The 110,175-nt window shown below is 46.0% G+C and overlaps 22 protein-coding genes across 22 annotated transcripts; 12 read left to right on the forward strand and 10 right to left on the reverse strand.

Annotated features, from left to right (window-relative positions):
• Window positions 1-22,878: 22,878 nt before the first annotated feature.
• Window positions 22,879-24,308, forward strand: EV420DRAFT_1735974 (uncharacterized protein; the record flags this gene model as incomplete). Its single annotated transcript, XM_060480023.1, has 10 exons — window positions 22,879-22,956; window positions 23,002-23,034; window positions 23,095-23,176; window positions 23,235-23,487; window positions 23,544-23,699; window positions 23,749-23,827; window positions 23,890-23,932; window positions 23,985-23,995; window positions 24,034-24,135; window positions 24,184-24,308. 10 exons carry the CDS (start codon window positions 22,879-22,881, stop codon window positions 24,223-24,225), a joined length of 879 nt encoding a protein of 292 aa, XP_060323021.1. The 3' UTR covers window positions 24,226-24,308.
• A 4,093-nt stretch (window positions 24,309-28,401) lies between these two features.
• Window positions 28,402-29,374, reverse strand: EV420DRAFT_1207703 (uncharacterized protein). The gene is made up of 4 exons (XM_060466355.1): window positions 29,308-29,374; window positions 29,072-29,260; window positions 28,884-29,016; window positions 28,402-28,829 (listed from the first exon to the last, which is right to left on the reverse strand). Exons 1-4 carry the CDS (start codon window positions 29,309-29,311, stop codon window positions 28,553-28,555), a joined length of 603 nt encoding a protein of 200 aa, XP_060323022.1. The 5' UTR covers window positions 29,312-29,374; the 3' UTR covers window positions 28,402-28,552.
• Window positions 29,375-29,781: 407 nt separating this feature from the next.
• On the reverse strand, window positions 29,782-31,046 carry EV420DRAFT_1279905 (uncharacterized protein; the record flags this gene model as incomplete). The annotated part of the gene is made up of 4 exons (XM_060468174.1): window positions 29,782-29,928; window positions 29,961-30,144; window positions 30,193-30,392; window positions 30,444-31,046. Coding segments are annotated over 4 exons (1,134 nt in total), but the record flags the coding sequence as incomplete, so codon positions are not given.
• A 564-nt stretch (window positions 31,047-31,610) lies between these two features.
• Window positions 31,611-32,793, reverse strand: EV420DRAFT_1735977 (uncharacterized protein; the record flags this gene model as incomplete). The annotated part of the gene is made up of 5 exons (XM_060480024.1): window positions 31,611-31,873; window positions 31,926-32,099; window positions 32,147-32,302; window positions 32,353-32,557; window positions 32,611-32,793. 5 exons carry the CDS (start codon window positions 32,791-32,793, stop codon window positions 31,611-31,613), a joined length of 981 nt encoding a protein of 326 aa, XP_060323024.1.
• A 650-nt stretch (window positions 32,794-33,443) lies between these two features.
• EV420DRAFT_1735980 (uncharacterized protein) lies at window positions 33,444-36,338 on the forward strand (the record flags this gene model as incomplete). Its single annotated transcript, XM_060480025.1, has 8 exons — window positions 33,444-33,467; window positions 33,522-33,612; window positions 33,664-33,890; window positions 33,941-34,864; window positions 34,915-35,183; window positions 35,234-35,509; window positions 35,558-35,823; window positions 35,875-36,338. 8 exons carry the CDS (start codon window positions 33,444-33,446, stop codon window positions 36,279-36,281), a joined length of 2,484 nt encoding a protein of 827 aa, XP_060323025.1. The 3' UTR covers window positions 36,282-36,338.
• Window positions 36,339-36,595: 257 nt separating this feature from the next.
• Window positions 36,596-37,333, reverse strand: EV420DRAFT_1651305 (uncharacterized protein; the record flags this gene model as incomplete). Its single annotated transcript, XM_060478534.1, has 3 exons — window positions 36,596-36,853; window positions 36,905-37,060; window positions 37,121-37,333. 3 exons carry the CDS (start codon window positions 37,331-37,333, stop codon window positions 36,596-36,598), a joined length of 627 nt encoding a protein of 208 aa, XP_060323026.1.
• Window positions 37,334-37,643: 310 nt separating this feature from the next.
• EV420DRAFT_1486598 (uncharacterized protein) lies at window positions 37,644-39,903 on the forward strand (the record flags this gene model as incomplete). The annotated part of the gene is made up of 8 exons (XM_060470422.1): window positions 37,644-37,868; window positions 37,920-38,335; window positions 38,385-38,522; window positions 38,574-38,680; window positions 38,734-38,883; window positions 38,941-39,667; window positions 39,716-39,790; window positions 39,843-39,903. The coding sequence occupies 8 exons, from the start codon at window positions 37,644-37,646 to the stop codon at window positions 39,901-39,903; spliced, it is 1,899 nt and encodes a 632-aa protein (XP_060323027.1).
• A 287-nt stretch (window positions 39,904-40,190) lies between these two features.
• EV420DRAFT_1486599 (uncharacterized protein) lies at window positions 40,191-42,236 on the reverse strand (the record flags this gene model as incomplete). The annotated part of the gene is made up of 11 exons (XM_060470423.1): window positions 40,191-40,249; window positions 40,301-40,359; window positions 40,844-40,914; window positions 40,970-41,024; window positions 41,277-41,362; window positions 41,416-41,503; window positions 41,548-41,648; window positions 41,709-41,763; window positions 41,850-41,947; window positions 42,027-42,068; window positions 42,126-42,236. The coding sequence occupies 11 exons, from the start codon at window positions 42,234-42,236 to the stop codon at window positions 40,191-40,193; spliced, it is 825 nt and encodes a 274-aa protein (XP_060323028.1).
• Window positions 42,237-42,934: 698 nt separating this feature from the next.
• EV420DRAFT_1486600 (uncharacterized protein) lies at window positions 42,935-44,635 on the forward strand (the record flags this gene model as incomplete). The annotated part of the gene is made up of 8 exons (XM_060470424.1): window positions 42,935-42,945; window positions 42,999-43,045; window positions 43,181-43,255; window positions 43,300-43,368; window positions 43,496-43,616; window positions 43,670-43,736; window positions 44,058-44,215; window positions 44,524-44,635. 8 exons carry the CDS (start codon window positions 42,935-42,937, stop codon window positions 44,633-44,635), a joined length of 660 nt encoding a protein of 219 aa, XP_060323029.1.
• Window positions 44,636-56,656: 12,021 nt separating this feature from the next.
• On the forward strand, window positions 56,657-58,080 carry EV420DRAFT_1279916 (Metalloprotease; the record flags this gene model as incomplete). The annotated part of the gene is made up of 8 exons (XM_060468176.1): window positions 56,657-56,923; window positions 56,979-57,060; window positions 57,119-57,338; window positions 57,392-57,547; window positions 57,597-57,669; window positions 57,728-57,829; window positions 57,889-57,990; window positions 58,039-58,080. 8 exons carry the CDS (start codon window positions 56,657-56,659, stop codon window positions 58,078-58,080), a joined length of 1,044 nt encoding a protein of 347 aa, XP_060323030.1.
• Window positions 58,081-59,114: 1,034 nt separating this feature from the next.
• On the reverse strand, window positions 59,115-60,851 carry EV420DRAFT_1735983 (Metalloprotease; the record flags this gene model as incomplete). The annotated part of the gene is made up of 8 exons (XM_060480026.1): window positions 59,115-59,198; window positions 59,254-59,262; window positions 59,475-59,576; window positions 59,633-59,734; window positions 59,963-60,077; window positions 60,218-60,389; window positions 60,448-60,529; window positions 60,585-60,851. The coding sequence occupies 8 exons, from the start codon at window positions 60,849-60,851 to the stop codon at window positions 59,115-59,117; spliced, it is 933 nt and encodes a 310-aa protein (XP_060323031.1).
• An 8,579-nt stretch (window positions 60,852-69,430) lies between these two features.
• Window positions 69,431-70,506, forward strand: EV420DRAFT_1651312 (uncharacterized protein; the record flags this gene model as incomplete). Its single annotated transcript, XM_060478535.1, has 2 exons — window positions 69,431-69,473; window positions 69,524-70,506. 2 exons carry the CDS (start codon window positions 69,431-69,433, stop codon window positions 70,504-70,506), a joined length of 1,026 nt encoding a protein of 341 aa, XP_060323032.1.
• Window positions 70,507-70,521: 15 nt separating this feature from the next.
• On the forward strand, window positions 70,522-70,716 carry EV420DRAFT_1279903 (uncharacterized protein; the record flags this gene model as incomplete). The annotated part of the gene is made up of 1 exon (XM_060468173.1): window positions 70,522-70,716. A coding segment is annotated over one exon (195 nt), but the record flags the coding sequence as incomplete, so codon positions are not given.
• An 81-nt stretch (window positions 70,717-70,797) lies between these two features.
• Window positions 70,798-72,869, forward strand: EV420DRAFT_1651313 (uncharacterized protein; the record flags this gene model as incomplete). Its single annotated transcript, XM_060478536.1, has 3 exons — window positions 70,798-70,827; window positions 70,883-71,411; window positions 72,238-72,869. 3 exons carry the CDS (start codon window positions 70,798-70,800, stop codon window positions 72,867-72,869), a joined length of 1,191 nt encoding a protein of 396 aa, XP_060323034.1.
• Window positions 72,870-78,543: 5,674 nt separating this feature from the next.
• Window positions 78,544-79,079, reverse strand: EV420DRAFT_1486605 (uncharacterized protein; the record flags this gene model as incomplete). Its single annotated transcript, XM_060470425.1, has 4 exons — window positions 78,544-78,620; window positions 78,685-78,775; window positions 78,837-78,960; window positions 79,042-79,079. The coding sequence occupies 4 exons, from the start codon at window positions 79,077-79,079 to the stop codon at window positions 78,544-78,546; spliced, it is 330 nt and encodes a 109-aa protein (XP_060323035.1).
• A 1,921-nt stretch (window positions 79,080-81,000) lies between these two features.
• On the forward strand, window positions 81,001-82,737 carry EV420DRAFT_1735987 (Metalloprotease; the record flags this gene model as incomplete). Its single annotated transcript, XM_060480027.1, has 8 exons — window positions 81,001-81,267; window positions 81,323-81,404; window positions 81,463-81,634; window positions 81,775-81,889; window positions 82,118-82,219; window positions 82,276-82,377; window positions 82,590-82,598; window positions 82,654-82,737. 8 exons carry the CDS (start codon window positions 81,001-81,003, stop codon window positions 82,735-82,737), a joined length of 933 nt encoding a protein of 310 aa, XP_060323036.1.
• A 1,340-nt stretch (window positions 82,738-84,077) lies between these two features.
• On the reverse strand, window positions 84,078-85,137 carry EV420DRAFT_1279914 (uncharacterized protein; the record flags this gene model as incomplete). The annotated part of the gene is made up of 2 exons (XM_060468175.1): window positions 84,078-84,626; window positions 84,673-85,137. The coding sequence occupies 2 exons, from the start codon at window positions 85,135-85,137 to the stop codon at window positions 84,078-84,080; spliced, it is 1,014 nt and encodes a 337-aa protein (XP_060323037.1).
• An 8,273-nt stretch (window positions 85,138-93,410) lies between these two features.
• On the forward strand, window positions 93,411-93,755 carry EV420DRAFT_1651316 (uncharacterized protein; the record flags this gene model as incomplete). Its single annotated transcript, XM_060478537.1, has 4 exons — window positions 93,411-93,425; window positions 93,494-93,574; window positions 93,624-93,676; window positions 93,728-93,755. The coding sequence occupies 4 exons, from the start codon at window positions 93,411-93,413 to the stop codon at window positions 93,753-93,755; spliced, it is 177 nt and encodes a 58-aa protein (XP_060323038.1).
• Window positions 93,756-98,053: 4,298 nt separating this feature from the next.
• Window positions 98,054-98,718, forward strand: EV420DRAFT_1486610 (uncharacterized protein; the record flags this gene model as incomplete). Its single annotated transcript, XM_060470426.1, has 3 exons — window positions 98,054-98,320; window positions 98,383-98,458; window positions 98,516-98,718. The coding sequence occupies 3 exons, from the start codon at window positions 98,054-98,056 to the stop codon at window positions 98,716-98,718; spliced, it is 546 nt and encodes a 181-aa protein (XP_060323039.1).
• A 198-nt stretch (window positions 98,719-98,916) lies between these two features.
• On the reverse strand, window positions 98,917-100,631 carry EV420DRAFT_1316433 (uncharacterized protein). The gene is made up of 3 exons (XM_060468685.1): window positions 100,408-100,631; window positions 99,619-100,353; window positions 98,917-99,565 (listed from the first exon to the last, which is right to left on the reverse strand). Exons 1-3 carry the CDS (start codon window positions 100,558-100,560, stop codon window positions 99,017-99,019), a joined length of 1,437 nt encoding a protein of 478 aa, XP_060323040.1. The 5' UTR covers window positions 100,561-100,631; the 3' UTR covers window positions 98,917-99,016.
• Window positions 100,632-103,609: 2,978 nt separating this feature from the next.
• Window positions 103,610-105,659, reverse strand: EV420DRAFT_1753140 (uncharacterized protein; the record flags this gene model as incomplete). Its single annotated transcript, XM_060480442.1, has 6 exons — window positions 105,452-105,659; window positions 105,238-105,392; window positions 105,033-105,186; window positions 104,600-104,977; window positions 104,232-104,550; window positions 103,610-104,190 (listed from the first exon to the last, which is right to left on the reverse strand). Exons 1-6 carry the CDS (start codon window positions 105,614-105,616, stop codon window positions 103,610-103,612), a joined length of 1,752 nt encoding a protein of 583 aa, XP_060323041.1. The 5' UTR covers window positions 105,617-105,659.
• Window positions 105,660-107,051: 1,392 nt separating this feature from the next.
• Window positions 107,052-108,545, forward strand: EV420DRAFT_1585435 (uncharacterized protein). The gene is made up of 6 exons (XM_060474782.1): window positions 107,052-107,312; window positions 107,365-107,428; window positions 107,489-107,577; window positions 107,637-107,723; window positions 107,776-107,874; window positions 108,123-108,545. Exons 3-6 carry the CDS (start codon window positions 107,537-107,539, stop codon window positions 108,172-108,174), a joined length of 279 nt encoding a protein of 92 aa, XP_060323042.1. The 5' UTR covers window positions 107,052-107,312; window positions 107,365-107,428; window positions 107,489-107,536; the 3' UTR covers window positions 108,175-108,545.
• The last annotated feature ends 1,630 nt before the right edge of the window (window positions 108,546-110,175 follow it).

The raw sequence follows: 110,175 nt of genomic DNA on the forward strand, positions 1-110,175 counted from the left end.
GACCAATGAGAGGCCGAGAAAGAGAGAGAAAAGAAAAGAGAATGCCGGAGTAGGGAATTCGGCTCATAGATAATTCAATCTTCTATTGGAACTGGGTCCATCAAAAGCATGCAAGCAGCCTGTGATATTTCGGCCCCTCCTTGGTATTCACAGTTTCGCAGGTTAAACTTTGCCTTGGTCTCCTATTTGCTGGAATTACCACTCACTTTTATGCAATCGACTTGCACACCCTAATTCTCCCTACTGTTGTCACTGCTTGGAGGACATACCTCTCCACTCTTATAATGAACACCCACTTGTTCCAAATCTCTTCTGTCCATATCTCATCATGCACATCAACAGAGGTTATGCTGAGATAAGCGGAAGCTATGACCTTGAAATAAATGTTTGTGATCTCAGTTTGTCCCCAAAATTCACACCCTTGCCAAGTAGTATGTCTTTCGTATATCTCAGCACCTGCCTGTATTAATCCAATCTGCACAGTAACGTCGAACACACCCCATGAAATATCTTTACGTGGGATTGCCCTGGGAAAAGGAAGGGGAAAGAAGATTGTGATGGTTTATTTCCACGTCATTATAAACAGATCCGCATTGGGAATGTGGACTTGGATGTTTTCACCCAAGTATTTGATACACAGGAAATCGATACGGGAATTAACTCTATGACCAGGGTAGGATCATCCATTCCTTTCATGATGTCTTTTCACTGAACAAGACTAGATGTCTGGATTTGCATACTCTTGAGTACATTCTTCTGTCCCTTCATACAATCCAATTTTAACGTGATAATGATGAACACAATGATGGTTCAAGCACTTGTGTGGAAATCCAGCTAAAAAGAATTTTAGTGCCTAATGTGATTTCTACAGTCCCAGCGTTTTGGGGACTAGAACCAGAGGGGAGGCCTTGCGAATATCACGAACGCATCCCGGGGCTTTATAATTGATATCACCCTCTCGTTCTTTCCCCCCAATCGCTAGATCTTGATTCGAGAAATCACAAGAAAATCCTATCTGTCCTCGTCATACTTCTCACCCCCACTCTCCACCTCCTTCAGCAACTGGCACCATTTCACTCCTCATCCTCCTTCCCTAGCCCAAGTTCTCCAGAATCGCACCCTGTAGTCTTCATCCCTGACATCACTGTGGGCGAAAGGCACTGTGGAAGTATCCTCGGAGGAACACGGTGTAATGGTCTGGTGGGGGGGAGGAGTCAGGCCAGCCCAAGCTCATGGAAGACAATGATGGAGTAGTCATCCTGGATATAGATGAACATGTGAGAAGAGTGAATATTATGACTTACGAGGCAGGGATGGAGATGTACATTAATATCGATGCTGGATGTGTTATTATTAAAGAATGGAAATCAGAATTGCATTTGATGGATTTATTGAGTCGTCTGTACTCAGGCTGGCCGTTTCATAAAGAGAACTGGTAGGAAAGACCCTTATGGACCAGCACACTGATTTAGTACAGGAATACTACTACTCAATGAGTACAAAGACTCACCAAGTACACAAAATATGGGGGTACCATTTGTTACCTCAGTTGATTCTTGGAAGGTTCCGGCAGACAAGCAATGGATTTTATCATCCTGTAAGATGCATGTTTGGATCAAAGAACATCAGGCTCAGAGATGGTTTTGAATCAGCCTCATATAGGTTGGTGTTTGTCTGGAATACTTTAGTACAGCTTGGTGAGGGACCTCTGTGAACTTTTCCGCTCTTTGGATATAGATTTTTTACATGGATGATCGAGGTGATGAAATGGGTAATGAGGTGAATTAGAAATGTGTTTCACTGAATAAAGGTATCGCATTGAAGTTCATAGGACTTCGAGCATAGAATATGTGAGGATCTTTCAATGTGTTTCATGAAAAGGATATGGTCTTCGACAAGGGGGATGCGGAATTAAAATTTTGGATATCGGGTCCTAAAATGTAAGATACACATTAACAAAGCTTTGAAGTATGATTTTGAGTGCCTAACTATCACTGAGGATGGCAATATTAGCAAATTTATCAAAAAAAATTGACCCCAAATTTCGACTATTTTCCTAGGTGTTTTATGACATTCCAAGCACTTTTCAAAAAATCCGACTGACTGAGTCACAAATTTTCCATAAAAGGAGCATGACGCACCATATATGTTGATCACATAATTATTTCCCATGGGTACCTGATATCCAAAATTTTAATTCCATGTCCCCCTTGGTCTTCGACGAAGGTTACGGCCCGACAGACAGAAAGAAAGTTTGCAGGATCACATGCTCATTTGTTCCATGACGTTGACTCATGCTAAAGTAACTTTAGTACTTACAGTCACCTCTGTAATAACCCATACCCCTCGGTGGACACCTGGGGCTATGGGTTACTACAGAGTATGGGTTCTGGCAGAGCTCGTTGTAAGGTGTCTCTGAAGGGTCTCAAAGACCTCTAATACACGTAAATGGTATTCTAGACCTAGTTTAAAGTAAAACACATTGTAATTTTGGTATCCTTCAATGAATGAGCCTTTCCCAACCTGTTGAGGCCAAAACTCTTTCAAGCTGGTGGGCATAAGGGTTGTCCAGGTTGCTAACATATTGTTGAAGGGTTGCAACAGCCTTCAGGGACCCTTTACAGGAGGGAAGCTGATTGATACACTGACATTGATTCACATCAGCATTGCTCATCTCTTCAGCTTACTCCTCTGTTGGGATTTGGCAATCCAGCATCATGCTGAGTTTGCTTATTAAGGTAGAAGTCTGAGGAAAAGCATGGAAAGTTCTAGTAAAAGTACATTTGGTATAAAAGTATTATGACTTTATCCCTATCTTCCTTATCTTATCTTATCCTTATTCTTTGGAACCCCGGACCTGCCTATCTTATCTCTCGGACCCATGATATTCCACCGGCATACTCCTTACCCATTTACCCAGTTGCCATCACCCCAGTTCACAGCTGCCGCACCCCAGATGACCAACAACCCGCATGCACCATCATGCTTCTTAGTAGTTGGACGAGAGTCAACCGCCAGTCAAGGGCGGTCTGCAGGATGCAGCCTATTCAGATGGAGTCCATGCAGATGCAGGTGATATGTGCTCTTTACTCTCATTCATCGGGAGTACACTTCTTTTAGTGTCCTCACTCCTCATTCATTAAAAGAGGCACTTCTTGTTGCACACGCCCTTGTAGATACTATTCTTAGTACGAGTCTAACATGTATTTAAGCTAGCCTACGCTGTGGCCTTAGACCCCAGCTTCAGCTAAGGTTATATACTCCTAACTCTTACAAGCTCCTTGCTTTCGCTATAAAGTGATGCCTAACTTCTCACAATCTACCAACACCTCTCTAACACTGAATCAGCAAATGCAAGTGACAGGATAGAGATCAGCCTTGGTTCAGATTAGAGTTAGTGCTTAACAATTAGCTGAAGCTTGCCCTTACTACCCTTACCATTGTCAACGGTAACTGTACCGCTTCAAGGCAGTCACTGTTATACTTCCAAAGAAAAGAAATCTTCAGCCTGTTATTTAAAACGGCACCCACTGCACCTCGAGACCATAAACATTCGTTGTGATACAACGAACTTTATGCCACTCACCCCCTCAGACCACGCCACCATTATCTTTGGAAGTACCTTCAGTATCTTGACACTAGTAACTGCAGTTGCAGTTCTCCATATCCTCTGACCAACCCGACGCCAAAGAGCACCGACCCCCAGAAGAGGGAGAGTACATGGACTCAATGGCTCATCAACAGGAACCTCACGAACAACAAGCACCATCTGGCTCCAGTCCCTCACACAACGGCCAAGGGGGGAGCGAGACACACTTCGACACCCCTTACCCGACAGAGAAGAGTGAGCCCCCACGCTCAAGCTTCAGGGTGAGGATCACCGAGATGGTGAAGGCGAAGAATCCCTTCAGGAAGAAGAGCTCAGACGACTCGGCATCCCTCCAGACGATGGAGACAACCGAGTCGACCCCAGATTTACCACTGAGTACTGGATCAACATGGATGGATCCTGGGATGACACGACATGGGGCAATGACAATGACTCCAAGGAGCCATCCATCACCTCCACAGAGTTATCAGCAGCCATCCCAGGGTTCGAAGACGATGGAGAGTGTCTTTACCAGAGAGGAACAAGTGGGTTCTACATCGACATATTCAACTGAATCGTCCATGGACAAACCAGGTGAAGAACCACCTTCAAAGATGGTGAAAACCCATTCCTCCCTATCTGGGGACCAGGAGACATACGGGGAGTGGACGATGCAGGAGGACATCAAAGAGATGAATCTCCAGAGCCAGAGTGGCACAATGCCCCAACCTCTCTCTTGTCATACACCCCCGATGGAACTTACAGAGTTGAAGGACCCCCTTCATGGTGGGACAACGACTCCATCCATGAGTCAGACTTTGTTTGGCCCTCCCCCTGACCCGAATCTGAGGTCCTCCCCAGGACCCTCATCACCATCGCCAACCTCAGAGATTTTGCCGAGCCACGCTTTGCCCACATCTCAGAAACTTCCACCAACGACGCCATCAAAGATGGACCCGACGACGTTGTATTCACTGAGTACTCTGACAGTAATAATGAGAAGCTCCCAGAGTAATACACCCACCATGGATCCCCGGTTAGCCAGGGACAGTGAGTTATCTTCCCAGGAGACACACCTGAGGGAGATCGAATTCTCGATTGGTTTGCCGGAGACCAACCCTTTCTGGACCCTATCATCCTCCCAAACCATGTCCCAAGGGAGCTTCACCAGACCCCCCATCCGTACCTCTACTGCAACTGTTCCATCTGTCGAAGTCTCAGAACTCTGGCCGCCGACGAGTATGAGGGAGCCAAACCCTCCACCGAGCTCGAACCCTTCCTTGCCCCAGAAGGAGGGTTCCTACCCGATGGATACTACAGTTTCCTCCCACTCCGAGACCTATGGCCCTGGATCTGGAAGTGTGAAGATGCCCTGGAGATCTGGGATGAGTACTACAGATACGTCAGGGGCATGTGGGACTGGAACGATAACTGGAATGCAGGATATGGGATATTCTCCTGATACCAGATCATCAGTTTTCCACCCGACCATGACAACAGGACAGACCCCTGGACCTGAGCCGGCCTGGTCATCGACCAGCGACTCGAGGAGAATAGATCCAGCTGCTCCCCCAGTAGAAGCCCCTCCAATGACCCACCCAACTTCATCCAGGGCTCAAGTACAGGGGCTTATGGACCAACAAATATATGATCTAACATGGCAGCAAATGTTAGAATGGACAAGCAGACAATTGTGGTACAATGTGGATTGGACCACGTCTGACCAAGGACAGGCATATAAAGCTGCAGAATTGGGCTCTGCACTGGAAGACAGGATACTTCGTACTGAAACCTGGTATCATGCCACCATTGATTGGAACTGAATACACCCCGACCAACCCATAGCACCAGGACAACGCTACGGTGAAGAGTCGTTCCCCGACCTAGGGATCGTAGGTCCAGAAAACCCGATCCCCAACACAGCCTGGGCACCATCCAATGCCCTGGGACTAGCCACTGCAGGAGGAGGAGGAAAGTTCCATGCTCAAAGCATGGGTGGAGACCCCTCACAATCAGCGCCAATGGGAGAAATGGGTGGACCAGCACCTGCTACTCCTGGAGGAGGTGGGGGCAGCCCAGGAGGACCAGGATGAGGTGGAGGAGGACCTCCACCAATACCACCTCGACTTCCAGTGCAACTGCCATCACCTCATAATGATCAAAATCTTCAATCACTACCCCTACCTGCCACCCCCCCCTACCACCTGATCTGCCAGGAGGATGGGTTATTGCCGACGGACAAGCCAACCCCTGGGGAAACATGAAGCCAACGTTGATAGAAGTCCCTGATAAATACCATGGGAAGGCCAGCAACCTAGATCGCTTCTTCAATCATTGCGAATACTACTTCGAGGTCTTTGCCCAATACTTCGTGCTTAACAAAGCATATGGGTATGGCCCCAGTCGAGTAGTTTTTGCAGCCCACCAGTTTGGTGGGGAAGCGATGACCTGGTGGGTCCATCAGCAATGACACTACAAGGACCCACACAGCAGGAGACATCACCTCCCCTCCTGGGAAACCTTCCAGGAAAACATCCGAACACATTTCAGGGAAGTAGCAGAGGTCCAAATCAAGCAGATGCAATGGAAAAAACTGCAACAGGTGCAGTTCAAGATGGCCGTCGAATTCTTTGAAAGGTTCGAACAGCTGGCCATAGAAGTGGAGCGCTTCCACAATGATGAGGAAATGGAGGAAGTTGTCGCCCTCACAATCTGGTCCAATATCAAACAGATTATTATGGGTGGAGACAATATGCGGCCTACCACCTACTGGGAGTGGAGGTGCAGGGTCCTACAAATGGATGAGAACTACCAAGTTCATCTCGCCCAAGGCGGGAAGTATCCCAGCAGGACCGCTGGTTCCAAGCCCGGAACAGTGGGGGGCTCTTCGAGTGGCTCAAAGAGCAGAAGGGACACTACTGGATTCACCTACGCTGGTGAAGGCGAACCTATGGACATCGATCATCTCAAAAGAGAAAAGCGATGTTTCCGGTGTGGACACACTGGAAACCAGGGGTGGGACAATAAATGCCCACCTGACAAGTTGAAGTGGCTGAAATTTCCAAAGAAGAAGCCATCGACTTTTGCAACCCGTCTCCGAGCCATCCTAGCAGAAATAGAGGAAGAAGACCTCACTAGCTCGACAGAGATCGAGGAGATAAAAGAGACGCCAACATAGGACTTTGCGATTCTACTTCATCGGCTGGGGTTTATCATGGTACACCTTATGACACGAATATTCACAGTTATGTTGTATCTGTAGATACTTGTAACAATATATCGCATTCATCCCGCACTATGAAGGAATCACAAAACAAGAATGGTGTAGCTGGGGATTACCACTGCCCATTGGGCAATGAACCCCAAGGGTCGGGCACGAAAGGGTCAGACCCAACTAGCAACTCAAGGCCATACCAGTGTGAGCTGAATCTCAATCAGTCGATCGAGGATCTGGAAGCAACTCTCAATTGTTCGATCAAAAACCCAGATCAGATTCTCGATCAACAGATCAAGAGTCCAGGTATGACCAGGAACAAAGCCCAGGATCAACGGGGCTCCTCACACCTGTCCCAGCCATCCAACGCTTACTTAAAAGCAGGAGGGGGACCCTCAAATTTGCCCATTAACAGTGTACACAGGATTTCCGCTGCTTTCACTAGCAATGAACCCCACCAGTCAAGTCCTAGTACTGGCAGTACTGGCTGTGTCCAAGCCACTGCAAATACCCCTTTGGGGTGCACGTACGATGCAGCGGAGCCTACTGGTTCAACAGGTGACCAAGGGTGGAACCTTGGGGGTGTGACATCGTTGTTCCCTGCAGGCGATGTCCGCCATATGGGAGGTCAAAACGAGGACTATGTAGTCCAACTCCCAGGAAAGTTGCATATAGCTGGCAGTGGATCCAGATGACAGTGAACTGGCATCCCCTCTGTGCATCAAGGTTCCCCGACGACAGACCACTTTGGTGATGGTGAGGTCGGGGAATCCAGGCGAGCCTAGGGATGAAGCCGAGGGCCAGCAGAGCCCAGTGGACCTCATGGCAGACTGTTGTAAAGCCTCAGGAGATAACCCAGCACCACATGTGGAACCAAGTAGAAAGAATACCCGGGAAACAGCCACCTCTATCCTAGAGGACACCAGCTGAAAAAGCTCAATCGCCCACAAGGATCAAGTGGGCCGAACAGGGGAGAGAGGCTCCCCTTCCCAGGTATGTACCTCCCTGGAGGATGGCATTAACAGTGAAAGCGACCCTAGGTATTTAAAGACTTTACAGAACTCTCCAAAATCCAGTGAAGTCCCAACTAACCCGAGTGGGTGTCCGCACCGAGGTGAAAGGGAACTGACTGGTCGCACGGTCATGGGAGCAGGGCCTTTGCAGCCTATGAACTGTGATGATGAGAGGAAGACCCTGATGCAGCCAGCATTGGTGGAGTACTCTCAGGGCTCCCAATGGCTGAAGCCCTTCAGAGCCGCCTGGACTTGGCGAGCTATGCGACTCACCAAGACCCCAGGAGAGAAGACATCACTTCTCAGGCAGTGGGTCCATCCCCAACAACAAACGGAGGTGGATGAGCCACTGGTTGCTGACTTGGAAAACCAAGTCGGGGAGTCCTATCTGGATGAATACCGAAAGCTGGAACATATGGACCAGCTTACTAAACCACCCCAGTACGTCCGAGGAGCAAAGGGGCAAAATATCACGATCACCCTACAATTGGAGACCTTCGATACTATGGCCCATCACTCCGCGAAGGCCCTGATCAACAGTGGCTGTACCAGAAGCGCTATTGACCGACAGTGGACCCATGATCATGGTATTACCACACATAAAGTGGCTCACCCCACTCTGGTCTATAACATGGATGGTACTCGCAACAAAGGTGGCGACATCACCAAATTCACTGAAGTTCGACTCAAAATCAGAGACCACAGCGAACGTATCAAATTAGCAGTCATTGACCTAGGAACCACACCCATCTTCCTAGGACATGACTGGTTACAAAGGCACAACCCACTTATTGACTGGAACACGGGTTCAGTAACTTTGGCATGCTGTGATTGCTGTAAAATACTGTTCCATCTCCCAGATGAAGATCCAGAACAGCAGTGGGGAACCAAAGTCAAGGATGGGGACACCATTCTCATCATAGACTTTGAAGAAGCCCTTCACATATGAGCAGTGGGGCATAAAGCCAATGACTTAGCAGCCAAGGCCAACAAGGGAAAGAAGATAAAGTCGTTCGAGGAGATCGTCCCCAAACATTACTGAGACTTCATCGATGTCTTCGCCAAGGAAAACTTCAATGAACTTCCCTCTCGCAAACCTTGGGATCATGCCATTGAGCTGATTCCCAATGCCAATGCCAGTTTGGACTGCAAGATATACCCCTTGAACCCAAGGGAGCAAGAGGAGCTGGACAAATTCCTTGATGAGAACCTGGCTACCAGCCAAATTTGACCCTCCAAGTCCCTGATGGCATCTCCCTTTTTCTTCATCAAGAAAAAGGATGGAAAATTACGGCCAGTACAAGACTACCACAGGCTTAATGAAATAACCATCAAAAACTGCTATCCTCTACTGCTTATCTCCGACCTTATGGATAAGCTTAAGGATGTGAGGTATTTCACTAAGCTAGACGTCCATTGGGGATATAATAACGTTCGAATCAAGAAGGGAGACGAATTCACGGCTGCGTTTCGCACTAACCAAGGACTCTATGAGCCCATGGTTATGTTCTTTGGACTAACCAATTCGCCTGCCACATTCCAGTGGATGATGAATGATATCTTTAAAGATCTCATTGCTCAGGGAAAAGTCACCATTTATTTGGATGACATCCTCATCTTCACAAAGGACAAAGCAGAACACCAAAGAATTGTGCAGGAAGTCCTAAAGATTCTGCGAAAGAACAAATTGTTCTTATAGGCAGAAAAATGTGAATTCGAAGTACTGGAGACTGAGTACCTTGGAGTCATCATCAGCGAAGGATCCATTAGGATGGACCCAATTAAAATCGCTGGTATCATGGACTGGCTGGCACCCTCCAAGAAACAGGAACTACAATCATTCCTAGGATTCACCAATTTCTACTGGCGATTTATCTGGCATTATAGTGCAATCATCAAACCAATGACGAAGCTCATGGGGAAGGTCCCTTGGACATGGGGGAAGGAACAACAGGAGGCATTTGAGGAGCTCAAACGTCAATTCACAACAGGAGTCATTTTGGCAATGCCAAATGACTATAACAAGTTTTGCATGGAGGCAGACTCCAGCGAGGGAGCAATCGGTGCCGTCCTGTCACAGGAACAGGAAGGGAAATGGTGCCTGATTGCATTCCTGTTGAAATCTCTTTCCGCGATGGAACGGAATTACAAGATTTACAACAAGGAATTACTAGCAATAATAATCGCCTTGGAAGAATGGCGACATTATCTTATGGGTGCCCATCAAGATTTCGAAATCTGGATGGATCACTCAAATCTGCAATACTTCCGCAAACCCCAGAAACTCAACCGCAGACAAGCGCGGTGGGTTACTGAGCTAGCGGAATACCACTTCACACTCAACCACAAACCAGGAGTGTCCAATAGGAAAGCTGACCTTCTAAGTCAGCGGGCTGACCATGACCAAGGCAAGAAGGACAATGATGATATTGTCCTCTTGAAGCCAGAATTCTTCCATGCCCTGATAATGCCAATGGAGGAAGAAATTCATGGCAAAATTCGAAGGAGCGACAAGCGATCACCAACGGTGGGACCAAGGAATCGCTTCAAGCCTCAACCACGAGAAGGGGGTCATCAAGAAAGACCACCTGCTATTCTACAATGGACATATCTACGTTCCTCGTGACCACACCTTACGGGGAGAGCTCATCTCCCATTACCATGACCATGTCTCTGCCGGACACCCAGGTATTGAAAAGACCAAGAAATTGGTCTTAAGAAACTATTGGTGGCCCAAACTATGACAGGACATGGAAACCTACATACAAGGATGTGAGGTGTGCCAGAGAACGAAAACTGATACACAGCAGAAGGCGGCCCCGCTACATCCTAATGCCATACCATCCCGACCTTGGGAACACATCTCGGTCAACATGATCACAGGATTTCCAGAATCCAAGGGCTACGATGCAGTACTAGTCATCATAGACTGATTCTCGAAATACATTGTGCTAATTCCTTGCATGAAAGAACTCTCCTCGAGTGGATGGGCCAAAATTCTATGCAATGAGATCATTTGCCGATTTGGAGTCACTCCCTCCAAGGTCATCTCTGACCGTGGACCTCAATTCATGTCGAAATTCATCACTGAACTATACGCAATGATGAATGTTCAAGGAAATCCATCAACGGCCTATCACCCCCAGATGGATGGGCAAACGGAATGGGTTAACCAAAAACTCGAAAAATACCTTCGAGTCTTTGTTAACCACAAACAGGACAACTGGAGCGAATGGCTGCAATGGGCAGCATTCGCTCACAACAACCACCAACACTCTGCAACGGGCTTTTCCCCCATTAAAATCATCTTCAGACGAGATGGGGAAATTCACCCAACCACGGTGAGGCAGTCGGAAACACCATCAGTAACTGACTTTGTTGAAAGCCTCCAGAGAGTATGCAAGCAAGCGGAAGACTCTTTGAATAAAGCCGCCGAAGTTATGAGAAAGGCTTATGACAAACACACTAGCCCTGCGCAGGAGTACCGACCAGGAGATAAAGTCTGGTTGGACTCAACCAACCTTCACCTCCCCTGACCAGCAAAAAAGCTAGGTGACAAATGTTGACATGTGCACAACGCGTTCATATGTGTAATTTTGCGAATCCTGTGAATCCAAATGTGTGTCAATCCACTAAGTAATATTAGAGTGCATACCCAGCATGGAGCAACACCTGTTGAGGCAGGAGCAGCATATAATAAAATAATCCAAGTGGAGCACATGGCTTAGACTTAGAGCGGCACACTGGTGTCATTTAAGTGTGGAGTCTCAGTGCCCTGACTCACACCCTATGCATCCCTCAGCAGCATCTCACTCAAATAAAATACACTGAAAAGATAATATAATTATGGAGCTTCACGCAACATTGATCTATGACGTGCGAACCCTGCCGATCTGGCAATCACCGAGAGACATCATTCAGAACCGAGGACCACCCAGTCCGAGCCTCCTGAGAGGGCTTCGGCCGACATGAGAGAAACCCTGTACCCAGAATGAAATATTGAACTAAGAAAAGGTTGTGCAGCAACCAAATATAAATACCAACTCGCTAGCGATGTGTGCGACAGAGGAATTAAAAACAAGGAGCCAATTAGGAGAAATATTCTGCATGGTGTGGCAGCTCTAGACCTTGCCAAGAAGAAAGAGCAGCATGTTATCGAGCCCTAACTCGGATGACTGACTCAGGATATTAATTAGTGACCATGCGGTTGACACGTCATGGAGAGGAAATAGCTCCGGGGTGGAGCGTATCTATTTTCGATATTTCTATTTATATAATTAGCTGTAGATAAAAGCGTGGTAATTAGAAGTAGGTAGCAAGCTTTCGAACCCCCACAGTTGTGACACATAGCAGAGAGCCTAGTGTGCAACCAAAGGAATTGTGTTTGTAGCTTCAAGCGAGAGAATATTATTGGATCTAGAATTATTTTGAGATGCTTGAGAGGTCATGAGGCATGCCTTGCTCGCACGCGATGCCTAGCTTGATTCTGGACAGTAATTGATTGCACTCAACTCGGAGAAATATTGTATTGTGATAACTTGAATGTGCATTTGTGTTTGTGGAACGTGTTTGTGAATTCTGAGTTGTTGCAAGTAGCAGAGGTTCGAACCCTTTGGCTTGTCAATACTCTTTGAGGGTTTTTGGTTTATTCCCAAGTAGCATAGGTTCAAACCCTGTGGCTTGTGGATGTGTTTCTGTGTTTCTGTGTCTCTGGATCGCATAGGTTTGAACCCTGTGGATCTACGAAAGGTTTCTGAAGTGTTTTCTGCTTAGAGTGCGAGGCTTTAAGTTGTGTGTAGTTTGTTTGATGGGTTGTGGCCACCTGTGTGTTGCACGCAACGTCAATTGAGGGTTGTATGTTCTTGTGGGACGTTTGTGGGCTTGTGAAATATTACTTTCACCTTGAGGCCGAGTGATACATATCGCTCACCTCCTGTCCTAAAAGCATTTGGACTTAAAGAATTCTTTTGAGCTAGCGTGCTATTATATCTTGAAGGGCGCAAGACATCTTTTAATTCTATTGTTATTGTGTGCTTGCATCGCACATCTCCCCCAAACTACAGAGATTCTGTGTGTGTGTGAGTGTGAGAGTGGGTGTGTTTAGTGTGTCTACGCTATCGCATTTTGAGCTTGGCATGCACAGAGCCTCTTCAATGTGTTGGCCCCTTCGAGATTATTTCTAAAAGGGGGCCCTCCGCATATGAGCTAAAGTTACTGCCGGGATGGAAGATCCACAACAAGTTCAACGAATGATACCTAACTCCGTACGTCCTCCCGGAGTTTTCCAACCAGGAAAAACCTCCGCCACCCGAGCCAGAACTCATGGAAGGCAAAGAAGAATATGAAGTAGAAAAACTACTTCAGGACCGTGACCATATCATCGGCCGAGGACACAGCCGGAGGACCATAACAGAATATCTGGTCAAATGGAAAGGATATCCAGTGGAGGAAGCTACTTGGGTCAAGAGGAGCAATCTTGCCAATGCCGAAGAACTCATCAAGGAATACAAGAACAAGGAAGACTACATACAGGATCACAATTTGTGACACTTGGAAAACGAAGGAAAATGCATAACCATATCATCTCCTGGCTCTTCAGCAACTGAGAGCTCAACACTCTTTCCAGTCTTGAATTGGAATCATACCAATCCATTATCCTTCGACGAGCAGGGCTTTTATTCATCAGACACGGATGAAGATGTCTTCGAAGACGAACGTTCCAGGTCTCCTCTAACGACTCAGACCAACCCCAGCTTCCTACCAGAAGAACGGGGCATGTCTGCTTGGGAACAAAACAAAGACTATGAATCAGATATGGAATCTACTAACTCCCTCTTCTCAGGGAATGAGTATGTCTAAAGGACTGTCGGGATGACAGTCTTAGTCGGGGGGTATTATTATGACTTTACCCCTATCTTCCTTATCTTATCTTATCCTTATTCTTTGGAACCCCGGACCTGCCTATCTTATCTCTCGGACCCATGATATTCCACCGGCATACTCCTTACCCATTTACCCAGTTGCCATCACCCCAGTTCACAGCTGCCGCACCCCAGATGACCAACAACCCGCATGCACCATCATGCTTCTTAGTAGTTGGACGAGAGTCAACCGCCAGTCAAGGGCGGTCTGCAGGATGCAGCCTATTCAGATGGAGTCCATGCAGATGCAGGTGATATGTGCTCTTTACTCTCATTCATCGGGAGTACACTTCTTTTAGTGTCCTCACTCCTCATTCATTAAAAGAGGCACTTCTTGTTGCACACGCCCTTGTAGATACTATTCTTAGTACGAGTCTAACATGTATTTAAGCTAGCCTACGCTGTGGCCTTAGACCCCAGCTTCAGCTAAGGTTATATACTCCTAACTCTTACAAGCTCCTTGCTTTCGCTATAAAGTGATGCCTAACTTCTCACAATCTACCAACACCTCTCTAACACTGAATCAGCAAATGCAAGTGACAGGATAGAGATCAGCCTTGGTTCAGATTAGAGTTAGTGCTTAACAAAAAGTAGGTACTTTAGCATAGATCCTCATGTGTTTGCAGAGCTCAGCCAAGTGCAATACTATTGGCTTGCTACCACACATGTGACACTGGGAATGAACTGATACCCCATTTTCCAACATCCTCATTATGTGCTGTCATCACCTCAACATCCTTCTCAACATTAGTAATAGGGTCAGGCACAGCTGCAGGAGTCGAGGGAGTGGCAAGAATCGAGCCATAAATCACATTTCTCCATGTGCACCAGTCTGCACTTGCCCAAAAACAACACAAACAGCAAGGCTCGAACCCACAACAACTCAAAATTTAACACCAAATGCTAACAACTGAGCCATCTGACCTAATTTATTAGCTGAGTATGTGGCTATACAGAGGGATTTTCAGGAAAGAGCTATGGGTTATGGGTTATAGCAAAGTTATGGGTTATGTACTCATTTTACCTGTGAATGAGGTCGGTGGATGACAAAACCTATGGGCTACAGCAGAGTATGGGTTAATACAAGTATGGGTTACTTCAGAGGCGACTGTATCTTGATTCTTCTGATCTTTGTGTGATTTCGCATCGACTCATAGGCTCCCGCTGACAGGCTGGCGGTTATTCATTGGCAACTGTTTACACTTGGAAAGAAGGCTGTTTGTCTCCAGTCATTAATACCTAGGTTATCCCATCAATAAGAGGAGCGTGGACTTTTTTATCCATTCAAGGCACAAGCACAGGCAGTCATTACAGCAAGTACTCTATGGGCCTCAAGGTGTACGAAAATATCATTGGCTAGCCAGGGTGAAGTTGCCAGTTCTTCCTCTCCAGATGTATGCTAGATTTCTTTTTCAGGAAGCTGACTAGTGTAACCAGGGACTCCGGTTACTCACCGGCTACTTCCGGGATACTCAGATAGGCAGTAGCATATGATTCTCTCTCTCTAGCTTACCATCACCTGTCTTGTCTCGACGTCCTTACAGAGCTCGTTCCTTGCACTTCGTGTGATTGAGTTCTCTAGTGTTGCTCTGTGGCTATGAGCCTACAACTAGCAGCAGTCATTTGCTAAGCTGACAGCCAGCACACACAGAGGAGTCGAGTGCCATTCACCTCCGTTCATTTCTTTGTACTTGTAAGCCTTTGGTGTTCTCATGATGCCAATGTGCTAATGTTAATGGTTCCAGAACAAAGATCCTCGAGGTACAGTATCTTCGTTAAGCCTTTTCCCTTATCCTTGCAGCTTGTTCTCATGAGACTGGGCTGTGATATTATCAGCAGCATGCATATCCGCATTAGCTCTAAATGACTTGTTGGTTTTCTTGAGCATTTCTGTCCTGGTATGTGAACTGACTCGTTTACGATCGGGCCAGATTAACAACTGCAATTGAAGTTCTGTAGGTATCTGCTCTGTGTACAGATTCTACTAAGTTTGGTTTCTCCTTTCGAAAACCTGATCATTCACCAGACACTCTTTCCCAAAACAGTTGGTGCATTCCCCCGTTGTTGTTGCAGTGAGGATTTCAAAGCGCCTAGAGGTACAGCACTAGCATCTAGCATGAGAAAGCACTAGTTGAGACATTCTTTGAGGCTCCTTTGACTGTAAGTGCAGATTATACAACTCAACAGTTTCTTTGAAGTTCTCAAACCCACTTGAGCCGTTCCTTCTTGGCAGAATGTGTGAAAGTAAGGGTATTAATTATTTTTCACATCTGAAACTTGAAACTGATATATATGGCACAGACTCCAGGTTTCTAACCGGCGTTGACTCTTTGACACCTTGACTGGTTATGTATCTAAATTCATTCTAGCCAAGGAACATCTCTTTCTGAAGCATCACCGCATAAGATCAGTCGTGCATGTGCCCCATTGTTACAATGACTTCATACAATGGCCTACAAATGATATTTAAGTGGGAAGAGTGCAACCTCAATTGTCAGTCAAGTACTCTCTTGACTTCATAATATGCTCGCTTCTTTCATTATCCTTGCCCTTGCCCTCTCTGCGCTCACCAATCCTTACAAGAAAGACACAATTCTTAGAGTCTCCTTATCTGGACCAGAGCCCAATGTCACCAGTATCGATGATCTCAAGTTCATGGTGACTGTAGCTGTTGAGCATGGCGAGCGTTAACCGCAAGCCATGGACTATATTTAGATTACTGGTACATACCTGATTAGTCTATTTTTTTTATCGCAGCATCTCAGCATTCAACCAACGTCTTCACGCTGAGATGTATGTGTATACTCACTATATGTCTATTATACTATTGCTAATCGTACCTATAGATATACTTCATACTCATACATATTCTATAGAATCCTTTTCCTCTCGCAACTGTGCCTTCCCTCCGCATACACCCCGGTCCACTGCTCAAGAGGTTATGGGCCCTGGCGATATGAATACCACCTCCACAGTGAAGCTTCTCAACCTGCCCTGGCTCAAAGATGATGGGAGCAATTGGATCCTCTACAAAGAGCGAATACCCAATGCGGCAACCTCAAAGGGACTAAAATGTCACCTCACTGGAACTGCAAAGAAGCCAGCTGAACTCACTGAAAGGAATGGGGACTATTACAAGCCGGGAGAACTTGCACCACTGTCCGACGACGAGCTCGAAAAACACCTAAAGCTCCAGGACAAGTATGACCAGAAGGAGGCCTCAATGCGAGAGATCTTTTACGAGACAGTCTCAAACTCTACGTTCATGCAAATAAAGAACCAACCGAGTGCAGCACATGTATGGGCTGCACTCGTAGCCATCTTCGAGACAAAAGGGGACCTCGTACAGCAAGATCTCCTCTCACAGTTGCAAAACACACAATGCCCAGAGGATGGTGACATTCGCACACACCTCTCAAACATGCAATGCATGGGCAAGGAACTTGCCGGCATGGGCACTGTCATCACTGATCAGTCATTCTGCATGTACATTCGACAATCTCTTCCCCCCAGTTACCGCCCAGTCCTGAAAACGCTCAGCGTAGCAGCTAAGCTAACAAGCAAACCCATAACAAGCACCATGCTCATATAAGAAGTCTTGGAAGCCGCTGACGAGATGAAGGTTGAAAAGAATATCGACGAAGGAGTACAGAACTCCGCTCTCGCAGCAAGTGCTAGGGCTGCAAAGGACAAGGGAAAGGGAAAGAAGAAGGGAAAGGAATCAAAAGAGAAGAAAAAGAAGCACTGCACAAACTGTGGCATGGACAACCATGTCTTCGATGACTGCTTCCATGAGGGAGGAGGCAAAGAGGGCCAAGCACCTTGGGACTTGAAGAAGAAGAAAGATGGTGACTCAGCCAATGTTGCAGGCCAGTCCTCAAACTCTGAAGTCAAAAGCTATGGCTTTGCTACAATAATTGATGATGAGAATGTGGAGCTTAGCGCCACATCTGACTGTCAAGCCCAGGCTGAAGCATTAGCCGCCTCGGGCATATGCTACAATGGTGAACTCGTTGACATGGGAGCTAGCCACCACTTCTCACCTACCTGAAGTAAAATGATCAACTTCGTGGATATCAAGCCAACACCCATCCGCACCGCTGATGGACATTCATTCAATGCTATCAGCAGAGGAGACTACATCACATACCTGCCAATGGGCCATGGCAAACCAGCAACCAAGGTCACCCTCTACAACACGTACTACTCCCCGCACCTAGCATTTATGCTAATATCAGTCAGCTGTCTTGATACAGCAGGCTATTCACTTACAGTTGAAGACGGAAACTGTTATATCAAAACCCTGAAACCCGACAGACACGTTGATATGCCTGGTATCAGGCTACCCATAGATTTTGCGATTTTACATCAGTTTATGCAATCTACAAGCGGTACAGAGAGCAACAGTGGAGGCTTCATGCTGGTAGCTAAATACTACATAAAGAATGAAAGCACGGCAGTACAGAACGGACTTAGAAACGACATCTCAAAGAGTCAATTCTACCAGCCGTCAACACGCCAAGCTAAGCCCTACCTAAACAAGACTATTACAGTCAAATCTCGGGGACTTGTCTGTATGGAGTATAAAAACCAAGAAGTTGAAGAATGGAATGAACTAGATGCCTCGTCGCCTCGACGAGTAGAAAGAACCTGTCAAGAAAAATTGCTAAGTCAAGAAACAGATCAGCTTTCGAGATCAACTCAGGCTAGGGAAGGAATAACCTTGGAAGAATGAATAGCCATATTGGGTACCAAGATGACCGACCTTGATTGCGCAGTGATCAACAGAATATAATCTCGGACCTGCAGCTGATTGCGATCGGTGGTTACATCCTTGAGATCCTGTGCAGACTGCAGTATTCAATACATACGGCATGCAGCAAGCCTTGCAGATGGAAGAAGGAGCACCCACGGACCAGTAGGGCACTCCTCAGTGACAGAATAACCCGGCGCAGTCACATCGAACTGAATAGAAACTATGGAATGGCATGATACTTGTAGGATAGTGACTCACTGTTTGTATTAATTCCAAAGCTCGTACCATAATTACTGTAGATACGGGCTCCTATACCTAGAACACAAATCGTATAAATTAGCAGTGACTAGATGCATAACGGAAGGAAAGCATTCCCCCGTGTTTGTGCTAGTAGCCTGTATAGCTACCTAATCAATCACTGGTTTTATTGCATATCCTCGACTGAAGTGAATTAAGTTACCAAAGTCAACCCATAAGGGTGACTACAGTAATCTAGAAGAGTTAAATAGGAAGTAGAGCCGCCCCCGCGTTTGCGCCTTGCTAGTTAATTGAACTGCTCCATGGACAAAGGCCTCGTGCTCTCTCTCTCCGAGATTAGCGATCTAGACGTGCTGAGTCGACTTTAAGTCAAAAGACCTCATCTAGTTGAAGTAAAATAAGCCCTAGAACGCTTTAAGTTCGAACAATTGTCGAGTTCAAGGAACTCCAGAGTCTGTGTACTCTTTGCAAGTCTTGTACTTGAAGTCAGAACCTGAGCGTTCTTTGTAGAGTGATTTTGCACTCTTTGTAGACCTCGGAGTCTTTGGTTGTTTGATTATTTGAAGTGTCCACTAGAAGCTCTTCTAGACGACGTCGAAATGAGTATAATTTGCTCGACTATACCTTACAAAACAAGTTCATAAAACCCCGCTATCGCGGACTAGTGTACTTTGTGTAAAACACTTCGAAAGAAGAATTGAAGTTGGTTTCAGACAAAACCCCACCAGATTATCTAAATCTAAGTACATCGCGAGTGCTTCTATTGTACTCACCCTCGAACTTATATACATTGGTGATAGTGTGTGTGTGTGTGTGATTTAGTATCTAGATTGACGATCTAGACACTTGTTTCATTTGCGCGCTGCCTGTTACCAAGCACATCAACGTCATCGGGATTGTGCCCAAAATCAATGGACTCTACCGCGTACAAGGCTCCACCAACCATCACCATAGCAAATCCCCCACAGCAGCTGCTGCTACCCCTCAAATCAGTATCTTGCAGTTCCACCGCATGACAGGACATGCAAGCCATGAAGCCCTGAAGCAGAGCATACGTAATGGGGAGATTATTGCCCCCAACATTGACCTAAACTCCGAACCGGAGTTCTGCTCAGCATGTGTGCAAGCTAAAGCTGCGACAAAACCTTTCCCAAAGCATAGTGACAATGAGTCAGCCAAGAAATATGGCGACAAGGTCATGGGAGACATATGGGGACCAGCCGAAGTCAAGTCTCTTGGCAGTTCAAAATATTTTGCACTATTCAAAGACGTTGCAATGAGGGAGTGCTTACCATACTTCATGAAGAAGAAATCAGAGACATTGTGCTGCTACAAGGAGCATGAGGCTTGGATGAAAGCCCAACGTGGAGTAGACATTGTGAAGATATTCGGGTGTGACCGTGGAGGAGAGTTTACGAGCGAGGAGTTCAAACACCTTAAATCTGCAGGGACAATACGTCACCTCAATGTCCATGACTCGCCATCCTCAAATGGAATGACGGAACGAGAAATGCGCACCATGCTTGAAGGCGCCCAAGCCATGATAATTGCAGCCGGGCTGCCCAACTATCTGTGGGCCGAAGCCATAGCCTACCACTGCTGGCTGAGAAACCGGCTCCACCACAGCGCTCTCACCGACGAAAAGACAACCCCACATGAAAAGGCTACACAAAAGAAGCCTGACATGTCCAATCTGCATGAATTCGGGTGCACCATGTGGGTGAAGCAACTCGGACAGGGGAAACTACAGCCTTGTGCTGATCCTGGCCAATTTGTAGGCATTGATGAAGAGTCAAAGGGTATCCAGGTCTATTGGCCTGGAAAACGTCGTGTCAGTGTTGAGAGAAACATCTACTTCAATAAAGATGAAGACCTGAGCAAAGAAACCGTCAAAATTGAGGGGGAGTACAAAACAATTATCAATCCCGACGGATTCCATGCTACAAACGACACTCATGACAGCCCAAAAGAGACCAAAAACAAGGGAGATGAACCTGCCACACACCACTAACACCTCTATCAACCCTGCCATCAAGCCCAAATCTCGCACCACACCTATGAAGGGTCCAAATTGAGGACATTCCTGATGAAAATGACCTCCCAGCCCGACCCCAACGAGGCTCACGCAAGCCAGAGGGTTTCTACAACATCAACCGAATGTCGAAGGCTGCTGGTGTCACTGCATGTGTCCTTGAAGATGACAGGAACCTTGAACCAGGTGGAATGGACTATGATACGAGCGAGGAAGAGTGGTTTGCTAACCTAGTTGAGTCAGCACTAGCCACAACTAATGGAGAGCCGGATTCCATACAGGAGGCACTGAAGGGACCGCAAAAAAGAGAATGGAAGGATGCTGTCGAGAGGGAGCTAAGCCAAGTTGAAGGCTTACATATGTACAACATAATCCCCACTCCACCCGGGGCCAACGTTGCTAAAAACAGATATACGTTTCATATCAAGATGGATGATCAAGGCTGTATTGTACGATACAAGGCCCGGCTGGTCCTAAAGGGGTTCTCCCAAATTTATGGCATTGATTTTCATGAAACATTCGCTCCGACAGTCCGCCTAACTACCCTACATGCATTACTATCCGTAGCTGCTCAGAAGGACGCTGAAATACACCAAGCAGACATCAAAAATGCCTACCTCCAAGCTGACCTCCACGAAACCTTGTATATGGAGTTACTGCCAATGTACGAGGACTTTAGGGAAATCCCCAACAGACTCAAAGGGAAGAAGCTATGCTGTAAACTGCGTAAGCCATTGTATGGAAGCAAGCAGGGTGCACACAAGTGGTACCAGAAGCTGAGACGAGTATTCCTTGCTCTCGGATACTCCATATGCCAGGCCGATGAAGCAGTGTTCTACAAATTCAGCAAAGACAAGTACACCATCGTCGCCACCACTACAGACGACTTCACCATCATTGCCGACTCCAACGACGCAATGAACCTCATCAAGAAGCAGCTCAGAGAGCACTTCGAGATGACTGACCTTGGTGAGATTAAATGGCTGCTCAGTATTAGCGTACACTGCAACTGCGAGGCCAGGACCATCACCCTAGGCCAACAGGCATATGTCGACAGCATCGTCAAATGGGCTGGCCAAAGCAAAGCTAGAGCAGTCATCATGCCAATGGAACCAGGAATTGATTTGAGTTATGACTCACCCTCCATATCCACCACTGTGCTCCCCAAGGCCCAGCATTCCCAATACCGTGAGGCCATTGGATGTCTCATGTACGCATCTCTTGCAACTCGACCCAATATCTCCTACGTGGTGTCAACACTATCCCATTACATGCAGGAGCCAAGAACCTCTCACTGGCATGCAGTTTTACGAGTCTTCAAATACCTAAAGGGAACTCGAGACTATAGCCTCACCCTAGGAGGAAAGAGCACGCATGTTACAGGCTATTCCGACACAGACTGGGCTCAGCAGATGCACAGGCACTCAATTTCAGGGTATGCCTTCTTCGTAGGGAATGGAATCGTATCCTGGAGCTCCAAGAAACAGCCTATCATCACCCTCTCCAGCACTGAGGCTGAATACGTTGCCCTGATGCATGCATCAAAGGAGCTGATATGGCTCCGCAAACTCTTCAAGGAACTCATCCACCCAATCGCCACCCCAACGACGTTATTCTGTGACAATCAAGGGGCAATCACACTCTCAAAAGACTCCATGTACCATGCATGAACAAAGCACATCGATGTGCAGTTCCATTTCATTAGGCAAACAGTCTCCAGGTCACAGAGTTCCATCAAGTACTGCCCAACGGACGACATGATTGCGGATGCGTTCACCAAGTCCTTGAAACATGTCAAACTTGCCCGATTTCATGCGCTGATGGGTCTTGCTCCTTCGGATGGCTAGCGATTAGGCTTGAGGGGGAGTGTTGAGCATGGCGAGCGTTAACCGCAAGCCATGGACTATATTTAGATTACTGGTACATACCTGATTAGTCTATTTTTTTTATCGTGGCATCTCAGCGTTCAACCAACGTCTTCAAGCTGAGATGTACATGTATACTCACTATATTTCTATTATACTATTGCTAATCATACCTATAGATATACTTCATACTCATACATATTCTATAGAATCCTTTTCCTCTCACAACCATGCCTTCCCTCCACGTACACCCCGGTCCACTGCTCAAGAGTAGCCAACGCTGGCTCAGAGTCGGTCAAGATCCTGAAGTACGGGACAATTTTGGATGACATGCTTCTTTCAATGTCACCAAGGATGGAGAGACCATTAACTTCACTGGGATCAAGGTGGCGTTCTCCTGTATACTTTCACCATGCCCCTAATTCACTTATCCATGTTTCCTGCAGATCTCGGTTTCTTTGAAGGACACTAATGATTCTGTGTTTGCGGTCATCCCTCCTGGACAATTGGTTACTGCGGAACATGATCGTAAGGAGTATATTTCCTACTGATTGATTTTTGCTAATCCTATATTCTCGTTACAAAGTATCGGCACTGTTTGACTTTGCTTCAGCTCGTCCAGGAACATTCATGTTCACACCTGTGATGTCCTTCTATATCACTAGTCCGGAACCTAGAGTCACCGATGGGGCGAGCCTTGATAAGGTTTCGGTATTGTCTAGCTCTGTCGATATGAACATCTCTGGCGACTTGACCAAGCATGATCTTTTTCCTGTCCTGAATACCTGTGTGGTTGATATCTGTACTAACAGTACCAAAGCGCACATTATCGATGCAAGGTTGGTATATATGTGTTCCTCATTTCTGGCATTCACATCTCTCACATATGCTTCAGCTATATTGGGGCAAAAAGTATAGCTTCATCGGCGTCCTCTTATATTGAATTGAATGGTGATGATTCTCTTTACACTTCTTACTTCGGCACTATGCTGACAGACATGGTTCGCACAGTGTTTGATAGAGTCGCAAATGAAGCATCTAACACAAGGACGTACACCATTTCCATCTACCCTCTTTTTCAACCTCTCAAATTCCTGCAGGATAGACTGCACGGATCCATTCGTTTCATGTGGAGTTCAGCCAGGTATCATTGTGTATACTGTCTTACCTGATTCAGATGTACGTATTTCCACCATAGGCATATGTTTGACAGGATCTGATGGACCGTTTGTTGGTGCTAGATTTACTTCTGCAATCCCTTTTACTCCTTGGATTCTAGTCCGGGTCTTTGTTTTGGTACAGTTGACAGCACCTTTACTGCTGACAGAACTATGAGCTATTCTGGATGTACGTTGATCGACAAGTTGATGGTTTCTGTTATCTAGCTTACCCATGCAACTTCCGAAACCATCGATGTCATCTATGGCTGCGCTAATGACTGGGCACTTCTTCCTGTTGAACAAGCTGTCAATGCCGACAATTATAACGTATGTTATGCACATTTAATGTGAAATTCATGCTGACATTATTCCTAGTGCTTCGCAAAGGTGGTTTACAAGGCCACTATGTGCAGTTAGAAATATTGTTGCTTACAGATGTAGGATTTCACCCAATTGAAGTTCTAAATTTCACTTAATAGTGTTGTTAGTATCTGAGAGACTCATTTATATCAATACATGTTTTGTCTTCGACTGAAAAGTTACCTAAATACATTCACTCTAGTGACAAATGAGCACTGCATTTTGATGCGACATTTCTAAAATTCAAGAACAGCTTTCATGTAAGTGGTGAGGTTATCCACTCCTCTTTGGACAAGGCATACAGGTTCTATGCACAAGGACAACATCTCTTTTCACCGCATGGAAAGTTCGAGTCTGGGAGAGAAGTTGGGTATTTTATGCCAATAATATACATGCTTTTCAGGACGAGAGCCAGAGAGGCCTTGCGAATATCATGAATGCATCCCATGTCTTGGTGTTGGAAAATGACTGACCACAATGTGTATGGGCATAATAGCGTGCAAAAAATCGGATAAACGCAAGTTATCTTTTCCAGTCGCAAGTTACTTTTGAGTGTGCAAGTTCACTTCCTCCCACAAGTCAAGTGTTTTCCTAAAAGTGATATACACATCCGCATCAGTTGTTATCATAGATCTCTGAATAAGATCTGGCGGCATGAGTTTAGAGCGGGACGAGGTAGCTGAACCAGCCGACATTATTTCGGTGCTTGACACCAGTCATTCTGCTATTGTTGTAATGGCCTGAATTCCTTCAGCATCCTATTCATCTGCTTTACCTACTTCTCCATCGCTTTTTCAAGTGATGGACTCAGATACATTTCCATTCGGTGTTTAATCTCTGGATTCAATGCCTCTCAGTTTAGACAGTCCACTGACTCATCACTCAGATTCACTCCCCTATAGATTTGAATGCTCGGAATACTGCCAGACAGCGATAGATTGAGCTCAGTGGGGCGCACTGAGAATGATATTCCAGAGGGTTCAAGGAGTTCGCGACATGGCCAGCTGAACAGCGTAGGACTGTAGGTATTGTATTCCTTCCCAGAATGTTGACATTCCTATGGTTCATAACCAATGCCGGGTACCCTGACAGCTGGACAGAGATTTGTATATTTCAGCCTAGGCATACTTATTCTGAAGCTATAGCTAACAGCAAACTTGCGAAAAAAAAAATACTAACTTGCGGAAGGATACAATCAAACCTGGGGGCTAATAACCAACTTGCAACCGGAAAAACACGACTTGCACCTACGTGAATTTTTGCATGTTATTATGCCCATAAACGCGACTGACTGGAATGGGATGACGAGGCCGATTTTTGGCCTGGATATGAATTGCCTGATTGAGCAAGTGATGGCATGTCAGGACCTGGAGACTGCCAGCTTAGGAATGGATCCCGTGTCTGAAAACAACTACTTATTTTCGTATCTCCACATTTGTGGGCGACCTGCAAGTTGAGGTGTGTTGATTACATTATCAACATGCATGAGCGGAACCATGCCCTCTTTTCTCCTCTTTCAAGGTCATAAAAAAATTGCCCGTCTTGGGACCTGCCCAGGTCAGCTATTCACAGTACTAGGACCCCGCTGTCATTCCTTCTGACCGCTACACCTCAATCTCATAGTAAACTCAAAAAAAGACTTTGCCAATACTTGCCGAATTTCAGCCAAGTTAACTATGAGCCATTATCAGTTAAACATATCACCTTGAAGAATCCAGAACAGAAACTTGCTGATGCTGGACCCCCACCACTGTTGAGTCCGAAATCGACTTCAAAACATTCAGCCTGACTTTTCATGGGTTTTGTTGCAACCCAAGAACGTCTTAGACGTTCAGCCTGTTGCAACATGTTACAACACAATAATTTCGTGTATTTATCAATAGTTACAATGTATGCAAGCTACTTCTACGTGTTGCAATGCGTTGTAACGTGAAATTATTTGTATGTAACTTAGAAAGAGAAAACCTTCAATCCCATACCTGCTTCTTGTTGCAACACTGCCCGTCCGTTGCAACATCTCATTTTTGGCTTGCAATACGGTCCGACGCAACCACCACCGTGGGTACATTGAGTTCGCTTGGGCGCGAGCAGCAACGTCCGACCGCCGTGATCACTACCAATCACATAATACCTCTAAAAGAGGCCTGTAATAGTCGCTCACCCAATCTACAATCGCGCCCTTCCTTGTGCCACCAAGCCAAGATGTGGCAACAATGAATAGAACGAGGGCGGCCTCATCGAGAGATGACTTCGAAGGGGTAGACGTCTCTTGAGTTGTCGATAGTAGAGGATACAAGGAGTTGTTCGTCACTTAGTAGTGGTAGAGCACAGGTAGGAGATTGTGGTCAAGACAAAGCCCCTACGCGTCGGTGGCTTTTCAATTAGCAACAGGCATTGCACTGCCACCACATGGACCGTGCCTGGACTGTCTCTAGTCCCATGTCCATCAAGTCAATTCGTCAATTAATTTTGATAACATATCGCAATATAGGTCTGAACAGACTTACGAAAGAGATGTCTCTGTGGGAGGTGCAAGGACCTCCCCGCCAAAAGAGCTTCCAACAAGCTTAGCCTGCGACGACCCCACGTGCCAGCGGCATACGACTCCCATGCCCGTACCTTTCGTCGTTTCCATCATCGTCCGCCATCGTCCTCGCAGATGATTGACTCTCTTCGCCAGGTATGTGCCCGATTTTTTTTGTCATATCTTGAACTCACGGTCTCCTAGAAACATGAGTAACTCCACCGACGAACACCAAGTAATTCGCTCGACCCAACAAGCGGTACTGTATGTGTTAGATCTTTCACTTTTACTTCGGTTTGTCTCAAACAGTCGGTGCAGCGACAATCCCTCGTCAGTCCCTTCTGATGCGCAACCGGCCTCACCAACTACTTTGACACGGGACACCGAGGAATCCATCCCACAGCGTGTTACCTTCGCACGCTTGGGCAGCCAGGTCACTGTCGTTGGCTACATCAACCCGGATGGTTCCATGTTGAGGGTAGAGGTTGTTCTCTCGAGGGGAAACCTCAGCGTCTCCCTGGGATACGATTTCGGGCAGCACTGTATCTGTCGTCCTCGAACTCACGGTTCTAGACAATGGTGATGTGAACATTGTTGGTGGGGACGTTCAGCTGTCGGTCGGAGCGTTCAGGGTAGACTATCATTTCGTCGTCTGAGATCAACGTAAGTACTCTTTTTCTCAATCATTGGCATCAGCATCCACTCACAGTTAAATCACTAGTCATGGTTATATCGGCCTTGCATGGCACAATCTCAATATTTCTTGATAATAGGAAGTCTAGGCATGCAATTTGTATTATATTCATACTATTATTTTGTACATACAGTCTAAAATAATTCTTGTCAGTCAGCTAAATCACAATCACATTAGAAACGCCCACCTGTTTACCCAAGCGCCCACTCCACACAGCCACGACACGTGCTCGGGATAATTCCGGCGGCTATTCTGGCGACCGGCCCGTCATTAGTGCAAGTGTACTGATAATTAAAATGGGACCTAACCTTGTCTGATTATACTCCCTCCTCGAAACTTCTAAATGTCTCTTCAATCAACTTGCTTTTCTCTGCTTCATCCTCACGGCTCTCACTTTCCACCATTTCCCAGTCGACCTCCATAGTCGGTCGCCTCCCTTCGACTGTATGATGATAGATCTTCATCTTTGGCTGGCCAACCACCGCCACACTCGGCAAACACCTTTCTGGCTCTTTCTCCCATTGTCTTGTACATTGTCGACTTCTCAATGGCGTATACACGATACCCCGCAACTGACGTATAGTGTTTCGGTCCCTCTTCGGACATATCCTTCCAGACCTGATGCATTTTGTCGCAGGCCCGAATGAAATGCCGAAACTCTTCCTCTAATATTTCCACCTCTTCTATCCATCAATCCATGTCAGCTCGTGCTCGAAACCATTGAACCTTGAAAGCTGGCAGAAATTTCTGTTAAATTCTATTCGAGAACACGAACGATCACTTACTTGCTTGGCGGAAGTCATTCTTCTCAATATCTGACATTCCCTTCAGCCGTCCATAGGTCCATATCCAGCTATCCGTTACAGATCCCTCGCCCAAACCTCAAGCTCCCGCCGCGTTTTTAGCGTACAGATCACTTGCTTCCAGCTTCGGAAAATCTTCCAATTCCTCAGTGTTGGAAAGGTGCAACAACGCGATACGAGCCTGACGATAGGCTGCAGCATAACCATTCTTCTTTTTGGCAATGCCATTGATATATTTCAATGAACGTAGATTCATCGTAACTCCACGGGAGTGGCAGCCGTCATGTGTCATTCAACAACATGCAGTGGATAATGCTGTTTGAGAGCATCATGATGGCCTCATTCGCTTGGCCTTCCCGGAGTTTATACTCGATGTCTGCAAACTTCTTCAGGCCACCGATCTCCATTTCTGAATGTGCCAGGTCTGACTGGCAGGAACAAACACTCGTTCTCCACTTTGACATTCTCCTTTATGTCCTTGTCCTCTTCCTTCCTCGCAGCAATGATGTCACCAAGGTCTGGCATCTGCTGGAGCTGTGTTTTGCGGTAACGCCGAATCTCGGCCGATAGGTTGCGACGGGCTAGTCGGATTTCTTCGGTCAAAATGTCCCCTTTTCTGATGGCGGTGGCAAGATCACGCCTACTCCGGATATTAGCTTGTCTTATCTAGACAATATAACCATTGAACACTCACTGCTTTGTTTGCAGTTTAATCCCTACGTCTACACAATGGATGGCCGGGTTTTTCTTGTGGGCACCCATGCCTGTTTGTTCTATTGTGCGTTCTTGTTCGAGGAGACTCGTGAATACGTCGGCTTGAGTGGGAACTACAAGACAAAATGTGAGATCCGGTTATTACAACCATACAAGGGTAACACGTACATTTCTGCACATTCAGACGATAAGGACTTTCCCATTGCTTCGTCTTTTCGTTCCATCTGGGCTTGGTTGACTCTTCCTTCCACAAATTGACATTTGCCTTGCCCCGCATGATGCATAGACCCAGAAAATACTCGACGATTTTGGCGAGCTGCTCACATCCCTTGATAATGTTGTTGAATAGGGATTCACCTAACAAATAGCATTAGAAATGTTCGGCTATAAATCAAACAGCTTACTCATTTTCTGGACCTTACACCAGTTCCAGAAATTATGATAATTGTTCAATTTGTCATGTCGGTGCCCATGATTCATCTGGTGCGTGCTCCCGCCGGACTGCTTAGACTTGGCCCAGCTCTGTTCGATCCCTTCGCCGTGGTTTCACCCTGCGCCCTTGAAAAAATTCAAAGAAAAGCGGTACTTGCAATTATCAATGTGTCCGTCGAGGTGCATCTTCGGTACCAAGCAATTGATGATGTCAACAATGTCACTAATCTGCAAAAAACACTCAGTGAAACGTTCCTTGAGCTTGGCGTGGTATTGGCATGCGATATCATAAGTCAGGATGATCCGACGAAAATACTTGGCTGCTTTCAGACTCTGCTCGTTTGTATATCGACTCAGGGCGAAGGCCAAACAGAAGTCCGTATTGGCGAACCTGGAATGTAGTTAACATCAGGAATGTTAACCATCCCCTACCACCACTATGTTACTCACCATTCACCCTTATGCAAATCGACCATGGAAATGAAGATGCAATGCCGACCGCATTCCACGGCAATGACTCCCGTTATGACGCATCCTTTAAACTTCATCTTGTTCTGCATCTCGATGGCATTGAACTGAGAACAGGTGGATTTCTGACAAAAGAAAACGTTAATACCACGAATACTGCTCGGAGGATACCTACCTCATCAGAGGTGGCCACAACTTTTTCAATGTACTCGTTATAAGCTTTGTCCATCGGGAAAAGTCCTGTTCCCGTCACAATAGATATGTCATCAGGGTCGTCCACTTTCCGGAATCTTTGCAGCCCAAAATGCCCATCTTGCATGAATGTGAATTGAACCAAATGTCTATCCCTCCATCAGTGACTCTACATGATGCCAAGGACAAAGACTCACATCATTTTTTCTGAAACGGTGTCCATGATCAGATCCGACACGTTGAAGCCCCACTCTGGACAAGCAAAGCATGGTACCACGACGAACCCAGCAGGGCATTGTGGAAAATGCTTATCAATTCCATGAGCTTGCCTGCTTCGTTTCTTCATTGTGAGTGCTATCCATATTCTTTGAACACGCACAAATTGCCGGTACACATCCTAGTAAATGATTAGGCTTCAACGCGCCATCTATGACATATTGCAACGTACTGGACAATCCTGGGGAAAGGCATTGTTTCCTTGGCGTTTCACAGCTTCAATATAATCATATGACGATTTTTTGGACGTTAGCGTGTGTAGGTGGAAATCTCTTAGCACTGCAAACGTAAAACCCGTCCTGGGTTTATTCCTCGTGGCTGGGAAGATTCGACTTTCCAACAAGTTCTGAAAATGATTGCCAGGTTTGCCAGGACATTGACAGAAAACAACCCATGTTTGATGAACCCCATTGATATGCACAAGAGTGAAGTCGATAGGTGTATACTCCAACGCGTAGTGGCAGTGTGGCGAGGAATGGCGATCATGGCCAATGGTCACAACATGTCCCAGCTCAGCAATGTCTCGCCGTACGAAGTGAGTTCCATTCCACTCTTCAGCCCAATGCCACGGATTCCGCCCGCCATGAAAATCCAGGAAACACTGCCGGCAGGATGGTTCGTAGTGTTGACAATCATGACACATGTACAGCCGCACGGCGTCATCCCGATTGCAGGCACATGGATCACCAATACTGCTATCACCCTCGCTCGCTAGCATGTATTCCAGTATACGGTCGAACTCCGGCTGAAATTCTTGCATTATGGCTGATACCCCCTAGAAAAATATTAGATGGAAAGAAAACAAGTTTGGACTGCTCACTTGTTCAAACATTCTCTGTTGTTTGCTCTTGGGAGCCTCGTTCCCAGCCGCGTCGTCATCATGTACCTCATGGAGGCGGGGATCATCATCGTCTCCTTCAGTTTCAAGGTCTACAAGCGACGGCTCCCGCTCACGTTTGTTACTGCTGCTTGCGGTCGTTGGCCATGATTCCGCTCCTGTCTCCTCCAACCACGGCTTTCCCAATGTCATCGACCCTGGGCCTCCCCCTGAAAAGGTTTGGTGCATCGAGGGCTGCATCGTTACATGCGATTGGACACTGACGTTTGCGCCTTTCGGTAGAGCTCGCACTCGTCTCCTAGGCCCCATGGCAAAGCAGAGTGAACAGGGCCTATAATATCTGAATAATAAATATCAAGGTATGCAAAGGACGGGAATGACCCACTTTGGCAAGTTTGAGCATTAATTATTTACTTATTTTTCTTAAGAAGCAATGTATAAATTTTCAATAAAAAAAAACTATAGGTAGATTGATATACAGAAATATGGCATTGTATACAACTATCGAATCCGAGCACGCTTGGAAGGCCTCGCCTGGCCCTCGGGAGATGACTCGCGTGGCTCTCCAATAGTCTGGACGCCGTTGATGCGAGCGTACACTATTTCCACACCGTCAACCATCTCAGAGCGCATGACGTCAGACATATTTCGTTTCCTTCCCTTCCTGGTAACAGTGGTTGGAGGTGTTGCCAACGGAGGTGGTCTTGCTCTCCAAGGCGTCCCCTGACACGTCTGAGCAGCTGCTGTGCCGTCATCCTGCACACCTAATGAAATCGGTCAGATACTCGTACTCTCCATAACTTGGAGCTCACTCACCAGCAGCGGACCGTGAGCTTGTTCGTGTAACACGGGCAGATATGGGCTCCCCAACTAGAGCACCCGTCACCCCCATCTCTTTCATCTGGGCGCTAATATAAAGCCGACGCTGATCACCTCGCAGTCCAGTGGCAAGACCAGCACGAACAAGGTATTGGCAAAGTGCTTTGTCGCCTACACTGAATGAGCAACTTAAGACGATAAACAAAGCAAAGACTAACTGGTACAATGCTGAAGTTCCTCTAGATGCTGCCAAGCCTCTTGAGCCACACGCAAAGCCGCTATTGCATTGACGTGGAGGGCCCTGACAACATCCAAATGTTCATCTGCTTTGCGGACTCGCTCCCCGGAGCGTGCAACAACACTTCGACTGGCGTCTGAACGAAACTCAGCTAACACGTATCACCACACAAGTGAGTACACGCACGTTCGACATCAAGCATATTGTCGATTGCGGCTGCTAATCTCTTCGAGGCCCTCTCATACTGCACTTTTCGCTTCTTAACCAGGGTTGACAGTGCAGAGACTGAGCATGGCGAAGCATCCTTATCTTCAGCGACAATCTTAGCAAGCTCGATTTGCTCGTCGGGGGTTGCTTCCAACAAAGTGATAGGGCGGCAGCCATCATTACACTTGGGAGAAAAAATCAGGTCCTCTACAGGACTCGGAGGTAAGGTAGACGCACATAAATCCACTGCTTGCCAATATTGGGTCCATTCATTACGGTAGTATGTCGGTGGAATCCCTTCTTCTTGCACTGCATTAGGTCGTTATACTCCGCCGCAGTGAGTGCAAGATTGCCCATGGCCAATCGGACATGGAAGGCGTAGATAGTTTTGACATAGTGTTTGGGAGGGAAGTAAGGCATGAGTTTGAGTGATCTGGATATTCTAGGTTGGAAACGCAAAGTTTTATAGGTGCGAGACTGCGCTTACCCACTGATGGATACCCTTGGTCAAAGCCATGGTCCAGTACTGTATCATACTTCAAAGACAATTCGAGAGGCAGGGCAGGGGTCGATGTACCATGGTCAAAGCGCTGCATCGCCTCGCGTTGTTGTATCAAAGATAATGCGCATGCAAAAAACAAAAAAAAATGAAAGAACAACATGGTTCCTGTTCATAGCAAAATCAGACCAAGAAGAGAATCAAATGATGGACAAACCTGTGGGGTCCGACCAGCAGGAACCAAGGCCAGAGCCCGTTGCCTAGGGTGAGGCACATGGTGGACGGAAGGAGAGGAAGAAGAGGTGTGGGAAACTTTTTCCACCTAGGTTATCGGGCCCCAAAATTACTATCGTCCGAAAACCTGAGGATGTTCGGACGACAGCAAAATCGTGGACTGGTATCAGCTGCTTGGCATCACTTTCTCACGCTTTCTCGCTTGCTCTCCAACTATCACCACGCTCGGTGATTGTCATAGCTCGCATGAGGACAGTAGTACTATGAAATCCATTTGCTTCTGCTGCTCAGGCAAGAGTGATCCCTAAGAGCATAATCATTGCTGATAAGTAGCATCATGACGTCTAGGCATGGCTCCCAGGTGAGTATACATCCACCCCTTGCATACATTCCACATCCTAAAGACTGATCATAGTGGTATAACTATTGTGGTTTTGTGGATTTGGAAGCCTTCAAGGACAATGATTGCGTGTCTGACGAAGGAGAAGAGGCAGATGATATTGATGGTTTGACTGCTGGCTCGTACTCTTCTCTATTACAGTTTTGACATCCTCCAGATTTTATCGATGACTCCAATGATACCACCCAGTCTTCAATAGCGACTTTCAGTCATGGAAGTGAAGATCCTACCGCGGAAGAACTAGAGGACCTTGTGTCAGCCGTAATGGAACGTGCTAGGAAATGTCGGCGCATTGACACCGACTTGAATGCACGTAATACCGACCCTGTGGATGGTCCTTGGGTGGTACGCTCCCGTGGTCAGCTCTGGAGAGTTCACGTGAAGGTGAGTTCTTTGCTGTGTTGTATGTGAATCAGAACTCAACCACGTTTCAGAAACATACAGAAGACCATCTGGTATCTCGCCTCAGACATTACAATACACCCGAACATTGTCTCATAGCAGCCTTTTGCCTGGCCCTCATCCCTCAATGGGTGTATTTGGATTGTCAATATGTTAATCCTGCACTCAGATCGCTACTTTCTTCTTCGTTTAGCGTCGTCACCACCAACGGCTGTCCCATTCTGGAACAAATCTCGGATGGGGAAGAGTCCTCCATTCAGACGATGCAACAGGGCAAGCCTGACCCTCAACAAGGCGACTGGGTTGTAGTCACGAGAGGCCCATATCGCAACGACGTGGGTTGTGTGCGTGAAATCTATGATTGGGGTGCAGAAGTCCTCGTCGTTCCCTGTTTCTATGCCCACGAGCACCGACACGTACCCCAGAAAGACAAAAGAAAGAACAGCTCACTATCTCTATGGGATTCCACCCGAACGCTAGACCGGCTGGGAACAACACGGCAAATACGCCTGGAAACGTCCCGGAAACGTCCAGATAGTGAATACGACCATGGTTTACTGATCCTAGAATGCGAAATTCACTCTCTTGTGCCTGCAACTACGATATCCGTTTCAACTCTGGCTTTATTTATGCAAAGCCAGCATGTCATTATCCTGCAGGCGGAATCCCGAGTGCCTTGTCCCATGGAATGGCATTTCCAGGTTGGAGACGTTGTGGAGCTACCCGGCCCGCCATACGATAGGTCAGGTGTGGTGTGCAGTGTCAACACAGTCGGCGTGGCGGTCGATCTAGACAATGGCGCCGGCATACACCAATTTCCCTTCTGCTGCCTGGTCAAAAGAATACTTGTTGGTGATTTCATCGTCTGCTTGGAATCGGGTCGCAAAGGAATAGTACAAGCGGTGGAGAATTTTCATATAGCGGCGCTGACCAAAGGGCCTGACGGGGAGATTGAGGTTGGTATTATCTGATTCCAAATGCGGGCAGTTAACTAATGATTTTCTAGGAGTTCCAGCGCCCCAGAAATTTGGTTTCGCGTCAATCTCAACACACTCAAGATTATAGTGACTATGTTCTCAAGCCGACAGCTGCACCGAATGCTAGCTGTATTGGGCAGCATATTGTTATTGCGGGTTATGGCCTGGTGCTCGGGGGCAAAGGGGGGTTGGTGATAGATGTCATCATCGAGGAAGGACTTACAATGGTCATGGTCACATTAGACGATGAGCCTGACTTTCCTCGAATGTTTCTTCCTGGAGAGCTTACAATAGAGGGGTATATATTCATAGCCCTCGCCTCGGTATAGTGCTAATACTTCTTTGTAGACAGGGTGAACAGCTTGATATCGGGGAAACATCGAAAGCCCTTGAACAGATCAAAGATCCCATCAAAACCACCAGCGAGACTCCTTGGATTGGGATACAGGTCGCTGTCTTCCAAACAGGGCATCCACTCAGAAACAAGATCGGCACAGTCAGGGATGTGATTTGCGGCCAAGATAGCGACAGCGGACTGCGTCTCATCATCGTGCTAGAGACGTATGACCCTGCAATAACAAATAAAGAGTATACAGTGGACTACGAACATGTTCTGCAGGTCGAGTGAGTGTCATCATTTCTAACTGTGGAAACAACCTAAAGCTTCTGCAGGACCAAGCTCCCCTTGAGATTGCATCAGCCGCTTATGCGTTCGCAGATGGCTTTTCTTCCTCGACAGTCTTTCCTGCAATCTGGCTCCGAAGAACGCATGGCTCGCTTGGGCCAAACCCAGCCGGGCCATTTCATCAGATACAGGGCTGCGACACCGCCCTCCCACCTTGATCCGGCCTGGGATCCCCGTTCCAAGACACCCCCTCTCCCTGGACAAAGCTCATCTGTCTCCGGATCTCGATTTCATCTGGGCTATGAACACCACGGTCATTGGGCCACAGACCCGTGACTGCTAGGCCGTGAATTGTGCGTCAAAGTCAATGGCAAAGCGAAAACTCTTGTCTTTCATCAGGGCGGGAACAGTTCACAAGTGGAATGCTACATCCGTAAAGGCAAGAAAAAAATAGAAGCAGTCTCTGCTGAGCTCGTAGAAGCCATGCATCCCGCCACTCCTCGCAATTACGAATGTTGGATTGTGATCAAAGGTCGGCACACTGGCAAATATGTCCGCTCCATTCGCTATGAGAAAGGGGCAACACCGAAAATGCCGACTTGGTGGACAGTAGCCGTAGTCACTCCTGCGGAGGGCCAGGTAGATGAGCAGACAGGAGAGGAACTGCACCTAGAATCCACGGATCTATGCCTGGAGGAAGAAAGCGAGTCTTCCAGGGAAACCAACATGCTGTTCAGCCAAAAGCTACGGGAGGAGGCGCCTCGTCATTGACACAGATCAATTCATAATGTAATATACCAATTGTACTGCCATACCCAATAATGTAATCTAGCAGTATAGCATATTGTAACTTAGGAGACATATTATTTTATCGTACGGGTACCGGCCCAACTTGGTTAAATCTGTGGACGGCGGAGAAAACGAATTTTGGGGGGATTCATATAGGCGCAGTCATCATATTCATAAGTAGTCGATATGACAAAAATGCATTGTAAGCTCTTAATTTCGGTCTACAGGTAGAGCGGTGAGTCGTCCGCGTTTCGGATGTACAGGAACTAATTGAAAGGGTTGTAGGTACTATGCGGTCAAACAAATTCTTTGTTCACATCAAATCCGTCGAGCCACTGTACAGATGCCACTCGTACCAAGAGCATACTGCCAGGAAGAGCAAAAACGGGTGACTCCCAGCCCATGTCAATCCATTCGCTGTCCCGATAAATCAAATAATCCTCGATACCGGTCAACTGAGGATTGTGGTCCCTCAGGAGCTGTGCATTGTCACACAAGCGGACCCTTCCTGCATGATTCGGAGTCACCAGAAAACTACATGGTTCTATGCCATCCTGCATGAGTCAAGTCAGTTCAGAAAAACCTGCTAGCAAAAAGGTACTAACTTCGTCCCACAGTAAGATGGTTACTTTGGTAGGCATTGGAGCCTGGATCTGCACGCGTATTTCAAGGAGACGGGTAAGCAAGTCTGAACCTCCAGTGAAAGGGGGGCTGATGGGTATTGGAGTACTGCAGACCAGAGAAGCTGATGGATCTTTGCACTGAAAATGAAACTCATGAGAACAATACACAGGCCATCTGAAGTTGGGGCGAAGACGAACCGTTTGAAAATACTGCCCAAAGTAGGGACCTTCGGCAGTGCATATGATTGGCATGCTTGGAGGGTGGGGGGGATGCTTGCTGAGCTGTACTTCGGGAGCAGGACCAACCAACTCGACGAGTTCCGCTGCGATGCTCTGTTCGATCCCCTCCTCAAGGACCTTCGGACTATGAAGAGGGTATTTTCCATGGAGATTGGCGAGTGTGAGAGACATGAGAAGTTAACGAAATGATGCAGTCAGTGCAGCTCCCCGTCTCTTTTAAGAGATGCGATCTATGTTGATGCTTTGACCTCTAGATCAAAGCACTCAGGCGCTTTGGCACACTCAAAGCCAAGTCAAAGCTCAAGACAATGGCGAGCCGCTCCTCGTGTGGAGCTTTGGCTCTGCAGCGCCTGGCTTGGAATCATCTTTGGTATGACTTTGCAGTTGCCTTTGAAAGATCGATAACATTGTCTTTCTCTTCCAGTGTTGCTTATAAGCAGCAGCAAATGGGTGGCATGCCTTCTCTCTCTGACTGGCACCCATGGCACCAGCTTCGACGTATCCTGCGGAGGAGGAGGCCTGGATCCAAGCGAAACTGCAAGAGTATCTTCCAATGTTGGGCTGTGGAAAGGCCAGAGCTCGAGGACAGCCAGCGCCTCAAGATGACAAAGATGCCAGCAACGCTGTCAGTTGTTTTATGAAGGAGTTTGAGCAGAACTTCGACTACAGTACCAAGACACCTAAAGAGCTGAAGACTCATCATGCGGTATGTTGGTCGCTGCTGATATACTATGTCCTACTTATTCTTAATTGCCAGAATTTCAAGGGAAAATTTCGTACTTTCAAATTGGCCAAACTGCACAAACGAATCTACGATGAGTACTTTTCGACGCCGGGTCCATCAATGAGTGTGGCTACGTCTTCAGACGGGCCATCTGCCACCTCTTCCACCATTCCCATCGTAGTATCCACCAAAAACGACCACTCCAACACCATCTTCTCCGACTTGCCAGATCCTACCGGACATGCCCTTTTCATCTCAAGCATCAGGAATGAGGTCAACATGGACGTCAATGACTTTCGGAAGGAGAATGGTATTGGTGGCAGGAAACATGCAGGTCTGCTGCAGAACCGATTCAAAGAGAGATGGGATGCTCTATCAGTAGAGGAGCAAAAAGAATGGGATGATCAGGCTAGGGCGCTGATGGCTTCGAAGCCCAGTAGCATATACCAGTAAGTCTATTCATGACCTGCGACATTTTCTGCTTCTGATGTCGCATAGGAATCAAGAGAGGCTAAACAGAGATCTCTCTTCTGTTCTATATCATTTGAGGGGTCCAGATGCGCACCAAGTTGGAAATGCGGCATTTCTGGTTCTCTATGGTGTGCGTAATGCAGATGAATGTCTTCAGACCGCCAGGTGAGTTTACATGATCTGAATGTTACAAAGTTCTCACTTATGGCACATTAGTATCGTTGTCAGTCCAGACGATGCTGTATCATTCGATAAGTATGTGTCAGACTTCCAAGCACAGTTTGTCAATCCTTGGCGCCAGTACTGCAACATGACTATACACTGTAAGCGCCGTTCCCGACTGTCAGTAACATGTTCAAAGCTGAACAGTCCTTAGATAATTGGGATACCAGTACCGATGCTACAAAGACGCATCAAGTGCACGTCGACGTGTCAGGCGGTGTCATCTTTCCGAAACTGGATTGGTCGTCTTTATCGTTGAGGGAGGTGCAAGCTCATTTAGCCTCCTTCTTTGATGCGCAATGGGGTAAGCCGTTGTTTTCTCCTTATCATAGTATTCACATTCGCTAACATCTACATTCAGCAAGCGTTAATGAAGGTCCAGTGCCATGGGATGATGTCATTGCGAACCCAAACAAATACATCAAGGCGTCACTTCCCTCCACCGTTCACTTGAAGAAAGCCTCTGACCTCGATTATATGGGCATCTTCGCACTCGTTGATCAATTTTGCCAAAATCCGGACATTATATTGTTCCATGCTATGATGCCTGTATCGCCGTCCAAGTCTCTCCCACCCAGCCCTGAGAAAGCCGCCAGTGTCAAGTCATCGCCATCCAAGGCCAAGTCCCCCAATCGACGCCGACCTTCTCCACGTAAAGAGGTTTCTCCTGCCAGAGAGCATGAGGAGATCGACTGGCTGAAGGGCATGCGACCACAGCGACGACCAACTCCGCAACCCGAACGGGATCCTGAGAGGAATCCAACAAAATCTCCTGATGGAGGAGTTCTGCCACCCATTGTGGAAGAGCTTTGTAATGAGGATAGCCCGCTAACACCCATGGCGGAAGAATTTGTGCTACCTGTTGTGGAAGAACCTATCGTAGAGAACCCTTTAGCACCCGCCATCGTGGAAGAGTTATTGGAACCTGCACCTCTGGTGAGGACGGCAGTAAAGGCGAAGAGAGCCCGAGGTCACCCCAAGAAGACCACGCCAGCTGGTAACGAGCAATCCAAAGAGATGGGAGAAAGCATAAAACGGAAAAGTCCGGATTCTAGCCATCCAAAGGAGCCAACTACAAAGCGTATCAAGTGAGTACATTTATTGTGCAGATTTGTTATGATTGACAATGTGGTAAGGCGCAATGCCGAGCTGCCTATCCATCCAAGACGTAGCGCAAGACGGGAAGAAATGGCGAAGCCCAAGGAACCAAGGTACGCTCTGAATGATGTGTGTCTCAAGCAGAGCTGACGTAGATTTCTGTAGCAAAACTGTCAATTACACGCAATGCAAAGGGGCTAGAGGATGGGTATATGTTGATGTGTAGATGGGCTGCAAAATTTCGGAGTTCAGCGGTGTGTTGCAACGCTTGTCGTTTTAAGGGAGCGGAGGGTCAGAAAATGGCATGTTACAACAGTGTTGCAATGGATGCATTGCAACACGTAGATTAGAAAGCTTCATAAGACAATCATATATATTAGACGGTAATTACAAAAAATACATTGTTGTAACGCGTTGCAACAGCGCGAACGTCTATGATGTTTTTTGTTGTAACAAAATCGGTGAATTTACTGATTCAGCGTGTATCTCAACAAAAATCACTGCAATGAAGACTCACCGTAGGTTTGGCTTTTCAAGGTTTCCGTGTCCAAACTCCAATGTCGACAATGAGTCTTAAGAAGGTATCATGAGTGGAATATCAACTTCAATGAAAGCTTACTCACTGTCACATTGATTTGGTTCTGCAAGGCTTAAACGTTCGTATTTTGAGTTGATTTTGACTCTAAAACATGCAAGAAATCAGCAAAAAATTGAAACCATGAACTGGAACTGAAAACGAGCATGCAAGTTGTTTGAAACGTCCGAAAATTGTCCTTGCAGTGCACAATTCAGCGGTTTGGCTCTGCAAGGTTTTGACCTTGGAATTTTTGAGCTCAAAACTGTCAAAAGATGAGCATCTGAAACAGGATGAAATCCTAAATAAAAGACTAACAGACTCTTCGAGAGTTTTATCACTGAAAAACTGAACTTTGAGCGGAGAGCAGACGAGTAACAATATCAACAAAGGATACTTAAACTTTAGTTTACCTCAATCGAATGCACCATCATTTATCTTTGTCCCCAGACAAAGATCCGTTGTCTCAGCACAAAAATAGAACCCATAAGTCCTGTCAATGATAGAACTACTTATTCTGGGTTGTCGGACGCCGATCTATCATCTTGGTGCAATGCTGAGTAAAAATGATAATAAATAGAAGTTTGCTCACGGAAAAGCTCCAAGTACTATGCCACAAGTTTGGCTCCGCAAGGTTTGATCTCGGGATTTTTGAGGTCGAAACTAATAGAAAATGAGCATTTGAAGGACACAATAAAGGCCAACATAGATGACTTACACTGGGTAAACACAATGGATTCACTCTGTAAGGGTTGAATAATTGACAACTGGACCTAAGAAAGAATGCATAAGAACTTCATTGAAAAAACCTAAACGGTAGTGTACTTCACTCTCCGAACATTGATCCATATACTCAAAGACGGTCTGGCCTCCGTTAGTTTATCCTCATGTCAGACAACGCCTGAAAGTCTTTAAGTTAGCGATCATGACAATAACAGTTGTCATTACCTTGGTCTACGGATGACAAACTGTTGTCTGAAAGCCAAACTTAGTAAAGCTAGCGATGCGGTGTAGTACACACTCACCCTCGCTCACGGGATGTCAATACATCGTCTCGGCACAATATTTGACGAGTTTCATCTCCTGCAAGGCGGAGTGTATTATCCCATGTCTTTGTTACACTTAGATTAGTGTATACGGGATAGATGGGGTGAAAAGACGTACTGAGGTACTTCCAATTGTTTTCACTTTGAAGTGGTGCATCATCACAAAGTCTACATGGTACAGATCATCTACTGTGAGAGAACAGTGGCTGCAGAAAGTCAACATCAAAATATGAAGCTTAATCTAACATACTAACATTTCAACACATCCCACAGGATTTTCAGGCCCCAAGGTCCGAGTTTTCGAACGTCCTGATATGCCCCGTTTAGAGAAAATGCGCCACTAAGCATAATCTGGACAACAATGACATCAGCAACAATAAACAAGCCAAGGAGTGCCAAAATTTGAGTTACACAAGGATCTCCCTTCAAAATCACCATATGATCATTGAATCCTGCTGAAATACCTCTGTTAACAAGCGTAGATGTTGGCAATGGTTAAATACTCACTAGAAGAAACTACTGTTGATGCCATACCAGATGTCTCGAACATACAGAGTCTGCCATGTACAAGGCCGATTAGAAGACCTCATGTTTGAATTGACACGTCCAGATGGTCCTCGTGGGTAGAGCTGGTTGTGCTTGATGGGTTTCTATGGAATTCGAGACTGAAAACAATATCATGTTAGCAAAGAAGGAAACCGCAAATATGAATTAAAGCAATTTGCTTACCTGAATATCCGCAACATCGGCTAATGATTGACAGGTACCACCCTGGATTTACAGCCTGCCAAATTCCCGAAGTTTGCTGAACATTCGAGAGGCCATCACATTTAGTACGAGTGATAGAATCGCTTGACGAGCGAGGGAAGATGGAGGGAGAAATCGAAGAGGGAAATACCCAGACCACATGAGACTCTGGCCTGCTTCGTGGTGATGCATTGTTATCTTCATTCTCAAGCAAGGATTTCCTTTTCCGGTTTGATATTGATGACCCTGCACAGACTTGTTGAATAGTACTGTGAGTGATATCGGGTCATTCCTGTTTGGATTTTCTACAAAAACTGGATTATCTATAATTGAATTGTTTTCTTCCACACAATGTATGTTTCCATGTACTAAAGCACACTGCAGATGGCCATCGGCGCGTTCTCTTAATGGAGAGAAAACATGGCATCAATAATTCAATGACATGGTCAAGGCTTCCGACATTCACTTGGTTGCGATGGACTTACATTTTGACACCCAGTTCCTGCATCTGATCACTGTGGAGATGACAGTCTCCCTCTGGCTTGTATCATAAATACGGCATTATCAATCCTTGAAAATGAATAAGAACCTTCAAAGTTTTTATTCTGATTTCCTTATAGTTATTCTCATACCTGTTGGTTTTGATATTCTATTTCCGTTGAGATTTTTTGATATAAAAGGAGAGGTGAAATCTGTTCTAAATCCCATCTCCCCATCCTCTTCCTTTCCTTCACTTCTCCTCCTTGTCTCTGCTGTCCGCTCTCCCACTGGTCACAGTCTGCCGGCCCGGGATATTGGCGGCGTGTCCAAGTCCCGTGCTCATGATGCCGGGTTCGTTGATTTGTGGCTCTGTGACTTCTGTCACGCTGACAGTGTTTACTCATACCACCATGTTCAGAAGGTAAGTCATTTCCTGACCATCTTTAACTACCATTTATTTACCCTTTTGCTTAGCTGCTGTTTTCTTTGCTATGAGACCTGTTCCTTCGAGATTAATAAAGGTAAAATGCACCTGAACTTTCAGTTGATGAACGTGGCTAAGGATTGTTTCATAGGCTCTTTTCAGTCGGTGCTAAGTACAGCGTGTTCAAGAGTGTCTGCATGTTTAATGGACACTTCTCAGATGTTGACTCCAGTTCAAGAAGGAGAGTTGGGCGCCCACAACGGCGGTTTCTCTATTGCCTACCTGCGTTCGTTAGGCTGGGAGCTCAGTACGTTTGTTAAGGCTATTGAGTTGCTACCTACTACTATGTAGTGTTAGCTGAACGCGCCCTCCTTCCCTGGACCCCAGACTGCGAACGACGACAACGAGGCTGCTTAAAGGGTACCTGAACCTCAGAGGGTGTTTACAAGGGTGCATTGTACTATGTCTTTCCTTTGTGAAATCCTCTTCCGAAACGATAGATGCAGGATATCACGCTGCCGTTTTTCGAGGATTTTTACTTGTGTAGTGTGGAAGCACAGAATTGTGGGTGTTGTTGTATGGGATTATCCCTGTGGGTCCGGAGATGAGGATAGGGATGGTATCAATGGATTCTCTTCCATCAGGAGATTATGGGTGGTATTTTTCTGGTATGTCCACAATACTTCGCGGAACTTGACACCATCCTCATTTTGGTTACAAGGTGGACGACTATGCCAAAGATCCATATCGAGGGACCAGGCGATTTATTGAGGGATCCTCATACCACAGTAAGTACTAATTCAGTATTTCCCAGCCCTGACAACACTAACCCTGCCCAAGCCAGTTTGACTGTCCCACCCTCGATCCAAACATGTGTCTTAGAGTGTCATATGAGCCATTTTTTGTTTGTGAGACCCCCTACACCGAGAGTCGACTGAGGTAACTTGAGTGGTACTCCCGTATTTTGTGAGTCCTTTCTCTCTATACTAGTCAATGCCATGTTCTTAGTCTACCAACTTGCAGGCCTTTCTTCCTCCCTGCCAGAACTCGAACACAACACATCCACAGCTCCCTCCGCATGAACATCCTGCATGGCGACGTTCTTTAAGAGGGAGATTATAAGGCTGATGGGGGGCAACGAAGATGAGGATATGGCACCGATGGACGATCCACAGTGGCAGACAGTGTTGGGGAAAGTGATTTGGGAGGATGTCATGTGGGGGAGAGAGGCCGGGTATGATGGTGACAATGAGGAGGAGGAAGATGGGTAGGTCATGTAATAGCGTATGTCAAGTGTTTGCTGGTCCTTGTCTTGTGATATCAGCCATGTCCACGTGGCTGTCGATCATTTGCAACTCCGGCGGACAACAACGATGAACGTTTCTGTCTTGTTTGCAGTTAAATCTGACCAGTTTCTGTGATTATCTGAAGGGACCAGTCCAGTAGGCAGTCGTTGCTCACTACCTAGGTTCTGAGAGTTAATAGTGAGTATTATAGCAACATGAGAGTCTCTCCCTTGCATAGTGCTAATCAATTGTGTTAGCAACCAACTTGAATCGACTTAGATCCAACTAGGATCGCTACTCACACTTCGGTAGACGATACTCTAGCAGGTCAAAGGCGAAGAGACAAGTTAACTGCGAACGAGATAGACGCGAAACAAGGAGTTCGATGTTGGGTAGATTAACCCTTAGCCGAAGCTGGGGTTTAAGCCAGCTGAGGCTCTACTTAAATACAATTGGGTGCGCTAATAATAGTACTGTGAGAATGTGTCCGTTGCAATCGCATATGAGTAATCAGGCTGAGTAAAACGAAGAAAAACGGAAAAAAGTGAATAAATCGTAACATTACCCCCTCCTTAAGACTCGTTCGTCCCGAATGAGTCCTCAGACTCCCTGTAGTCATCATCGTTGGAAGATGAATGTCTGGATTTGGAGTAGAAGGACGGGACATCATTGTCTTCGTCCTCATCTGAATACCAGTTTTCATGAATTCGTTGGAGGTTTTGGAGGTTTACCTCTTCCTCTGAGTTGTTATCGTCCATCGCCGTGAAATGGAGGCAGCTGACACTGTTTTCCTTCTGGGACATAGGTTGTCTAGGACGCGAGTCCCCGCCTTTTGCCTTTGTTAATGTGTCAAGCCATTCGTCTAGCTTGTACACTACGCCTGGTCCATTGGGGACGTCAATAGCCGCTGATGAGCCTCAAGGCTCTGTACGCTCAGAATTCGCGGATTTTAGCATTATAATAAATGCCTTGTCCACTTAGCGGACTTTCACTAAAGTCAACGATTGCAATCACGGCAATACCCACTCTTACCGCCAACTATCCTTCCCAGCTCGTATTCCGTATCAATATGCGCCACTTCATTAATGCCGCCAGGCACCTGATTGCAGATCTCACGGATTTAGGACCATCATTGATCGCCCAGCACAGCCATCGATGACCTCAGCATCAAGCGTCATTTAGAAGAATGCCGCAGTCAAAGTACCAACTCCACGGCAAAAGACCTAATACCATGACCTTTCCACTCACTTTACTAAGGCTGTTACAACGCCAAGATAATGCCGCACGCATCTACTTCAGTGTACTACCTTCAGTGTACTTTGCCGCAGCAACACAGCAGCCCAAGAGTCCATATGTCGGGGGAATTCTTTCTGATCACTAAGTCTATACGCGGTAAAACCGTGTGGGTGCTGTTACTTTAGAACTCTGGGAGCACGCGTTTTGTATCATTTCTTACCAATCGATGTACTAAGGACTTACTAAGGACTCGTTTCAAGTATTCTAATTTTATTCCGGACTTGTAGTATAAAAGCTAGTATAGTAGGAGTTGCTAGACAGAAGTTACTGGACACTAGCCATCATCCACGTTATCGACCACCGTTATCGCTTGTACTCGCTAGGAGATAGACAATAACAACATAGTCACTCCAAGTTATACTCTCTGTCACGGCTTTTCTTCTAACGGTATTGGTGTACGCTCATATTGCGCCAATACACGGAATTCGGTGTCCACAACTCGCTTTTATCTTTTAATCCGCCAGCATCGTTTCACTTTCACCAGCCAGGATCGTTTTCATCAGTTTTCACCTTCTACGTCGCCATCGTTTTACCCAGTTCAGTTCAGGATCGTTACGTCCCCGTGTGGACTCAGATTAGGATCGTTATTGCCGCCAGCAGCATCTGTCACGGAATTTCGGTCAACAGCTTCAGTATAGGATCATCAGTCACGGTATTTGGTATCTTGCCGTCAGTTTCAGTATAGGATAGTCTCCGTGTAGACTCAGGATTAGTTTCGTTTTGCCATCAGTTAACCTCAGTATAGTTTCAGTTTCAGTCCAGCCCAGTCCCAGCCATCGTTTTGCCGTCACTAGTTCCCCCTCATATCATCGCCAGCTCGTCTTATCTTCGTTTCACCGCCAGTTTCTCGTTTCTCGACTACAGTCTTCGTTTATTGCCGTCACGGTATTTGTTATCTTGCCAACGGTATTTCTCTTTGACGGCATTTTCTCTAATTCCGTCAACATCGCCCACGGCTTTTACTAGTTAAATTGCCGTCACTTCGTTCACGGTTTGCCGGTATTCCCAGTTATACCGGATTCTGTTCCTTCTCGTCTATCGAGACCCTTCCCGGCTTACAGCCAACGTTTTCTAGTACTCGATCGTTAAGGGTACTACTTCGCTGACTGAAAAGTCGCAGTGTATACTTGCGTTCTTGAGGAATTCATCGCACGGAGGTGCACCGAAACACTCGCACAACAACAAAGCCTTTATTGCCGCTACACGCCATTTGCCGTGAACTCCTCTAGAGTTTTGGTTTTTGCCGTTGCCACGGAAGTTTAGGCTCATCACCGCGATTTCTTCTGAGGGAGCTAGTCGTTCAGAAGAAGGATAAGAGTCTTGTTGGGTGTCTGAATGTCGTGGGTTTGAGCATTTGGAGGAATAAACCATTTCGATATCGGTGACGCAGGGGGTTCCTGGCTCGTGGTACGCCGTAATGGCGTTCGTAGGTATCTTGTTGTCGATCCCTACCCTCTTTCCTTTGTCATTGATTTCCCACTGAATTCTTTGGAGGCGGGCCTCATATTCGTTTACCAACTCCTCCGCATTAGCCATATTAGACCGTTTTACCCAAGAGTTCTCCTCCATTGGGTACCCTTTCCATTTCACCAGGTATTCGGTCACGGTGCGACGGGTTCGTCCACGCCCGACGACCTTGTCTCGCTGCTCCACGATCTCTTCAATCTCATATTCTTCCTCGTCATCGATCAACTCCAGAGGTGGCCTTTCGGGGCGTGGTTGATTGGGGTATGCAGGAGCATGGTATGGGGTTAAGAGGGACTCATTGAATCGGTTGTGAATTTTCCAAGCCGCCAGAAGTTTGAGTTCATAGGCAGAGGCGCCTTTTCTGGCGATGATGGTAAAGGGTCCTACACGTCGATCTCCGAGTTTCTTGGTGGGGCGAGGAAGGTGTAGATTTGTAGAATCCAACCACACCTTATCACCTGCTTGGTATTCGATGGCTTCGCCCTTGTGTTTGTCGTAGGCCCTCTTCATGGATTCAGCCACTCGCTCCAATGACTCTCTCGCTTTCTTCTGCACCTCTTGAATTCCCTGCACTAATTTTGATGCAGCCGGGACGACGTCTGGCCGTTGGGCGGTTTTGATGACTTGTCCATCCCTTCCGAAGACTACTTTAAAGGGGGAGAAGCCCATGGCGGAATGCGTTTGGTTGTTGTGAGTGAAGGCAGCCAGCAACAGCCAATCACTCCAGTCATCCTGCCGATAATTCACGAACATCTTGAGGTACTTCTCAATCTCCTGGTTAACTTGTTCAGTTTGTCCGTCCGTTTGCGGGTGATATGCCGTGGAGGGGTTCCCTGTAACTTGGATGAGGGCGTAAAATTCCCTCATAAATTTGGATACAAAGATTGCCCCCCTATCTGAAATGACCTTTTCTGGCATTACCCCATATGGCACGTAGACGCGGTCACGTAGGATCTTTGCAAACCCGAGGGAGGTAAGCTCCTCGGTGCAGGCGACCAGAATTACCGTTTTAGAGAACCGGTCAACTATGACCAGAATGGAATCGTGTCTCTTAGAGTTAGGGAGCTTAGTGATCATGTCGACGGAGATGTGAGTCCAGGGTCTTGTGGGGACTTCATTTGGATGAAGGGGGGCTTTCTTTGGGTGACGATCTGCCTTAGTCCGTTGACAGACTTCACACCCCTTGACGTACGCTTCCACCTCTCGGTGCATCTGAGGCCACCAGTAGTCTCGTAGGATGAGCTCTTTGGTTTTTTCGATACCAGGGTGCCCCGCCGTTACGTGGTCATGTCGTAGAGCTATGATCTCCCCCCGTAGTCGGTGATCCATTGGGACATAAATGCATCCGTCGTACCAAAGTAGCTCTTGGTCTCGTGTGATCCCCTTTTCGTGATTGACGGAGTCCTGCGATACCTCGATCCCATTTACGCATGTCATGAGTGGCCAACTTGATCTTTTCATGCAGCTCCTCCGTGGTGGGCATTACCAGGGCTCGGAAATGCTCGGGCTTCAATACTACTACATCTTGGTTGTCTCCCTTCCCCTGATCATGATCCGCTCGTCGGGATAGTAGGTCCGCCTTGCGGTTTTGGGCCCCTGGTTTGTGATGCAGGGTGAATTGGTATTCGGCCAATTCTGTTACCCACCGCGCCTGCCGTCGGTTGAGTTTTTGAGGTTTACGGAAGTACTGGAGGTTGGAATGATCGGTCCAAATTTCGAAGTCCTCCTGTGCGCCCATAAGATATTGGCGCCACTCCTCTAGGGCTATCATGATGGCTAGAAGCTCCTTGTCGTAGATTTCATAGTTTCGTTCGGTGACAGATAGGGCCCTAGAAAGAAAGGCCACTGGCCGCCACTTCCCATCCTGCCATTGGGATAACACCACCCCGATTGCCCCCTCACTGGAGTCCGCCTCCACCCGGTACTTTCCATCATCCAACGGTATGGCTAATATCACGTCTTCATGAAAGAGTTCTTTTAACCTTTCGAACGCTTTTTGTTGGGCCTCTCCCCATCTCCATTCAACCTTTCCCGTGAGCGCGGTCAGGGGTTTGACGTGCTTGCTGTAGTCATGAATGAATCACCGATAGAAATTGCAAAAACCTAAGAAGGACTGTAATTCTTGCTTCTTGAGTGGGACGGGCCAGTCCAGTAAACCTGCGATCTTGACGGGGTCCATACGGATCTTTCCTTCGCTAATGATCACCCCCAAGTATTTGGTTTCCTCCACCTCGAATTCACACTTCTCGGCCTTCAGGAACAGTTTGTTGTCCCTAAGTATTTTTAGCACCCTCTGCACGATGCGCCGGTGATCCGCCTTGGTCTTGGAGGCGATAAGTATGTCGTCTAAGTACATGGACACCTCCCCTGCCGCGATGAGGTCTTTAAAGATATCGTTCATCATCCACTGGAAGGTGGTGGGGGAGTTGGTAAGCCCAAAGAACATTACGAGGGGTTCATAGAGGCCGTGATTAGTTCGAAACACCACCTTCCATTTGTCACCCTGCTTAATCCTGACATTGTTATATCCCCACCGCATGTCCAGTTTCGTGAAATACTTCGCTTTTTTCAACCTATCCATCAGTTCCCCAATGAGCGGCAACGGATATCAATTCTTAATGGTCATTTCATTAAGCTTGCGGTAGTCCTGTACTGGGCGAAGTTTTCTGTCCTTCTTCTTCACGAAGAAGAAGGGAGACGCCATGGGGGACTTCGATGCTTGAATACGGCCCGTGGAGAGATTCTCGTCGAGAAACTTATCTAGCTCCTCCTGCTCTGCAGGGTTAAGGGGGTAGACCTTACAGTCTAGATTGGCATTGGCGTTAGGAATCAGCTCAATGGCATGATCCCAGGGTTTCCATGGGGGTAACTCGTCAAAGTTTTCCTTGGTGAACACATCGTGAAATTCGCGATACTCCTCTGGGACAATTTCTTTGAAGGATTTGGTCGCCTTCTTAGCATTGGCCCGAGCGGCTAATTCGTTGGCTTTAGTCCCCATGGCTCGTACATGAAAAGCTTCTTCGAAGTCAATCACCAGGATGGTGTCTCCTTCTTCATATTCTTCCCACCGCGAGGAGGGATCCATGTCGAGCAGGGAAAAAGGGATTTTGCGGCAGGCACATCGAGCTAAGGTCACCGATCCGGTGTCCCAGTCGATCAATGGATTATGCCTCTGTAGCCAATCATGTCCGAGGAACAGAGGCGTGGTGCCTAAATCTACCATGGCTAACTCAATCCTCTCCACATGGTCCCCAATTCGTAGCCGCACTTCGGCATACTCGGTGATATCACCCCCCTTGTTTCTAGTGCCGTCGGCGTTGTAGACAGGGGTAGGGCATGCGGCCTTCTTTAGTCTGATCCTGTGTTCTCATACCCAGTTGCGGTCAATAGAGCTCCCAGTAGCCCCGCTGTCTACTAGTGCCTTGAGGGCAAAAGTGTCGTGCGTGTCCAGGGTTTCTAGTTGGACGTTAATCGATACATTGCGTCCCTTTCTCCCTCGTATGTACATGGGGGGTCTCTTTAAGTCTTCCATCCATTCCCATCTGTCCCTAGCTTCTTTCGCCGTCTCTGGTTGCTCCTTGAGGGTATCCCACATCTCGATCGTTACTTCTCCAGTCCTCCTCAGGTGTACCCATCGCTTTAGGGTGGCGAATGCAGTTGACTCATCTTTGGCGAGTCGTAGTGCCTGGCGAGTCCACTGCGTTCCGAAGGGTTCATAGTACATATTGAGGATAGCCCTTTTTGCCTCGGGGGCTAGTTCAGGTTCAGGGGTCACATGAGACTTCCCCTTGGGTGGTGTGATCGGGATGTCGGACCGTAGATAGGCTTCTTCATCTTCGATTTCCTCTAGCGAAACCGAAGGGGTCTTGCCTTGAGGTGGCAGTTGGTCACCAGGCCGAAAAGGGCCCCTCAGCGGCACTTGGTCACCTTCCGTTGAGTTGGTGGGGGAGGGCGTGCTGCCCTGTGTTCGGCCCTGGCCATGGGCATTTGTGCTCAGTGTTGTAACCCCCACGATAGGTCCATACTTATCCTCCTTCCTAACCACGGCGATACTCTCGGTAACCCTAGGTAGACGCACACATATTGGCTCCCCAAGGGGGTCGGCACCGTTTGTGGGTGAGGCCACTACTGAGTGTAGGTGGTCCCCTTGGTTCCCGGCCTCAGCTGCTTTTCTGCCTCTGACTGGAGGAACACCCAGTGGAGACCCGTCAGTTGGGGTTGTCGGCCGATTCTCCCTGCCAGGGTGACTGCAACCACGTCTGACGCTAGTCTTGTCTTGACCTGAGGCGCTTGCTGGGTTCTCCAGAACTTTCCCCATTTGGTCAAGTGGGGGTTCCTGAGGTGGGACAGCCCCTAGGGGTTCAGTGCTGGATGCTGATGGCGTAGAGCAGCGGAAATCCCCTCCTACGCCATGGGTGATTGGCGATTCTTCTTTCTGAGTTTCTTCAACGGTTAACGCGGCGAAAAAGTTGGTATATTGATCGTACGGAGTTCCTACATACGTAGTATAAGTCCGACTAGAAGTACATGGCTGCGCACCAAGAGAAACTAAGTCCTTTGCCGATGCCGTCAAATCGCTTATTTTGACGCCAGCTCGTCTTTTGATGACTTATCGTCCTTGACCTCCTCGATCTTCGTCTCCTTCCCATTCTCCTCCTTCTCTGCCTCGGTGAGTAGCTGTCGTAGTCGTTGAGCAGGGATCTTCTTGCAAGGGGGGAGTTTGACAGGGAGCCATTTCGATCTGTCCTCTGGACATTTATGGTCCCAGCTCCATCCGGTATTTCCGCACTTGAAGCACCGTTTGTCGCTTCTCAGCTTATCGATCTCCATCGGCTGCCCGGCACCTCCATAGGTTGTTCCCGTGGCGTCCTTCTTATCGCCACTCGAACCTTGGCCTCCGCCCTTCTGGAATGATGAATTTTGATTGCCTCGACCCGAACCACCTTGGTTCGAGGAGGACTTATTGCCCAATCCTTGGGCGACCCTGTACCTATAGTTGGCGTCAATCCTTAAGATGCGCGTTTTCCATTCTGCGTAGGTTGTGGGGCGCTCATTGTCCCCATGCATAACCGTATTCCAAACCGTGGGTCGGATCGCCGCTTCCACTGCTTTGAACATCTGCTTCTCGTCCCCGAATTCTTTGCACTTGTGCGCTAACCTCTCGAACTTCGCGAAGAATTCTATGGCGGATCTGAAGTCCGATTGACAGACTTTCTTCCACTCCTGCTTCCAGATGGCCAGTTTGGCCACCTCGCGGAACTGGATGGTGAGGTCATGGGAGAATTCCTCCCACGACGGGAATCTCCAATGTCCATGTCGATCTCGGTATCGATAATACTGGTCGCCCCACCACTCCTTCGCTTTCCCTCGTAGGTATCCCTGGGCGAACGTAATATGGTAGGGGTTCTGCCCCTGATTGTTCATGGTGTAGTACATGGGGAACACCTGGAAGTACATTTCGCAATGATGGAGGAATCGATTAATGTCCGAGGATTCCCCAGTGAAGTATTCCGGCTGAGTGATCAGCTTGGGCTTCACCTCGTGCCAGGGATTATTCACCGCCCCGGGCGCTAACTGCCATGGTGGGATAGGATCCAGGGGTGACGGCGGAACTGGTGGAATCGGCGGATTTGGGGGCCGAGGTAGAGACCGGAGATGCGGGTTTCCCCCTGGAGAGGGGTATCCTCCTGGTGGCTTTGACGGGGGAGGAGGAGGAGCGGTTGGTCGCGTTGGCACGGTGGACTCCTTCCCCTTTCCTGACGTTCCAGCACCTGGGTCACCCCATCTGTCGCCCGGGTCCTCCTCTCCTTCGCCTCCGCCACCTGCCATGAAGACCATGGTTTCCAGCGGATTAGGCATCGGCTCAGGCCGTCGATAGGCCGCACACTCCCTTTGTGGTGCTTCGGGGTGTACGGTGTTCCATATGGTAGCCGCCCGGTGCCACGTTTCTACTTCCAGGATGTTCTTCATGAGGTATACATCCCTGGTGTACCTGGCAGCCAGATAGTCCTCCCCCGCTTCGGTGAGGAGCCACTGCGGGTCCTTCTCCATGTCTTCCATCATAATTTCATATAGTCCTTCCCAGGGAAGGATCCCGAATATGGAGGGCATGACAGTGGACGTTTTAGTGAGAACTGTTCTCACCGTGTCCATCACCTGCTTCTCGAGCGTCTGGTTGGGGGGTCTGCTCGGCATCCTCCCTCTCCTCCCTCTCTCAGGCAAGGCGGTCGATCTCTCGGTTCCCTCTCCACCTTCCGATGTCGGAGTCTCGATCGTTAATTTCTGCCTCGTAGGCGTTCCAGGCTCTTCTTCAGGCTTCCAGGTCGGTTCCGGCATGTTGCGTGGCTCCTGAGTATCGAAGGGCAGCGGTGCGTCGTCGATTCTCAACTTCGGCCTGGGTGGCATCTGGCTTGAGGGGAAGATCGTAGTGGCCGTCGGGTCCCAGTAGGGCGGCGACCTCTGCGGCTCAGATGCATGCATCGTTTGCTCTTGCAGCATCCATTCTGGCCTGGACTTCTGGGGTGAGCCGGGCATCTCGAGTGAGCTCGAGTGACTCGACAAGCGTGTGGTAGAGAAGCGTCCATGGATGCTGGTAGCGCAGGACGGGGTCGGCGAAGGCTCTGCCTGCGACGGATGGGATAAAATCAGGGACTCGGGTGAGTTCTCCGGCGCCGGCAATTGTTCCAAGTTCTTTGGGATCGTAGTCTGGGAACTCCGCCCAGAGCTGCTGATCCTCTGATTCAGTCCTGGCGATGGTGGTAGCGATCGGGGCAATCTCCATGATGGGGGTAGCGATGGGCCCTGTGGCTTGGATTCTGGCCACAGGAGCCTCTTCCCCGTCATCGGCGTAGACCCAGCTGGTCCGAGGGTACCAGGCGACTGGTGCCCCCCGGTTTGTGAGCCAATTAGGTCCACGAGCCCCTGCTCCATTTGTACGGGAGGTAGTCGCGGCGGAGGCCCCAAGGCCAAGCTCTCCAGGATCGTTGTCGTAACTGCTTCCGCCGTGGTACCCCCTTTCCCTGTCGATCCTTCGGACTCCGGAATCGTCCTCATCCCCTTCGTTCTCCACAATGAGGCCGTCGAGGAGGTCTTGGAGTCGGATCCTCTCAAGATCTGTGAGCTCGTCCCCTTCGAACTCGGTATCGACATCGCTTTCTTTGCCCTGCTCCAAAGACCCTCCTTGCCCTCCTGACTCTCGGTCGTTCGTAGGCTGGTGGAGGAGGCCTGGTAAGGGCGAGTCCCCTCGCTCGTAGAATATGCCCCGGGTATCGGTGATGTCGACTGACTCGACGGTAGCGCTTCTGTATGAGTCAGTGCTCGACTCTGAGGATCCTGAGTTGGATCGCGATGATGCGTAGAGGGACTCTCCAGGTCCTCTGGGTGTGATGGGTCGGCCATCGTGTAGGGTTTGCTGAGAGGCCACGGGAATGTGAATTATCAGCAGTGGATACGCCGGCGTGGAGGGAACGTAGTGAAAGGGAAGTTGTGCTCGTACCCGTCTTTGTCGGCGACAACACCGTTGGACTTGGTACAAGAAAATGGACAAGAAAAAGAGTATAAAAACGGTGGAGATTGTGGGAATGGCATCGGATAAGGGCATCCATACGTGAATCTATCCTTCGTAAAGTCCGAGGGTTATGATTAACCATGCAACCATTAGGACCGGATAGAGTTCACTAGTCGTGATTAACATGATCACCGCGGATGCCACGATAATTTGTAGGAGGAGGATGGTGGGTTTCAGGATGGATGGTTTCAAATTTGGAGGTATCCCAAATAGAGAACTATGAGGACGGCGGCAAGAATTGGAGCCGAAACGTAGGTTTTTAGGATGATGATGACGGTCACGACCTCCGTTAATGCCAAGATTAACAGGTCCCATAACACGAGAGGCAGGACCCAGATGGTCACTGCAGTGATTATGATAGTTGGGTAAATGTTGAGTTCTGAACCGTCGGTCCACTCGTCGTGCGCTGACAATCTCGAGATTGTCCTTACGAACGCAGGGCAATGACCTCGCTGGTTGAACAGGAAGAGTTTGGAAATACACAAGTAAGTTGTTGGGCAGCGTTCGTTCTCTGACGTGGCGCTAGGCAACGTAGGTCGAGCTTCGGCTAAATGTTAGCAACCAACTTGAATCGACTTAGATCCAACTAGGATCACTACTCGCACTTCGGTAGACGATACTCTAGCAGGTCAAAGGCGAAGAGACAAGTTAACTGCGAACGAGATAGACATGAAACAAGGAGTTCGATGTTGGGTAGATTAACCCTTAGCCGAAGCTGGGGTTTAAGCCAGCTGAGGCTCTACTTAAATACAATTGGGTGCGCTAATAATAGTACTGTGAGAATGTGTCCATTGCAATCGCATATGAGTAATCAGGCTGAGTAAAACGAAGAAAAACGGAAAAAAGTGAATAAATCGTAACAAATTGCCTCATTCTTGATCTATGTGTGCCCGTCTCTAGACGCTCAGGCAATCCCGGAAGATTATGGACTGAGCGGCAGCAGTTAGGAGGATCACATGCACACTCATCTGCCGATTCTATGGCGGTTGACTCATGCTATTTTGGTTCTTCAAATCATTACACATTGACTAGGGGGACGGCTCTAGCATGCTTGCGATTTTTCTCAGTCACTCACTGGCTAATTACACTTGGAAAAGTCATTCTAATCTTGTTATACACTGGTTATCCTGTCGCTCTCGGGGAGCGTGGACCTTTTCACCCTTTCGAGGCATAAGCACGAGTAATCGTTACAAGACGGAACTCTATGGGTTGTTGGACGTATAGAGCTCTTTTCATGAAACTGACTAGTAACGGCAGTCATCAGATAAGACTTTACAAAGCTGACAGCTAGCACACTCGGAGGAGCCAAGCACCGTCTTTCATCCTTTGCTTTGTGCTTTGGTGTTCTCATGATACGAAGATTGCTGTTAATAGTTCCGGACCTGAATTCTTCCAGGTATGGTATCTCTGTGCTTTGTATAACCTTTTCCTTATCCTTACAATGGGTCTCTTCAAGCATATCTGTCTAGATACATGAACTAACGTGCTCATGATTGAACTAGGTTAATAATTGAGTGTTACATTGCACACTGTATATGCTTCACATTGGAAGGTTCCTTAGGTTCAAAACCCTCTTTTGAAGCGCTGACCATTCCCCAGACCTTCTTCCCATGATGGTGCTAAAATTAGTGCCTTCCCTCATTCAAATCGCGTTCAGAGTTCCAAAGCTCCTGGAAGTGCAGTGTGAGCATCCATCACATGAAGAATTGTTAGTTGAGAAAGTCTTTTGGGCTCACTTGGCTGGATGCTCAGATTATACGATCGAAAACTACTTTTGTTTTCAAAGCCACCTCATCTGTTCCTTCATGCTGGAGGGGGCGGGAGAAGTATGGGTGTTACTTTTAGGGTTGAGAACTGGAGACTGGTGCTTACAAGAGTCCCAGTTTTCCACCGGCATTCTGTATTCGCGACTTGACCGGTTATCTATCTCAATTTATTCAAGCCAAGGAACACACTTTGCTGAAGGCATTACTGATGTTGGTTGTGTATATGTTCTGTTACCCTGATGACTTCATATAACTTCCCCAGAATGATATTTAAGCAGGAGGATGACTATCTCAATGTCGGACAAGTACACCTCTGACTTCATAACATGCTCACTACTTTGCTTACTCTCAGCCTCACCCTCTCAGCCTTTGCTAGTCCTTACAAGAGAGACACTAGCCTTAGCGTCTCCATGTCTGGACCAGCATCTGATATCACCAGTATCGATGATCTCAAGTTTACAGCGACTGTGGCCAACACTGGCTCAGAGTCGTTGAAGGTCTTCAAGTACGGGATGATTTTGGATGATATCCTTCCGACACACTCATTCAATGTCACCAAGGATGGAGAAATAGTCTTGTTCACTGGTGTCAAGGTACATTTCCATCGGTTAATTTCTCCTGGGCACAAGATTCACTCCTGTTTTGCAGCCTATATTCTTATGGAAGGATCTCAATGATTCCGCCTTTGTGGTAATACCTCCCAGACAATCATTGACTGCTGAACATGATTGTAAGCAGTATCTTTCCCATCACTCGGTACTTGTTGTTGATCCTGATGTCTGCTACAGTGTCGACACTCTTTGACTTCGCTTCTGCTGGTCCGGGAATGTTCACTTTCATGCCCGTTACCTCGTTCCATATGGCGAATCCTGGTGAGGTTTCGGTAACCTCCCGCTCCATCAATGTGAACATCTCTGGAGACATGAAGAAACACGATCTCCCCAGCCTGAATAGGTGTGCAGTCGACATCTGTACCGACAATACCAAAAAGAATGTGATCAATCAAAGGTTGGTATATTTGCTCCTCATGTCTAGATGGCACTTCTCTGACATATTTTCAGCTATACTAATGCGAAATCCATGGCTTCCATTGCATCGTCTTTTATTTCGACCAACAGTACTAGTTCGGTCTACACTGCATACTTCAGCACTTCGCCAACATCCGTGGTTAAGGGGGTATTCGATAATGTAGCAAACGAATCATCCAGAACAAGGACGTACGTCGTTTGCACCAATCTTCCGTTTCACCTTCTCACATTATTGCAGAATGGATTGCAGCGATCCACTCAACTTTTGTGTGACTGGTGCCATTGCCTTTACTGTCTTTCCATCAACAAATGTAATGTTGACTGTGTGAATATCATGACCGGATCTGATGGATCATTTTGTTGCGTCAGATTTACTTTTGTGATTCCTTTTTCTGCTACTCTCCCCTAACTGGTCTTTGTGATGGAACTGCGGATCAAAATATTACTCGTGCCAGAATTACCCTTCATGAGGTAAGAGATATCCTGGATGTATGCAAGTCAGGAGCGCTTATGGTTTCTGTTTTTTTTAGTTCACTCATGCAACCTCTGGCACTATTGATGTCATATATGGCTGTAATAATGATCAACTTCTTCCTGCTGTTGAACAACCTACCAATGCCGACAATTATAACGTATGTCATGCACATTTAGCATGTGATTCATGCTGATCCTGTCCGTAGTGCTTCGCAAGCCAGGTCTACCAAGACACTCAGTGTAATTAAATACAGTGTCCTGTATGTATATCCAATTTCACCGGATTGAAGCCATATTTGTGTCCCATAATTGCATTGCTGGACGAGGATAATTTGTGTCAGTAGTGATGTACAGGGCCTGGCTCAAGCCCTGAAAGCCAGGCCAAGCCAGGCCAAGCCAAGCCCTCCAAAGCCGGGCCCTGGTGTTGGGCTTAAAGAGGGCTTGGGCTCAGGCTTTGGATTCAGAAAGCCCAAGCCCAAGGCTTAGGCCTGGGCTTTTGAGGATGTTGTAGCACTATAACTAGGCTTCATAAATGACTACATGGTAATTTTGTCAAAGCTCTATAGTCCCTCAGAAATATGTGGTCGCAAAATGACAATCAATATTTCCGTGACTAGTGCTTGATAATCCCTGAGGCTTCTGGGAAAGCTGCTATTCTCAAAGAAGAGATAATAAAGGAAGTCAATATAGTAAGTAAAGCAACAGATTTATGATGTAAACTATCCCCTGAAAGACAAGACTATAGTCAATAATGCACTTGACAATGAAAATTTTATTATTTGAACTGAAAACATGATTATCACTTCCTACTACCCAAGCCCTGGCCTGAGCCCAAGCCAAGCCTGAGCCCAGTAGGGCTTGGGCTTAGGGCTTGGGCTTAGGGCTTGGGCTTACGATTTCGAAAGCCAGGCCTGCCTTAAGCCAAGCCCAAGCCCTAAAAGCCAGGCCAAGCCAGGCCCTGTACATCACTATGTGTCAGTGAGATGATCGCTGCATGGAAACGATATTCAGCTGACCTTGGAGAGGAACGGGATTGCTATGATTTGGAAGGAGGAAAGGACTAATATGTATACGTCTCTGACAGGCCACCGTTACAGGACTTGCCTAACAGCCTGAGAGGCGGGGTGCATGTACATTAAGAATGGGGCGCTTTATTAGCGCTGTGGATGGAGAGACTCTTCGTTGACTCTCACGGATACAACATGTCAGCGACGTGCTGTATTGGACCTTCTATTAACCAATTTGATTCAATTGTGCAAACAAGGCAGAAGTGTCAATAATCTCAGATCACAGTTGGAGCAAGGACATTATTTCCTGAAATCCATTCTTGAATTTGGTTAATGCCAGATCCAAGGGCAATGCTCACCTGTAAACAGAGTGATTATTCAGCCTTTGGTCAACCAAGCGGCAACAAGACATACTTGGGTAACCTTTCAGCAGAGGACAAAATCATATATTGATATAAACGGGTCTTTCAGATATGAACAAAACTATTAAATGAAATTTCGAACTTCAATTTGGCAAAATCGCACATCTATATGTGACTCTGTTTCTAAGGGCACCTGGTGGCCTTGTAAACCTCATTCGCAAAGCACTAGGGATAATGTCAGTATGAATTTCACATAGATTGCAGACAACATACTTTGTAACTATCAGCATTGACAGCTTGTTCAGCAGGAGGAAGTGCCCGGTCATTAGCACAGCTATAGGAGACATCCAGGGTGTGGGAAGTTGCATGAGTGAACTAAATAACAGAAACATTAAACTTGCCAATCAATGCACATCTAGAATAGCTCGTACCTCATGGAGAGTAACCCCATCAGCAGTAACTGTGTTGTCCATTGAACTGAGACAAACAGCTGGACTGGCATCCAAGTAGTAAAAGATATTGCAGAAGTAAATCTAGAACCAACAAACAATCAGTCAGATCCTATCAGTTACATGCCCATGGTGGAAATATGTATGTTCGTACTGGGTTGGGTAGTATAGGCAGCAACACCAGGCTGAAGACAAAGGAGGACCGGATCCATGCAGTCCATTCTATGGCAATTTCAGTGATTGCAAAAGAAGTTGGGTGGAAATGACATATGTCCTTGTGGTAGATGATTTGTTTGTGATTCTATTAAACACCTTGGTAACCATGGATGTCGGTGTAGTGCCAAAGTAAGAAGTGTAGAGAGTGTCAGTGCTGTTTGCTGCAATATAAGAGGTCACAGCAGAAGCTAATGCTTTCGCCGCTGTATAGCTGAAGCATGCATGAGAGGAGTGAAGGCCAGAAATGAGGAGCACATAGACCAACCCTTCATCGATCTAGAACACTTTGCTACTGTTGGTACAGACATCAACCGCATGGGTATTCAGGACAGGAAAAAGATCTCTCTTCACCAAGTCTCCAGAGACGAGATGTTCACATCAACAGAGTTAGATGACACTGAAACATGATCAAGGCTCACTCCATTGGTGACTCTAACTTCTGGACCGGTGATAGAGAAGGATGTCACAGGTGTGAACGTGAATGTTCCTGGGCCAGCCGAAGCAAAGTCAAACAGTGCCGATACTTTGTAATGAGAATATAGGATTAGCAAAAGTTGATAGATAGGAAACATACTACTTACCATCATGTTTGGCAGTAACTGATTGTCCAGGAGGAATGACCACAAAAGCAGAGTCATTAGTGTCCTTCAATGAAACAGAAATCTGCAGGAAATATGTGAATCAGGAGCATGGGAGACAGTATATGGTGGAAAGCGACCTTGATCCCAGTGAAGTTCACGGTTTCTCCATCCTTGGTGACAGTGAAAGATTGGGTTGGAAGCATGTCATCCAAAATCATTCTGTACTTCAAGATCTTCACCAATTCTGAGCCAGTATTGGCTACAGTTGCCATGAACTTGAGATTGTTGATACTGGTAACATTGGATGCTGGTCCAGACAAGGAGATGCTAAGAATTGTGTCTCTCTTGTAAGGACTGGCGAGCACAGAGAGGGCAAGGGAAAGGGTAATGAAAGAAGTGAGCATATTATGAAGTCGAGAGAGTACTTGACTGACAATTGAGGTTGCACTCCTCCGACTTAAATATCATTTGTAGGCCATCGTATGAAGTCATCATGACAATGGGGCACATGCATGACTGACCTCAGGTGGTGAAGCTTCAGAAAGGGGTCGTTCCTTGGCTAGAATAGAGTTATATACATAACCAGTCCAGCTGTCAATGAGAAACACCAGTTGAACACTGGGAGTCTGTGCCATAAATATCAGTCTTCAGTTCCAGATGTTAAAAATAATACCCATACTTTCTCCCTCTCTGCCAAGGCATGGCTGAGGTCGGTTGGAGAATGAAGAAATTGTTCAGTTGTATGCACTTCCAGTCAAGTGAGCTCTGAAGAATTTCTTCACTAGCAATTCCTCTCATGACAGATACTAGTGCCACACTTGTAGGAGTTTAGAGATCCTCAATACAACTTCAATGGGAGAATGCACTAATTTTATCCTTGGAAGGAGTGTCAGGTGAATGATCACATGCAGACCTGGCAGTTGTCAATCTGGTATGATTGTGAATGAGTCAGTTCATATACCCAGACAGAAGTGCTCAAAAAAACCAAAAGCAACTTAGATTTCATGCGGAAATTCTTGCTTTCAATCATATCACAGTGCAGTCTCATGAGAAAAAACTGCAGGGATAAGGAAAAAGGCTAAAATGATCCTATACCTCAAGAATCTCTATTCCAGAACTATTAACATTAGCCACTTTGGCATCATGAGAACACCGGAAACTTACAAGGACAAAGAAATGGATGAAGGATTGGTGTTCAACTGCCCCATGTGTGCTGGCTGTCAGCTTAGCGAATGACCCCTGCTAGTCAGCTTCCTGAAAAAGAAATCTAGCATACGTCTGGAGAGGAGGAACTGGTGATTTCACCCTGGCTAGCCATTCATATTTCCATACATCTTGAGGCCCATAGAGTACTTGCTGTAATGACTGCCTGTGCTTGTGCCTTGAATGGATGAAAGAGTCTGCGCTCCTCTTATCGATGGGATAACCTAGTTATTAATGACCAGAGACAAACAGCATTCTTTCCAAGTGCAAAAATTCATCAATGAAGAACTGCCAACCTGTCAGAGGGAGCATATGAGTCGATGCATAATCACACAAAGGTTGGAAGAACTAACATAAGTAGCACAAAACAATGCCATGAAATCAGCAACTGAATGACTTGCATGTGATTCTGTGAACATTTCATCCATCCATTGGACCATATGACCGTAACCTTTATCAAAGTCCAATGTCCATACCCTTTACATGAAACAAAGACCCTTGCATATTCTATCCTCTATATTATCCTCTTAACTTCAACGTGATATAATTATATGGTCAAACACCTTTCCGACTCACCTCATCACAAGTAAGACGTCTTTCCATCACATGTCATCACCACTCTGAAAAGACTGATGCACCACCACTGACAGGAATCAATAGAACCTCACACTTATCATGACTGCCATTCAAGATATAATGCACTCACATTTTGAAGATTTTTACCTCTGTCTTGCAGATGTGCATACATGTGGGGTCTTGCTGTACAGTATCCTGCCTATGCTAGGACCTGAGATACCTATGTGATCAACATATATTCTCCCCTTAGGAGATTATAGCTGGTATTTCACTTGTCTGTCCCCAATACTTCTAAATTGACATCCAACTTGTTTTTTTTCTTTCGTTACAGAGTGGAACCAGAAACATTTGCTGATCTATTCCATGGCACATTTAGATTGATGAAAAATATCCATATCCAGGGACCAGGAAATTTTATGGGGGACCTGCATAAACTTGGACTACAGTATTTCAAACCCAAGTTTGCTTGTATGATGCTGATGACTTCTTCTAGTCTGATGCCCCATAGTGGATCCAAACACACATCCTACAGTGCAATACAAGCTGCTGTTTTTGTTGAACCTCTACACCAAGACTGAGGTAAGGTGAATGATACTCCCCCTTCATTTTGCATACTTGGTCAGCTTTTTCCTGTATCCAATGAGTAATGGTAATCTTCAACTGAATCCCCACTAAGACCTTTCCTACCAGATCTCTTTATGAATCCACTCACTGGAGTCCAATGCAGTTCTAATATATAAGGATCTCTTTCCATTAATGTGTCCAGCGTCGATATTGTACACCTCCATCCCATGCAAGTGTGACAAGGCATGTGAGAGAATGCCAACACACACTCACAAGTGTGCTCGCAAAATTCTACATGCCCCTTGATACCTATCCAGGGTACTGTTTGTGTCGCCCCTTTCAAGTATGATTTCAGAGCCTAAGAGGCTCCATGCCAGGAACTTCATTAAACTAAAGAGACGGTGACTGTACCTACTCCACCAGAATGCCAACTTCTGAGCAAATGCAGGAGAACTTCTTCCATACACTTCTTGTTACTCCTTCCAGCTATACATTCATCCGAGGTACGTGCCTTGCAATTCACGATTCCCTAAGACAAATCCATACATGCTCCAGAAGAACCGGCTCAATACATTTGGGATGATCACTATCAATACTTCAACTGGATATAGAAGATGGGAAGCCATAGGTATGCCCTTCCCAAGCTGTTCAATAGCACCTCAACTTGTGCAAGGAAAGAACCAGGTTACTGAAATTATTGGCATTTTGGTGCTTGTTGCATCAGACTGATTTTTGTGATTAAGAGTACAGAATATCATGCTATTCCTGTACCCACCCATCAGTACAGTACAGTTATTTACTGGTCATTGGAACGCCGAAAAATGTTTTTTGTCCCATTCACCACACATCGTCTTTTTCCTCAAATAAAGTAGCTACAAAACTTTTAATATTGCTCAGTGATGTCTATACAAAGTATGAAGTGGATCAAAGGATCTATTATTGAGATATTCATAATTTACAGTGTTTCATTGACTGATAAATGACCACATGGCAAACCCCTGCCAAATTTGCATCACTGTTCAATTTTTCATGGGGTCAGCAGTAGCACTAAAATCCCCAAAAAATCACTAAAAATCCATAATGTCTATGTCTCCAATTATACAATACTTTCAGGCAGCAGAACTGGGGAGAACGAGGCTAAATCAGCTGTTTCAGTGACTGATGGTGTTGCAATGACCTGTCAATAACTGTATTCCTCTCACCAGAGTTCCTCTATGTACCTCCTTTCCTCCTCTCAGCACCAATTTCCCTCTGACTTGAATGGTGGTAATGTCTGCCGCCAATGCACTGAACAATGGTTTAGTCCTTTCCAATCCTGCAAGAAACTGAACATCGCTCTCATTCTGTATAACCACAAGCAGAGCTAGCCTGCTTATTGCACATCCCCTTCAAATGCCAGGCTTAACCGTGAGAACTCTCTTCCTACATTAACCTTGTATTCCAATGTCACTTCAGCTGACCAATAGATGCTTGAAGAATTTGAATCCCTGCATCCCGCTCATTGCCCATGGCACAGATGAAACACATTAAGCTTAACCTTCCAAAAAACCCACCTGAAAAATAGGCTTGTGTAGCTGACAAGCACCTCTCATTCACATTAGGAGTAGCGGGAGAGAAATCAGCACCGTCTTTTGCTCTCGAAAAAAGGTAGTGGCTAGTGGATGTGGACCACATAAGTATCTGAATGTCAATGTAACAATTGAAGACTCGGATTTGGTTAAGGCATAGAAAGTTGGCCAATAGCTGAGTGTAATCTCAAGTCCTGGCAAGTGCATTGGTCCACGAAAGCATAAAGATTCTCTTTCATTTCCAATATATCATATTGATTACAGAAGCAATCAAAATAAAAGACCCACAAGGGCACAGCCCCAATGTACCCATTCAATACTAGGAATGTTGTCTGGTACAAAAAATCTGGTATCAGTAAGACACACAACAAAAACATATGCTCATTACCCTATGGACTACAGGTATTCTACAGGTCAGATTGGCCCTTGGGGGGCTACCATCTAGCATTTAGCAATCATAGTGATTCATAGTCTTGATGAAAGCATGACCCTGACGTATGAATGTAGGCATGTGGTTACACCCCAACTGAGATGGAATGAAAAGGACAGAGAATCAGAGATCTTGGTGGAAAAATGGTCTCATCAGATGAGTATATTCACCCTCTGAAGTAGCAAATATAAAAGATATTGCATCATGCAGGAAGAACAAGAAAATGAAGTGTTGCACACTGACTGAAAAAAGAAGGGAGTTGCAAGCCAATAAAGATATGAGCCCAGAGCGGTCTCTGATATTGGTATGCTCTCTATAGAGGTTAGAGGTCTAAGAATAATATCATGAGCAAAACTGGGGGCTTGGGAAACAGGTGGGAGTAATAATTTCAGTAAGAGAAATTACGGATGCAATAGAGCTTCATGCATCCAACTCTATGAGGCCATCAAAATGCAAGGGGAATGTGCATTTCATCAGAGGATGATGTGTAAGGAAGGGGACTCACAGTGTGGTGGTAGAGAGCGAAAGAGGAACAACAGGATGTATAAGAGCAGTATGTCGTGAAACTCTTGAGTACAAGTAACATGCTTCACAGGGCAATATGTAAGAGTTGCTCCCCATCTAAGCTAAGGGAACATAGAGTTAACTGGATGTGGCTTTTGGAAAAAGTGTGTATAGTGTACCTGAGTAGCATTTCACAGTACATCCATGCCTTGGCATTCCTTATAGGTGGAGACAGGAGCCACTTATTGATGTGACATACGATGAAAAGATGAAGTAGGGCTGAACTCAGAGCAGTCTGGTCATCAATCAGCAGGTGCATGTCTTCAGGTGGGGTAGCAATGTATGTCAACCTGTGTGTGGGTCCTCCTGACAAGAATTGACCATCACCTGTTCCAGGGTGACATAGTGCACTATGTTGAGGACTGGGCATATAATATGAAGCAAGGTTTGATAAGGGCAAGGCTTTCTGAGATGGCAATCATGGGAACTCACCATGTTCTCCTTTGAAGGACATCACAACAGGCTGCCATAGATGAGTGCTTCCCAGCTGACATCAGAGTCGAAGAACTTTTCACCACAACGTGAACATCAGACCATGTTCATCAAGGATGTTTCAATGACAGAGGAATATTCGCCTCTGAAAACGAGTCACCTCCATGCGAGGACATTATTCCCTGGGTTCTAATGGAGAACCATTGAAGAGAGGATGGCAGGCAGACTAACAAGAAAAATGACAAGGCAGAGAATTGAGATGAAGAGAAAGAAAAAGGCTCACAGGAAATGCTGGAATTGGGAGTTCATCCCAAGAATCTAACGTTGATATGCCTGGTATCAGGCTACCTGTAGATTTTGCGATTTTACATCAGTTTATGCAATCTACAAGTGGTACAGAGAGCAACAGTGGAGGCTTCGTGCTGGTAGCTAAATACTACATAAAGAATGAAAGCACGGCAGTATAGAACGGACTTAGAAACGACATCTCAAAGAGTCAATTCTACCAGCCGTCAACACGCCAAGCTAAGCCCTACCTAAACAAGACTATTACAGTCAAATCTCGGGGACTCGTCTGTATGGAGTATAAAAACCAAGAAGTTGAAGAATGGAATGAACTAGATGCCTCGTTGTCTCGACAAGTAGAAAGAACCTGTCAAGAAAAATTGCTAAGTCAAGAAACAGATCAGCTTTCGAGATCAACTCAGGCTAGGAAAGGAATAACCTTGGAAGAATGAATAGCCATGTTGGGTACCGAGATGACCGACCTTGATTGCGCAGTGATCAACAGAATATAATCTCGGACCTGCAGCTGATTGCAATCGGTGGTTACATCCTTGAGATCCTGTGCAGACTGCAGTATTCAATACATACGGCATGCAGCAAGCCTTGCAGATGGAAGAAGGAGCACCCACGGACCAGTAGGGCACTCCTCGGTGACAGAATAACCCAGCGCAGTCACATCGAACTGAATAGAAACTATGGAATGGCATGATACTTGTAGGATAGTGACTCACTGTTTGTATTAATTCCAAAGCTCGTACCATAATTACTGTAGATACGGGCTCCTATACCTAGAACACAAATCGTATAAATTAGCAGCGACTAGACGCATAATGGCAGGAAAGCATTCCCCCACGTTTGTGCTAGTAGCCTGTATAGCTACCTAATCAATCACTGGTTTTATTGCATATCCTCGACTGAAGTGAATTAAGTTACCAAAGTCAACCCATAAGGGTGACTACAGTAATCTAGAAGAGTTAAGTAGGAAGTAGATATTAGCAGCAATAGAGTAAGTGGAAGGATAATCTATCAATAAAGCGGTACGACTACAAGGCTTTTATACCTGTACAATTATTCTAGTATATTCTATATGTGTCCTAAAATTATAGCTAAGTGAATCAAGTAGAAACTTCGAGTATCGATGCGACTTTGCATGTGTGGGTAAGGTCCGTTGACCTGGTAGAAGGTTAGCACGTCGGCTTGTTCTGCTAACAGTAGAGCTGTCCCCACATTTGCACCTTGCTAGTTAATTGAACTGCTCCACAGACAAAGGCCTCATGCTCTCTCTCTCTCCGAGATTAGCAATCTAGACATGCTGAGTCGACTTTAAGTCAAAAGACCTCATCTAGTTGAAGTAAAATAAGCCCTAGAACGCTTTAAGTTCGAACAATCGTCAAGTTCAAGGAACTCCAGAGTCTGTGTACTCTTTGCAAGTCTTGTACTTGAAGTCAGAACCTGTGCGTTCTTTGTAGAGTGATTTTGCACTCTTTGTAGACCTTGGAGTCTTTGGTTGTTTGATTATTTGAAGTGTCCGCTAGAAGCTCTTCTAGACAACGTCAAAATGAGTATAACTTGCTCAACTATACCTTGCAAAACAAGTTCATAAACCCTGCTATTGCGGACTAGTGTACTTTGTGTAAAACATATTGAAAGAAGAATTGAAGTTGTTTTCAGACAAAACACCACTAGATTATCTAAATCTAAGTACATCACGAGTGCTTCTATTGTACTCACCCTTGAACTTATATACATTGGTGATAGTGTGTGTGTATGTGATTTAGTATCTAGATTGACGATCTAGACGCTTGTTTCATTTGCATGCTGCCCGTTACCAAGCACATCAACTTGTGCTATTTTGGTTTGTCAATCTTCATTACCATGCTCTCATTGACATATCTGGTGCTGAAATTTTCCATTGGGACAAAGATCAGACCATATTCCTGTATGCCTTACCATGGACCCAGCCTGTGATGTCCCCTAAACTGGAGTGTGTACAGTATCTCTGGGCATGGTGAATTCTGTGTTATCCACATGCATGGATGTGTTTCCTTGCATTATCGCTCCTGTGTTTGCATTCAAATGCATGCATTTCCTAAAAAGGCAGTTGCATTAGTTGAAATGTGTTTGTGTTTGCATGTGTGACATCCTTGCATTTCACCTGCAGATGCATCATGGCATGACACGAACCAGTCCATTATCTGGGATGCCTTAGACCCTGTTCCAATAAGTTATCATTCTCAGTGTCAGTCAGAAAGGTACAGCCACGATCACAGATTGATCGGCCATCTAAATCAGAACCCACACTCTACTGCCATGTCCCACATTGTGCTACTCTCCCTTCCTTTCATTTCTGATTACTGCTTCATGTCCTGCACATTTAAACTCTGTCATAGTCAATGAATCCATCTCTACCTATGCCTTCAAGGCCCTCAGTTTGACTCACAAATGCAGAGTACTTGCTATCAGTATATCTCAACCATATCTCAGGTGTGACCACGATTTTCTTTGTTTATCAGTGCTTAAAGATGCTCTCTAGGCTCATAGTAATCCTTGGTAGAGCTAGGCAAAGTATCATCTTGCTGCCGATCTGAGCAGGACTCATGATCATTGCACTCTGCTGGGCAAGAAGAATTCTGTGTGGTCACCTGCATGGCTGCATGGCTTCATGGCTGCGTGGAGCATGGCTGCATGGTTGATGTCATCAGTGTGGTCTGATATGCCCTGATCAGCATGGTTGACAAATCACAGGGGTAGTCAAAATCCCCTCAAACATGACTCAATGCACTCAGTTCTCCCTTGCCATCATGTTCGCTAGATCATCTTCTGTTAGTATTATTGTAGGCTGTGAATAACTATTGTGAATTTGTGAAGGGCTATCTTTTTTCTATCTGTGTGCAGTTTCAGACCTCGGATCTCTTATTATCTATGCTGGTCGCTTAAATCTCTTCTTCATCTCATGCAACCCATTGTGGGAATAGGTGGCCTTTAACTCGCAGTTTTAACCTCAACTATGATATCCATCTCCCTACTATTACTCTTCACTATGGAAATATGGAAACCGATTCATTTCAAGCATTCCATTCATTGGAAATACTGTCTAACAGCTGTTATGCAAATGTGTTATGTATTTCACCCCTCTTCTTTTCATTCTCGATGCCCCGCAAGTTCCCAATTATCCCAGAGACCACGAAGCTTTATAGACCATGTTTATGCTTCTCATATGTTATCTTTTCTGATCAACAAGGAGCTAATGAAAATGTTCACCTCCCAGGATAAATTCAAGTGATATCTACATCGCAGGCTTGATGAAAACCTGCATGGGCATCAAAATGAAGATGTAATGAATGCTGGAGGGCTTCTCCCCATGGATTATCTTCTTACACATGTTCCAGTTTTGGATGTGAATGGTAAGACACTTTCTTACTCATTGCTGGACAGTAATGGACATGCTTTCTAGGCAACGTGCAATGTTACATACCCAAACCTGTGAAACGAGTGGAAAACCCATTGCAAAATCCCAAGGAAAGCGAAGGGTTCAAGCAAGAAGTCAAAGCTCCCTTGGCCCTCTTAGAAATGAAGGCTGTTCCTCCTCAGCCAGGACAAGATGGTTCTGTAAAAACAAAGGATGAAGGAGAACAGACATATCTTCAGTTCCATGCTAGCAATGCACCCACAGCTACCGGTAATTCTAAGCTACCACCCACAGTTAAAAATACAGCGCTTGATCTGATGAAGAGTGAAAACCTACATGAGATGTGGGATGGATGGCCTGATGGTGATTTTGACCTTGATATTGATCATACCACATTTGAGGCTACGAAGAAACTTATGGTTCTCTGGTCTATGAAGGTTAACAGGGGGGATAAAATCCACTCTGCAAATGTGGAAACCTGGAAAGGTGGAAAGAGATCAACTCGCCTTTGTCTAGGCTATATGGAGTGCAACATGAAGACTTGCTGCATAATTACTCATCCCAAAATAGACAAGCCTTCACGTGAGAAGCAGCTTGCAATTTCCTGTCACTGTGGTGGCAATATAGTTTGGAAGCTGTGTCCTGGTGGTCCTGGTGGCAAGGGTGTTCACTCAGTCTTGCATCACTGGAGGGATGGAGTGCACTATTCAAATGGCGGATATCATCGCCATCCACATCTGACACATGAAATCCATCTGACACCAAAAGCGGAACTGGAATTCAGGGAACTCACATCATCACAGCCTCATCTCAAGGCTCTCGCTTTAATTGTTGGTCACCCTACACTCCAGGGTCTGCATGGCAAGTCTGTTGCTGATATAGCTACATCCTTGACAAATGCCAGAAGAGTGCAGTATGAACACAATAAAATTAGGAAGTCATCTGGGAAAAAAGAAACTTCTACCAACCAACATTTTCTTGACATCTATTCTGGTTTCAGTCAGGCACATCCTGATTTTATCATTTGACAAGTATTCTGAGAGGTCATTGTTATTTCTCTACAGTCAGCCTACATGTCTAGCACAGTCCTCAAGGATACGATCATAGACAAACCCATCAATGGCATGGTTTCTGATGCTGCCCATGGCTGGTGGAGAAAACGAACGTCTCTTCTCATTGCAACCTCGACTTACTCAACAATATTGATGTGCTGGGTTCCCACACTATTCTCATATTAAAACGGTGCTTCCAAGGAGCATTACATGCATCACTTCTATGCATTATTCAAATCAATGGCCAAGCAGGCTGAAAAAACAAACATGGTACTCACTGATGAGATTTTAGCACAGGTATGCACTGTACCTCATTTTATATTAACCTTTTTCTCACCAAACAAAATTGAAGGTCATTGATTTCAGTGAAGCAGAGCGTTCTGGGTACCTTCTTGCATTTGCCAAGTTCCGCATCAAACATGGTGACTCCCGCACTCAAGACCAGCTCCTCACAGATGGTGCGAAGCTTCTGAAGGGATGTGAACAGCATTTTCGCAATGCAGTTACCTGTATTAAACACATCAGCTCCATCATTCCTGTCGAGGATGAGAAGAAATTCAAGAAACTGGTGATGAAACTCTGCTCTGTTCCTAATCAAGAGGAATTTGAGGCGATTGCCCATTGCATTGTTAAGAAATGGTTGCACACATCAACATGGCTTGCATGGTGGACAAGAGAGTCACATGCCTCTATGATCTTCAAGTTGCAGCAGATTATGGATGTGGAAGTTTGGGATTCCATTCCAGGAAGTATGAATGCAGAGGAGACAATGCATTGGAAACTCTATTCGGGGGCTGGCTGTGATCATGATGTGATCAAAGGCTTTGAGGGTCTTTTGTCTATAGCTAACTACTATGAACGATTGAATGAGGCTGCTCTGGGTGAGTTTTGAAACTACATCTCTCTTTTTCCTACTCAGATTCGTAAATTTCAGTTGGTTCTCCAATCTGCTATGGATAGTCAGAACCATGGAAAGTATATGCTGAGACAATTGGGCAGACTAAGCCATCTCGTGCACTCCAGCTGATTGTCTCCCACCACAAGAAAAATGATGGCTGCCCTCCAGATACATGAAAAGAACTTCATCATGCAAATTTGCAAAAATCACATGTTCAGTTTGAGGACAATCTTAAACATCTGGCACCTCAGAAATTGCTTCCTCCGCAGCCAGGATATCCCTGGTCGAACAATTCTTGTTGGCTTGACTCTTCATTAATGGCTTTTCTGCAGCACTCACTCCACAGTGGCCACTGTTCTCGTCCTTATTTTGATGCTCCAATGAGTCCAGTACACCTCTCCTGAATAGTCTACACTCAGTTCTAGATACTCTACGAACACTGGCCTCACCAAATGATGCTTCTCTGAACTGATCAACACTGCTAACAAAGTGCAACTGTTTCCACACCATCCTCTGGAAGAACAACATTCTGTATGGTAACATTCATGATGCACAACCAATGATAGTATGTTTTCATTTATTCTGAATGATTTTGATGATATTAATGGCTTATACAGTCATGGCTGAGTGATCTTATGTCTCATCAGTTCATTGGCAGTGATATTACTGCCCAATCGCTATTCTTTGGGTTGTATATCACAGTTCAAATGTGCCAAGGGAGTCAATATTGGTCTGAAAAAGACTGCAAAGAACATTTGCTCATGTGCATGTCTGTCGTCCTCACAAGACAACTATCTTCTATCCACCAGAGTCCATAGAGGAAGCCACATGCTTGGGTGGCAGCATCGAAACCTGGTTTCAAGAATTGATGCAGGCTAATCAGGCAGGACATCTGATGGATGCATGCTGGCACAATGCAGAAGGAGTATCCCCTTGTTGTGGAAAGCCTCAACTCTTGGAATTCTATGTATCACTTCCTATCATCCTGACAATTTCTGTTGATGACTGGGATCCCAAACACTGGGACTTTCCAGCATCTTTCACTCCTACATCTCTAAAGGATGATCATAATTATGGGCTTGTATACGACATTATGGCTTGCATCTTTCTCATTGATGGGAACCATTTTCAGACATGCTATAGAACTCCCACTCCAGATAACAAAGGCTGCACAATCTACATCTATAATGGGATGAGGAGCAAAGGCTATGCTACTCACAAGCAAAAGGCTACATTGGTGATGCATATGACAGGAGAAGAGGTCATTGATAGGCCTGATAAGTCTTATCACACTCAGATGGTCATTTATCAACTTCATGGAGGTCGTACTGCACAAAAGGCTTTCCTTCAGGCACAATTGGGCATTGCTGAAAGAGTACATGGGCTGTCCTTTGACTCTCATGATGTTAGCATTGTTCCTGATGTTGCATTTACAAGATAGAAGAAATCTGGTGGCAATCTACAGACTGCCAGAAGATTTGGGAGTATTCATCATCTGAGATTCCTGACAAGATAGATTGTACACTTTTGGATAGGCTAGATCAATCAGAACCCTCAAGAAAGTGACGTGCTATTTCTGAACATCATTCAGAAAGTCCTGTAGCAGAGATGCAGTCATCAAAGGCTCAACATATCATATCCCCCAGTCCTTCCCCTTCTGAGCAAGTGTCATCAGGATCAGGATCAGATGAACCAGATATGATTTTCCAATGTTGCTGTGGGACAACAGGGAACTCAGATTATTTTATGTCACCTGAGAAAGGTGTCTGCTGTGATATCTGTGGATTCTGGTCTCATGTTGCTTGTCAGCGTGGTCTCAATGGCATGGCACATCCACCATTCCTGAACTCCCCCAAGGTCAAATTTGAATGCCACAGATGCGGTATTGACACAATCCAAGAGCTCCTGCATGGATGTCAAGAATATAGCAAGAGAGAATCAAAGCGACTGTGAGTACAATGCTAGTTCGGTTACTATATCTTGACTATCATCTCTAATGCAGGAATTCTGCTCATTCTTGTGGAGTATCTGTTCAAATGTGTCTACTGTAAGTGCTCTTTCACAGGCTCATATAGAAGTACTCACAAAAGTCCAACAATAGTATTGGAAAAGCAGCCCTTGCAAGGGATGGGCTTTTCTGGTATGTTGTTCATCTTCTAGATGTTGAAGGCAAATTTTGGACTGTAAAGTGGTTGCGTTTCAATCGCTTTGCAGAAGATTTGACTCATATTCATGGAGAAGTAACCCAGGTTCATGAGAATGACATTGTTGACAAGCTGTGGCAGGACCAAAAAGGCCACCAAAACATCTGAGTGAGTGTCATATTATGTCTATGCATATATTTATTTAACAACATTCAGTTAGGGAAGTTCCAGCATGCCTCAGAGGTCAAAGAGCAAAAAGACAAGCTTATGATCATGCCAAATCTGTTGCCTTTCACATCTGAGGTTGATGAAGCTCTTTCACCTCACGTTGATATTCTCAGACAACTTCTTGAGAACCCAGGTGCCATACCTATCCATAACATCCCTGCAATGGGTTGGCTGCTTCAGCAAAAGAAAGATATTTTTTCCTGTCATTCTGATATCAGGTGGTATCTCTGAAGATGACCAAGCAGCCTTGAATTCCTGGTTTGATGAAAAGGTTCCAGGAGCAAAACAACGTTGCATCAACTGGATTGGTCTGCTTCCAGTGGCTCATTCTTGTACTCTTCTGGTGGCTAGTCACCTAAAAGACACACTACTATCCAGATATGGCAAATATTGGCCTACTCTCTTAGAGAAGACATGGGAATACATAGATAAGCATATGGGTACTAATTTTACTACTGTTGACATTGACCTTGAAGCACATGAAATATTGGAGTCCTAATTATTCAGCCAAAGTGACAAGGCAGGCGCTGTGGGTAATCAACAATGGGGCCTTGATGTAGGATGCCATCAGGATAATTGGTATCCTTATGCAACAGATCATGGTGATGATTATAGATTCAGAACAGACTCTGAAGTAGAGGTAAGATATTCTTTCATTATCAATCACAGGGTGATGCTGATACCCTAACTTTAGCTGGGACCACATTATCTGTATGTGGATGGGATTACTCATGAGAATCAGATGAAACAGCCCCAAAAAAGCTCTGCTACTAGGGAGCCTAAGGATTACTCCAGACCGAGACCACGGCCAATCCTTAAGAAACAGCGTTGGCAGATCTAATAACTTGGTGATTAAATTATATTGGAACTTGATTACAATTTATCTGACCCATTTTTAGGTATATTATTCGATTTGAAGCATTTCCATGGTTGAAATATAGCTGCTTTAGACTTATATTATCCAAATTCTTCGAAGTCTTGTTAATATCACAGCTTTGCATCTGGATTACCCTAGCTTAAACAACATGGTTGGTAAAGGAAATAAATTTGAGACTATCTGAAGAGTATAAAGAAGCCTTGAAGACTGTTGGATAAGCATGAAGTAGCAATGTACACAATGTGAGGTTGCATCTTCACCAAGCTGAGACTTAACAAGAAGGGGTTTTATATTTGGTAATGGCAATGACATGCAATAAGTCAGATTATCACACAATTAAATGCATACCATACCATTTTACAAACAAATATCAATGCGACTTTCACAGAGGAACTATGTGTGGTGCCTGCATGGTACCTGCATGGTCCGCGTGGCTGCATGGTTAGTCAGTGTGGCTGTGCATGGTCAGCCTGCATGGTATGGCTGCATGGCTGCATGGTTGCATAGTACATCAGCATGGTCACTTGCTTGGTCAAGGTATATTGGTACATAAGGAAGGACTATTCTGGTGAGAATTAAATGACTACTTTGGTCAGTATTAGAGCATTCAAGGGATAATTGATGTGATTTCAATGTTGAATTGATGTTCATAGTGTTGTAACATCTTTGGACTAGTGACTTGATGCCAGCAAAATGAGAGAGTAGCTAAGTTTTGATATTTATCCTTCTCATAACCATAGATACACACATGGAAGATACAATGGCACCTACAAACCCAAGATTTGAAGGTATAAACACTTCAATTGGCAAAATTGAGCTTTGAAACATTTTCAAACAAAGGTTTGTTTGTTGCAGACAATTTACAAATGAAGAAGAAATAGATACAAGTATATGTTTAGTGGGGCATTCTTATCATTGCACAGTATATATTTACAGTCAAGGCAAGTTCAACTCAAGTTCAACTAAGGACTTGTGTGGCCTATGTGGCCATGTGCCACGCATGCATGGTACCATGCAGGTGACCATGCTGAATTTCTAGTGCCCCACTCTGCTCCCAGTTTCATGCCACTACTGCAACTTTCCATGGTCTGTACGCATTCTTTCCTTGAAGTGCTTACTATATATCCAGTTTGATTCTCTGGCCCTCTGGATAATCTCTGTAACAAGTCAACTAAGATAGGTACAGGCTTGGTTGGAATAATCTGAACAGAAATGCAATGTTTGCATTATAGGTATGCAAGTATTACAGCCCCTTTACCAGTAATCTCAACTTATATTTCTTTGACATAGCATATCTGTCTTTGATAGCAGTATCTCAGTTATATTGTCATTTGTAAGTCATTGTATGCATGCCTTACAATTCTCTCTGATTCTCTTCACAGGTATGCAATGTATTAGCACAAAAATAAATCTATTTCACACTACTTTGACCATGGGGTGCAACACCAATATCCAATTCCCATAGTTTAAGTCTCGTTTAATCTTCCTGATTGTTAAATTTCTGATTTGTGATATATGAAAGCCCTGGAAGAATGATCCTGTCCAAGCTTGGAAGGTTTTACTATCTGTATTGTTTGATTAACCATATTGCATGCGAGAAGGAGTGGATGGTGGGATATTGGAGAGGCAATGTACCGGCTCCTAGGTTGTAGCAGGTTATTCACATGTTGCAGAAATGCACCTTATTGATGCATTATGGCATAACTGTTCACAAAGACATGGAATTCTGGCAAGTGCACCTATACTGCACTTGAAAATGATAAAGCTTATATCATTGAAAATACCTAGCTCAGAAATTATCTTTGTGCTCATGAAGTTGTTTAGCAAGGGGATCCTGCAGAGTTTCTCATTGATCTGCTTTCCTTGGAATTCAATTCCAAAGTCAACAAAGCCCTTTCCCAGCATCGCAGTGTGCTTGCATGGCTTGTTGACACTCCAAACGAGGTGGGTGATGCTGCTGTTCTGGTGGAGGCATGGTTGTGGGGTTGGATTTGCTCCCAAGGAAGCCTCTGGTCATACATTGGAATGGCAACCTAACTCTTAACAATCTTGCAAGAATCAACAACTATTTAAGATGATTTTAAGGTATTTCATAGTAAAAGTTATGTGAAATAAATCGGTACAAGGACAAAAAGCATATTGCGCAAGTTCAACTCCAGTGAAACGCAAATGTGACAAGTATGTCACACTTGTGTTCAAACCTTGTAACGCATGCATTTTTGTGTCTTGACATGTGTGGGCTGCCTCTGCATTTGCATGAATATTTGAACACTTGCAAGAATGTTCAATACACATGCATTACCATGTGAATGCATGCATTAATGATCTGGACGCAACCATCATGAAGTTGATGCATTGCATTCATAGGATGGGATTTACGTTAGACCTGCAGTCAATTAATTGTGTATCCGGGACACCCTGTATGTAGCTTATTTGATGTATGTTGTGCCTTAAACAACTAAATTACCTCTATTAAGTGTATATAACATTCTTCTGACATACTATGCACTCCGGAGAATTGAGATATATTCGAAGGACTCAAGAACATTAAATAGCACTCACATTTGAAGGCAATTGCATGCAAATGACACTATATACACACATTGATGGAAATGCAAATGAATGCACCAGAAACACAAGTGAATGCAAACAAATGCAAGCATGCAGCATGCAAATGCAGAATTCTCCTCGCCCCATGTCTCCTTGGTATCACAAAATGATCCTGCTCTTCTCAGAGATAAGAACATCCTTCTCTCTCTTTTCTGGATGACTACTTTCCTCTCCTTGTTGAACATTCTTGGATCTGGATACATAATTTATATATCAACCTCCATGCCTTAATTCTCTCACCTGTTGCCTATTGATGCCATTGATGAAACTGAAAGACATTGATGTGTTTGTGTCCTCAACTCTTGCTCTCCAGCACAGTCTTTGTCCAAATCTCCGGTGTCGACTTTCCTCCCATTTATCTTTGTGCCAGTCCCCGAACGTTGTACATACGAGCTCTCGAGGGCAGAACAGAGTCATCCATCAGTCAAGCTTGTGCCATTACTGTTGAGGACAAAGCACAAGTGAGTGGAAACGATGGCCATAAAACAAATGTTGCAGTCTCAGTTTTTCCCCATAAATCGCACACAGTCCTTTTTTCATCTTGGGTCAGGCTCCCTCACCAAGTGTGTTTCAGCGTCTACCTTGATCAATTCAATCTACACAATAATGTTGAATGTACCCTATGAAATATCTCTATGTGCGATCACGATAGGGTTCTCATTCGATTGCCTTTGGAAAGGGAAGGGGAACAAAGGTTATAATTGTTTGTATCTGCAGTCATTATAAAGGTGTTTATCCCACCACTTTTGGGAATGCGAACTTAGACATTTTCACGTGAGTATTCGATGCACAGAAAATCGATACAGAAATTAACTCTATGACCAGGGTGAGATCATCCATTCCTCTCATGATGTCTTTTCACTGAACAGGACTATGTCTGGGTTCACATACTCGTGAGCATGTTCTTCAGTCTCTATGTGAAATCCAATTTCAATGCGATAATGATGAACACAACAACGTCTCTTGTCCGGCTCAACCACTGTGTGAAAATCCAGCCAAAACAGATCCCTGGCGAGAGTTCAGTGTTTGACATGATTCCACATTGCCAATAATATTTACACTTTTCAAGGAATAGAACCAGACAGGCCTTGCGAATATCATGAAAAAATCGTTTTATCTGCCTTTAAGAAAGTCTGCAAGGATGGACATGCTCTTATGAATGATATTAGCTCGCTTATTTTTTTCCTCCAATCACCAGTTCTTATTGGATTAAAATCCACTCTTATTCGAGAAACCACAAAAATGTCTAACCATCCTCATTGTACCTCTTCACTCTCATAACCGCCCCCTGTTACTGCAACCCTCCAGCTCACGACATCCTTCCATATCTCATCTGCTACCACAGATCAGCCATCAGCACCAATTCATTGTCCTCTTCTCTTCCTATGCCGAGTTACCTGGATCCCCCATCTTGTCAGAATGGTATCCACAGAGTATTCTTCCTTGTGTTGATACCAACTCATGGAAGATGAAAACATGGTGGCTGTCCTGGACATGAACATGTGACAAGATTGAAAATAATGAGCTATGAGGGAGGAAGGGGGCATACATTGATATCGACACTGAAAGCATTGCCATTAAAGAAAGGGATGAGATCCTTGTGTGTCAGGACTACATTTGAAGGGTTTGTCTCTAAGTCTTCAGAGCTGAGGCCAGTGGTGTCACGGAGAGAACTGGTAGGAAAGGTCTTGGTGGGCCAGCACACTGATTCAGTTGAAGAATATCACTAATTATTGGGTACAGGAAAGACTCACCAAAGACCCAAAATATGTAGTACTGTCCACATTACCATGATTGATTCTCAGGGTAGTGGTCCAGTGGACAAACAGCAGTTTGTATTACACTGTAGGATGTGTCTTTGTATGGAATATGGGACATCAATGCATCAAATGCGGAGATGAGTTCACATCAGCCTCAAACAGGTCGGCATTAGTCTGGAATACTTAATACGAGTTTATGAGGGTCCTTGATAAATAGGTTCGATCATTGGATATGAATCTTTTACATGGATGATCAAGGTGATGATGAAAGGTCATAAAGGTGATGAGGTGAGTCAGAAAGGTGTTCCACAGAATAAGGTATCATGTTGAAGTTCAGAGAACATGTAGGACAGAATATGCAAAGGTCTTTCAAAGAGTTCCATGGAAAGGATATGGGCTTTATCTGATGGACAGATTGAAAGTTCTCAGGATCACATGCTCATTCAGTTGCTGATTCCATGATATTGACTCATGTTGACCTTATAGGTCCTTGGACTTCAGTAATGCATTCATATTGTTGACACATATTCACCTACAGCTTCTAGATACTTATATCACTGCTTCCAGCTACCTTACTCCTCAGTTGCTTTCTCCCTACTTGATGCACTGAGGAGGTTCATACTCATTGCCCTTATACCTATTATACTGGACACTTATGCTTACTTATAGATGACTGATTGTGTCTGCGTATCTTAGGTACACTGGTCTACAACTCATGCTACATATTTTCATTCTTCCAATGCTTGTGTGATTATGCATCGACTCTGAGGCTGCCACTAGCAGGCTAGTGGTTGTTCATTAGCAGCCGTTTACACTTGGAAAGAAGACTGTTTGTCTCCAATCATTAAAACCTTTTATACACAGTTATCCCATTGATAAGAGGAATGCAGACTTTTTCATCCATTCAAGGCATCAGCACAGGCAGTCATTACAGCAAGTACTCACTCTATGGGCCTCAAGATGTACGGAAATATGAATGGCTAGCCAGGGTAAAATCGCCGCTTCCTCCTCTCCAGATGTATGCCAGATTTCTTTTCAGGAAGCTGACTAGCAGCAGTCATTCCCAAAGGTGACAGCCAGCACACACTGGGCAGTCGAGCACCAACCCTCTGTACATTTCTTTGTACTTGTAAGTTTTCGGTGTTCTCATGATGTGAAGGTGACCAATGTTAATGGTTCCGGAACAGAGATCCTCAAGGTACAGTATCGTTTTAACTGTTTTCTTTATCCTTGAAGTTTGTTCTCATGAGACTGGACTATGATATTGTTAGCAGCATGTGCATCAGCCTCAGTTACAAATGACTCATGGGTTTTCTCAAACATTTCTGCCCTGGTATATGAAATAACTCACTCATGATTGTGCCAGGTTAACAACTGATATTCTATTGGTCACTGTATGAACTCCATGTACAAATGTTTTCTGGATTTGACTTGACCTTTCTGAGACTGATCATTCACCTGACACTCTCTCCCAGGATAGCACTAAAATTAGTGCATTCTCCCATTGAAGTTGTATTGAGGATCTCTAAACTCCTACAAGTGTGGCACTAGTATCTGTCATGAGAGGAATTGCTAGTGAAGAAATTCTTCAGAGCTCACTTGACTGGAAGTGCATACAACTGAACAATTTCTTCATTCTCCAACCGACCTCAGCCATGCCTTGGCAGAGAGGGAGAAAGTATGGGTATTATTTTTAACATCTGGAACTGAAGACTGATATTTATGGCACAGACTCCCAGTGTTCAACTGGTGTTTCTCATTGACAGCTGGACTGGTTATGTATATAACTCTATTCTAGCCAAGGAACGACCCCTTTCTGAAGCTTCACCACCTGAGGTCAGTCATGCATGTGCCCCATTGTCATGATGACTTCATACGATGGCCTACAAATGATATTTAAGTCGGAGGAGTGCAACCTCAATTGTCAGTCAAGTACTCTCTCGACTTCATAATATGCTCACTTCTTTCATTACCCTTTCCCTTGCCCTCTCTGTGCTCGCCAGTCCTTACAAGAGAGACACAATTCTTAGCATCTCCTTGTCTGGACCAGCATCCAATGTTACCAGTATCAACAATCTCAAGTTCATGGCAACTGTAGCCAATACTGGCTCAGAATTGGTGAAGATCTTGAAGTACAGAATGATTTTGGATGACATGCTTCCAACCCAATCTTTCACTGTCACCAAGGATGGAGAAACCGTGAACTTCACTGGGATCAAGGTCGCTTTCCACCATATACTGTCTCCCATGCTCCTGATTCACATATTTCCTGCAGATTTCTGTTTCATTGAAGGACACTAATGACTCTGCTTTTGTGGTCATTCCTCCTGGACAATCAGTTACTGCCAAACATGATGGTAAGTAGTATGTTTCCTATCTATCAACTTTTGCTAATCCTATATTCTCATTACAAAGTATCGGCACTGTTTGACTTTGCTTCGGCTGGCCCAGGAACATTCACGTTCACACCTGTGACATCCTTCTCTATCACCGGTCCAGAAGTTAGAGTCACCAATGGAGTGAGCCTTGATCATGTTTCAGTGTCATCTAACTCTGTTGATGTGAACATCTCGTCTCTGGAGACTTGGTGAAGAGAGATCTTTTTCCTGTCCTGAATACCCATGCGGTTGATGTCTGTACCAACAGTAGCAAAGTGTTCTAGATCGATGAAGGGTTGGTCTATGTGCTCCTCATTTCTGGCCTTCACTCCTCTCATGCATGCTTCAGCTATACAGCGGCGAAAGCATTAGCTTCTGCTGTGACCTCTTATATTGCAGCAAACAGCACTGACACTCTCTACACTTCTTACTTTGGCACTACACCGACATCCATGGTTACCAAGGTGTTTAATAGAATCACAAACAAATCATCTACCACAAGGACATATGTCATTTCCACCCAACTTCTTTTGCAATCACTGAAATTGCCATAGAATGGACTGCATGGATCCGGTCCTCCTTTGTCTTCAGCCTGGTGTTGCTGCCTATACTACCCAACCCAGTACGAACATACATATTTCCACCATGGGCATGTAACTGATAGGATCTGACTGATTGTTTGTTGGTTCTAGATTTACTTCTGCAATATCTTTTACTACTTGGATGCCAGTCCAGCTGTTTGTCTCAGTTCAATGGACAACACAGTTACTGCTGATGGGGTTACTCTCCATGAGGTACGAGCTATTCTAGATGTGCATTGATTGGCAAGTTTAATGTTTCTGTTATTTAGTTCACTCATGCAACTTCCCACACCCTGGATGTCTCCTATAGCTGTGCTAATGACCGGGCACTTCCTCCTGCTGAACAAGCTGTCAATGCTGATAGTTACAAAGTATGTTGTCTGCAATCTATGTGAAATTCATACTGACATTATCCCTAGTGCTTTGCGAATGAGGTTTACAAGGCCACCAGGTGCCCTTAGAAACAGAGTCACATATAGATGTGCGATTTTGCCAAATTGAAGTTCGAAATTTCATTTAATAGTTTTGTTCATATCTGAAAGACCCGTTTATATCAATATATGATTTTGTCCTCTGCTGAAAGGTTACCCAAGTATGTCTTGTTGCCGCTTGGTTGACCAAAGGCTGAATAATCACTCTGTTTACAGGTGAGCATTGCCCTTGGATCTGGCATTAACCAAATTCAAGAATGGATTTCAGGAAATAATGTCCTTGCTCCAACTGTGATCTGAGATTATTGACACTTCTGCCTTGTTTGCACAATTGAATCAAATTGGTTAATAGAAGGTCCAATACAGCACGTCGCTGACATGTTGTATCCGTGAGAGTCAACGAAGAGTCTCTCCATCCACAGCGCTAATAAAGCGCCCCATTCTTAATGTACATGCACCCCGCCTCTCAGGCTGTTAGGCAAGTCCTGTAACGGTGGCCTGTCAGAGACGTATACATATTAGTCCTTTCCTCCTTCCAAATCATAGCAATCCCGTTCCTCTCCAAGGTCAGCTGAATATCGTTTCCATGCAGCGATCATCTCACTGACACAAATTATCCTCGTCCAGCGACGCAATTATGGATCAGAACCACAGTCGACATGGCCAGCAGTCTCTTCTCCCTGCCGTGAATAGGTACGGTGCCGTACCCATGTCCACTCACCCATATCACAGCTACAATAACACCCCCAGAGCTGCGTACTATCCCTTACCAGGGAGTTTATACACACCTGCCTTCGCAGAGCCACCATTCAAATTTAATGTATTCAGCACACACTTCCTACCCCCAGCATGGTTCTCTCTCAAACTCGAATGGTGATAACATGGCCCACCGCTCATCCACCACCAATCCACCCTCGTAACGGGACTAGCAATGCTCTGGTTCCTTACAACTCCACAGTTGCAGCCAGAAATCGTGCTATGTCCTCCACTCATTGACCTCGTAACAAATCCAGCAACACTTTAGTCGTTTACAATCCCACCGCCGCAGCGAGAAATCGTGCTGTCTCCGAGGCGACGAACACTTCTCGCATTCCGCACAACCAAACACGTAGCCCATCTGTTCCTCATTCTGCCCTGCCACAGCCATCTTCTTCGAACGCTAGGCCTAACCACGCCAGATCTCAGCCAGCTCGTCGTCGCAGGAATCGAGCCTCTTCTAACACGAGCTCCTCTTCATCTTCTAGCTCTGGTTGGTCTACCCGAGGCCAGTCTTCCACAGACGTAGCTCACATCCCTGTAGGTGGAGTGAACGTGTACCTCTTCTACCACCGGCGTTAGATACAACAATGACTATGATTGACACGACCGACTTACGTACCCTTGTATGGATAAACTATAGCACTGCATGAATTCCGTTCCCTTACACGTGTCACCAAGCCCCTTCCCGAGTCCCTGGTTTTTTTCTTGGTCAAATAATTTGCAAGCGTCGAATTCCTGAAGGGTGGGGAACGAAACAGTAGAACATCCCTAAAGGTCTGATCACATTGAAGTTCTCACTCACAGTTGAAAGCATCTGCATCCAGAGTTCAGCAAGGTTATAAATACGGAAGTACTGAGAGCGCGGAAATATATATCTGGTTCTACCAGCCTAGCTTTTGCCACATATCATGATACTCTGGAAATCTCGAAAAAAACAACTTCACTCGACACTCCGTCTCATCTCGGAATTCTTCATCAAACCGTTCCAGCGAAAACCGCTTCCAATACATCGAGTTTTTCTTTTCCTGCGAGCTCATACCGTCCACGACTATCCTCAACAACGAACCTATATCTCCCACATTCGCATCATGCTTCCTCCGGAGACGTAGCGCCGTCGCCTCCATGTTATCCTTCCACCCCTTCAGTTTGTGCAGCAGTAGAATCGACATGGGAACGACTGGAAATCCCTGCTTATCTACTATAGCTTCAGAGAATATCATCGGGAGCTGCAAAATCCCCGGTTTGAGGATATCGACCTTGGTCTTCTCCAGTTCCCCATCTTCGCTATGATCGTGGTACCACAGGACCTTCCACGTAGCCTTAGGTGACTTGGCATTCACGAGGTAGAAACGCTCCGGATTCTTGGTGACAAGGGATTCCTTCAGCGACTCTATATCGCAGGTATGCGAGGACATGAGAATGTCGACGTCCTACAGCTTCATCAGTATCACGATCGATGAATGCGACAGATCTTACATTTGGCAAACGTTTGTTTCCGTAGAGATAACAAGCCGTGCTCCCCAAGATTGCGAATGTAAACTCCGCCTCTCTGAAGATGCGAGTAACTTCTTTCGCAGCGCGGAATACGACAGCGCGAAAACCGCGCGTTGGGATCACCGGACTGGCTGAAGTCGAGGCTGAAAGTGAAGTACTAGCTTTCTGCGGGAAAGACGATGAGGCAGGAGAAGATTGGGGTTTTGTGTCCCGCCCATCGTCGGTTGGTGTCAGGTTAATCAATACCTGACCGGAGACGTCCTGCTCTGGTGGTCGCGAGGAGAAAATACGAAGGGCACGAAAAGTCTCCTTCGCATCAGGAACCGTAGCACATAACTCCTCGAAAAGAATATCAAATTCGGCTTGCTCCTCCCACAGAAGCTTGCCTGGGAATATTGACTTCGTAGAAGCCAGGTAGGCTTTGGAAGCGTCAACATCTTCAAACATCCGGCGTTTACGCTCGGCAGTTGAAGATATTGTTGGATACGCCATCATGCGCTCGAGGAGAAGAATCTTGAATGGAGGACATGTGACATCTTTCACCATATGGCCATGGCGGCCATGCTGCCACTCCGCCGGGATGAGAGCGATATCGCAAGTCCTATTTTTGAGCGCAGAGTCGTCGTTAAGCACATTATCAGAGTGGGTGTGGGTATATGTTATCTTGATTCCTGTCCCAATCGAGATAGAAAATCTGGAGTCAGCAGCTGATAATCGCTGTGCCAATGCGAATATGGATCCGATTCTCTCGTACCGTTGTACGTAAATGTTTAGTTGCCACTAAAGTGAAAGATAGATAATTTAGCCTCGCGTATACATTATAATAAAATGTATACGTGCCTCCTTTATAGCACTAGGCGAATCTAGCAAGATATACCACGCGAGATCAGCACCAACGACTGATTGTACTCTCCAGCGGACAAAGTGAGCTTGCACTACTCTTGTGGCCTCATGGAAGATCTTTGCCCTAAGTCTGGCGTTCCTTCTGCCCATATGAGTGTTGCTGCTCCGGAAAACGAGGCCAGGAGGTGGTGGTACCAAGCGAACGAGGACTCGGAGTCAATTGCGGCACCATGCCGATCTTTCAATTTCAAATGATGTACGTCTTCTTTCGTCTCCAGGTAGGGCTTACTCCAAGGATCCATTCAGTAGGAATTTGTACGATGGTAGCACGATTAAAACGAAACGACACCAGCATAACCTATTGTTCTAGCATCCATTGACGCAGTTGATGATTAATGATTCCCCGTTTTCAAGCTGGTGTGGGCACCTTGATACCTATCCAGGGTACTGTTTATATGTCGCTCCTGAATACGATTTCAGAGCCTCGGAGGCTCCGTGAGGAACCGTCATGCGCAATATGTTTGGGATGATCGCTATCGATACTTCAACTGGATATAGAAGACGGGAAGCCGTAGGTATGCCCTTCCCAAGCTGTTCAATAGCACCTTAACTTGCGCAAGGAAAGAACCAGATTACTGAAATGATTGGCATTTCGGTGCTTGTTAAATCGGACTGATTTTCGTGATTAAGAGTACAGAGTATCGCGTTATTCCTGTACCCACCCATCAGTACAGTATTCTTCTCGCCAGAGAGCCTGTACGTACCACCTTTCCTCCTCTCAGTACCAATTTCGCTCTGACTTGAATGGCGGTAATGTCCGCCGCCAATGCACTGAACAATGGTTTAGTCCTTTCGAATTCCGCAAGAAACTGAACATCGCTCTCATTCCGTATAACCACGAGCGGAGCTAGCCTGTTTCTTACGCATCCCCTTCGAACGCTAGGCTTAACCGCGCGAGCTCTCCTCCTACGTTAACCTCGTATTCCAACGTCACTTCAGCTAACCGATAGATGCTCGAAGAATTCGAGTCTGCGCACTCCCACTCATTGCCCGTGGTGCATCACTGGAAATTCAACCTTGTGGAATAGCGAGTCCGAAAAACAGGCTCGCGTAGTTGACGGGTACCCTTCATTCACATCAGGAGTAGCGGGAGAGAAATCAACGCCGTCTTTCGCTCTCGGGAAAAGGTAGCGGCCAGTAGATGCGGACCAAATATCCGAATGCCAATGCAGTAATTGAAGACTTGGATTCGGTCAAGGTATGGAAAATCGGCCAATAACCGAGTGTGATCACAAGTCTTGACCACGGCGTTGTTTCACAAAGTAACAAGATGAGATTTCTTTTCCAAGGAAGGGATTGATACCAATCGTATCGAATAGAACAACAATCGAATAGTCGGCCAAGGACAGCTCCAGCGTCCAAAACGAAACAAACTCGGAATAGAGGACGGCTTCCGTACGTCGGGGGGAGGGATCTAGAAAGTAATAGCAAATTCATCACTTCGTGGACGACGAGAATCCTGGAAGCTAGACTGGCGCTTGGTATTGATGGAATTACGACCCTGCAAAGCGAGCGTCAGCACATATTATACTCCGACTGAGACAAAAGAGAATCAGAGATCTTGGTGGGAAAATAGTCTCATCGGGTGCGTAGCCCTCTGAAGTAGCAAATATGCAAGATATTGCATCATGCGAGAAGAACAGGAAAGTGAAGTGTTGTGCGCTTACCTCAAAAAGGTAACCGCCGGAAACTGCGGAGCTGCGAGCCAACAAAGATACAAGTCCAGAGCGATCTCTATAGAGGTGAGAGGTCTAAGAATAACATCGTAAGCGAAACTGGGGGCACGAGAAACAGGCGGGAGTAATAATCTCAGTGAGAGAAATTATGGACGCAACAGAGCTTCGCGCATCCAGCCCAACGGGGCCGTCAAAATGCAAGGGGAATGTGCGGTTCATCAGAGGATGATGTGCGGAGGAAGAGGACTCACGGTATAGCGGTATAGAGCGAATGAGGAACAATATGAATGGAGTGTATACCGGGTAAGAGCGGAATGTCGAGAAACTCTCAAGCACATGCAACGCGCTTCAAAAGGCGAGTCAGCCCACACCCTAGCTAACTGAACATTGGGTTAACTGGCTGTAGTTTTTGAAACGAGCTTGTATAGCGCACCTAGGTAAAATTCATAGTACATCCATGCCCCGGCGTTCCTTGTAGGTGGGAGATGCGAGCTTCCTATTGACGCGACATAGGACGGGAAAGACGAAGTAGGCCGAACTTGGAGAAACCTGGTCATCAATCAGCAGTTCCGTGTCTTCAGGTGGGGCAGCAACGTACTTTAACCTGCGCGTGGGACCTCCTGACAAGAATTGACCGTCACCTGTTCCAGGGCGACATAGTACACAGTGTTGGCGAACGGGCATATATGCTGAAGCAAGGTTCGATAACGGTAAGGCTTTCTGGGATGGCGATTATGGGAGCTCACCATGTTCTCCTTTGAAGGGCGTCACAACAGGCTGCCATAGATGAACACTTCCCAGCCGACATCGGAGTCGAAGGAGTTTTCGCCGCACGCGAACATCAGGCCATGTTCGTCGAGGATGAACAATGCCGCGCGCACCAAATGAGTCTAAGTCAAAGACTTATACTCAGCATGCCTTCGGTAGAGGCCAGTCCCTCATTCGAGCGGACTGGAGGAAGTCTGCATTAGAGGAAGAAGGAAAAAAGACAAAGCGTCGAAATTTTCAAACAAGAGCAATCAAACGAGGCATGTGACCGACGCGTCACCTAATGAATCTCGGACCGTATCTTCCGAATCTAACCTTATCGTCGAATTTTTTGTATTGACCTACGCAACCCTATCACACAGGTTATAAGTATAGAGCAGTCAGGGTCGCCGTCTTGGCGTTTCAAAATTTCATGCATCATGATTAGGGTGGGGTCCGATGTTAGGACTCGAGTTCTCCAAGGCAAGAAAGTGAGTGAGCCGTCTCAGGACCCCGGAGTATGCCTCATGAACCCAGATCTCGACTTCCCTAAATTTTGGCCTTTTTGTCAGAACGCAATTTTCATTTTTTGGTTCAATCTTGTCCGAATTCGGACCTACGTTCGCCCTACAGCTCGCAATCTTGTCCGAACGGTGCTATCCGGGTGTTTTTCGTACATTTTTGTCCGAACAAGCGCAAAAAGCCAAAAAAATCGTCTCCTCGACTCGCATATGCTTAGCTACAACATTTTAGACTTTTAATACATCGTCTCATTCTCGCTTTCGCTTACCGTAGTCCTTAATCGCCCCGTGCAGCTTGCCAACATCTTTTTAAGCTGCGTGAAGACTTCAAAGTCTCCCCCCGAGAGCTTCAAACTGAGAGTCGTGACTGCCGGTGGATCGATGACCGTAAGAAGGTTGATGGAAAGCAAATGAATGGACTGTTTGGTTTGTAATAAGGATGTTGCGTCGGTAGTGTACGTGAAACACCGTAACTGCCACTGCTGGAAGACCTGTAGTGCCAGGTAAGAGAGGCTACCGATGTTAATGCACTCGCCCACTGTCGCCGATACAAGCGTGGTTGTCATTCTTGCCTCCACCTTTTTTTTTTACAAAGAAAGTTGCTATCTTGCAAAATTAAAATGAACAATTCACCCATGATTCGAACCAACAGCCCACACAAGAATAAGGTATCTTAATTCCACTCGACTACAGAGGCACAGGCTAAGTTGGTGTTCGAATGCTGATGTGGCTTCCTAACCTGGACAGGGCCTTGTCCGAACCATCCGAACCGGCTGTCCGCAATTGACCTCGATTTTGTCCGAATTTTAAGCATGGGTTCGAGGGTCAATTTGCCCAAATCCTGTCCGAATCGTGATCTGAGTCCTTACCGTATACTCTGGGGTCCTGCCATCTCTTCCCTATCGTGCCTCACTATGATTGATCATCAAAGCCCCAATAGTTATCCACGCCAACCTAGCCATGTACGAAGGCCCTGGGTTCGGTGGACGGAAGCGTGCTCGGTTTCACCGGAACCGGGGAAGAAGAAAACAGCTGACGTACTTATGCATATGCTTGGAGACTAGGCACGCAATTAATGATTGATCTGAGAGGAGGGTGTAGGTAAATGTTTGTTTGTAAGATACGCGCTTCTGTCATTCAAGAACGGGATGAGATCCCCGTGCATCTTTGACGAGTTTGTCAAGACGGACGGCGGTTTCGTGAAGAGATTTGGTAGGAAAGGCCTTGGCGTGTATACGTGTTCAATCGAAGAAAACTACTTATTGGGTATACTAGCCAACTTAGCTATAACTCCTTTTCCTATTGCTCCTACCCTATTGTCGCTCGATGTTTCCGTCGTCTTTCTCGTTTTAACGCTAGTGCATATATGGCCGGTTCAATTATCTCGCATTGGAATTCTTCAGCCCGGTTCACTACAGAGATTCTTGATTAAAACACACTCTCCGTAAGGAATCACTACGACGATAATCATACATAGGCAAGGTGTCACAATGGATAGTTGTAGGTTACAACGCAGTCAGATAAGGACGATGCATACAAAGCAGAGTGGATCAGCAACTCTCATCGTTGAGACGCCCCATGCAAGAGTGAAAATGCTCTGAAGGTTATGCTTCAGCATCAATAACCTGGAATACCAGCATCGCTTACCCAGTCACAGCTATCCGGATGATCGAAATGACGCCCATCATAATCCACCGGAGTCGTAGAACACATCTCCCGCCAATCATCCCATGGGAATTGGTGGTTTCCCATATGAGCCTCGATAAATCTTGAAAGCATCAGAATAATTTACACGTACGAATGCTATTGGACGCACGTGGTATCCTTTGGATACACATCCCTGCAGACACCATAAGCCAAGTCCGAAATTTTGTGGCAAAACAAAAAAAGGAGCGGACGCACTTTATCCCTGAAATCCTCCCACAAGGTCTTGCACTTTGTTTCGTCTGACTTGACTGTCCCAATGGCCGTGAACCCTGATGGTAGCGACGTACAGCCGGATCAGCATCCGGGAGATCACGACGACCCCACCGATTTATCCACGTCAATAGTACAATATGCCGGCATCGTGAACTCTATTCCGTGAATGGTAATCTGGTAACACTGCCTAATATCTCCGTCAATTAGTACGCCGATCAGCTTCGCTTTGTATTACTAAGTGTTGGATGGGAGACATTGGCTTGATAGAATAAGATTGGTCCATACGAGGTTATCGCGTATGAGTCGATGTTTCTTCTTTTCGTAAAGGCCGTGGAAGAAGAGAGTGAGGACGATCGCACAGATAAAAAATCCGACTACGGTCCGCAAGGTTCCCCTTCAAATTCATTAGATCTTATAGGATAAAGGAGCTCCGGGACAGACTGAGAAGCTGATTGATAGGCACTAAGCCCGCCAGAATTCAGACATCGTTCGGCATGAAAGCAAATAGTTACTCATGACGTCACCCATTGTGAAGGAACATTTCGGGCAAGGGCTGGCTTACGGATGAACATTTGTCGTCGTAACAGTGTACGAGCTACATGAAGATATGAGAATTTCTGAGTTCAGTTTCAAACAGCCATCTAATACACGCACCTAAGTGTTTCGGCCTTCATGTTTCCAGGTACCTTTAGAAGATGTATAGTTAGTCTTCTTGGCTGGGATTTCTACGTCTCTGTGTTCGCGTTGCTGCGAAGCAGCTACAAGTATCGGCCAATGTTAGTCCAATCAGATTGTGCGGGTAACATCCCGTGGAAAAGTCTGTCCCCATGTCCGACTACTGCACCACTCGTACAGAGTTAGTTTGGATGATACAGCAGGATATCGACCCAAGTGTTCCTCCTTGAATGTAACGCTCAAAGTAGCCAACGAAAAGAAGAAAAAAACCGATCATGCCTAATATTAGCAGGCTGAGAAACGTGCCAGGTATAGTTACTCTGAAAAGTGATATCTACCCTAGTTGCTTACGGCAAATCTGATGATACACATCCTTCTTCATGAAACGGAGGTGTTGGAAATTGTCCGGTGGCATTCGGAGACACCGGTCTAGCGCGGAACCAGTCAGTACAGATAAAAATGGATGTCCGCATCGAAAGCCTCACGCTGCGATGCACCGGAAGACGTATCTTCAGCATCTTCGCCAGCGATTCAGCTGCACGCAAAGTTATTAGACCATATACGTAGTGCACAATAGCATCCATAACCGTGCAAGCTGATTTTTACCGCTAACGCTTAGCCAACAGGGTGAGTAGATAGTACTTAAATACCTAGCGCAGTAGCACACAGCTTAATCGTTGGATAGTCTTCCATCATATGATCCCAAGATAGCTCGACCAGACTCAGAGAGTAAATATGCTGAAGAAACAAAATTTGGTGACGAGAATACGAAGCATTATCATTATTCTTAGGTACGTAAATCCGAGATGCAGTACAGTGGCCTGTAGATGCGCGTAATTTGTCCTCATTTCGAGCGAGTCCTTCACGTGTACTGTGCTCCATCAGAGCAGCTTGATTCTTTGCGGAGGATGAACGGCATCGTACGCAACAGTCATACTGACATTGTGAAGGTAAGAATACGCCAATTTTACCAGGCGCTTCTGGTCTGAAGGCATAGAATTGAGCAGAGCAATGATCGTCAATGAACAACCAGAGAGAAGAAGGAAAGAGTACTAGTACATGGTGGTACCGAATTTGGTTTGCGGTCCCGAACAGTACACGACCAATCAGTTTTCACACGTGTCTGACGCGTGTCCTAACTACCCGCGTCGCGCGACGCGTTCCCAATCCCTTGACGTCAAGTTCCTCCATGGTTCCAGCGTACTCTTGCAGCCACGCATACTTTTTCCCGTTCACTTGGAAGGACATATATGGATACATAGGGAGGGAAGAGCTCTGTGGATATCGATGGGCAGTTCTGAACAGTAGTTCAGTAGTTGTGCTGGGAAGGCACATCAATTGCATACTTTCAGTCTGCATCTGGTATTTACATTACGATTAAACCCCATAAAACATGACAGTTTGAAAATCAGAGCGTGTGACCGTGATCAGATGCGATTATAAATTTGAGTTTTCAAATCCTGACCTGTTCCTGTCGGTGCAGAAAATGGAGCACCCAGTTGAAGGCCAAGAAGGTCCATGAAGTATATACAGGATATAGATGGATGATTAGAGACACACATATATTGGCCAGAGCTTAGGCTTTGAGAACTGAGCGTCAATCCATAAGGCAGGAAAGCATATCTACATTCAGGCATTAGCATATCTTGAGACCTCGACCATAGAAAGCTCGACACAGAGAACGACCATGTGTAGCTGAAACATACCTTCATCTCCGATATCAGATACCTTTTTCCATCATCCTCATATGTGAGCACTCCCGAGATTGAAATGTCTCAGGCATCTCTGCAGTCGTATATGATGCAAAAGAAACACCAATTTATTGTTCCTTTATCGTTCTTTCGAGGGTGTATCAGTCAGTGAAGCTTGGTTGCATTATAATTCGCCCTTTCACTTGCGGGTATACAACTAAACTGCCCAGCATCGTTTCTATTACCTATACATGGCCACGCTTTCTAGGTTCACTGATCCCCGCCATAGCCTGGAGAGCACCGGTTGAAATTATTGGGTGCAATAACGAAAGATGATCGGGCATGCGATCTGTTCATGTTTACGTCGCCAGGATACGCAATTCAGTACAGTGTATCAGATTAAATGGGTTTAAAGCTTCAGAACAGAGGTTGGCACCGAGACGGTCTCTAGTATATTTCCCCCGAAATTACATATTGCATGAACACGCCGTTTCTCTAATAAGAAAGAAAAATCGCTCATAGGTACTTAAACCGTCATATTGCATATAACAAAAGTTAATTAACATTACCCCACCAATATTTCGTCTATGAACGTGTTTCTTGTGCGCTATTTTCCTATCCTCCTTGGCCATCGAGGTTTAATGCCATGTCTTTCTTCTTTACCATTTAGGTCGGCGAGCGTGTCTTCTATTACAACTCGAGTGGACAACTCCTGAAAGGTGTTGTTGAGTCATCAAGTCGCATGACAGACGTGAGTACGGCGCTCTCCAATAGCACGTATTTCGATTGACAGTCTATAGGGTACTCAAATGGTTCTCATCAAGCGTGATGATGGAGGAACCATGACCTTACCGTAAGTGATTCACTTTCTTAGTGAGAACTTGCCGGACACTTAATACCGTAGATCTGCGAGCGTGTTTCGTGGTGGTTAGTTGCAGGGTGTAATAATGAAAGCAGCTTGCACTATTGGGTGGAACCCATGCTAGAGAAAGATCTGTAATAGTTCCATGCCCCAAATCCTTTTTTACGCTCTTGGCCAAGTCTCAATGTACCATTGCCGTTATGACGACGAGCGCATACACTAGCAAGTCGAACCTGTCATAAACTCATCCATATCACAGGAGACATTGAGATAAGAGTGTTAGCAACAAGCCCTCACCATCGACGTGTGAGATTTCGAACTTCTCATGGCACTAGCAGATAGTGGCCATTTGGGTTCTCGTATGGATTTACTTACGTGTTTGCTTATTTCCTCTGGGATTTCTAGTACATAAGGCTGTAGATTTCATACTTAGTCTCCATGTCGTGTTTGCCACAGACGTAATCCATTCTTGCCACTCACTTCGTTTGAGAACGGCCCCTCGATTCTAACAGACGAAATCAGGAGGAACCCCCGCAATTCCTTTCATTCGAGTCTGAGAGTGTCAATGCGAGTGATCCTCTGATTCATTTATTCACTTCGCGGCGCTTGCATTGATCTATTCCATTTACAGAGCCAAGCATCTGCCGCCACTCTAGACGGATGGACGCTATATATAGGTGCAATGGGAGGTCTAAATACTGACGAGAAAAGGCTCAATAAAAGGACGAACAGAATGAATGGTCATGTAGTCGTCGTATTCTTCTGATAATAGTGAATGTGAGTATAGAGAAGCACAGAAACACTAACGCATGAGATAGCTGAAGGATCCCCTCCTTAAGCTAGGTCTCGAAAATGAAAATTATCCGCTTTGGCTTCCGTAGAATGTTTTGAGATCTAGTGGTAGAGTTCCCTCAGCCAAGACATCTACGGTCCATTAATCTCAGTAAAGTAGGCCTCGATGACTCTACAAGGGAGGTGAGCATGCTATAGTCAAATCACGGTGCTTACCTCTCCAATGTCCTTTACTGACTTGTAACTTTCGGCGTTATGAGTGGAAGGAAATCAAAGCAATCAAAGAATTCCTCCATTGCTTAGTTCTGTGTCATACGCGAATAATTTAATCGTAATTAATGAGCGGCGATGCAACTGTCCTGAAATATTGAAGCCAAGAACGCAACGCATCGGTCGTGGTACGGTTTTGACTGTTGTTGTTTCTCTTTCATTACGCTTTGTTGTTCTTTCTTACTTACCACGTCATTCATTAATCCCATGCCGCTACCGTCACATTCATATCTGAAAACGATGTCGTAATTAATGTCCTGGTTGCTATACCGAGAGTATAGAATCGATATCGAGATTATTGGTACGAGCAGCACTGCTCTTTCGAGACGACGTTATTCCGATATCTGTGTATATCCAGAAATGGGCCGTAATAGCTCGTGAAAATGTTTGGAACCCATGAAGCGCTGGCTGGTTTGAGATAGTCCGAGACCTAGCGATACATTTCGAGGAAGGTTGATGAAGTGAGTGCGGAGTTCTCTCGAAAGACTTCTTTACTGAACCTTGTCTTACTTGCACATTTAACACCTACAACTTTCCAACGACTTACCTGATCTTTATAACCTGAACCAATTATCTTCCCAACGCCATACATGAATGTGGTCTAAAATGTCGCCGTCGCGCTCGGGGTATCTCGCTTCTGCTTGCTTCAAAAACCGGATGCCGCCGGCCCTAATACCAAGTTGCTTCGAAGTCAGAATGACTCTTACGCCGCCCTCTGACGGTGTTCCTCAAAATGAAGAATTTCGTGGAAAGGCCTTCCTTCTCTGCACGGATTCCTTGATGGATGGAAACCAATCCGTTGCCATCTAACTTTGCCTTGATTGGGATTGTCGACGTGAGTTTCTTTCTTTACAGTAACGTCTGATGAAAGGCAAATTCCCCTTGAAATTGACGGCCCCGTTGGGCTGCATGCGCGAAGCTGCCGGGTCCGTGATTATTTCGTTTCCTGAGATTCTCTTGTTCTCATCATTTTCGGGCAAAGCTAGAGAGGCTAAGTATTCTTAGGTCCCTCCTCACTACGGAAGGCTTCGTTTTGAGGTACGGAACAACTGATTCGTATCGCTTTCTTACACGATGCGATGTCTTCTATACTTGCTACTTTGGAGAGGTTAAAGCTCTATGAGATCAGTCTCCCTCCAAGATCTCTCATTTAATTTCCTTTAACTCGTACGGGTTTCTCTTTGTGCTGATGTTGGTGATATAGGGCCTCAATCCTATCAAGATCACGGTTGCTAACGGCGAAAATGCTGACCCTACATTTGAATGACGAGCGCCAGCCTGGTGAGATAGATCATTTTACGCGGATCTACATTTCGCCCGTTTATTCAGTTCTGCTAGACTCTAGGGCTGCGCACCGTCACCGTATTGTACGGCTTTCGGTAACCGTTATACGGAAGACGGACCGAAGCCGAACGCACGCTAATGACCATGTGTACGGTTGTTCCGTCGCCGTCAAGAGCTTTTACATACGGCCGTATAACGTCGTAATACGGCTTCACCTTGCCTCTTATCTAGAGCCTTCGTTGGAGCAAAAATTTCATGCAAATGGCACCATGCAGTGGCACCATGTAGCTGTCTTGTTTGCATTTAGAGTAGCATGTGTAACTTTGGGATACATATGTGTGTCTACTTAGTTCAATACAGGTGCGATTTACAGTTCCTTTGTGATCTCGGGCACATCTAACTTATCTTCCCCTCTGAAATCTGTTACTTTCGTGCTTATATTATCTTCTTCATCTCTCGAGCTATCCAAAAGCCATCAGACCGTACCATAAATTATCTACAGTGACTCTATATAAGTAAAGTCATTTGTCCTCCAGTGCACGGTCGTCAACGGCTGTAGACGGCCGTAAGGTACCCGTACCGACGCCGACAAGGCTTTCAAGCTGATCATACGGTACGGTGCGCAGCCCTACTGCTAGTTTGCACGAAAATATCATCGCATATCATATTGGTGTCTATTGTCCATTACGATGTTTGTTGACCTGAAAGATATCCTTGGTAAGAATTTAGTAACCACTCCTTTGCTGCGTATCCTAATGATACGAGATTATCGCCGGATGCTTTACCTTCGGTACCAGACCTACCGGGACCAAAAGAATGCAGTGTCCTATTACGTTCAGTACGGATGGTGTAATTCTTGTACGCTTCATTCTGCCTGCTCCTCGACAGTTAGGCCAACTGTATATGTTGCTCCCATAATCGTTACGATAGGTTTCCGTGTTGTTTTGGACAAAGAATGCTTAATACGTCTTCCAGTGAGACTTCTGCGGCATGAATGCTGTAATCGTTCGAAGAGCACTCTTCAAAGTTGCCGCCGAAAAACGTTCGGCCTTTCTGCAAATGGTACAGCTGTTTATTGGATAACGTCAGAATGATGCGGCAAAAGGAATGGAATGTCAAAAGGCTGATGACCTTGCGCTTCATCGTGGCTATGGTAACAAGGCCGTTGATCTTTAGCACTTTCTCAGGATTTGAATCTCATACTGCGCATCTCGTTCAATATTTCATATTAACGTTCGACGTTTCAACTACCCTCATTTTGATTGTAATTCACATTCGCATTATTGTGCTGAGTCACAGTCATCGGGAGTCACATTCCGAAGGCTGTATCAAAATCACAAGTCGCGGCTTACAGATGCATTTGTCGAGACTTGGGAGCTGACGTGAGGTTAGCTGTCCCTCCGTCGAGTCCTTCATTGACGCTCAATTGTACTTCGCAAGGAGGATGTTCTTTTTGGTCGTTGTATCCCCTTTCTACCCATTCGTCTCAGGAGCGTGGCTTTTTTCGTCCATTATAGGCACCGACATCATGATTCGGTCTATGGCCGTTAACACAAGAATAATCGATCTAAGAAGCAAGCTTACGGGTCTTGATGGAAAGGTGAGTTTGTCCCATCATCCTTCTCACGATGTCTGTGACACTGATTAGCTGTCTGTGGCTAAACTGCAGTGGAATAAAATTTCGTGAAAGCGTACTCTAAAGAGTCATGCGTTGTCCATCTGTTCCTGTTTACGATTGTGAGTCTTCGGCATTCTCTCGATACAGTAGTGGTTAACGTCTTCGCTTTCAACGTAGAGTAGTACCGGAACATAAAACCGAGTACTCCAGACTGTTTGCTTACGATTAATTCTAGCCAAGAGCCTCCAAGACTTTGCTCTCTGAGGTGATCGATGCTCATCGCACATGTGTTCCGTTGTCGCGATGTCTTCAGTGTCTTGCGTGTCCTTGTGCTCTCGAGATAAGGATACCGACATTTAAACAGGAGGAATGGCTACCTTAATCATCAGTCTCGACTTCATACCATGCTCGTTGCTTTGATTACTCTCGGCGTCACCCCCTCTGGCTTTGTCAGTCAGTACAAGAGAGATGGTGGACTTACCATCTCCCTTTCTGGACCTGTGACGAATGTCACCACTGTCGACGATCTCAAGTTCATAGCGACTGTAGCCAATACTGGTTCAGAGTCGGTGAAGATCTTGAAGTACGGGAAGATTGTGGATAATATCCTTCCAATCCGCTCGTTCACTGTTACCAAGGATGGAGAGACTGTTCCGTTCACTGGGATAAAGGTAGGGTTTTCCCCAGTCTAATTTATCCACTGGCAGGCGGCCGATTCAGCGGTTTTCTGCAGCTTACGGTTTCTTTGGAAGACGTTGATGACTCTGCTTTTGCAGTCATTTCTCCTGGAGAGTCGGTTATTGTCGAACGTAAGCAGGATACTTTCTCAAATTTGGGATGCCCGCGCTATAATTCTTGTTAAACAGTGTCGACGCTCTTTGCCTTTGCCTCCGCTGTTCCGGGAACGCTCACGTTCATGTCTGTTACGATGTTCAAAATGGATGGTACCGAAGCTGGATTCGCCAATGCGAGCCTTGACAGGATTTCGGTGTCGTCCAGCATGAAAGCAAATAGTGACTCACGACGTGACCTCCGGTGGAGTGACGAATTCAGTGAAGTTTCCCTGTGAATGCGAACGAGATAATGAGACGAATGTTGCATAAGATGAAAGAACAGTAACCGACTGCGATACAAACAACTAGTCTCGTTCACTCCACGTTCGACATCCTGAGTATATGGAGGTGGTGGTGTAGAAAGGGAGCTTGAGGAGGTCGCACTTGAGCTTTACTGTGGTTTCAATGGCTTGACGCCGTCTGTCATGGTGATGGACAAAGACAAAGATGGATTCCGGACCTTGGGCCCGGGACAGTTGGTCGCGTACTAAATCGAGTTAGGTCGCTGAGTTAACAGAAAATATGTATTTGGGTCTACCAGCCTAGTTTTCGCCACATATCACGATACTCTGGAAATCTCCAACAAAACAACCTCACCCGATACTCAGTCTCATCGCGGAATTCCTCATCGAACCGTTCCAGCGCAAACCGCTTCCAATACGTCGAGTTTTTCCTTTCCTGCATAGTCATTCCCTCCAGGACGATCCTCAACAAGGAGCCTATATCCCCCACATCCGCGTCATGCTTGCTCCGAAGTCGCTGCTCCGTCGACTCCATGTTATCCTTCCACCCCTTCAGTTTGTGCAGCAGTAGAATTGACAGAGGAACGACTGGTAATCCCTGCTTATCAACGATAGCCTCGGAAAATATCATCGGCAGCTGTAAAATTCCGGGTTTGAGGATATCGACCTTCGTTTTCTCCAGTTTCCCATTTGAGCTGCGATCGTGGTACCATAGCACCTTCCACGTAGCTCCAGGGGTTTTGGCGTTCACGAGGTAGAAACACCTAGGGTTCTTGGTAACAAGTAATTCTTTCAACGACTCTACATCGCAGGTATGCGATGATATCAGGATATCGACGTCCTATTGCTCCATCAGTATCACGACAAGATAACTCGGAGCGCGACAGGCCTTACATTTGGCAAACGTTTGTTTCCGTAGAGATAACAAGCCGCACTCCCCATGATTGCGAATGTGCACTCCGCCTCTCTGAAGATACGAGTGACTTCTTTGGCGGCGCGGAATACGACAGCGCGAAAGCCTCGGGTTGGGATCACTGGACTGGCTGGGGTCGAGACTGCCAGTAAAGTACTAACTTTCGGTGGGAAAGGCGACGGGGAAGGAGGAGAAGACTTGGGTCTTGTGTCCCACACATCGTCGGCTGTCGTCAGGTTAATCATAGTCGGATCGGAGACGTCCAGTCGCGATGGGAAAATACGAAGAGCATGAAAGGTTTCCTTCGCATCAGGGACTGTAGCACATAAGCTCTCGAAAAGAATATCAAACGCGACTTGGTCTTGCGATGGGACCTGGCCTGGGGATATTGACTTCGTAGAGGCTAGGTAAGCTTTCGAAGCATCAACGTCTTCAAACATCCGGTGTTCGAGCTCGGTGGTAGAAGCTATTGTTGGATACACCTTCATGCGCAGGAAGAGGAGATACTTGAACGGAAGACATGCGATGTCTTTCACTATGATGTGGTGTGGCCACTTAGCGCTAATGAGAGTGATATCGCAAGTCCACGAGTTGTGGGCATGTGTTACTGTTGCTGTCCCACTCAAAATCGCAAATCTGGTGTCGATCGCTGATAAACTCCTGGCCAATGACAACATGGATCCCCGGTACCCTTGTATATAGATGTCCAGTTTCCACTGAAGGTTAGAATAGATAAGACAAGAAGATTGTAGTCTTTCGTGCATGCGTACCTGCTTTATAGCTCCGGGATAATCTAGCAGGAGATACCAGGCGAGATCAGCACCGACAACTGATTGAACGTCCCAGCGGCGAAATTGAGCCTGTACGGCTTTGGCAGCGTCGTGGAGGACGGTTGCTCTAAGCCTGGAATTCTTTCTGCCCATATGATTTGTCCTGCAATGGAGACTCGGAACGAGGCTAGGAGGTGGTGTTGTTAAGGGAATGAGGAACCGAGTCAATTTTCGGCGCCGCACCGATCTTTAAATTTCAAATAAGATATTCTTTCTGGAATTGAGGGGAGGAGACAAACACGCACCTACACGCACCTCTCGCACCAAGGTCAATCATCCAATGCATCAATCGCTTGTTTGCGTCTCCAACTATGTTGTTTTCTTTGTCCCTGTGGCCGGCGAAACTGAGGACGCCTCCGTTCACCGAGGTATATGCTAGCGAGAACTGGCTGGACTGATATTGACGACCAATCAAAACGAAACACGAAGATGTCGGTGGGAAGATCACTCACTTTTCCAGCCTGGAGAACTTAACATCGGACCCATCCTCATCATGAAACACCCAGAATCCCGGCCCAGTGTGGTCTACGGTGCCCAGCGGGTGCATTAAATATGGCCTAGGTCGATATAGAAAGTCTGAACCGGTATATTTACGTGCCTTGTTAATTTTTTTGATGGAAGATAAGTAAGGTGAGAGCCTGCAAGGAAGTTACCATCTCACCCGGTCCGGAATCCCAATTGGTGGATTAAACGCGTTGGTCACGTGCTTCGTTTGATTTGCTCGTATTTGAATATTTCCACGCCATTCCTTCTTCTCTGCTACGACGTTCCTCGAATGCATACCTCCAACAGCCCACTCGAATGCGACACTAGTACGTGTAATGTGCTGGGTACATGTCCTTGACTTGAACTCGACTGGTACACGCGACGTTGTTCTTCCTCGACGAAATATCGTGTACATCCGGAATGTGCGTTGACTCCAAGCTCCTCTGGGATGGATATGCATAGGAGCTAGGGAGCGTGAAACGTCACTTTATACTGTGAGTGTTCGTAATTATCATCTCTGAAAACGTTGCCCTAATCTGACCTTGTTTTCTCTGCAGTCGCATACCTTGTCTTATGAATGGGAAATGTGTCGGGAGGACCAGCGCGCAGGATGACGTATATGACTACCGCACTTGAAGACATGCACCAGATGGTCAAGCCATAAACCACATCAGATCTTCTCCGTCGTATGTCGCGTCTCTTCCACCTACAAGGATGCCGATGCATCGGTGTGCCGTGAAATGCTACAGGTGCGCTGTACACGCTCTTTTCGAATGCTTCAGTCAGCGAACTCAGCATTGAGTTAGCTAGGGCGTGTTCAGACTCATGGATTTCCGCCTTTCGAAGCGCATTACTTGTGTCTGAGAGTTTTACGACATACCACTCTTACCCGGCATGGACCTTTCACATTGTTCCTTTTTCGCTCTATACCACCGCACCGTGAGTTCCCTTCCTCCATACATTATCCTCTGATAAACCGCACATTCCCCTTGCATTGAACAGCCCCGTTAGGCTAGATGCGCGAAGCTTTGTTACGTCCGTAATTTCTCTTCCTGACTCAGATTACCCCGGCTTGTTTGGGATGTTTTCACGGTTGGCTGACGAGGTCGTTTTTAGGTTTCTGATTGTTATAGAGAAACCAGAGAATTCTGGAATTGACTGTAGCTTCCAGATCTGACGTCATCACTTCTTTTTTTTTTCGAGGTACGCATTGTTAACACTTTCTTTTCATGATGCTGTACGCTCTTTGTATGTAAGGTGCACCTTTTCAGAGGCTCCGATGAAATGAGTTTTCCACTGATTCTTTTTTTTTTTCGCTAGTGTTGGGGTGTAACTTTGTGCTGACGTTGGCCCCAAGACCGTAACGATGGGCTTTCTTTATTTGGCTTATGATCCCACAGCTTCTGGATCACTTCTTTTTGAGGTACGCTTCATTTTCCTATTCTGCCTCGCATGATATTATATATTTTATATGCACTACGTTTTGTTTAGAAACATACTTATCCGATGAGATTATTTTTCCAAGATTTCTGATTCCTTTTTTGCGTCTCGTTTGGGGTGTAATTCTGTGCTAACGTCTGCGGTGCAGGGCCTTAAGACCACGATTGTCGATGACTAGATGCCAGTTCTTGGTGACAAGCGCTAGTCCGACCTCGGGGAAGGCTGATATCTGCAAGGTGATGGAGCTATCATCTATCTTACTCTTACGAAGTCGGCGTTAGATACCTTCATCCCGTGTATCAGACTTGATGCATATCCTTAGTATCGAACGAGTTCTGCATCGCTTGGTAGCCGATCAGTGAATTATTCCTGTAATCGTTACGATGTTCTCTTTCATGAATTACCCTTGAAGGAATGAATACTTCGCACTACCGCGTCATTAATTGTTCTGCGCTCGTCTTCCTCTTCTCGTGCTGGCTTCAGTTGGGTAACCTATCTCTTTGTCTTTCTTCATCTTCGCGTTAAAACTAAAGTGGTTTCGCTTTGACAAGAACGAAAGACAGGCTTCTGCTTTTGTTTGGGAGATGGTACGGATATCTATCAACCAATGCACTTCACGGTATGTATGTACCCGGATAAACCCTCACTTCCTCATGCGACTTGACGGCGAATCCAAAGTGGAAACATTGTATCTAACATCGGGTGACTGGCGATAGATGACGAATACGTTTATACATCCAACCGGGATGTGAACTAATCAGGTAGAGGACTGGGCTGGCGTAAGCAGACCGTTCAGGACACAATCTAGAAGAACAATAGGAAGAATTCGCATTGAAGAGGTGCGATTTCTGGGAAGACGACGAGGAGAGCTGGTGCCATTCGGCTTTGGTGTTGGAAGACTCGGATGACTGGACAGTGTGAAGAAGGAGCAGGAGTGATGTTCCTTGTGCTATCGGAAGTAGCGCGATTTCCCGGAGACGTAGGATTTTAAGAGACTAGAGCACTGCTAGGCTGTTTACGAGATAGATTGATAGAGAGGATCATGTATTAGCCTGTACGTTAAGTACAGGCTTCTACTGAAATAGTAGATGCTAAATGGCCATGTATCCCAAAGTAGCCGAAATCGTGTTGTAAAAGGAAATATATCCGAAGTTTAACCTCTCTTCCATGGATCTGATCTTTAGGGCCACCGGAATGAATAGCTATAAGGAAATGGCTAAATCCATGAAAGACGTTTCGATATTCCAGCCCCTCCTAACGTTGGGTACAGCCTTGGTAGCGCATTGCTAAGGTCGACATATGTTGCTTCCTCGTTCAAGGAGCCTGATTTTAGCATCTTCACAAGTGCCTGAGTGAAGGCCCCGCCAAAGCGATTCGGGTATTGGCACTCTGTGGCAACTTCACGGCGCCCACCCGCGCCTAAAATGGTGTGAGAGTCTATGTCATAGTTCCATGTGTCCGCCCACACATCGCGATATCCATACCAGTCTCCTATACGCTCTTTCGCGGAGTTGAACATTCTGACACCAGAATCCCCCAGCGGAATGGCGGTGCGATTACCTATATCTGGAACACCAAAATCATATTTGCAGTCCACGATGAAGGTTACGTGAGCGCCTGTGTAGAGATGAATGATATGGAGAATGTTATTTATCTCTCGTTCACTGATGTTGGGAATGCTGGCGCCTTTATCCCCAATGATACCACGATCAATGGGACAGAACACTTCTACAAAATCATCAGCTTTATAGAGGCGGTGATGCCATCTATTTTCTGATGTGGACTTGGAAGTGGAATCTGAGGAATGGTTTCCAACCATTGTGGGTGAAAATTCGTACATCGAACCGCGTCCCGCGAATAAAATGATGATACTGTCGCCTTCCTTAATCTTCGGTTTTTCGAGAGTCCAAGGAGGGTATCTATGATATTTGCACGCGTAGGATAGGAATAATGGTGAGTTATACCAATGGAGGAGCCACTAGACGATGGGTATTTGGAGCTAATAAGCCGTTGGATCTGTCCTTTCGGCACGCCGAGATTCTTGATCAGATATGTTTCCATTGCGAGTGCGTCCGTGACACAACCACGGAGCGGAGCGCCTGGATAGGCATCGATGCCGATGAGGACAGCCCAAATTCGAAGGCCACGGTGTGATGACTGCTTTGCAGCTCAGACGTGAAAACAGCGTAATCTGATAACAACTCACCGATGCGAGAGAGATTTCAAAATTAGGAGAAAAGGCCCACCGGAAATGAAAATACCACCAAAGGAATAGAAAGTGGTGGTGAAGCCGACAGAACCAGTTTATGAGCTGGACTACTGATGCAGAATGCGCCCTGACATTTATGTCTTGCAAACCCTCCACTAAGTCGATACCTCCAGGCATCCTGTAGTAGTGCCTCATCAACTGTGTTTCATTTCCATGGTTAACGGGATCAACGATGGGAGTCGTGGTCGATATTGGGGGAGCGGTTACGATTGAAGTTCGAACAGTTGACTGGAGCACTGATATTTGCTCATTCATGCGGGATATGGTAGTGTCAGAATTCACCGCTACTTGAAAAAGGTTCAATAATAATTGAGTCTTTCGCACAGGTCAATCAGTTAATAATTCGTGAGCGAAAGAGAGAAGGCTCAACTTGAAAGTTCGCCCTGGCATTATCTACCACCCTTCGGTGGCAACTGATATCTTCTCTGATGTCTCGAGAAGCGAAAAAATCTAATATTTTCCGCTGAACACCACCTTTGTTACGCCTCATTTCGTTCAGTTGCGTCGAGATATCGATTAGAAACCTATATTAGGATTCAGGAACGTATACTGAACCGTGAAGGAAATATAATCACTCCTGGAAGTCTAGGCAAGCTGCTCGTAGATCTACAGCATATCTCACTCCTTCAGGCATCGCAGATACCTGCATTCCAGCATCTCGGATGATTCTTACGATGTCTAAGATGTCGTCTGCAAGGTGTTCCATATCCTCTGAGTTGGTTTTGAATTTCTGTCAGGACAGTCTCGGGAAAACATCCAAGGAAGCGAGATATATCAAATGGTGCTGACCTCCATATCATCCAAGAGCAACTTCGCTGTCTCAGCGATGCCCTTTATGAAGGGACCAGCGACTGGTACCATCTGGCCCACCGATGTGATAATTTCTGCAATCTGGATTGAGACTGCGACTTTCCTGGAGCCTTGACGATTCCTTTTTCCCTTGTTTCTGGGCATCACTAGTAAGCTGGTGGGTGAAGGAAGGAAAGAGAGGTTAAGGGCCCAAACAGCATGCACTTGGATAAATTCTCACAGTCACTATTTAAGAAATGTGGCTTGATCGCAGCAAGGTGGCGAAGACACATCGTTCGGTTCAGTTCAGTAGCAGAGTACGTGTCCCAACAGTAAGCACGTTTGATATACTCCTGGTTTAAGAGTCCTATTATCAGAATCTGTCGTGCCTGTAGTCTTCAGCATTTGTGCATTCTTTATTCGCAGGAACTGAGGAAAGAAGGGTACCACTGACTCTGACGTCATGTCTGCGAATAACAGCACACTATCAGGAAGCTGTATCATTAATGTTAGCCAATGCAGTGGCGGTGCCTACTGTATTGATATACGAGCGATTGGGTGTTGTTCTTTATCCGATACGATGACATATGCTGTGTTATTCACCCTCTATTGCATGCGCTTCACCCTGCCGCGACGGACTATTGAAGTCCGATGCTGATGCAGTGTTTTATATACTGTAGATTTATAGAGAATTGCTGTTATGAATCATTCGATCTGTGCTAAGGAGCATCTCAGCCTGCACTAAGATATTGAGGACTGTTTGATTTCTTCGAGTGAGGTGTAGGTAGTCATGAAGGAGAGAGAGAATTGGGCTGTCAGGAGGGTCGAGCCGGAGGCCTATTTATGAAACGGAACGTTAGTTGATGGAGCAACGGCCTTTTCGTATCTGCATCAGTGAAAGTGCGTACTGGGGGGATGGGTAGCTCCTTTTGGTTAACGTGAAGGGACGAACAGGTTTATGACTCAGATGATGGAAGAACGCACCTCTGGAAGGTAATCAATCATACATCGCACGTTTTCATCTTCAAGCGCAAGTACGTCAGCCACTTAGTCCTCCCGGTCTGGTACGGAAGGCTGAGAACACCTCCGTTCATCGCGGTATATGAGTCTTAGTAAATGATACCTCGTTTTTACTCAATGTCGCTGGAGAAACCGAGCACGCTGCTGTCTACCGAACCCATAACATTGTCCTCTTCTTCCCTGTGCCCAGTCAAACCGATAACACCCCCGCTCGCCAAACTATACGCCTAACCCAGAGCCTTGTTACATGGCTGAATTCATGATCAATGAAGATAATTCCAAAACACAGAGATATCGGCAGAGTAGGCCAGTCACTCACTTTCTCGCCTTGTTTTCTTTCTCCGATAAAATTGAGAACACCTCTGCTCGCCAAACTTGGCTTGATACCTGGCGAGCAATCAAAACATTTCCGAAGCACAAAGGGATTTGTAGGGAAGACCACTCACTTATGATTCTATCTCACTTCTTTTCTCGCCCTGGAGAACATGAGTCCTAACACAGGATTCGTCTTTTGAAATGCCGAGAACCTCGGCTGAATCTGTTCTACGTTGATAAACTGTGCGCTGTAATGGTACAAGGAAGCATTACATACAGTCTAGGTCGATGTAAAGGTCTAAGCAAGTGGATTTGCCTGACGGAAGATACGGTCCGAAAGCCGAAATTCTTTCAACGACACGCTAGTCACGCATCTCTTGATTGCTCTTGTTTGATTGCTTTTGTGCCTTCTCCCTTTCTTTCCACCGATGTCCCTCGAATGCATATCCGCACTAGTTAGCTCGAACACGATATTGACCTGTGTTCCTGGCATGCTGGGTATTTGGCTTTGACTTTAACTCTGTTGGTATGCGGGACATAGTCCTTCTATGCGAAAATAATCTGATGTTCAGGTACAGCCAAGATGTCCTTTGACTCGGAACGCCTCTAGGATGGATACGCATAAGAGCCAGTGAACGTACGGTCAGTGCCTGCAATCACTATCCCAGAAAGTGCCGCCCTCATCGAGCCTTGTTCTCTTAGCACACTGTATGCCCCTTGCCCATAGCTTGCACATGCTACACTCCGTGGATGAGCAACCGTCCGACGCGCATGACCATAACGATGATGACGTCCGTTACTACCACGTTTGAAGACACGCACCAGCTAATTGACTCACAACTCAAACCAGGTCGGGCTTATGCCGTCTCTCTCTATTGTGTGTCGCATTAACAGCTCCCCGTCTACGGGGAATGCTAGGCTGTGAAATGTTACCCAGGTGCGCCCTGTACTCTCCTTTGTAAGACAACAGTTGGTTGACTCTGGCTTAGGCGCATGCTAGACGACGTACATGCGCCAGGTTGCTCTCCACTCAGACATGCTTTGTCTTCTCCGTCAAGTTTCACCGTCGCTGGGAATGCTCGGCTGAGGTGTGTTATATGCCCTCCCTTCGAAAGCCACATTGGACGGGACTCGCCTCTCGAGGCTTCCTTCCTGCTACGACGTGAATCCTCCCCTCCACACATCCCCATCTGATGAACCGCACATTCCCCTTGCATTTGACGGCCCCGTTGGGCTGGATGCGCAAAAATTTGTTCTGTCCGCAACATATCTTCCTGAGATTATTACCCCGCCTGATTTCAGTATTTTCGGATTTCGCTAACGAGGTTGTTCTTAGGTCACTAATCGTTATAGAGAGCGTATTGACATCTGTTATGGATACTTACTAATCTCCATATTTATTCTTCACCTTCCTCACCTTTCTTTTCATTTCGACGTAGTGTAGGAAATTTCTCTTCTTTTCTTCTCTGAATATCCTCTAGTAAGTTCTAGAATAATGCATTAGTACTTAACCCGTACGACAATGCCCCAGAGGGCATCTGAAATCTACTTCGCTAAACTCCACTACTTCGGGTGAACCTTGAGCGATTGAGTTCGACTGCGCCTAGCGCTTGCTAGACCTACTCGGGCTCCTTCGTAGGTGATTGAACTTACAACCCTCTTCGCTACTCTTCATATCATAGACTATATTCGAGTTGTACTTAGCTTGTACATTGTCTATACTACGCCTATTCCCAACAACATCAGGGATCACTCTGGGCTTATATTTTTGTTCACTCGCAGTTCCAAGTCCTTCGCAGCCAGTCTGGTAGCTTCTTTTTCAGGTAAGTGCAACGTTTTCTTTTTTTCTTCGCATGATGTTAGATTCTTTATCCATGGTACATTTTTTCAGAGGTTGACTTGTGTACCCTGATGAAACGATTTTTCCATTGATTCTCTTTCCTTTTGTTTTGGTCGGGGTGTAATTATGTGCTGACGTCCGCGATGCAGGGCCTCAAGACCACGGTTGTCAATAACTAGATGCCAGCTCTTGGTGACAAGCGCTAGTCTGACTTCTGGGAAGGCCAATATCTGCAAGGTGATGGAGCCTGCTTATTTATTGTTTATCTTACTCTTACGAAATTGTCGTTAGATACCTTCATCCCATGTATCAGACCTAGTGCCTAGGGGCAAGAAGAAATCTGCGTGGTAGCCTGCGTGGCTGCGTGGTCGCGTGGAGCGTGGCTGCGTGGTCGTCAGCGTGGTTGACAAATCACAGGGACAATCAAAAGTTGATCAAAAGTCCATCAAACGTGACTCAACGCGTTTCCTTCTCTTCTGTCGCAGCCTTCATGGAACCGTCTTGACTGAGAGTATATGTAAGGTTTAAAAATGACTGCTTAAGTGTGTCACTATCCAAATACTTCGAAGGATATCTGTATCATAAAAGTATCATTTGAAAGGGATTGCCACAATTGAAGAGCGTCGAAAGCATTGCCGCAGAAGAAAACAATTTCCTGAGTATCCCAAAAACACGAAAAGGCCGCAAAGGGTGCTTTCTAAGTCATAAGTAATAAGGTACATGATGTGGGGTTGCCGCTTACTTTGTCGAGACTTGAGACACCATAATCTATGGTTGGTAATAGGTATCAATGGGGCAAGAAGAATCCTGCATGGTAGCCTGCGTGGCTGCGTGGCTGCGTGGTCGTCAGCGTGGTTGACAAATTGCGGGACTCCCATCAAAAGTTGATCAAGTCCATCAAACGCGACTCGAGAGTCGACGCGTTCCGTTCTTTTCTGTCAATCCTTGCGTAGAATCAGCTGGATTGTCAATACCTGTAAGATTTAAACATGACAGCTTTGGTGGGATATCGAAACGCTTCAAAATATGGTCAATATCCTGAAAATTTAGAACTGGATTGCGAAGTTTAAGAACATCAAAAGTATTGTAGCTGAAGTAAATAATTTTACGAGTATCCTAACAGTATAAAAAGGCCTTAGAGGTGGTCTGCTAAGCTATAAGTAATAAGGTACACAATGTGGGGTTCGCAGTGAAGAGGACACCATGAGAACTTAGATGGAATACGGATTTCTATATTTGATGTGAATGACACCAAAGAAACGAGCCAATTAAGAAGCAATTATACGAAGGATGCACTTTCTGAGGGTAACCTTATATGGGCTGGCATGGTCTCTATGCGAAGCCTGCATGGTGCCTGCGTGGTTGTGTGGTTAGTCAGCATGGCTGTGCATGGTCAGCCTGCGTGGTGTGGCTACGTGGCTGCGTGGTTGTGTGGCTGCGTGGTACGCAAGCGTGGTTGGTTGCGTGGTCCAAGGTATATATGTACATATGGATGGGTTGTTCTTGGGGAAATTACATGACCAATTGCATGGTATTGGTGTAATCAAGG

This window comes from Desarmillaria tabescens (assembly GCF_030435595.1).
Source record: "Desarmillaria tabescens strain CCBAS 213 chromosome Unknown EV420scaffold_94, whole genome shotgun sequence".
Classification (NCBI taxonomy): domain Eukaryota; kingdom Fungi; phylum Basidiomycota; class Agaricomycetes; order Agaricales; family Physalacriaceae; genus Desarmillaria; species Desarmillaria tabescens.

What these genes read in the sequence shown, in the direction of transcription:
- EV420DRAFT_1585435 (XM_060474782.1), top strand. Translation starts at nt 107,537, where the DNA reads ATGAGCAACCGTCCGACGCGCATGACCATAACGATGATGAC. An exon ending in GGCTGTGAAATGTTACCCAG is followed by an intron (nt 107,724 to 107,775) that starts GTGCGCCCTGTA and finishes ACTCTGGCTTAG; the next exon opens with GCGCATGCTAGACGACGTAC. An exon ending in GCTGGGAATGCTCGGCTGAG is followed by an intron (nt 107,875 to 108,122) that starts GTGTGTTATATG and finishes GGTTGTTCTTAG; the next exon opens with GTCACTAATCGTTATAGAGA.
- EV420DRAFT_1207703 (XM_060466355.1), bottom strand. An exon ending in TCGTCTGAATGTGCAGAAAT is followed by an intron (nt 29,017 to 29,071) that starts GTACGTGTTACC and finishes TTTGTCTTGTAG; the next exon opens with TTCCCACTCAAGCCGACGTA. An exon ending in ATTAAACTGCAAACAAAGCA is followed by an intron (nt 28,830 to 28,883) that starts GTGAGTGTTCAA and finishes TATCCGGAGTAG; the next exon opens with GCGTGATCTTGCCACCGCCA.
- EV420DRAFT_1316433 (XM_060468685.1), bottom strand. Translation starts at nt 100,560, where the DNA reads ATGGGCAGAAAGAATTCCAGGCTTAGAGCAACCGTCCTCCACGACGCT. An exon ending in ATCCCGGAGCTATAAAGCAG is followed by an intron (nt 100,354 to 100,407) that starts GTACGCATGCAC and finishes TCTAACCTTCAG; the next exon opens with TGGAAACTGGACATCTATAT. An exon ending in GAAACAAACGTTTGCCAAAT is followed by an intron (nt 99,566 to 99,618) that starts GTAAGGCCTGTC and finishes ATGGAGCAATAG; the next exon opens with GACGTCGATATCCTGATATC.